At 42.4% G+C, this 144,179-nt stretch overlaps 2 protein-coding genes across 2 annotated transcripts in view; both read left to right on the top strand.

The window, feature by feature from the left end:
• Window positions 1-37,206, top strand: part of LOC311064883 (aryl hydrocarbon receptor-like) — a 103,254-nt gene extending 66,048 nt beyond the window's left edge. The window contains exons 3-12 of the mRNA XM_084084906.1: window positions 10,067-10,170; window positions 14,786-14,875; window positions 22,642-22,762; window positions 24,295-24,422; window positions 25,573-25,775; window positions 27,423-27,532; window positions 28,931-29,072; window positions 29,717-30,002; window positions 31,289-33,016; window positions 35,752-37,206. Coding sequence (XP_083941032.1) covers window positions 10,067-10,170; window positions 14,786-14,875; window positions 22,642-22,762; window positions 24,295-24,422; window positions 25,573-25,775; window positions 27,423-27,532; window positions 28,931-29,072; window positions 29,717-30,002; window positions 31,289-33,016; window positions 35,752-35,853 — 3,014 coding nt within the window. The 3' untranslated portion in view covers window positions 35,854-37,206. The remainder of the gene's footprint in view (window positions 1-10,066; window positions 10,171-14,785; window positions 14,876-22,641; window positions 22,763-24,294; window positions 24,423-25,572; window positions 25,776-27,422; window positions 27,533-28,930; window positions 29,073-29,716; window positions 30,003-31,288; window positions 33,017-35,751) is intronic.
• A 17,221-nt stretch (window positions 37,207-54,427) lies between these two features.
• Window positions 54,428-119,894, top strand: ahr1b (aryl hydrocarbon receptor 1b; the record flags this gene model as incomplete). Its single annotated transcript, XM_084084287.1, has 11 exons — window positions 54,428-54,468; window positions 57,380-57,567; window positions 94,253-94,371; window positions 100,944-101,033; window positions 102,453-102,585; window positions 105,629-105,765; window positions 106,868-107,070; window positions 108,804-108,913; window positions 111,493-111,634; window positions 115,920-117,669; window positions 119,739-119,894. 11 exons carry the CDS (start codon window positions 54,428-54,430, stop codon window positions 119,892-119,894), a joined length of 3,069 nt encoding a protein of 1,022 aa, XP_083940413.1.
• Between the last annotated feature and the right edge of the window lie 24,285 nt (window positions 119,895-144,179).

The raw sequence follows: 144,179 nt of genomic DNA, 5'->3' as shown, positions 1-144,179 counted from the left end.
ATCTGAAACACAATTTTATACAATATAGAGTAGGGGGGTCGCTGCTTCATCTCTCTCTCAGCTAGGGGGTCCTGAATCCTGAAAAGTAACAGTTTTGGACATATGAGGTTTCCACCAGGACAGAGACGACGTGCACTATTACACATGCACGCACCCCCCGCACACACTCACTCTCTCTCTCTCCCTCACACACACACACACTCACACACATGCGCACGAGCGAGTGCACACAGTGTGTGCAGAAATACACATGCACGCTCGCACTCGCACACTCTCACTCTCTCTCTCTCTACCTCACACACACACACAGTCGCACACACACACATTCAAAGAAATTCACGGCACGCTTACTGTAAATAGTACAGTACGTGCACAAGTGCATGCATGTGCACTCACAGGCACACAATGTCGCACTCACACACACACACACACAATGTCACATGCACGGACACACGCACACACACGCACACACACACACACACACGCACACACACACACACACACACACAGATGTATAGATATCCGCACACGCATGCATTCAGAGAAACACATGCATGAATACACACGCACGCTCTCATGTACACACAGTCACGCACACACACATTCAGAGAAAGGCACGTTTACTGTAAACAGCATGTGCACAGGCGCATGCACGATATGCACACTCTCAGTCACACAAGGTCGCTCTCTCTCACACACACGCACGCACGCACGCACGCACGCGCGCACACGCACACGCACACGCACACACACACACACACACACACACACACACACACACACACACACACACACACACACACACACACACACCCTTTGGGTGACAAATAGGGGTGAAAGGGTCAGGGGGAAAGGGATATTCAGACATCCTCCTCACCGCTATCATCTGCACAGACTGTCAGATAGCAGCCAACATGTCATATCATAGCCTTGCACAATATTTGTCTTATTTTCATGATATTTCCCCATTATTGCTCTGTTGGTTTATTTCCCATGCATATTTAACCACTGTGGAATTGGCACAAATGCGTTTTTTTTTTTATGATAACTAAATTATTTCAGGCGTGACTTATTATAATTTAGTGCTGTATAAATCAGTATTTCTCAAACAGTTTCATGTCAAGGACCCTCAAATGAATATGTATTTGGCTGCAGATCACCATCTGAACATATTTTGTGCCAGGGGACCAAGATTTGATTGATTGTTGTGTTTGTGGTGATCATTTAGTGTGGACACCGGGCAGGCATGTAAGATTATATATGACTTTATGCAGATAGTAACTCCTTCTCTTCTTCCACTTCAAATGGACGTGCCTGTTTCTGTCACTACGTATGCGATAAATCCGCCGGAATCTGAAGACTCACTTCTTCAGGCTCTAACCTTAGACCCGCAGCACTTGTCCTAGCCTTGACGACCGTGCAGTCTTAAGCAAAGGTTAAAATGTAACTTAGATACAGTGGTGGAAAAAGTACTCAAATGTTTTACTTAAGTAAAAGTATCAATACCGCAACGTAGAAGTACTCTGCTACAAGTAAAAATCCGGAATAAAAAATTTACTTGAGTAAAAGTACAAAAGTATTGGTATCAAAATGTACTTAAAGAACCAAAAGTAAAAGCACAATAATGTTTGAAAATAGCAGATCTACAAGCTCACAGCGCATCGCGATGCAAGGCGTTGTGAGCTTGTAGATCTGCTATTTTCAAATAGCCTATGTATAAAATAGGGCTAAAGTGGTTAATGTATGTTTTATAATGTAATCATTTATATCAAAGTAACTAGTAACTAAAGTTTTCAAATAATTGTAGTGGAGTAAATATTTGAGATGTAGTGGAGTAGAAGTAAAAGTATAGACGATTGGAAATACTCCAGTAAAGTACAAATACCTCAAAATTGTACTTAAGTGCAGTACTTGAGTAAATGTACTCAGTTACTTTCCACCACTGCTTAGATGGCATGTTATTTAGACAGATGCCAGGTCCATGTGTTGCCCTGGCATCCTATAGTTTGTATAGTTTCAATGTACAGATGATTTATTTTTTGATATGATATTGTTAAGACTGATGCTAGGTTCTTGGTTTATACCTATATGATCCTGATTCACTGAGTAAAGCCAGACGTGTCAGTGGTGTCAGTGTTAAAGCCTCAGCACACACTGAGGATGAGTCACTACACCTATAGAGCTGGCAGAGCCCCCACAACAAGACTGTTGACAGTACGCCACAATGCCCCTGTGTGTGTGTGTGCGTGTGTGTGTGTGTGTGTGTGTGTGTGTGTGTGTGTGTGTGTGTGTGTGTGTGTGTGTGTGTGTGTGTGTGTGTGTGCCTCTCTCTCCCTCTCTCTGGCACATTTTAATTTGACATTTTGATCGTCCTTTATCGTTACAAAAGGTATTGCTATTCCCAACGAGCCGGCAAGAATATTATTTATTGCTCAAAGCAGTATGGGAAATATACATTTTAAAAGCCAATTAAAATGGTGTGTAGCGTATATATACCCACATGGTTGATATTATTTTCTCTCTCTCTCTCTCTCTCTCTATCTCTCTCTCTCTCCCCGTTTATGCGAAGGTACCGCGTGCCCCGAAAATAGCCGACATACCAAGCTACACAACGCGGCGTGTTGTGTAGCTCAGTGGTTCTCAAACTTTTTCATGTCATGGACCCCCTAATTGACACTTATTACCCTGCGGACCCCCATTTGAAAAGATAAGCCAGGGACCCCAATAAGAGAAGGTTTTTACGGCTCTCTAGCAGTGATTCTCAACCATTTTAATTTCAAGGACCCCCAGTTTGACATGCATTAGGCTACGGACCCCCATTTAATGGCATTTATACCTCTGGGACCCCAATTAACATTGTAAAACCAATGTTAATTTAACTCTGAGAGTGTACAAATGGAACCAAATGGACCCGTTTGGGTCCATTTGGTTCCATTTGTACACTCTCAGAGTTACAGACCCATAAGGGTCCATTTGGTTCCTGTCCATCATTTAGCTGGGGACCCCCTGGAACCCCCTCAAGTACCCCTGGGGGTCCCCGGACCCCACTTTGAGAACCAATGGTGTACACTGTAGCTTGGTATAGGTCGGCTATGTTCGCGGGCGAGCGGCGCCCTAGCCACAGTGCCATGGAGCCAGGCAGTATAATACTGTATATACGAGCGTAGGCTTAAGACTCGGCTGTGCAGGTCGGAGCCTGTAGCTTCTCCTACTGATGATGTGCTGTCGTTCAGACATGAGGACGAACAAAAGCTCCATTCATCTGGTTTGGGGATTTACTCGCTTTGAACTCGTGGAGAGATTGGGTGGGCTCAGGTGGGCTGTGTGCTTGGGCGCGTGTTGCCTCACAAGCCTGTGTGTGTGTGTGTGTGTGTGTGTGTGTGTGTGTGTGTGTGTGTGTGTGTGTGTGTGTGTGTGTGTGTGTGTGTGTGTGTGTGTGTGTGTGTGTGTGTGTGTGTGCGTGCGCGCGTGGGTGTGGGTGTGTGTGTGTCAGTGGTGGAAAAAGTACTCAGATATTTTACTTAAGGAAAAGTATCAATACTGCAATATAGAAATACTCTGTTAAAAGTAAAAGTCCGGAATTCAAAATTTGCTTGAGTAAAAAAGTATTGGTATGAAAATGTACTTAAAGTACCAAAAGTAAAAGTAATAAATGTACTAAACTCTGCTATTTTCAAATAGCCGACTGTATGTATAACATAGGGCTAAAGAGGTGAATGTATGTTTTATAATATAATATAATTGATACTAGTAAAAGTACAATATTTGCCTCTGAGATGTAGTGGAGTAGAAGTACTGAAAATTGGAAATACTGCAGTAAAGTAAAAATACCTCAGAATTGTACTTAAGTACTGTACTTGAGTACATGTACATGTACTTAATTACGTGTGTGTGTGTGTGTGTGTGTGTGTGTGTGTGTGTGTGTGTGTGTGTGTGTGTGCGCGTGCGTGTGTCACGTGGCTGTTGCTAACAAGTGTTATTTATGTAATATTTACCATCTCCACAGAGCCATCTAGTGGGCATGGGCATGGGAGCAACGACTTGTGACGCAATCGCAATGTATCTTGCGGTCGTGTGACACATGATTTCCCATTTAAAGTTTATGTTTATTGAAGGTTTGGCACTTTATTATTTTAAGTCGGAGCTACATTATTTTCCAAGAGGCAACATGCAGCTTCTTCGGAAACGCTCCAAAACAAGGGCCCACAAGTGGAACGTGCGCCAGTGCGTGTGTGTATGTATGTGTGTGTGCGGGCGGGCGGGCATGCACACGTGCGTTAGTGTGTGTGTGTGTGTGTGTGTGTGTGTTTGTGTGTGTCTGTGTGTGTGTGTGTGGCGCAGCTAGGGGTTGGGAGTCCTGTGTTTTCTTGCAACCCAAAACAAAAGCAGAGCTCTCCCAAATTGGAGGGAGAAGCTAACCGCATCGTGCCGCGGTGGGCCCTTCGTGGAGAGAACAATGCTGAACAACGAGCAGCCCCCTCCCCTCCTCACCCCCCCGGGCCCTCTCGCTGTGCGGGGGGACCCAGAGCGCTTCGACTCCTGGCCCAGTGGTACCGGTGGTACCAGTGTTGCCATGTCCGCTTGTTATAAGCGACTTTGGCTGTAAAGTTGCTCTAAAATATTGGTAGTTGCGGGTTTGTTTCTAAAATGTAGTTGTTTATTTGGGCTTGTTTCCTAATGTTGTTTAAAGCTGCAGTTCCCAAACATTCTAATGTCAAGGTTTACGGATTAAGATGTATTTGTCCACATACCCCCCCCCCCCCCATCTAAAAGTATTGTTTGACACCTGTGCCAGATTTGTGTTTTTTTTCTCCAAGATGTATTTTGAAAATAGCAGATCTATAAGCTTGTAGATCACTAGTTGTATATTTTCAAATATACAACGCCCATGTGGCCTGTAGTCGCCTCTTTTGGGCTTGTTTTCATAGACCTAGTTGCTTGTTTCTCTCCCAACATCTGGCAACGCTGCCCGTGGCGTACGGTGGTACGCGCCGCCTGCCAACCCAGTTCACGTTGGCAAAAAAAAAAAAAAAGTGAGACAGAGCGCCGCTGGAGCCAAAACAAACAGTCGAGCGCTGAGTGCCAGTTGTCGTGCTTGGCACAGGCTCCGCCGCTCTCGTTCTCTCTAGAAACGCCAGATGCCAAGCATGGAATAACAAAACGTTACGCAGTTCGCTCCCTATCCTTGCTGACACTGGCCCGGCAGGGCTCGCCGTGCCACTAACAACATCTCTAGGAACTCAGCCTGCCGCACCTCTCTCTCTCTCTGTAGGAACGAAGGTTCTTTTATGCAGTGAGAACGTCGGGGGCCCGTTGCCAAAAGTATAGTTCTTTTGTAATCTCTTAACTGGAAGTGGTTGTCTAAACAGGCTTTGTTCCCTGATTGGCAGGGCTGTGAGAGAGAGACAGAGAGAGACAGACAGACAGACAGACAGACAGACAGACAGACAGAGGGAGACACAGAGAGACAGAGCGAGAGAGAGAGAGAGAGAGACAGAGAGACAGAGAGACAGAGGGAGAGGGAGAGACAGAGGGAGACAGAGAGAGAGAGAGAGAGAGAGAGAGAGAGAGAGAGAGAGAGAGAGAGAGAGAGACACACAGAGAGACAGAGAGACAGACAGACAGACAGACAGACAGACAGACAGACAGACAGACAGACAGACAGAGAGAGTGAAAGAGAGAGAGAGACAGACAGACAGACACAGAGACAGAGACAGAGACAGAGACAGAGACAGAGACAGAGACAGAGACACTGAGAGAGAGACACTGAGAGAGATACACAGAAAGAGAGACAGAGCTCATCAGGTGAGAGGACGAGTGGACTCCTGTCACTGTTTTCCTATCATTCCATGCGTGCTGTGAGCTTGTAGATCTGCTATTTTTGAACTATAGCAACATATAAGCCCCTCAAAAACGAGCTCTTAGCATGATGACGTGCTCTTAAACAGCCAGACGCTGGAACAGTCATTTAGAATGACTGCAGTGTTGCTGCTGAAGGCAACACAATAAGTGCCATAATTATCTGAAAGAAAAGATTAGACTTGTCTCGTTGCCTCTATAGATGCCAGAAGTACCACCATGGGCAGGTGCACGTGAAGTGAAGTCACATTGTCTGGTCTAGTGAGATATAACAACAAGGGACCTCAAAGAATTCCTGGCATGGACAGTAAATGCTGCCCAAAATTGACTCAAAAAGTGACAAATAATCTACTGTCACATGCTTTTCGGTTTGGAGAGTCAAAGTTTCATGCCTTTCAAGAGGTCACATGTATGGTGGTTTCTGTACCTCGTAGGTCTGCAATTATCCATTAAGATGACACCATTTCTGTCTACTCACTCTGCGTCTCAGTGGTGGCCTGTGGACAGTTCAGAAACCTGCCTACCAATGACATCATCAGTGTGGATTCCAAAGCTAATAGAAACAACAGCCTTTTCTCTTTCTGGAAAGTTAGCTTGTTATATAGAAACCATTGTTCTTGCATGAAAAAAAAATGAAAAAATCTGAACTGTCCACAGTAGACAGAAGTGGTGCATTAGTGAGGACCAATTACATGGAGACATGGTTGAAAATAAATTGGTGAAGTGGTGCCACAAAAGTATATTCTTCACCTAAACAACTAAAACAGTGATAAGCACTGGATAGTTGCTGGTGTTCTTAGCTCTGCATTCCAGTGGAACAAAACCAGTTATGAGGGTTTGTTTAAGGATGGTATAACTCTGTGTTACTGCATTTGCTGTCTGAGATTGATTAGCAGGAATGCTAACATTTGTGTTACTAGGCCGTGCCAGTAGCATGTCAGAGATGTGACGAACATCAGCCTAACATCAACCTCAAAAGCCAACAAAACGTTGCAGTCAAAATTCTTAAACATGAAACAAAAGACGGGATATTTTTTTTCTCCTTTCTTTTTTTTTTTAATATGTTGTTTAATCTGCTATTGTGTTACCATTGTGTAATTTCTTTGATGTAGCATAAACTCTTGTTCATAACTTTTTTTTGTTAGCTCTGCAGGCAAGCTGCAATAAAACATGGATCCTTTTTTGTCTCAGTCCAGCTAGCATGGCACGCCGTTATAAAACGCATTACAAAATGTACCTCGTTAATATTCCAAAGAACATCCTGGAAGCTGGCAGCTTCATAAATCGTCGCTGTCGGGTGGAAACCTCATATGTCTAAAACGTTACCGTTTTGTTTTTTTTCTCCCCCAATTTTGTCGTTGTGCCAATCGATTCCTCCCCTCACAAATATGTGTTTTGTCACTGCTGCTGCATCCTACTGACTCACCTGCCAGTGAGGAGCCCCTACCGGGAGGACGTAGAGCCCTACATTCTACAGCAGGGGTCTTCAACAGGGGGTCCGGGACCCCTAGGGGGTCCTCAGAGTTACTACAGGGGGTCTGCCAAATCTTTGTGTCATATTGATTATTTTTTTACTTTAACCACTTAAACCCTAGCATCCTTTTTTCTGAGGAGAACTTTAGCCAAAAATAGCAGATCTACAAGTGTGAGCTTGTAGATCGTCTATTTTTGGCAAAGAGGTGTGGGTGTAGAGGGGGAAAAAGAGCAGACCAAGTTAACAAAAAAGGTTTAATCTAAAACAAAATTTTATAAAATATAGAGGGGGTCCCTCCCTGCTTCATCTCTCATCTATACAATATGTAGTGGGGGTCCCTGCTTCATCTCTCTCTCAGCTAGGGGGTCCCTGGCCTGAAAAGGTTGTTCTACAGTTCTACAGTACTCCTCCAACCCAAAACTCCCTACCGACAGGTGCCGTCCCATGCCTGTAGGATTACGTGCAGTGATAAAATATCACCCATTTCTGTGCTCGATGCGTAGATAGACGCTCGACAAAGCCGGATGCACCACGGCGGTTTCGAACCCACAACCTCCGTGGTGGTGGGCAGGCGAGTGGCCCACCACCACAGGTAAAGTTACCACTGCTATCACTTTTGAAATAGCGAAAATAGCAGATCTGCAAGCTCACAACGCCTCGCGATAAGCTTTTTAGATGTTCTATTGTCACAGCTGTTGCGCGACACTCTTGTATGATGAAGTAGGGCAACAAAACATAAAAAAGAAATATGGAGATACAAGGTTTCAGCGCCACAGCCGCTCTCATCTGTTTCCACTGTGCTCCGAACGCGACCATGTTGGCATGTTTCTATCAAACAGAAACACAGTCAGGGACACACTTTTAATTTTAAAATCGCTTTTTTTCTTTCTTAGCACAGCTAACAGACTAAACAAGTGCAGCCAGCGCTGCCTGCATCCCCCTGCAGATGTGAGCCAACGATATCCAACATTATGTCACGCAGAAGCTAGCATAGAGAGTGAGTGAGTGAGTGAGTGAGTGAGTGAGTGAGTGAGTGAGTGAGTGAGTGAGTGAGTGAGTGAGTGAGTGAGAGAGAGAGTGAGAGAGGGAGTGAGGTGCCTACCAAAAAAAGCCGATCTATAAGCTCAAGAGAGTTAGAGAGAGTGAGTGTGAGTGAGAGAGAGAGGTGCTTCCTGAAAATAGCCCGAATCTATAGGCTCTCTGCGACTTGTTGTGAGCCTATAGATCGACTATATTAGGTACAGTATGTGACACCGTCCCACGACAAACTATACATCGGCCTAGAGAGAGAGAGAAAGAGAAAGGGAGAGATAGAGAGAGAGAGAGGGAGAGAGAGAGAGAGAGTGCTTTTGTGTTGTGATCATGATGGGTGGAATTTCCTCGCAGCGCCCATGATTTTCATTTAGCTGATGGCAAGGGCTTCAAAACGGCTGGGGGAGAGCGAGGGAGAGCGAGCGAGAGAGCGAGAGAGCTAGCGGTCTCTCATGACGTCATGTGAGTTGTTTTGAACTGGCGAGTCGTGCTAACCCCACCCTGTATGGCCCTGCTCGCCCGCCCGCCCGCCCGCTCGCTCAAAGGGGAAGGAATGAAGACATAAAGGCGGGTTGGGGGGGGGGGGGGGGGGGCTGACGGAGGAGAGGGGGATGGATGATAGAAGGATGCAGAGAGGGATGCAGGGGGATTAGACTCTTCTTGCGGAATCACATACGAAGTCTTTTAGGTCTTATGGCTTCTGACGGGACGAGCGAGGGGCGTGCGTGTGCATGTGCGTGTGCATGTGCGCGTGTGTATTTTACTTGTGAGAGCCATTATGGCCCCACACATATAGAATTGAGAAACAGACATTGTGAGATGGTCCTCACAAGACAAATTGTTGTTTAATGGAAACCTCGGCCAAATATACATATCAATTTGAGGGTCGTTGACACGAAAACCTTTGTGACAGACAGGGACCTCCCATATGGGGAAACATTCACCAAAAGCAGCAGCTCTACAAACGTAACATCGTGTGAGCTTGTAGATCGTTCGTTTTTTGGTGAAGAGGATGGTTTACACATTAAAGAGGTTTTAGGGGGTTACGATTTATACTTACCAGTGGTGGAAGAAGTACTCACATGTTTTACTTGAGTAAAAGTATCAATGCCCTATTGTAGAAATACCCTGTTACAAGTACAAGTTCGATGTTCAAAATTTGCTGGTGTAAAAGTACAAAAGTATTGGCATCAAAATGTACTTTAAGTATAGTAATACAAACGTGTGTGTGTGTGTGTGTGTGTGTGTGCGTGTGCGTGTGTGTGCGTGCGTGTGCGTGTGCGTGTGCGTGCGTGTGCGTGTGTGTGTGTGCTTGTGTGTGCATGCGTGCTGAAAGCATCAAGGCTGTTGTTACCCCCCCTTTCACCCACCCCAGAACCGAGTCCAACAACTTGGCAGAGAGGTGGGTTTTCAGAACGTAGAATAGCGTCCAAAAGAAAGGGGGGGTGGGGGGGGGGGGGGGGAGAAAAGAAAGGAAAAGCCCTTCCCAAACTGGCTGTATTGCTTTACGGCTTTGCGTGCTAATGTGTCCTTGTTTTTTCCTTTTTTTCTTCTTCCTCTCTCTCCTACCTCCTTTTACCTCTGCTGCCCTCTCCTTTTCCCCCACTCTCTCTCTCTCCCTCTCTTTCTCCTCTCCTTTTTGCCCTTCTCTCTCTCTCTCTCTCCCTCCCTCACACTCTCTCTCTCTCTCGTTGCCTGCAGCAACCATGAAGAAAAGCAGTGTCATGTTTCCCGCTGGGAACAACGGCCTCAACACAAATGGGATGGACGCCACACGCTTGTCTGAAGGGGATCTGTTGCTCCAGGTACTACTTCCATTTAAACTCAACCAGCGCTGTAATGTCATTGTACAGCTGAGCAACGCTCTGTAGAAAGGAAAGTCACGGCTAAGTTAAGATGAGATTACTGTATGTAATGTATACATGTGTGTGTGTGTGTGTGTGTGTGTGTGTGTGTGTGTGTGTGTGTGTGTGTGTGTGTGTGTGTGTGTGTGTGTGTGTGTGTGTGTGTGTGTGTGTGTGTGTGTGTGTGTGTGTGTGTGTGTGTGTGTGTGTGTGTGTGTGTGTGTGTGCGTGTGTGTGCGCGCGTGTGAATTTGGACATATGAGGTTTCCACCCGACAGAGACGATATATATTTATATATAGCCCCAGAATAGGGAATAAGGATGCAAGGGTTCGCCTAATTCACTGGTCCTCAAAGTGGGGTCCGGACGGGGACCCCCAGGCCTGGGTTTCTTTGGGGGGATGCCAGTGGGTCCTCAGCAAAATGAATTAACATATCAAAATCAGTTTAACCACTTTAACATCGGATGTAGAGTTAAATAATAGTAATAAAAAGCAGAACGAGTAGCTTCGCAAGCACATCGGAGCTCACACAGGTTCCCATGGGAATTAATTGAACCTAAAACGCACTCACGGACATTATCACAGGCGTAAAGTCTTGTACATGCGCATTTTGCGTAACGCCCGGGAATTGAACCCTGGTCTCTAGCGTGGACCACTAATCACTAGCCTAAAGGGGGACATCTTGTCGACTTAAAACCCCATATGGGTAACCGGAGTCCCTCAGGGCTCAATACCTAGTGTCTTTTCTGTTTTCGCTGAAAATAGCAGATCGACAAGCTCACAACGCGACGCAACGACCGGCTATTTTCAGCGAAAGCTTCCCCCACAATACCGATGCTGGGGTTTTAAGTGGTTGACCGCTAGCCTAAAGGGGAATTCCCCCGATTCCCCTTTAGGCCAGTGATTAAGACGTTGGCTTTCCACGCGGGGGAATCCAAATGTTCGAATCCTGGGCATTTTCAAATGCTCGAAGCACAAACACCAACCGCACGCACTGCTCTGTCTGGTTCAGTGGCTGTACTGGACAAACTGTCTTGCAAAAGTCAAAACACTAAACGTTTTTTTTACAAATCCAAACACCACACACTCCAGCCAAGCTGTGTTCTGTCCTTGAGCAAGAAGATAATGAGCACTCATTGGGAATTGTCCTGGATACGAACATCAGCTAAATAGCAAAAAGATGTTTAAAAAGAGACTCTCTCTCACACACACACACACACACACACACACACACACACACACACACACACACACACACACACACACACACACACACACACACACACACACACACACACACACACACGGTTTCCAGTAGAAATTGATAGACACAGGAGTATAATGTCAACACACAGAAGTGCATGTTATTTCTGTCATCCGAGGTACAATTTTAGGCATTTAGCGGATGCTCTTTTATTATCCCGGAGACGTCTAACAGAAGTGCAAGGCCGGAGTTAAGACAGGCAGGATGGACTGGACTGGACTCAACAACAGCAGCATGAGTGGGTCGAGTAATTTGAACGCTAAGAAAAACAAATATGTGCTACAAAGTAGCCATAGACCATGCAGACATTAAAACTATCTAAATGACATAGTTGCTGTAACGTCTGTGAACACGCAAACCACATGCATCTGTCTAAACATACATACAGTAGCATAATACAGTTACGAGTCAACACACGTCGGCCTCTGTCAGGTGGAAACCTCATATGTCCAAAACGTTTTTTTGAGGTTTGCATCTGACATTGACGACGACAACAACGACAACTCTTTAAACAGGCAGGGGTCTTCAACAGGGGGTCCAGGAATCCTAGGGGGGGTCCTCAGAGTTACCACAGGGGTCCGCTTAATCCATCTGAGAATATTTTCTCTTTTTTTTTTTTTTCTTTTTACACTAACCACTTGAACCCCATCATCCCTATTCTGGGGGGAACATTCACCGAAAATAGCCGATCTACAAGTTGTGCGATGCATTGTTAGCTTGTAGATCTGCTATTTTCAGTGACGAAATTTGGTGTAGAGGCAAAAAAAAAGTACAGAGCCAAAGAGTATTGAGGGTTTATACAGTAAGTGGTTAAATGTCTGGAAAATACTATATAATATTCAACATGAATCCAAAATTCAGTGACAGTGCTGTCAAACAAGTTTATGAAGCTACTGTATCTATGAAATGAATGAAAACGTTTAATCTGCAACACAATTCTATATGTAGTGAGGGGGTCCCTGCTTCATTTCTCTCTCAGCTAGGGGGTCCTTAGCCTGAAAAACGTTTGAAGACGCCTGATCTAAACAGGCAGGGGTCAATCGCTAACCGTATTCCCAGTCTTATCTCATGGCACGCCGATAAAAGCCTGGAAAAGATCTACGCTGAAAGTGTCCATATAGGAGGCGGGACTTGTGCTGCTTGTATGTACTTCCCCTGGAAGCTGTCTGTTTTTTTTCCTCATTCTTCTTTTATTCAGACCAATCACAGCGGGTTTCATGACCTGGGAACGTAAACAGATCTGAACAGGATTACGGTTAACTTCCTGTAGGGCTTTTAGGGCGGTACTTCCTGTCCTTTAGGGCAGTACTTCCTGTCCTTCCGCTTGCAGTAAGTCGCATTGAGCAGCCAGTTCTTATAATGTCCAGCCTGGCAGACAGACGCACACGAAGGTGACTTTCTTTCCCTACTGCGGCTGTTTGATGTGCGACTTTGAATTTTTTTTTTAAGTTTTTTTGTTTCCTTTTCTTTCTTTACAAATGTTTCTCACCATTTTTTTTCGTCATGCCAATTAATTCCTCCCCACACACATTTCTGTGTTGTGGGAACAGTTGCCGCCTCAGCCCGTAGGAATTCATGCAGAGAGACTATCGCCGCTCGGCTTCCCTTAATTCCCCCGAACACGGGTCAATTGTGTTCATATAGATGCTTGACAAAGCCGGATGCATCACGGTAGATTTGAACCCACAACCTCTGCGGTGGTGGGCAGATATACTTTACCACTGCGCCACCTGAGCGCCCTAAGTTATACTTTTGAATCCTTAAACCTACACTATGCACTTCCCAGATTTGAACCCGGTTTCCTGCGCGAGTGCTGACATTTTTTTTTTACCAGTGAGCTAATAGAGCCTGCCTGCTTGTCAGATCATGTGTCTAGGTGACATGACCTTGTGACGAGATCTAAATGTCTCAACAGAATACTTTTTGAATGCTAAAGTATTTCCTTTAAAGCACATACTCCAGTACCTTAACTCTAGTACAAATTTGACTGAGCAAAACAAAAAAATTACGATCTGGTCATTTATTAATACCATCCTTGGGCAAATATGTGAGCTTTAACCGCACGTGAACTAGCGTGCCTATTCTGGGGGCAAACACACTTTGTTGTGTTGCGATGTGTTGTGAGCATGTAGAGCAGCTATTTTAAACTTTGAGATAGATTTGGTGCAGAGGGGAAACTAGAAAAGATCTCCACCAGGCCTGCATGGTTGCTATATCCAGGGCTGTGTCACACGAGGAAATAAGAGTTTGCACGACAGATTGTGCTAATGTGTCGCGATTGTGACGCCCCCCTGGGCAGAAGTGAAAGTTAAAGCCGTTTTGGAAGGTGTGCGCTATAGAGACCCCTCGACAAACATGCAATTCACATTCGGGTATGATTCAATGTGCTTTACTCATAACAACAAGAAAAGGAAACACAATTATACAATGACATTAGGATGCATAAAGCAAAAAATAACAGATAAAGTTACAGTGCAGAAGAGAAAATATAAATCAAAATAAAAGTAACTCAATCAAAGCGGCAAACATAAAGGGCTTTAGTTGTGTTTTAAAATAAATAAGAGTGGCAGCAGACCTGCACCTTTCTGGGAGTTTGTTCCAGATATGTGGGGCATAAAAAGTAAATGCTGCTTCCCATTGTTTATTTTTGGTTTTAAGGAGAAAAAGCAGACCTAGCTTCCCAGATGACGTGAGAGATCTTGGATGGTTCATGATATCGTACAAGATCATAAATGTATTTTTGGCCTAAACCATTCAAAGCTTTATCTAGACCAACAGTAGTACTGTGCTAGTATTATAAGAAAACCACTGGTGACGTGTGTGTGCACACACTCCTGACAATAGGGGTGAAAATTACATGAAAATAATTGCGATAATCAAAATATGCTTAAAACATTGAAATGCCACTTTTGTTAACCACTTGAACCCCCAGCATCCCTATTCTGGGAGGAATGTTTGCCAACAAAAATAGCCGATCTACAAGCTCACAACACGTTGTAGAGCGTGTAGATCTATTTTTGGCAAATCGATTTGTGTAGAGTGAAATAAGTTTCATCAAGTATAGAGGGTTTAAGTGGTACTGAATTTGCAGCTCAACAAAAGCTAATGCAAGCTAGTGTATGACGGAGGACAATTTCACGATAAATAAAATTCTCTGCGATACAATTATTGTGATTATTGTGATTTATCACGATAAAGGATAATAACGATTATTGTCTCATCCCTATACTTCTGACTCAGTACTGTGCATGTGTTTAGTTGTCCTCTATCTGTCCACCTGACTCAGTGAATGTGTTGTCCTCTCTGTGCAGGCGCTCAATGGCTTCGTGATGGTGGTGACGGCCGATGGCCTGGTCTTCTACGTCTCCTCCACCATCCAGGACTACCTGGGCTTCCATCAGGTACGTACTGTATACAGTAGCACCTGGCTCCCCACCTCGCCTGGGGATCCTAGCTTTTGTTGTTGTCCTCATTTGTGTTGTTTTTTGTTTTTCTTCTGAAAGCTAGCTTCCCTATTCTGGAGGGAAACATTCGCCCGAAATAGTACATCTACAGTACAAGCCTCTGTGGCGTCTTGTGGGGCTCGTGTGGATCGGCTAATTATCGGTGAAGAGGTTGGTTGTAGAGCGGACCAAGTACAGTGCTGATTATGGGGGGAACATTAGCCAACAATAGCCGATCTTTGAGCTTGTAGATCGGAGATTATATACGTTTTTCACGGACTTGAACTAAGATTATAGGGTTTAAGTGGTTAAAGAATTTGTATTGTTAGAGAATTGTCTTTTACAGATTTTAACTCCCACACAATAAAAATGATAACAGAAGACATTAAAGGTCTCAATTAAACACCAGCAGCGTGAAGCACATAATTTGCGGGTACGTCCCCTCTCCATCAACACACGAGTGCATCAGCCTATATGCTGTGTTTAATCTGCGTGTCTCCAACGATCCTCCGCGTCCCCCCAGCACAATAAAAAGTGAGTCACTTCTCTTGACATGTAGATTGACGAGTGCATTCGAATTCAGGAAATGGATTAGCATGGAGCAGAGTGGCAGTAAATTTAGGCATTAAGAGGCTGGGATGAAACAGGCTTTTGTTGAAGTCTACGTTCTGGATGGCTTGGTTCCTTTGAGAAATAGCCCCTCTCGGTGGAAAACAGAAATGCCAAGGGCAACATTTGTAGTTAATCAGCGCAAACAGAACAGAGAGGGCCCCAGCCCCTTCGCTCGCTCGTAGAAGAGAAACGAACGAACGGCCCTGGTGCATAACTTGGGAAGAGTCCAATTATTATTTTTTTCGTTTTCGTTTTAGCATCAAAGAAGCAAATCTCTGCCTCAACCACCTGTTACCTAACCGAAATAGCTAGGTGTTGAAGGAAATGTCTTGTAGCAAATTTGCAGTTGCGTTTCGCCCTCTCCTTGGGTAATTATATATATATATATATATATATATATATATATATATATATGTTTTTTCCTTCTTCTTTTTTTTTTTTGGCTGGTAGACAAAAGGGGGAGATTCCATTGCTGTTTATTTGCAGGGATGGTCCGCCATGAATATGTAATCTACTGCACCGTAGCACATGTGGTTCCCATTATCTATGCTTTCTTTCATTATCTCTATTGCATCTGTACTGCTCCGCGGCAGAGCCCACAAAAGAGTCTGAAAACAGCGCTTTCATCTTCTGTCACTGTGATGCTGTAATGTAATGTATACTATGCAAGCTAGTTGACCAACAACACAACAGGAACTTGTCTTGGAGAGAAAAAAAAGAAAAGAAAAAAAAAGCATAACTAAACAAATGAGCAAATGAGAAGAAAATGAAAGGGCTTTTTCCACAAAAATGTTTTGTGAAAAATTGTTTCACAATTGCTTCGCCGATGTTTGATGTCCCATTTGTTTGCTGTCCCATTATGAAAGGGATATGTAAATATGTTACATTGCATGATTAATTGACTAATTAACCCATTAAGACCTGAGGCTATTCTTAAAAATGTTTTCTAAATCCTAACAGTTTTTTGGAAAAAAACGAAAAAAATGTTTTTCAAGATTTTTCAAAAATAGCCAAAGAAATCTAAAGTGACACAAATGCGTTCCAGGTTAATTAATGGGTTAATGTATTTTGACTTGATGTTTCAAAAGGACGGTGAAAAGGCAAAAATAGCCGATCTACTAGCTCACAAGATCGCTATACTTTTGCGACACTTTAACGATGACCTAAGGCATTTAGCGTTTCTTTTCATTCGCTTGTAGATGGGCTACTTTCGGCAAAGAGATTTGCGTAGAAGGAGAAAAAAGGAGTGGACCTAGCATAGAGCTCTGGGGGACCCCGGTCAACTAAGTATATATAGGATATAAGTATAATTAACAGTTTCATGCTGTGGTATGAAGCAACACAAAAATGGCCGACAAGAGCGATTTGTGCGAGTCCTGTCCCCGTCTTAAGCTTAAGATAAGATAAGATGAGATAAGATAAGATGAGACCTATTCAGTTGCCAAAGACAGCACAGCAGTAAGATACAGATTACAGGGCAAGAAGAAAAAAGTAGCTGTAGATACAGCATGATAGAACGTCATCACATTCAATGCAACGCCATCGATAATTGGCCAAAAAAAGTATAATAATAAAAGAACCTCAGCAGTACTTACAATACATAGTGCAAGACAAAGGAAAAAAAACAACACGAGAATGCACAGTAAGCATGCCTAACAGTGTCCATACTGTACTGAAATGTTGCTTTTGTCGAGCCCAAATTTATGCTCCGTCATCGCGCGTACGTTGTGCCACGGGACCGGGTAAAGCGTCATGAGAATAGCAGACCTGCAAGCTCACAGCGCGTCGCGGACGCGACGCGCTGTGAGCTTGCAGGTGTGCTATTCTCGACAAAGCGCGAATCGGGGCGGCTTTACTCTGTGGACACACTGCTGCTCATGTTGTCAAGGTCCTTCCAGCTATTGCTGGGTGCTGACAGCTCTCCGCGAGGCCCCTCTCTCTCTGTCGTCACTGGAGCCAGTGTCTGCAGCAGCTCCATGATCCTATAGCCGTCCCGCGCAAACCAGCCTGCCAGCCTAGCCAGCCAGCCAGCCAGCCAGCCAGCGAGAGCGAGAGAGGCTTTCCCCCTCTGGGGCTGCATACCCACTCCAAACAGGCATCACATGCACAGCACCACCCCATGCCACATTTTCTTTCTTTCTTTGGGGGGGGGAGGGAGGGCAGATGCCGATCCCAATTTCGCAGAGTCCTACTACTAGACCACCGATTATTACGCATGTTTTTGACCGGATATTTGACGAACAAAGCAAACAAGAAAACATAGAAATAAACGTATAAACAGAACTTTGTTTTTATCAAGCTTGTTAGTCTGTCAGCAGAATCTGTCAGCAACACTGCCTTAAACATGTATAGTGTTGTTAGCATAGGAATAAACACGCAAGAGGAAGTGGACTAAGGAAGGGGAGGAGCGAAACCGAGTTTCGACACAGAAAAAGGAGGTGGTGTCCCCAGTGGCAAAAACAAAGAAACATTGTTTTCCCTTATTATTTTTTTATCGAATGGGTTCCCAGATTGCAAGCTTATAGATCTGCTATTTCATTATTTTTTAAAACAACTTTTAAGATGGGGGTCAACAGGTCGGCTGCATGATCGCAGGTACAGCTGTCTTTAAAATAAAATAAAAAACGACATGTGTGGCTCTAGTCTAGTCCCATGATGCCACATTGGGAGAACAACAACGCACAAGTCGGCTTGCATCTAAACCAAATCTTCCGATGGACAAATTATCTAAACAGGGCCTCTTCAGCAGTACTAAGAGCTTTAATTTTGCAACTCAAAAGCCTATGATTTGGGCAACGCAAAAAAGAATATATATATATATATATATATATATAATGACTATTGTGAAGTTCCAATAAAACATGAATATACAATGAAAAGCAGTCTCTGGTAATGCAGTTTGACAGCAAGAGCGTTTGATGTGAAAAGTGTGTGTGTGGCAGAGCTGTGTTTATTCAGCGCTCCCAACAGCCAAGGCGCTGAGGTGCACACCACAAACCACACACTACCTCTTGTTTTCTAAATGAGCTGTGTGGTAGGGCTCGCTTCTCTGTACCAGAGTAGCTACATTTACTCATGTACTTAAAGCAGCACTGTAACTTGTTTTGAATGGATACAATGACATTTTGTCAAATATGTAAGGTTGTTAAATACAATATAACTTAATTTTGTCTCCCTGCTCTTTGATTGAGACATTTAGATCGTGTCAAAGGTCATGTCTCACCTAGAGACCAAAATTGGTGTCTGACACCAATTTTGACCTGATTCATACCCTGAGCAAGCAGGCAGGCTCTATTAGCTCAATGGTAAAAAAAAGAATAATGCAGCAACTTGTGCAGAAAACCAGGTTCAAATCCGGGGTAGAAGAGGAAATTAGTGCAGCTTTAAGTCCTTTGTCTGTTGTCTATTTGAAAATGGCCAATCTACAAGCTCACAACGTTTTGCGATGTGACGCGTTGTTGTGAGCATGTAGATCGGCTATTTTCGAAAGATTGACATTCTTTTGTTTTACTTGTGAAATGGGACATTCTGCTTAATTACTGCTTTTACTTTTGGTACTTTATCCAATCCAATCCAATCCACTTTATTTATAGAGCACATTTAAAACAACAGTGTTGAACCAAAGTGCTGTACACTCAGTAACATTTACTGTAAGCGGCGCACAACTTTAAGTACAGCATGTTTTGATGCCAATACTTTTGTACCTTTTATTCAAGAGAGTTTTGAATACAGGTCTTTTTACTTGGCAACTGAGTATTGTAGTATTTCTACTTTTACTTAAAAGTCAAAGAATCTGTGTACTTCTTCCACCACCACTGCACCAAAACAGACATTGGCCAGGCCGGGGACAGGACCTCCACTAGATGCAAGCCTTTGCGCCCCAAGGGTTCGTTGGGCTTAATAACAGACATGCTTTTTCCAGGACTTTCATATAAACAGAACTTATTTTTTTAAATATACCGTATGCGGTATTATTCTGAGGTCCACACACAATAATTTCCTCTTTTTTTCCCCCATCCCCATACCAAATGTTAGTGGTTTATATTAGTTTTCCATTCGATGCCACAGTTCCCCTCGCGAGCGACCTCACGATGAAGGTTAAACACATGACCGAGATGTGACCGGGCGCCAACGGTCAAGTGGTTTGGTGAGCGTGTCGTCTAAAAACTCATATGTCCAAAAACTGTTACTTTTCAGGATTCAAATTCAAAAACAGCTACAGTAACAGATCTACAAGCTCGAAACGCGTCGCTTCGCGACGCGTTTCGAGCTTGTAGATCTGCTACTTTTGATGCTTTTGTGTGACGCTGTAGTATGATCAAGTAGGGTGTTAATTAACGAAAAAACACAAAAAGTTAACATACGGAGATAAGAGGTTTCTGCCTGACAGCGACGATATACCAGTGGCTAAAGCACCCAGCCTGCACCCATGTGGCTAAATGTGTGTGTGGCTATAGTGGCCAAAGCACCCAGCCTGCACCCATGACTAAAGCACCCCTCATAATGCGTCAGCAGCAAAAGACAACTTGTGCAAACGTTTCTGTACTTCCCCTTTTTAGAGACAAACCCATCTTGCAACTTGCCTGCATGTTTTTTGACCCATATCTTGGCAAAAACAACTTTTGAAGAGATCCAGTAGAACTAAAAGACAAGTCAATTTAAGTTTGGTTGCGCTCGGGTGTTGCGCTCTGAAAATTGCGGATCTACAAGCTCACAAAACTTTCCAAGCAAATTGAAAAAAGATTTGATTAATACTTTACTTTTGAGAACATTAGACTCATATGTAACACAATAGATGACAATAAACACAAATTACATTTTATTTAACCACTTATTAAGCCCTATTAACGAAAAAAAAAATAGCAGCTATGGAAGTTGTGAGCTTGTAGATTGGCTATTTGTGAACAGTTTCTGGAAAAAAAAGTGTTTGATCATTTTCACCTATAATGACGTCCAAAATAGTAACGGCAAATGGAAAGTGGATAAAAAAACTTTTTTTTTTTCCCCCGGTCAATAAAAGTTGAATAATGGCCCAATACACTGGTGTGGCTCCCTGGGAATGCGTCACACTCAGTCCTATACAACAGTATCTCTGTACTTCCCCTTTCACTGTCCCCTGTCTGCTTTCTGGAGACTGCTTTCAAACTGACAACAATAGCAACAGTGAATGTTCCAACCCATACTGTATGAGCTCCCATTCCGTTTCATGGATGTCTCTCTGGATATAAAAACAGCCTTGTTGTTGGTCCGCTGCTAGCTTGAATGGTCACTATACTAGTGGTGCCAGGTCTGCTTATTATAAGCCACTTTGGGCTTTTTTTCCCCCTGGAAAGTTGCTTGTAAATATTGGTAGTGGGGTTTTTTTTGTGTCCAAAGTGTAGTTGATTATTTGGACTTGCTTCTTAATGTTTTTTTAAACCAGTGGTTTTAAACCATTTTCATGTCAAGGACCCGTAAATTGCTATGTATTTGTGCCAGGGACCCCCATGCCAGATTTTTGTATTTAAAATGTTTCAAAAAAATATTCAAAAATATTAAATTTCACAAATGTTGATCGGCCAAATGTTGGCCTTAAAATGCAATATCAGTATCGAACCGATATCAAAATAATATATTGGTTTTAGCCGATGTTTATGTTTGAATGTGAAGCAAAAAAAAAGGCCTTTTTTGACAATGAAGGCTGCAGTTTCAATCAGTGTGTTCTGGGGAAGCTTTCAAAAGGGTCATCAAGTTGTAAACATGTTTAAATAAAAAATACTACATTCAAGCTTTTGTTTATGTTGGGATAAGGGGCCAAAATTGCAATGTGGTGCATGATCCCTGGTTTTGGAATAAAGAGGCATTGGCTTTTACAAACTCAGTGTTTACATGCCTTTTTCAGAAAGGACAACATTTGAACCCGTTTTATACAGATCAGGGACGTCACAGGCTCTCAGAAGGTGGGGGGGATGGACTTTCGGTGGACTATTTTACACTTTGGCTATTCAAAAATAGCAGATATACAAGCTCATAGCGCGGCACCGAGTGCCGCGCTATGAGCTTGTAGATCTGCTATTTTTGAAAAATCGTGAAAAACATTTGTAACTGGCAAATGTAAACAAATTCTGTATTTTCAAAAATGTGCGTTTTTTGGGCGGATTTTGTTAGTTTTGGTTACTTTATTTCGGTTTTAGGGTTAGGTTATTTAATTCTTATTTTTGCCTGATTTTACCGATTTATTATCAAAAAAAAAAAGTGGGGGTATGAAATCACGGATCTGTGAGAGTGAGGGTGTCGCATCGTACGCACAGTGAATGGCCGTGACGCCCCTGATACAGATATTGAACATTGGAATATCGATTATCGACCCTAACAGCAATGTTGACATCGGTTATCGGTATCGGACAGAAATGTCCGGTACTCGGTGCATTCCTAGTTCCCTGGCACAAAAGCTTTTCAGATGGCCGTCCGGCGGGCCAAATGCATATCCATGCAAATGTTTGAAAACGACACTGTAGTGTTTGTAAAAGCGGGATGAGAAATACATGAAATGTGACAGGCTGACCAATGTGTCTAACTACACACAGTGGTGGAAAGTAACTAAGTACATTTACTTAAGTACTGTACTTAAGTACAATTTTGAGGTATTTGTACTTTACTCTGTCCAATTTCCAATACTTTTACTTTTACTCCACTTCATCTCAGAGGCAAATATTGCACTTTTACTCCACTACAATTATATGAAAACTTTAGTTACTAGTTACTTTTCAGATATAAATTATGATATTATAAAACATACATTCACCACTTTAGCCCTATTTTATACCTAGGCCATTTGAAAATAGCCGATCTACAAGTGAGCTTGTAGATCTGCTATTTTCAAACATTTTAGTACTTTTACTTTTGGTACTTTAAGTACATGTTGATACCAACACTTTTGCACTTTTACTCAAGTCAATTTTGAATTCCAGATTTTTACTTGTAACAGAGTACTTCTACATTGCAGTATTGATACTTTTACTTAAGTAAAGCACTTGAGTACTTTTTCCACCACTGACTACACACTAGTATACGTTATCTGACCACGGTGTCTAACTACACTATGAACGTATGTATGTGTTCCCCCCCTGCAGTCAGACGTGATCCACCAGAGTGTGTATGAGCTGATCCACACAGACGACAGGGTTCTGTTCAGACAACAGCTCCACTTCGCCCTCAACCCCAAACCCTTCATCCAGGAGCCAGGTTCAGATGGTAAGATGTTTACACAACCACACACTCTAACCCACAACTACACACTCTAACCCTAACCCCAAACCCTTCAACCAGGAGCCAGGTGGAGATGGTAAGATGTTTACAACCACACACACAATTTCAACAGCAGATCACATTTTTCGAGTGCTCAAATCTTCATCTCAAATCTACACGGTCTTGAATTTTGCAGCATATCTCTGCTGTCCGGCAGCAACCAGCTAACTCCAAGATGTTCCATTTTTCAGGAAATGACAAAAACAAAACAAAAAGTGGAGATAGGAGGTTTTGTTCATCATTGATAAGTACAGCTAAATGGACCTCCAAGCTCACAATGAGGTTAGAGGTCAAAAGGGGGTCGAGCCTAGAGTCAGCAAAACCAGCTAACTCCACCCCCCTTTGGACTTAGCTGGTTTAGCAGAAAGTTTGAGGATCCAATGGAGTTAGCTGGTTTTGTCAGAAGCACTTTGTAATACCTTTCATTGGTTCAATATTTTTTCAATCAACACACAGACGTAAAGGGTGTTCAATAGCACTGATTTATGGGAAAAAAATGCAAAAGCGGAGTTAACTGGTTTCTGCCGGACAGCAACGATATCTACCTTCATATAGATGTCCCTTCCTTCTTTACATAACCCTTGTATGAGTGAGGATAGAGGAGCTAGGACGGAGAAGATATAAGGACCTGAGATTGTTAACCACCTAAACCCCAGCATCCACATCGAGGGGAAAGCTTTCGCAGACGTTGTGACAAGCTCACAATGCAACTTTGCCCACAATAACAGAAAACAGAAAAGACACTAGTATAAAGCCCTGAGGGACCCCAGTCAACCATATAGGGTTTAAGTGGTTAACAAACGTGTTAATAAGAGTATTCAATCAATCAGTGTTGATTTCGTCGACTAAAACTATGACGAAAAATGTTTGTCAACTACCTTTTTTTACTGACGAAAACTGAATAAAAACTAAGCTACGATGACTAAAACTAAGACTAAACAAATTGGCAATTTCGTCAACAAATAAAAACCAGACTAAAATGTTAGTGAGACAAGTCATTTTTATGTTTAGTTGCGCTCGGGTGTTGCGCTATGAAAATTGTGATGCGTTGTGAGCTTGTAGATCGGCTATTTTCAGCAAGCAACCAAGTGTAAAATCAGCCATCAAGGCACCGCCAAAATACATTTTAGTCGATTAAATCAACTGTAGATTTAGTCGACTATAATCTTATGATATTTAGTCGACTAAAACTAGACTAATACTGAAACATTTCAGATGACTAAAATATGACTAAAGCTAAATGGAATTTTATTCAAGAGACTATGTCTAAAACTAAATCAAACATTTCTGTCAAAATCAACACTACAATCAATCAAAGATGCAGAGTGTAGAAATGGTCGCTTCCGGGTCCATTTGGTTCCATTATGTGCACACTCGATGTTGAGAAACAACAATTGACAGTTCCTTCTTCTTCTTTTTTTTGGCGAAAAGTTTTAATGCAATCTTTTTTTAAATAATTTATTTTCGTTTTTCGTCAGCTCTGCCAGGTAGCAGTGACACGGTGAACTATGACCCCGACCGTCTGCCCCCGGAGAACTCCTCTTTCCTGGAGAGGAGCTTTGTCTGTCGCTTCCGCTGTCTCCTGGACAACTCCTCTGGCTTCCTGGTAAGATTTCAGTCATTTGATTTGATTTCAGTTACATGCCATGCAACTCGCTTACAAGCTGTAGTAGATAGCCTATTTTCGGTTATTTGTTATTTTAAGATTAAAGAGTATTTGAAGTCGTCAAACTAGCAATAGAATCCATGTTCAATCTTCTAGAAAATCCTAATGATCTCAGATATAATTTCATAAAAGCAAAGGTTTTGGCGTTTCGTTTTCGCTGGAATGGCCAACTTTAGCATCAATCTGCAATTTCTTCAACTGGTTGGATGTATGGCTAACAAAACATTATAATTCTACATATTGTGCTGATTGTTTATCCTCCTCCTTTCACGCTGTTTCACAAATCGCATATTAGGATTTGGCCTAACAAAATTTGAGATTTTATTTTTGCTTCAATCCATGCATACACATACAGTAATAGACTATACCAGGGGTCTTCAATGTTTTTCAGGCCAAGGACCCCTTATCCGAGAGAGAGAGAGAGAGAGAGAGAGAGAGAGAGAGAGAGAGAGAGAGAGAGAGAGAGAGAGAGAGAGAGAGAGAGAGAGAGATGAAGCAGGGATACCCCACTACATACTGTATAAAATTGTGTTGCAGATTAAACATTTCATAGATTTCATAGATAGCGTCATAGACTTTTTTGACAGCACTATCATCAGTGTTGTATCAGCTAGGCCTGACCTCGATTATTTGAATAGTCGACTAATCAGTCGAGGAGTGTCTGAGTCGACTGACGATCTCTTTTTTTTTTTATTATTCGACTGAGAGATTGGCCTAGTTTGTTATATTAATTAACTAATAGTTTGCCAAAAATAGTATACAGGGAGAAACCAAGCAAGTATTATGTTAAATCAGACATTAAGCACCCCTACAGCCCAAATGGAATGTTCCTCTATTGCATAACATCTTTTTTTGCATGATTCGACTGAGAGATTGGCAGCCGAAATCAGACTGATTCGACTGCCAATCTCAGTCAAATATTTTTCTTTTTTTGGGGAGGGTGTTGCATTAGTCGACTATTAGTCGACTATAGGCAACTATTGGCCAATCAGATTTGACGAAATCCTTAGTCGGGGACAGGCCTAGTAAATGCAGTTTTTTTTGTTTTGTTGACTTATCAATATGTTGACTCCCTGTCCTATACCACCAGGCCCTGAAGTTTCAAGGTCGGCTGAAGTACCTCCATGGTCAGAGCGTGGTGAGCGAGGACGGGACGCGCATCCAGCCGCAGCTGTCCTTCTTCACCGTGGCCATGCCCGTCCAGCCTCCCTCCATCCTGGAGATCCGGACCAAAACGCTCATCTTCCAGACCAAGCACAAGCTGGACTTCACACCCATGGGCATCGACAACAGGTGATGATGTGATGTTATTAAGTGTTGATTTTGACAGCAAATTTGTATTTATTTTTTGTCATAGTCTTTTGAATGAAATTCCATTTAGTTGTAGTCATATGTTAGTCATCTGAAAAGTTTTACTTTTAGTCTAGTTTTAGTTGACTAAATATTATAAGATTTTAGTTGATTAAATCTATGGTTGATTCTGTCGACTAAAATGTATTTTGGCAGGCCTTGATGGCGTTGTAATGGCTGAATTTACACTTGGAAAATAGCCGATCTACAAGCTTGCAGCTTGTAGCTGTAGCTGCTAATGTGACTTCAAATCAATAATCACCATTATTTCAAACGTTTGCCTCGATTACGACTAATTAACAATTTAATTATTATCAAGTGAAAATAGCAGATCTACAAGCTCACAATGCGTCGCGATGTGACACGTTGTGAGCTTGTCGATTGGCTATTTTCGCAATTTAATGAATTTGTACTACCATTGTACAACAAAGTAATAATACATGGTTAAGTGGTTAATCAGACTAATCTTTTTAGTCGATTATAAAATAAAATCATAAGAGTACATATTTGTGTTGATTCGTTGATACAAGAAAATAAGAAAAATAAAAAAATATCAAATTTCACGGGCAGTCTTATCCAGAACAACCATACAAATTACATGAACCTTAGTCAACAAACGGTCAAGTAAATAGAGGTCAAAGAAAATTATTTAATGCTACAAAGTAACCAGGTAAACATCAGACCAAGTCTAAATAAGATACTTAGCATCTACGGTCAAGACCTAATTATAGCTTATATAACATTTCCATAAAACAGAAATATCTCCTAGATAGAAGTGATAAGCAAATATAACGTTTCATCTGCAACTGAGAGTGTTTAATAGAGGTAGTTATCCATGTGCAGGACATGCACACATTCTTGCCAAGCTGAGGAACCTGTTTTCAAAACGCTGTGACTCCAAACGCCATCTGTTGGTGAATCCTAATAGACTCTGGACTGGGGACTGAGCTATTAACCAGTTGAACCCTACTGTCCTTATTCTCTGGGCTGAACAATCTGGGGGGAAAAAATACACAATCTACAAGCACATAATGTGTCACAACAATGCAAGATATTAAGTGTAGAGTGAAAACAGGTGGGGGCCTAGTACAGTAGGCCTATGTCCCTTTGGAATCTGGTCAACTTCAGTATAGGGTTTATTTAAGGACACAGCGCTGTCCACAACGCAATGCGACACGTTGTGAGCTTGTAGATCAGGGGCGGACTTAAGGATCTGGAGGCCCCAGGCGAACGGTAGTATGAGGCCCCCCTCCCCAGATTTTTTTTTAACAGAATAGATGTAATTTCCAGTATTCTGGTGCATTTTGGGAGTTTGATACTTCTATCAGGCTTTACTAACATGGGATCCATTAAAAAGCTAAAGGTAGGCCTACAGAAATTGATTCGATTTTTTTTTTCATGAGGCCCCCTAACTCTTGAGGCCCCAGTCGGTCGCCTAACCTTGCCTACAGTTAAGTCCGCTACTGTTGTAGATATGGCATTTCTTTGAAAATGGCACATCTGTGCTTCAGGCTGCAACTTTACAAGATGAAAAAACGCTGTGCTAAAAAAGGCTAACCTGTTGTTTTGTGTGTCTCTTGTCTTTTCCAGGGGGAAGGTGGTCCTGGGTTACTCCGAGATCGAGCTGTGCATGAGGGGCTCCGGCTACCAGTTCATCCATGCTGCAGACATGATGTACTGCGCTGACAACCACATTCGCAGTACGTTGACACACCTTTTGACACGCCATTTCACCTGTGAGTTCATAGGCTCATGGGTTCGGGATTTGTAGTGTGCAAACCTTTTCATGTCAAGGACCCCCAAACTGACATATATTAGCCTGCGGACCCCCATTTGAAAAGATATGCCAGGGACGCCCATCTAAGAGAAGGTTTTTACGGCTATAGCAGTCATTTTAATTTCAAGGAACCCCCAGTTTGATATGCATTAGGCCCACGGACACCCATTTGATACCATTTTTGATCTCTGGGACCCCCAATCACTGTAGTACAGGGGTCTTCAACGTTTTCAGGCCAAGGATCCCCTAGCTGAGAGAGAGATGAAGCAGGGACCCCCTCTATATTGTATAAAAAGTGTGTTTCAGATTTAACTGTTTTTGTTTACTTGGTCTGCTCTTTTTTCCCTCTACACCAAACACCTCTTTGCCAAAAAATAGCCGATCTACAAGCTCACAACGCCTCGCAGCGCGAGGCATTGTGAGCTTGTAGATCGGCTATTTTTTGGCAAAAGTTCTCCTCAGAAAAGGGATGCTAGTGTTCAAGTGGTTACGGTAAAAAAATAAATCACATCTCATAAAGATTTGGCGGACCCCCTGTAGTAACTCTGAGGACCCCCTGGGGGTCCCGGACCTCCTGTTGAAGACCCCTGCTGTAGTATCATCAGTGTTAATTTAACTCTGAAAGTGTACAAATGGAACCAGCATGACGTCACATCTCTATAGTTATAAGTCAGCCAAACTAGAGATAGAATCAGAATAGACGTATATTCTCAGGAATGCATCACATTTCTACCGCAGAAGACAAATATTCTCAGAAGACAAGTAGTCTCAGTTATCATATGTCAGTTAATCATATATCACGATATCTTCGATACCAAGCATAGTTAACTGCCAAAGAAGAACTCAGGAGGCATTGAGATCACTTCATAATCTCAACTCCATACTATCGATATTGGGCCTTACAATCTCACCTCCCCCATAAACTAGCTCTATGGAATATAATATAATATAAGATAAGATAACAATAATATCTTCACTACAACGTATCTAAAGTGGTGGTTCTCAAACTTTTCATGTCAACGACCCCCAAAATGGTATGTATTTGGCTGTGGACCCCCATCTCAAATATCTTGTTCCAGGGACCCCCAGAAGCAAAGATTTGAGTTACAAATGTTCGCTTAGAAAATAGATATATTCAAAGGTTTGCACCAATGTTCACGATTTTTCAAAAATAGCAGATCTACAAGCTCGTATATCTGTTATTTTTGAATACCCAAAGTATAAAAGGTTAATTTATTGTGATGCTGTATTAAGACATTTTGCTGGGGACCCCCTGGACCCACTCTAAAGTGTAAAATGACTTTTCCTTTTCCCCTGGCAGTGATAAAGACGGGAGACAGTGGGCTGACGGTGTTCAGACTGCTGTCCAAGACAGGAGGCTGGGTGTGGGTGCAGGCCAACGCCAAGGTGGTCTTCAAAGGAGGGAGGCCTGACTTCATCATCGCGCGCCAGAGAGCTCTAGTGTAAGTTGCTCCTGTATACCGCATGTCGTCGCTGTCGTCGGGCAGAATAAACAAGAATAAATCTAATCTAATTTGCTTTAAGGACCCCCTCGAAAACGAGATACATCTCAAGGGGTTGTCCTTTCAATTAAGGTACTATATCTTTCTGATTATTGCTTCCTTAAAGGGATAGTTCACCAAAAAAAACAATACTTATTTTCAATCAATTACACACCCCATGAAGCCTTGAATTCATGGAGATCTTTTTTGTTTTTGTCGCTTTTCTAAGCCAATAATTTGATGACCAACGGAGACTCAATGGAGACTTTTTGAGTCTCCTACCGGAGACACTGCCGGTCATAAAATTATTGGCTTAGGAATGCGACGAAAACAAAATCTCCATGGATTCAGGGCTCCGTGGGGTGAGTAATCAATAGGAAAAAAAGTAATTTTGGGGGTGAACTATCCCTTTAAGTTTCTTTATGAAACCAAATTTATTTCTAGTTAAGAGTCAAACATGGGGGGAGCCCATTCCAGTATGCAATGGCTCTGTACATTACTGTTTTCTTAAGTGCATTGGTTCTGGGTAGAGGTACGGTACAGTGACAGCTTTAGGGCTCAGGTACAGTACATTGACCCTGTGGCGCCATTTTCCCTTTTGGCAGTAACGCCGAGGGAGAGGAGCACCTTCGCCAGAGGAGGCTGCAGCTGCCGTTCAACTTCACCACGGGGGAGGCCCTGCTGTACGAGACGGGCCCCAACCTGGACGTCACCCAGTTCCAGGGTGGTCCTGACGGTCCTGGTGGTCCTGGTGGTCCTGATGGTCCCAGCGGTCCGGGCGGACCGCCCACGCCCTCGCCCACGCCCCCCGGCCTGAAGCTCAACATGCCCAGCATACCCAAGTCCCTGCTGGACTGCTTCCTCAACCAGGAAGAGGCCGTCTACTCACAGGTTGGTTATAGGCTCTATGCACAGCAGCCATATTATAATTTCCTTCACAGGTGTTACCAATGATACTAATGAAGGCTCTGTTCCATAATTTAGTGTATCACAGTGGTTATCAGATTTTTCAATTTCCACGACCCCCATAACTCTGAGAGTGTACAAATGGAACCAATCCATTTGTACACTCTCAGAGTTACACATCCGTAAGGGGCAATTTTAGACCCACTGTAGCAGTGTTTACTGTGCTACTGTGTAGCAGTGTGTTTCCAGTGAGCCAACATGCAACATGCTCTGTTTGACCAGAATGGAACAGAGCCTTCATTAGTATCATTGGGAACACCTGTGAATGTCTTACAATATGGCTGCTGTGCATAGAGCCTATTGTCGTATTGTCGCATGTGTTTCGCACACAGCCAAAATAGGCTATCAGTGTGACATTCCAAAGTTTCACAGACCCTGCCATTGGCACTTCAGTGAAATATAGTTCATATAAAAACCAGGTGATTTCTTCACCTGGTTGGCATTATGTAGAACAGCAGGAACAATACAACTAAAACATAATTTATCAAAATACAACCACCACAATTGTATAAGTTATATTGTCTTATTACACGGCTTAGTTGAATGCTTGATTCTGAATGGTCAATCACTGAATTCAGCGGTGTGTTATTTATGGATAATGACCAATGAGCTCAATAACAGACCAGCTGTCTAATCAAAGACTCAGAGCACCTGCTCATATCAACCTGTGCTGTGCTGCTTGAGTTTATGCTGTTTCCAACATGACAGTAAATGTAAACAAACACACCATGTCATTTACAACTAAACGTTGCTCTCAAGAATGTTTTTGAAAACATTTGAAGTGAGAAATAGACAATACAGTAACCAAAAATGTATTCCATTTGATCCACTACACTTCCTTGTTTTCCGAGGAGACCGTGTCCGCCCAGCCCAACACTTATGGAATGCTTTTATTACCATAAGCAAGGAAACACTTTGTTTTGTTGCTTTTGGGTCAACTTATTAATTAATTTATGAAGTAGCTGTGTAATAAGCGGGATAATTGACGGGTAGCTGGTCATTGTTGAGAAAAAAAAAATCCCTTTAGGGTGACTATGCACCTCCGCTCCACGTTGATGAATAATCACCCTGTCGGGATTTAATTGATTTCAAAATAACATTTTATTCATTACAAAAATGTACATAGTGCTGCCTTAAGTAAGGATTTAAACGCTTCGATGGACTGGGCCGTGGATTTAACTGTAATATAACTTCTTGTTCTCTCCACTCAGCCCGTGGAGCCTCCGCTGCCCATAGACCAGGTGTTCATGGACAGCCGGGCGCTGGTCAACGTGGCCAGCAACTCTTGGCAGGAGGGAGAGGCCGGGCTCACCAGCAGCCTGGTGCAGGTGAAGGAGGAGAGCGAGCCGTCCATGGCGGCCATGATGGACGCCCTGGAGAAGATGGTGGAGGACGGCGAGCTGTGCCAGGCCCTTCAGGGGCTGGACGTGGACCCCGCCGAGCTGATGGAGTGGGAGAACGCCCTGCAGAAGGCCAGCCAGGACAACACCAAGTCGGAGCTGGACAGCATCCTCACCAACGACATCCTGAACTACATGGACAACGTGTTGTTCAAGGACACCGGCGAGGCCGGCCTGGACGACGGCCAGAACAGCTGCTTCGCGGCGGTCAACAACCGCCGAGAGCGGTTCAACATGACGATGATCCCTGTGCCTGTGCCCGCCGTCCCGGTCCCGGTTCCGCCCGCGAGGCAGTGCGACCCGCAGTTGTTTCAGAGGGCCGGTTTCGGCCAACCGCGCGGCGTGCCGGCGAACGGCCTCTACGTCCAGCAGCCCCAGCAGCTGCAGCAGGGCACAAACGGCGGGGCGGTGGTGGGTATGGCGGCGGCCGTGGCGGGGCAGAGCTTGTCGGAACCCGGCGGTCAAGCGTTCAGCGTCACCCAGAAACTCTCCCATTACGGCCCCCTCCCCCTGACTGACGCCGGCAGCAGCCCCCCACCGTCCCTCCAGCCGCTGCAGCTCCCGGACATATTCAGCCCGTCGATCGAGCTCCCGGAGCTCGCCCTCCCCGCGGTCGCGGTGGGGAATATCAGCAACAACGGCTCGGACCGGTTCCGGTCCTGCGGGCAGGCACCGCTCAGCCACGTGGGCCACATGCAGTCCAACCACCAGAACCAGGCCTTCCAGCAGCAGTGCCAGCAGAACGGCCCGCTGCTGCACAGCTCTGTTCAGCACCCGAACAATGTAGCACCCAGCGGCGCCGTGGTAGTGGACACGTTGCCGTCCCTCATTCCCTGCAGTAGTGACTTCCCCTCGCCCCTCGCCGTCGGCTCCGGCGCGCAACAACAACAACAACAACGCGGCGTTCCCAATCCCTTTCCTGCGGCCTGCCTGCAAGGCGCCGCCCCATTTCAAGCGGCAGCAGCAGCGCAGCAGAACAACCACAGGGTTCAGCAGTGGCTGCACAGTCAGCAGCAGAAGCAGCTGCTGTCGTCCCCGACTGGCGCCGTGCAGAACGGACACAAGCTGCTGCAGCCGCCGCCCTGCCCCGGCCAAACGACCCGAGAGGGCCAGAGACTCCCCCCGTACGGCCCCTGGCCGCAGAATATGAACGGACTGAACCACACGCAGCAGCAGCAGCAGCGAGGCCTGGGCCTGGCCCTGGGCCAGCAGGCTCCGCCCAGCAGCTGCATGTTCGACAAGCGCTCGCTCCCGGGTGGCGGTGGCGCGGTAGACGGCAGTGCGTCGGCTCCCTCCATGTCTCTGTGCCAGCAGGGGGGCGGCGGGGGCAGCGACGGCGCCTTGGACCAGAGCCCGCCCCAGGGCTCCTGCTACTTCCAGTGGGGCCGCACTGAGCCCATGGTGGGCACGTCCGCCATCGTCCAGGAGAACGCCACCGTCAGCCCGCCGTCTCACCCGCTCCTCACCCCCAACAACCTGTCCTCCCCGGAGGACCTCCTCGCCATGCAGCGATACCTGGAGTGCAATGACCAGACGCAGGTACGCATTGCACCCTGCATTCATCATGCATTCGTTCATTCATTTGACGTTTTGATGACCTGCTTTTATGACTTTGGATTTTAGCCTAGGAAATATTTTTTATTATTTGAATTTGGCTTTGTATTTATTCCAGTGGAGTGTGTGTGTGTGTGTGTGTGTGTGTGTGTGTGTGTGTGTGTGTGTGTGTGTGTGTGTGTGTGTGTGTGTGTGTGTGTGTGTGTGTGTGTGTGTGTGTGTGTGTGTGTGTGTGCGTGCGTGCGTGCGTGCTCGCTCACGTGCGTGCTTGCCTGCATGCATTTCTGTCAATAGGTTGTTTGTGGATTAGCGGTAGATGACAAATTGCTCTGTGATTTATGTATTCTGTGCACACCTGCCCGGGGGACCTGGAAGTTTGCTAGGAGCTAAATCTGGAACAAAGCATTGTCTCTCTTTGCTTGTGACTTTTGTACTTTGGGCTCTGATACAAGTAAACTAATAAATTAAAGTCGCTGTCGGGCCTTGTATCAACAAAGTTTAAACTTTTTATGTCTCATAAATTAATGCCCTACTTAACCATACGAGAGTGTCACGGTGTATTGTGATCAAGTAGGGCGTTAATATTCCAAGTTTTTGTGTTTTTCTGTAAATCAATGTTTTGAACATATGAGGTTTCCACCCGACAGAATATTTCTATTTTCTGATACTTTATAGTTGAACTCCACTGCCTTTTGTATCCTTTTTACTCCACTACAATTATTATTTGTAAACTTTAGTTACAAGTGACTTTGTAAATACATAACCAAGCCCTATCTATTGGAAAATTGTAGCTTGGACTATTTTCGAAAGATTTTGATGTATCTTGTAAAAACTTTTCATACAGGCTTTTTCTTTATTTATATGAATGGTGGTATTGCTACCTTTTACTTAACCCATTGAGACCTGGAACGCATCTGTGTCACTTTAGATTTCTTTGGCTATTCAAAAATAGCAGATATACAAGTTCATAGCGCGGCACCGAGTGCCGCGCTATGAGCTTGTAGATCTGCTATTTTTGAAAAATCGTGAAAAAATATTTTTTACATTATTTTCAAAAAAGTGTTAGGATTTAGAATTTTTTTTTCAATCAGCCTCAGGTCGTAAAAAAAACGATCTGTGTACTTCTTCCACCACTAGCCAAAGAGAAATGTGCACTCTCTCTCTCTGTCTCTCTGTCTCTCTCCCTCTCTCCCTCTCTCTCTCTCTCTCTCTCCCTCCCTCCCTCTCTGTCTCTCTCTCTCTCTGTCTCTCTCTCTCTCTGTCTCTCTCTCTCTCTCTTTCTCTCTCTCTCTCGGTCTGTGTTTCATTATGTGTTTTGGTTGTAAGGGCTGTTGTTTTGAGCTGAATTCCTAAAGCCTGCTCAGTAGTAATGTGAGACCTAGCGTAATCCCACAGCGAGGCTGGGGCCATGCGGATGGCTATTTATTTATTTATTTATTTCCCCTTCCCCTGTAATTTCACTGAGCTGTATAACGCTGCAATAAGTGTAGCCCCATGCATGATGACATCACCGTTAAGGACAAATTCAGGTCGATTAAATCTAATTACTTCTTAACCCATTAAGACCGGGAACGCATCTGTGTCATTTTAGATGTTTTGCTATAGCCTATATAACAATAATTGTATACTTTGGCTATTCAAAAATAGCAGATACACAAGCTCATAGCGCGGCACCGAGTGCAGCGCTATGAGCTTGTAGATCTGCAAAAAATATATTTGTCATGAACATTTGTGCAAATATTTGAATATATATATATTTTTAAACCACATTTTTAGCAAAAAATCTTTGCTTCTGGGGGTCCCTGGAACAAAACTTTTTCATGTCAACGACCCCCAAAATATATATATATATTTTGGCCGCGGATCCCCATCTCAAAATATGTTGTTCAAGGGGGCCAGGACCAAAGATTTGAGTAAAAAATGTTCCATTTAAAAAAATATATATATTCAAAGATTTGCACAAATGTTCAAGATTTTTCAAAAATAGCAGATCTACAAGCTCCGAGCTTGTAGATCTGCTATTTTTGAATAGCCAAAGAAATCTAAAAATGACATAGATGCGTTCCCGGTCTTAATGGGTTAAGGCAAATGAGCCGAGTGGCTGGGTGGTTTAAATAGTTTTGGGGGATTTGAGTGGGATTATGTGCAGAATAAATACAAGTCGAATCTCCCAAGACGTTATGACATCAACGGGAGGATGCATACTGTTAAAAGAAGAAAAAAAGGAGCACTTCAACCATTTTCCAGCCTTGTTTTCGTGGAACTGGTCCACTCCTCCTCACTAATGCTCATTATTGGATGTCTACTCACTCACTCACTGATGACCAGTGGTGGAAGAAGTACTCAGATATTTTACTTAATTAAAAGTAGCAATACCACAATATGAAAATACTCTGTTACAAGTAAAAGGCCTGTGTTCAAAATGTTACTTGAGTAAAAGTACAAAAGTATTGGCATCAAAATATACTTAAAGTACCAGAAGTAAAAGTACTAAAATGTTTGAAAATAGCAGATCTAGATAGCATGCAAGCTCAAAACGTTCGAGCTTGCAGATCTGCTACTTTTGATGCTTTTGTGTGACGCTGTAGGCTAGTATCAAGTAGGGTGTTAATTTACAGGGGAGAAACACACAAAAAGTTATGGAATATGGAGATAAGAGGTTTCTGCCCGACATCAACGATTTTAGTAATATAACCATCGTTTCTTCTTCTCATCGTCAGGTCCCGAGCCTCCCTGCTGAAAACAACGGATTATTCTCCTTACCCCCCCTAGTGGACGGAAACGTGTACTTTTCAGAGCAAACCCAAAGCTGCAACTTCTAAAGATGGCAGCCAGCCGCATGGTTTGGTTTTCATCCCTGAGAGGGAGAAACTGAGGACAAAGAGGAAGGAACTTTCACATTTTAGCCCACAAGCGGCGCTTTTACCCATGGACTTCTATACTTGTCCCCATGTGACTATCAACATATTTTTTACATTGCTTTTTGTCTCATATTATCAATGTTGTCCACGTTATTGTACTATAATGCCAAGCAGCGGCCTGTCTGCCTCCAGCGATAATGAAGTATAAATCCACAAGTGCATTTATCAGGATTTTTTTGAACATGAGCCAGCGAAAGAGATTTTTTGGTGGAATTTCTCCATAAATAAACCAAAGGAATATGCTTTAATGGGGCAATCCATATTAATTTTTCCCCCTGGTTTGTAAGCCAGGGGGGTTCATTTCTTGGACTTAAACGCATAAAATGCATAATAAAGAAAATATAATCTTTTTTTTTCTTTTTTTTTTCTTTTTTTAAATCAAAGTCATTATATATGAGTTTCATTCCAAAATGAACCATCTGCCATTTGAAAAATGGAACATCTGCTCTCGTAACAAAAGGATTGCTCACCACGGAATATTACTGAAGTCGACGTCTCTCTTTTTTTAAGGTCCATCTATTGTCACACGCCAGTGTCACAGTAGATGACAGCATATTTTTTTCTTTCTTTTTTCAAAATGGATACCTATACTTTCATTTTTGGAATAAAACCCGTATGTAGGACTTGCATCAATGTACAGTATAAATGCAATTTGTAAATCTTATATTTGTATCATTCGTATTTTGTCTATATTAATGCGTTGACATGGTTAAGTTGTGTTGTTGTGTATGTGTGCATGTCTGTTGAATCGATGCGCTCAGCTGGCTCCCACAGAGCAATAGGAAGATGTGTACAAAACAAAAGCGTTTTTTCTGGACTTTACAATTTGTTTCAGCTTTTCCAGACATCGCTGTGTCTCCTCCTCGGACGTGTACAGAATGTGTTACCAAGCAAGGTGTGTGCTTTCCTATCCAAAAAAACAACTAAACGGCATTACGCTTTTAACATTGTTGTATGCACTATTATGCCCAGCGGTTCCTAACCTTTTTTTTCTGGATCAAGGCCCCCCAGTTGAATAGCTCAAAAGCGTTCACGGCTGCCCACCCATCTGACCACTTAACTGTTAAACTGTTAAAACTGTCGTGTTAAGTGGACAGACGGTTGGGCAGGCCGCGAACGCTATCGAGATATTCAGAGCATGTTTTATTTTAATGATCAATCAATCAATCGATTGTGTACACCGGCTTGAATCAATGGAACTAACGAAGTATACTTTACGTTCCTATTTATCGGTGTCACAATTAAACGTCATTTTTCACGTTTTTTAAAGGAAAGAATTATACCATGACACAAAAGTGATGCTGATCGCTGGTGTATCCCATAGCAACAACATGTCAAAAACAACAAAGCGTGCATAATTCATCTCTCAAAAGGAGAAAGGGGATTTTAGGGCAAATCATTAAAGAGCTGCAATCGCTAACTTTTATGTCATACCCGGGATTAATAGGCTGTCACGATCATGATATTTCAGTTGGCAATTAATTGTCGTCACAAAATAATTTGCGATTAACGTTGGAACATAGGTCTGAAAATTGACACTGACCGGTGCCAATAAATCAAAAATAAGTAATGTACTATGGCCAATAGGCCATATTTACTTTCAAGAATGTTTAAAAATTGTGGAAATGGCCGATCTAATAAGATCTAATACGCGTCACATTGATGTGAACTTGTAGATCTGCTTTTCTTTTTATCTTGAAAATATTTTTTATGTGTACAAATCTTGTATGGGGGGGTCCCTGGCACAACATTATTTTCAGATGGGGGTCCTTGACATTCAAAAAAAGGTTTGATGACCACTGCTGTACCATACAGATTGGTCGAAATAATGTTTCATTCGCTAAATAAAAGTTATGGATTGCAGCTTTTAATATAAAATGGCCCCAAACCAATATAGTCTTTATCAATACGCTTCACTATTGTTCAGATGCAATGGATTGGATCAGTACAGTTCAATCGATATTGGACGATATTATAGTGCACTACTTGGAATCAGCATCAGTAATGTTATTATTGCACATCCCTATCTGCAGTCAGCGGTGGAAAAAAGTACTCACATTCTTTTGCTTGAGTAAAAGTATCAATACTGCAACGTAGAGATACTCTGTTACAAGTAGAAGTCCTAGTTAGTTAGTTTTCAACATTTTGTACAAAAGCATTGGCATCAAAATATACTTAATGTACCAAAAGTACCTGTACTATACCATTCTGCATACTCATTATGCAGAATGTCCCATTTCACAGGTTTCAAATGTACAAAGTGTATAAAAATCTTTTGAAAATACCAGATCTACCAACAATGCGTCAAAATTGTACTTTAGTACTTTCCACCACCGACTGCATCCTGTTTGTTTTCCTGTTGATGCCCTCTTTATATCCTAAATAATAATTATTTGGTATTTTTTTTATGTATCCACACTGAGCCATATAAAAACATTATAATCCTACACCTGTGCTTATGATCTTCTAGCTTGTAAAGCAGCTGGAACATACAAGGCTGCGATCGATCTGAAAAAAAGAAAAACAACAACGACATCGTGAAACTCAGGAGATTGGTGGCCTTAAAAACTTTGTTTGTTTCTTTGTTTCTTTGTTTGTTATTTTGTTTTAAGATTGACCAATGGCATAATGACCCAACAATATTGAAGCTCAATGTATACTCCGCTTCGCGACACACTGTTAGCTTGTAGTGTAGATTCTGTTCTTTGTTGTCAAGCAGCAGTGTCGTGCAACGAATTATAAACGAAGGGCCTTCCCACTCTAAGAATGATAACTATAATGCTAACTAATAGTGATAATGATGTGAACATCCACAATTATGCTTTGTGAGCATCCCACAAATAATGATGCTCCTGACGCTGGCAGGTGTGAGCCAGTAAGAACGCAACAGCAGTGACAACACAGAAATGTGTGTGAGGAGGAATAGGCTCTATGCACAGCAGCCATATTATCACTTCCTTCACAGGTGTTACCAATGATTCTAATGAAGGCTCTGTTCCATTTAGTGTAGCACAGTACTTCTCAGACCTATTAATTTCCACAACCCCCATAACTCTGAGAGTGTACAAATGGAACCACATTTGGTTCCATTTGTACACTCTCAGAGTTACACACCCGTAAGGGGACATTTGGAACCCCCTCAAGAAACCATGAGGGTCCCTGGACCCCAATTTTAGACCCACTGGTGTAGCAGAGTGTTTCCAGTGAGCCAATATGCACAATAACAGCACCCTGACTCTGTTTGACCAGAATGGAAGAGAGCCTTCATTAGTATCATTGGCAACACCTGTGAATTTCTTCACAATATGGCTGCTGTGCATAGAGCCTATTGATTGGCACGATGACTTGAATCTTATAAAGCTATGAGAAATGTCCTATTGTTAGGGAGTTATTAACAGGGTAGCCTCCAGTTTCATTCTCCAGTCAGGAGGAAGATTCTATTGTGTTCGCTTAGAACCTCATTTCCCTCGTAAGACAATCTTTGAGAAGCTTTTCCTCTTATAGAAACGTTGGTCACCGCTTTGGAGAACATCAGTGAATTGGAGAGGGACTACAGTATAGGTCCAGGGTTTGATTTGCTGGGGGGGGAATCCTAGTCTCCAAGCTTGTCTGTGAGCTTGAAGATCAGCTGCCTTGTCCTTCCCCATAATCAAGCACAAGGAGCAAATCTGTCTATTTTCACTATTTGTCATACAAAGAAGTGAGAATTAAGAAAATGTCCCTCATGTTTTTGGTTTTATTGAATCCTGGGTTAGATCATATTCATATTGCGAATTGGTTACGGTCAGGAATGCCACATTGGCCCTTTCTCTGTGACCATAATGTAGCTAAAGTAACTGCAACTCGGAGTAGACTCCAAAAAGAGCTATTTTAGTAGATTTCTTAAGTAGATTTCAACACGACAAGCAGTCTTTGTAATTGTGTTACGTTCAAATCAGGTTAACAACAGTACTTCTACTTTGAGTATAGGAGACTGTAGAACTCTTTCCACCCCATGCGCCTTAAGACGGTTCTTCTGTCACCCTGTCCTCCCAGTCCTGAAGCAAAAGGACGTTATAAACGAAATGCCTTCGATGTCAAATTTGACTTTGACCTTGTCACGACTGTGCCTTGTGATATGTCTGGCCATTGCAGCATGGAATACCTGGGGCAAATGTTTCTTATTTGTCACCCATGTTTTGTTTTGTTTTGTTTTGTTTCATTTCAGTTTTTATGTTCTTATATCTGCCTACTTCTACCATATTCTATGCTTTCTAAAAAAACATTTGCCCCACAACTATACAGTTTTATCTTAATCCACTTGTATTTAGCCAAGTATACAGTAAATAGCATATATATATTATATATCATATGTTGAAAATAACCATCCTTTTGCCAATTGTTTAATTCTTTTTCATATTAAATATATTTGCAATTATTTACCTAACGTTATCTGATTTTGTCATTCACACAATGTTACATTGGTGGCTTTTTATTAGCAGGTGTCAACAAGTATAAGCAAGACGTAGTAAGTCTATAATGTATTATATCGTCTCTGTCGCGTGGAAACCACATATCTCCAAAACTGTTACTTTTCATGATTCAAATTAAGAAAAAAAGTAGCAGATAGTATTGAATTTGAATCGTGAAAAGTAACAGTTTTGGACATAATATGAGGTTTCCACCCGACAGAGAGTATATTTCCATCTCTTTAAGCTGTATGTGAATACCAGTGGTGTAAAGTCAATGTAAAGTAAAGTAAAAAGTGTAACGTAAAAAATATATATATATTTCAGGATATCACGGAAGCACCCTGACCACAAGATTGGGAATGCCTGGCAGTGTTGATTTCGTCAACTAAGACTATGACGAAAAATGTTCATCGACTACCTTTTTTCACTGACGAAAACTAAATAAAAACTAAGCTATGACGACTAAAACTAAGACTAAATATGTTGACAATTTCGGCAACAAATAAAAACTAGACTAAAATGTTAGTGAGGGACTAGCGGAGAAGAGATCAACTAAAAGACAAGTCATTTTATGTTTGGTTGCGCTCGGGTGTTGCGCTCTGAAAATAGCAGATCTACAAGCTCACAACGCGTTGTAGATAGGCTATTTTCAGCATGCAAACAAGTGTAAAATCAGGCATTACGACGCCATCAAGGCACCACCAAAATACATTTTAGTCGACTAAATCAACTGTAGATTTAGTCGACTATAATCTTAGTATATTTAGTCGACTAAAACTAGACAAAATCTAAAACATTTCAGATGACTAAAATATGACTAAAACTAAATGGAATGTTATTCAAAAGACTATGACTAAAACTAAATGAAAATTTGCTGTCAATCTACACTGATGCCTGGTAAGTGTGTGTGTGTTAGGAAACAAAATGAGGTGTGTGAGCCAGCCTAATGAGATGTTGAGGTCTTTGTATACAGTATATGGTAGCTTTATTCCTACACTGGATGGTGTTATGTTCTTGTATAGAGCCAACTACCAGCTTGGTATACATTTGTGATGGAAATATCAAACCAACTTTAACCACATGAACCCTATAGCATCCCTATTCTGGCCTATAAAAAACTGTGAAAATGTAATCCTTCCTTGCTCATTAGATCCAAGTAGTTTAATTTTACCGTCTAAATATTTGTATTATTATCCTAAATATAATACCTCAAACTTGGATTTAGGGAGATAGGCTACTGATCTAAATTTGCTTGTACAGGTAAACATAATTCTATTCATGCCTTGCACCTCCATATTTGAGTAATTCTAAATAAACTTACATTATTGGTTTATTCAAATTCTGATCATCAACAACATTATGTCACCTATTCAGAATTACTTGATTTGTCTTTTTTTTTTGGAGAAAGGGTATATGTCTATAAAAGAAATCTAATTTGAAATAAAGCTGTACTAGATGTCTCCATACAACCACTTGTTATTGTTTAATAGCATCTCAGGCAATGTAGTCTTACGCAGCCAAAAAACAATTCCACAATCTCCGAATGCTGTATAGATATACATTATATATATATATATATATATATATATATATATATATATATATATATATATATATATATATATATATATATCTTTTGTCACACAAAAGTATCAAAAGTAGCAGATCTACAAGCTCGAAACGCGGCACGAACCGACAGAGACTCAGGTACTCACTCTTCTGGTTACCTTCCAATCACCTCAATCCAACTGATTCTACCCAAGAATCCAAACAATTAGACCCAAACATCCTAACAAAAGATCACATCGTCCTAAAAAAACTGACATTCACAGCCCCTGCATCCATTTCCAGGATTACTTTGAACATAATACATTAGGGTTGTATTCACCAGTAGTGGTAAAAAAAATACTCAGATTTTTTACTTAAATAAAAGTATGAACACTGCAAACTGCAAAGTAGAATTACTCTGTTACAAGAAAAAGTCCAGAATTCTAAATTTACTTTACATACAAAAGTATTGGCATCAAAATGTACTTACTAAAATCTAATTGTAGTGGAGTAAAAAGTACAATATTTGCCTCTGAGATGTAGTGGAGTAGTAAAAGTAAAAGTACTGAACATTTGAAATACTCCAGTAAAGTAAGAAAAATACCTCTAAAGCGTATTTAAGTACAGTACTTGAGTAAATTTGTACAAAAGTATTGGCATCAAAATGTAAAAAAAATAAAATATATACACACACACACACACACACACACACACACACACACACACACACACACACACACACACACACACACACACACACACACACACACACACACACACACACACACACACACACAAATATACAGCACTGTCCTTTCCTTTACTCACATACTAGCTACTGTCCTCTAAAAGTACAGTACTCCAGTAAATGTACTTTGTTACTGTCCACACTCTTCATGGATCCCAATGTTGAGTGAAACGCCTATTTTTGACCACAAGGGGGCACACAGGTTGAACGTGGCCAGCTCAGGTCATGTCCCCCTCCCCCACCAAAGCACTTTAAATAAAGGTGCAGGTAGACCTTATTTTTAACTCTATGAGGTAGACAGACAACAGACCCTATTGTATGACACACAGACACAGACAGACAGGAGCAGCATGGCTTATATGAATTATGAGCAGTGGTGCTAGAAGTACTCAGATATTAGTAGCAATACCATAAAATAAAAGGCCTGTGTTCAAAATGTTACTTGATTAAAAGTACAAAAGTATTGGCATCAAAATATATAACATATTTAAAGTACCTTCAGTACTAAAATGTTTGAAAATAGCCTGTATAAAATAGGGCTAAAGTGGTCAATGTATGTTTTATAATTTAATAATGTATATCTGCAAAGTCATTTGTAACTAAAGTTTTCAAATAATTGTAGCAGAGTAAAAAGTACAATATTTTCAGTACAAGTATTGAAAATTGGAAATAGCCTACTCCAGTAAAGTAAATTGTACCTAAAAATCGTATACTTAAGTACAGTACTTGAGTACATGTATAGTTAGTAACTTTCCACCACTGATTATGAGTTCAAATCAAAGCTGTTTCCTGCAGGTTGTGCACAACAACACAGCCATAAGTTTGTTCTTCCATACAGGTGGTGAGTCCACATCCTGTACTGACAGACTAAAAGGGCGGGAAATGAATGTGTGAAGGCAACAGCCCCGACATCAATGCAGATAAAACACGTCTAAGTGCATGTGTCATGTTTATATAAAGGCATCATCATTATAATTGTGACAAATTAATAGGAGGGTTATCTCAGACTTAAAAGAATGCCAAGTCATGGTGGTAGATGTAGACAGTCAGTCGGAGCCATCTTTAATTTGTTTCTATTTTTATGCTTTGTTTCTTTATAGTTCCAGTGTTGCCATGTCTGCTTATTATAAGCGACTTTGGGCTTGTTTTTTTCTGTAAAGTTGCTTGTAAATATTGGTAGTTGCTGGGCTTGCTACTTGTGTAGTTGTTTATTTGGGCTTGTTTCTAAAGTGTAGTTGTTTATTTGGGATTGTTTCTAAAGTGTAGTTGTTTATTTGGGCTTGTTTCTAAAGTGTAGTTGTTTATTTGGGCTTGTTTCTAAAGTGTAGTTGTTTATTTGGGCTTGTTTCTAAAGTGTAGTTGTTTATTTGGGCTTATTTCTAAAGTGTAGTTGTTTATTTGGGCTTGCTTCCTAATGTTGTTTAACCAGTGGTTCGCAAACATTTTCATGTCAAGGACCCCCAAATGAATGCATTGATTTGTCCACCGACCCATCTGAAAATATTTTGTGCCAGGGACCCCCGTACAGCATTTGTGTTGTTAAAATGTTGCAAAAATGTTCCACATTTTTCACATTTTCTTCAAGATTTCTTTTTTTTAAAATAGCCAATGTATTTATAGGTTTGTGTATAGTTTGGGGCTTTTGGTTCTTGTTTTCCTAGACCTCTGGTTGCATATTTCTGTCACAAAATCTGGCAACACTGGTTCGTTCTGATGTTTATTATAATCCCTTCCCAGCCAAAGCCTGCAGCCTCCCAACGATAAATCTCACCTTTGGATCCACATGAGTCAAAAAAAAAACTCTCCTGAAAGCTACACATCCCTCAATCATGTGGAATACAGTGATAGTTATTGTTTAATGACAGGATAAAAGCTGTGCGTCGTGCAGTTTAGGCTACAGGGAGTTTTGGGGTTGATGATGAGGCGCTTTGATGAGTTTTGCAGGTTGGCAAACATGCAGTGTCAATGATTGATTGATTGATGGATGTTTATAATTCAGTGGTTCTCATAATAAATATGTATAGGATATGGCTGCAGACCCTTATCTCAAAATATGTGGAATAATCAGAAATATTCAACATTTTCCCCAGATTTATCTCTTTCAGAAATTGGGTTAAATTGATTGGGTTAAACACAAATCTTTTCCTCTGGGGGCTTCTCTTCTGGGGGTCCCTGGCTCAAAACATTTTCAGATGGGGGTCCGGCGCCACATACAGTAAGCATGCAGTAAAAGGAAGCATTTACAACTCCACAGGCTCCGCCCCCACTTGCTCTGCTCTCCACCTGGGGCAGTGTACCTTTCATACACCGTCACCATGGCAACCAAATGTTACATTACTGTAGGTCAGTTAGGTCTCAACCTATTCCGAACGTGACCCCCCAAAATAATCATATTTGAGGTGGGGACCCCCCCTCCCACCACACCCTGACAAGCAATTGGAATGGGTTCTATGCACAGCAGCCATATTTGAAAGAAATTGGGCCTCTTCTTACTTCCTCGCAGGTGTTACCAATGATACTAATGAAGGCTCTGTTCCATTCTGGTCAGGGTGCTGATATTGTGCACGTTGGCTCACTAGAAACACTCCATTTTGGTTCCCAAATGGCCCCTTATGGTGGGTGTGTAACGTAACGGGTCCATTTGGTTCCATTTGTACACTCTCAGAGTTATGGGGGTCCTTGAAAATAAGACAACCACTATGCCACACTAAATGGAACAGAGCCTTAATTAGTATCATTGGTAACACCTGTGAAGGAAGTAAGGAAGGGGCCCAATTCATTCCCAATATGGCTGCTGTGCATAGAGCCTATTAGGAGTTGAGGAATTACATTTAGTTTGACTCGGTTCCACAGATAAATATTGTGAAAATAGCAGATCTACAAGCTCATAATGCCACGCGCTGCGAGGTGTTGTGAGCTTGTAGATCGTCTATTTTCACAATATTTGCCTCTTTCTTATATTGTTTGACCATTTGGCCAATGTTTCACACATTTTTATACTTTTGACGCAGTATCAAAAAATTGTCACTTTACTGTCAGCTGGGGACCCCCCCCAAAACCATGTGGGGACCCGACCGACATGTTGAGAACCACTAATCCCCCTGTTGTTGATCTGCAGCAGAAAACAATGGAAACTACCAACTACCTACATCTACTCAACTACTGTACTCACAAGTACACTTTTGAGGTACTTTTACGTTACTTGACTTGAGTATTTACATTTTTCAATACTTTAAACCAGGGGTCTTCAACAGGGGATCCGGGACCCCTAGGGGGTCCTCAGAGTTACTACAGGGGGTCCGCCAAATGTTTGTGTGATATGATTTTTAGCGGCGCTAGCGAAAGGTATAGAGCGGATCCTGCTCTATACCTGACTTTGTCCGTGTCCGTCAACGTTCTGATTGGTCAGGTCCGTCAACGTTCTGATTGGTCAGGTCCGTCAACGTTCTGATTGATCAGGTCCGTCAACGTTCTGATTGGTCAGGTCCGTCAACGTTCTGATTGGTCAGGTCCGTCAACGTTCTGATTGATCAGGTCCGTCAACTTTCTGATTGGTCAGGTCCGTCAACGTTCTGATTGGTCAGGTCCGTCAACGTTCTGATTGATCAGGTCCGTCAACGTTCTGATTGGTCAGGTGCGTCAACAAAGTGATTGGTCAAGCTTCACATGACACGTGGCTATAAACACATTATAAACACATATCGATGACAAAATGTATCAAAGGCGCCGCTACCTTCACACAGGGTGTGATTATTTTTATTTTTTTTACATTGACCACTTGAGCCCTAGCATCCCTTTTCAAAAATAGCAGATCTACAAGCTCACAACGGCGTTGTGAGCTTGTAGATCGTTGTAGAGCGTTTTTTGCAAAGAGTTATAGGTGTAGAGGGAAAAAAGCAGCAAAGGTTGATCTGAAACACAATTTTATACAATATAGAGGGGGTCCCTGCTTCATCTCTCTCTCAGCTAGGGGGTCCTTGGCCTGAAAACGTTGAAGACCCCTGCTTTAAACTATACTACACTTCTACTGCACTACATCTCAAGAGGTAAAATTATCGTACTTTTTACTCCACCACAACTATTTGAAAACTTTAGTTACAAGTGACTTTGCAGATGTACTGTAGATCTTTCTTCCACCTCTGGAAACCAGATATCTTTCAACTTTATTGCGTCATCATCAGTCAAGGAAGAGCCTTATGTACTGTATTTCTTGCAGAGTATAACCACATAATGTATTTTTGTTTATGTCAAATAAATCAAGTCAAGTCTTAAATCTCAGCAGGTAACATAATCTAACGACCCTATATAGATCCCGGAGTAGAAATAATCGTCTTTACAAAAGACACGTGTCTGTCTGTCTGTCTGCCTGTGTGTGTGTGTGTGTGTGTCACGTGCGCGTGTGCACGCGTGTGCATGCACACGTACGTGTGAGTGTACGTGTGCGCGCTTCCACGTGTCGGTAAAACTAGTATTGGCCTGTCTGATTTCTCAGGAGCTAATTTATGACTGCAACATGTCAACCTTTCAAACCTGATTTCCCATAACAGCAAGGGAGTTTATGTTACTTTTCCAGGAGATTATAAAAAACTGCTCGGAGCCTTGATTAAGAGGCACATGTATGCACGGCGGAGTCCACATATAATTATGTTCTTGTAAGTCGAGATATTTGGAATGCCGTTTCTGCAGAAGGGACATTTGCTAAAGATATTAGTGCTGTATTTTTCTTTAAACCCGGTTATGAAATTACATCCTTCGCTTCTTTTTTTTTTCCCTCCCCCCCCGAAACTGAATTGGGACCCAAGCCACAGTTTAAAATGATCACTTGCAAAACCACAACTCACAGAAATGTTTCATTTTTTTCTCTCCCTCTCTCTTTTGCTTCTTTCTCTTGAATTGTTTCCAAAGTAAGCCAAAAAGCCACTGCAAAAGACACAGTGCTGCTCTATGCTTGGCAAACAAAGAGCTCGCGTGCAAGCGTGATATTATGTACTGTACAGCTGATTGTGAGATTGGATTTCCCTGTTTGTTTTTTTTTGCTTATCCCCTCTTACTTAACACACTCGGTGGTGGACAAAGTCTACTCGGCCCCCACTACTTGAGTCAAAGTATATTATCGACCAGTGGTTCTCAAACGTTTTCATGCCAATTAAGGGCCCCCGAGTTGATATATATCTGGCCGCGGACCCACATCTGAAAAGGTTTTTGTGCCAGGGACACCCGGAAGAGAAGAATTGTGTTAAAAATTATTAAAAATCAAAAAAACAAAAATAGCCAACGCATAAATGGATAAAGTGGTTAAAGATGATTTGTGATGCTACATTAACGACTTTTGCTGGGGACTCCTGGGGGTCCCCAGACCCCACTTTGAGAACCACTGTTATAGACACTCCTGGTCAAATAATAATAATCAACTGCAAGTTTCTCAGTCAAATTTGTACTTAAGTTAAAATTAACTTAAAGCTCACAATGTGCCGCATTGCGACGCGTTTTGATCTTGTAGATCGGCTACACCAGGGGTCTTCAACAGGGGGTCCGGGGCCCCTAGGGGTCCTCAGAGCTACTATAGGGTGTCCGCCAAATCTTTGTGTGATAGTATTTCGTTTTTTTTACATTAACCACCACAACCCTATAGAATTCCTTTTCTGAGGGGAACATTAGCCAAAAATAGCAGATCTACAAGCTCTCAACGTTGGCAAAGAGGCTATAGGTGTGGAGGTAAAAAAAAGAGCAGACTAAGTAAAAAAAAATCTGAAACACAATGTGTAGTGGCCCATCATTTCAGGTCAACGTTTCATTTGAGTTCCACCACACTGCCCCCAACCCGTCCCGTTGAGGATATCCCCTTTTAGAAGACACACACTGGGGGTGAGACATCAAGTGTGAATGGGAGAGTGCACTGGTTGCCTCCCACCACCCCCACCAGTATGACAGTCACAACAGTGTGAGTGGTAGTGCACTGGTTTCTCCTCCAATCCATTCAAGGCCCAGTAGGACAGTCAGCGGTGTTGCCATGTCTGCTTATTATAAGCAACTTTGGGCTTGTTTTTCTGTAAAGTAAATATTGGTAGCGTTTTTTTTGGGGGGGGCTTGTTTTTAAAGTGTAGTTGCTTATTTGGGCTTGTTTCTACAGTGTAGTTGCTTATTTGGGCTTGTTTCTAAAGTGGAGTTGCTTATTTGGGCTTGTTTCTAAAGTGTAGTTGCTTATTTGGGCTTGTTTCTACAGTGTAGTTGCTTATTTGGGCTTGTTTCTAAAGTGTAGTTGCTTATTTGGGCTTGTTTCCTAAAGTTGTTTAAACTAGCGGTTCTCAAACATTTTCACGTCAAGGACCCCAAATGTTTGGATTTGTCCACGGACCCCCATCTGAAAGGATTTTGTGCCAGGGATTTTGTGTCCACTTTTTTCCTCAATATTTCTTGCAAAATCTGGCAACACTGACAGTCAGTCACAACCTTGACTGGCGGAGCAGAGCAGCAGAGACAGAGAGCACGGCTTTGCTTCCTTCTTGTCCTGGCGGAGCAGAGAGCATGAAAAACACATTCACAGCTGTGATGGCCTCCATCCACTGGGACCCACCGTGTCTACACAAACACAGAACCTCTCTTATCCCCGACACACACACACACACACACACACACACACACACACACACACACACACACACACACACACACACACACACACACACACACACACACACACACACACACACACACACACACACACACACACACACACACACACACACACACACACACACACCTTTGGCTATTACTTTGGCTACTTGTGAGGACATCAACATTTTAGGATGTCAGATTTTGTGAATGCCATTGATTTCCCTTTTTTTTCTTTTTTTCACTTCTTTAGTTTTTTACCCTAAAACTAAACCCGGAAAAAAGACGATCTACAAGCTATTTCTGGTGCGCAACACCTGCTGCAAGCAACTGATAAATAACGCATAACTCTGACCTCTAAACCTGACCTCTAAATCTGTAATGCACTACAGCAGTGGTTTTACAACGTTTTTCATGCCAAGGACCCCTAAATTGATATACATTTGGCCGCAGACCTCCATCTGAAAATGTTTTGTTCCAGGAACCCCCAGAAGAAAAGATTTGAAAAATGCTACAAATATATAGATATTCAAAAGATATGCACACATTTTCAAGATTTTTAAAAAATACATGTAGCAGATCTACAAGCTCATAGCGTGGCACTCGGTGCCGAGCTATGAGCTTGTGTATTATTATGCTATAGCCCAAGCTGAGTGGTTTAAACGATTGTGACGCTATGTTAACTCATTTTGCTGGGGACCCCCTGGTACTCCCTCAAGGACCACTGGTGGTTGAAAACCACTGCACTACAGCTTTGCTCGTCAGTTTTTCGTTTATTTAAAACACTGGACATTCCAGAGGGGTGCAGGACGTTTCGGCCACAGCCATGGCCTTCATCGTGGTGAAGGCCGAAACGTTGTGGAACATTGTCCTCACTATATCTAAATTATTTCTCAAATTCTACTCTACTTATACTGGAAGGGACATAATTTGGCACTCGCACAAGTAATACAAGCGCGCACCCGTACACTACAAGCTGATAGACGCATCGCATTGCATCCTGGGAGTTCAGGGGTACGATGGTGACATTGATTGTGTTTTTCTGTTCTCTGCCAGCAGCTACAGTCAAGTTTTGTCGCGTGTGCGTGCGTGTGTGTGTGCGCGTGCGTGCGTGTCTGTGTGTCTGGTCAAAGTATCCAATAGCCGAGGATAGAAATGATTAAACCAAGCAGTAGGCTATGTTGTTGTGTGTGTTTCTGTGTCTCTGTGTCTCTCTGTCTCTCTCTCTGCATCAACAGGGCAACACCCCAGGGGGCCTACTCTATTTGTATGACATGGCTGCAGATATCTCTCTTTGTCTTATAGGTACAGTAAAACACTAGTAGTGGGTGAATGAGTCAGACGAGAGGCCTGGCATTGAACACTGGAGCGGGCCAGCAGTGTTGACGGTAATGTTTTGTACCCTACTCTTTTTAATGTGCTGCCAATGTGCAGCATGACACCTATAGGAACTACTTGCAATTATTAATCATCTGATCCATTTATCGTTGCCGTCCTAAATTAACACCGTACTTGGTGCGTTTTGAGCTTGTCGATCTGCTATTTTTGTTTGAATTTGAATCCTGAAAAGTTACATTTTTGGACATATGAGGTTTCCACCCGACAGAGACGACATGTTATTATCAGTAAAATGTTATGAAGCATCACCTCATCACACTATACTGTACGAGTCGGTGGTTCTCAAAGTGGGGCCCGGGGACCCCCAGGGGTTCTTGAGGGTGGGATCCAGGGGATCCAGGGTCAAATCTGTTATTGGAGCACACACTCAATCTTTTTCAAATGGGGGGGCGGGTCTGTGTGTGTGTGTGTGTGTGTGTGTGTGTGTGTGTGTGTGTGTGTGTGTGTGTGTGTGTGTGTGTGTGTGTGTGTGTGTGTGTGTGTGTGTGTGTGTGTGTGTGTGTGTGTGTGTTTTTTTGGGGGGTGGGGGTCCTGAAGATGTTTGAGAACTACTGCACTAATAGCTCTAAGGCACTAATAGCTCTAAGGCAGGGGCTTCAACGTTTTCAGCCCAAGAGATGAAGCAGGGACCCCCTCTATATTGTATAAAATTGTGTTTCAGATTCAACTTTTTTTTGTTGGCGTTCACCGTTCTTTTTCCCTCTACACCTATACCTCTTTGCCAAAACTAGCCGATCTACAAGCTCACAACGCCTCGCAGCGCGAGGCGTTGTGAGCTTGTAGATCTGCTATTTTTGGCTAGAGTTCTCCTCAGAAAAGGTATGCTAGGGTTCAAGTGGTTACGGTAAAAAAAAAGAAAAATCATATCACAAAGATTTGGCGGACCCCCTGTAGTAACTCAGTCTGAGGACCCCCTAGGGGTCCCGGACCCCCTGTTGAAGACCCCTGCTCTAAGGACATTGCTACGCCTAAGGATTTGCAACGGCAACGGCAAAATAAAACAAATGAAATAAAAAATGACGCCACTCCAGGTAAAGGGTCCTTTAGATGTCAGGCCCCCCCGTGACGATGTGCTAAATGATTTGAGCAGGACAGGTTCCATTATTGAAAAGACTAACCTCTGACCCACATAGAGAGCAAGGCCACTTAGGCTCAACATAAACCGCTACTTGCTGCTCGCTCCCTCGTCCATCTGGACGCTGATTGGTCAGAAGGAGGGCGGCGGGGGCGCGCGGGCGTGGGCGCGCTCTGCCCGTGTTTCCAGGAGATTTTCTCACATGCCCCCCTCTCAACCGCCCCGGCCCGCCCAGACTCCCTCTCTCCCCCCACCCCCCTCCCCCCCCCCCCCCCAGCCTGCTCCTCCTGCTCCGTTGCATGGAGACTGACATGGGGTTTGCCACGGCGCGTCGTGATTGGCTAGTTGTGTTTGTCAGGCAAACAAACCCATGGCTTTCATTGACGCGTGATAGGTTGACAGCGTACGCGATTTCCCAAACAGTGGGTCGGGACCCATACGTGGGGTCGCGGAGCAATTTTTACGGGTCACAAGTAGCGTACTATAAATACCCTTTTAATTTATGTTTTCACTAAAGTGTGGGTCCCGGGGAGAGAAAGAATTTCTCTTTTGGGTCTCAAGCTAAAATGTTGGGAGGTCCTTGAGGGGGTTTCAGGGGGTCTCCAACAAAAGGAGAGACAGTTTAGATATACTTATCTAATAGCCATTTGAAAATAGCTATATAAATATATGTTGTGACTTGTGAGCTTGTAGATCGGTATTTAAAAAAAAAAAATCTTGAAAAAAGGTTTATAAATCTACTCTTATGGGGGTCTTATGGGGTCCCTGGCACAAAATCTTTTCAGATGTGAAAAGATCTGATCTGAGAAGATTTGGGCTGTGGAATCCACAGCCAAAATAGGCTACATATCAATTTAGGGGGGGGGGGTCCTTGACATTACCATTGGAAATACAGCTAAACCAATCACAGGAGAGCACACACCCGTCCCTCCGGACCATGGGATGTACACAGCGTTGCCAGGATTTGCGAGAGAAACAAGCAACCAGGTCAATGAAAACAAGCCCAAAAGAAGCGAGCCCTTTTTTTTTGATTGACTGATTGACTGATTGATTGATTGAATACTTTATTAACAGTTTGCAAAGACAAGCACAGGGAAGTACAGTTCAATGCAAGGTCTGTTAAGAGGATTTTAAACTCAAGAAAGCACTATGGCTTGTTTCCATGTATTCAATCAATTCATTGACATTTTCAAAAAAATGTCAATGAATGAAATGAAAATAGCAGATCTACAAGCTCACAACGCGTTGCCATGTTGTGATCTGCTTTTTTTTAAGAATCTGATGAAAATTTGAAAGATGTGGAATATTTGTTTAAACATTTTAAGAACACAAAGCCCAAATAAACAACTACACTTTAGAAACAAGCTCAAATAAACAACTTTAGAAACAAGCTCAAATAAACAGCACTTTAGAAACAAACCCCAAAAACAACTAGAGACAAGCTCAAATAAACAGCTACACTTTAGAAACAAACCCCAAAAACAACTAGAGACAAGACCAAATAAACATACACTTTAGAAACAAACCCAAATAAACAGTACCGCGGGAAGTAGGGGTGCAGCACCACCCCCTGAAAATAATGTATGAAACAAAATAAAAAATAATAGTAATAATGATAATAAATAAATACAATTATTTAAAACATTTTTGTTTGATGTTGGTCGTTATTTGGGGGGGGGGGGGGGTTAGTGCAATATGTGTTCTGGAACCGATGCAAATAAACAACTACACTTTAGACACAAGCCCAAATAAACAACTACGCTTTAGAAACAAGACCAAAAAAACGCAACTATCCCAATATTTACTTTACAGAAACACAAGCACAAAGTCGCTTGTAATAAGCAGACATGGCAACACTGGCTGCAGGCTCGTGCCCCCTTTGCGCGCGCCCGTCTCCAAATCTGTGTCGGCCGTCGGACCCTGCAGCGCGTGCCCGCCAATGGAATGCGCGCTCTCGCCGACGGACTACCCCGGACGACCTGATGATGAAGAAGATGACGATGATGATGATGAGGCTTTAATTGGACATAATATCCCGTTTTAAACATGACGAAAAACAATTAGCTTCGTCTATTAATTAATCTATTAATTAATGGTCGTCGGAATGATCCGTTAAAACGCAGTGATCGCGATGATGCGCGGTTTTTCTGGTCAAAAAGCTGCAGGTTCTTCTCCTCCGACGCACACAACGGTGCACGCGCACTGCATGTGAAGATCTACTGGATGGAGATAATAATAACTGATAATAATCGTTTTCCATCAACTATAACTTGGTCGTTTTTTCGTTGTGATTAAAGACATAAATCTGTCAATTATCACATTTTCCCACGGATCTGAAGTCTGGACTTTGCAGCCTGACCTGCAGCTTCACTTGGGAACCACAGTTGTATTTTACGCAAAAGCTTTATTATCATCACAGCTTAAAAAGAAAAGAAGGTCAAAGCAAGTTGCAACTGTTTATTTGATTTTATTGTATTTATAGTTATGGTTCTTCCTCTAGAGGATTCAGTGTAAGAACGATTTCTTGCAGAAGACAGTATAGACTGCTGTCTGCGGACAAGACTGTTCGGTTGGAGGATTCATTTGGAGGCTTATATAATATATATATTATATTATATAAGAGAGATACAGAGAGTTACAGTCATGTATGCAGGTCGGAAAAGGAGAAAACCAGTCCAGAGAGCGTAAGTAATAATGGATTTATAATGCATTTTACATTTGTGTAAATCTCTAAAGTGCTACAAAAAGCAGATGCATACAAAATAATCATCACCACTAAAAACATCTGAGAAACCGAAACAAAACATTTAAAACATGTCCAGTGTAACTATTTCTTAGAAAAAAAGAAAAAAAAAGGTAGGTCGGTCCTCTTAAGAGTCATCCGAAGATACAACGAAATATGTTTATAATTGTAGGTCTACTCTCTAATCACTTCCCATGGCAATTAGCCTCAAGTGTGATCAGTGTGATCACATTTGATTGATTGGGTTATCATCTGTATGTCTTTATGAATTAACGTCTAATTGTGTGTAAAGGCTATTAGGCCTATAATAAGTTAATTCTGGGACTTATAAGGCCTGTATAAAGTGACGCAGACACAGTGCACCATCATCCTGTTCGTTACCCTCCTCTGAATTAGTTAAAAACTCGAAAACAAAGTTTTTTTCATCTCCATAAATCTATAACTTAAGTTTATTACATTTAGATCTTTGTAGGCCTATTTGCTCTAACCTTGCAGTCAAATCATCTTTATTTTAGAAAGCCTAATAGGCCTATATACTGTAGGCCTGCAGCAGGGCTTGCATTTTCATATCATTTGAATACAAAATCACAACTATAAGGCTACATATATAATATTTGTCCACTGTATAGGCCTATGTGTGTTATAGATTAATATAGATGTTATAGATGAATGTTATGCTAATGTTATAGAAGCATATGTTATAGTCTATAACATATGATGTTATATATAGATGAATGTTAATGTTATAGATGAATATGTTATAGATGAATATGTTATATTAGATGAATATAGATGTTATAGATACATTTTAATATAATTTGAATATCAAATCACAGCTAAGGCTACATATATAATTGTTGCCCACTGTATAGGCCTTATGTGTGTTTAGAGATGAACTGGAATAATAATAATAATAATAGCCAACCTAAATTGATGGAACATTTTTCGATGATAAATCAGCGTGTAACTTTTGGTTGGCTTGACCTCAAAATCTCTGCATTGGTGCTGCAGCCATTTTCTGTCAACACGCCCTTTATCTTTGATGATGATGCAAGGGGACACTTTCCTCAACTCACCTCATCTGACTGCTGCTGTTTTGATCATTCCTGTAGCCATTCAGGGTCCTCAAAGGACCCACACATTTATATGTAGGCTCTTTGGCCATGGACCCCCATCAAAAAAAACATAGAAATATTGTGGAAAAGAAGAAGAATTGTGCCAGGGAAACCTGGCACAATTTTCTTCCTTTCCAAAATTCTTTAGACATTTGAAAATAGCATAGATCTGAGGCTGATTCCACAAATGCCTTAAATCAGTGGTTCTCACACTTTCAAGAGTTTTCAAAAAATGTTTAAAAAAATAGCAGATGTACAAGCTACACGTGAAAGCTTGTAGATCTGCTATTTTTGAATAGCCAACGCAGAAATCTAAAATTTCACATACACTTTCCCGGTTTTAATGGGTTGGTAAGAGAATATTGGTTATTTCATTTAAAAAAAAATAGTTTTCCACAATATTTCTAGATTATTAAAAAAAAAAAAAAGCTAAAATAGCAGATCTACAAGCTTGTTGTGTCATCACGTTGTGAGGCTTGTGAGCTTGTATAGATCTGCCATTTTAAAATATGTGAAGTATAGGATGTACTTATATGTGCAGTTTGCTAGGAACAGGTGCATTGTGCATGGCAGCTTTGCATTCATTTACCAATTTGCGCCCAATTTGCTATAACATAAAATATGTTCAAATATTATGTGTTATAATTTAGGAAGAGTAATCCACCAATAATCCAAGAAAGCAATAAATAATTGCATAATTATCCTCAGGCCTAAAAATGGCTTTATCGTCATTCATTTAATGCCCAAAAACAAATACAATGCAGAATATGGGCCACCGTGTCAATTCATAAGGAGAACATTATTGCAATTATTTCGTAATACATGAGTGACTTAATAAGTAATTAACTAATTCATTGATTAATAACTAATTGAAGCATTATAGTATGTAGGCCTGTGTTTTGCAACAAATACATGTTCTGTTTTTAATTTGCCTTATTTATTTTACTATCTTTATAGGGTCCCAGGGTTTACTCTTCATTGGTTTATTTTAATTTCTCTCACACGCGCACACACACCCCCACACACAACCTATGCAACACTACCACTATGTGTTTCCTGAAGACAATGGCCATATATATATACTTTTTTTCTTTTCAAAATAAATATATTTAAAAACAAATTAGTGACAATTAATAAAAAACTATTCACTGAATATCCAGTATAGGCCTACATACATTCAGCTATTTGGACATGGGGTTGGGGGAAGAAGAGAAGATGGGGGGGGGGGGAATGTAAGGCCTTTTTGTGTTTCTCTCAAATTGAGACAAAATGAATACCTTTGTGTTGGTCATCTTAATTTAACTGGATACTTATAAGTTCAGTAAACTGAAGTTGTATATATATTCTTATTGGGATTACACTTCTACACTTATTACAATTATATTTGATATATATGGTTGAAAACGGGCAAAGAGCCTTTAATAATAATAAGCCACCGGAATATCTGAACATCCCGGAATAATATTTGAGTTTATCGGATCTTATAGCGCTATATTATAGCGCTCCTCCGTAGGCCCATGGTGTAGAGCAAGGGTTCCCAAACTGTTCTGACAGCGACCCCCCAAAATAGTCACATTTGAATTGGGGAACCCCCCCCCCCCCACCCTGACAAGCACTTGGAATTGTAGGAGTTAAGGCATTACATTTAGTTTGACTCGGTTCCACAGATAAATATTGTGAAAATTATTTGGCCAATATTTGACCATACCACCCCCCCCCCCCCTCAACCTTTCCCAGGGTGAAGCAGCCACCGGTCGAGGTGACCAAGTCCAACCCGTCCAAGCGACACAGGGACCGACTAAACGGAGAACTGGAGAGACTGGCCAGTCTGTTGCCCTTCCCTGAAGAGGTGACCTCAAGCCTGGATAAACTGTCCATCCTCCGCCTTAGTGTCAGCTACCTGCGAGCCAAGAACTTCTTCACTGGTAAAAAATGATTCTTGTGTTTCTTTGTAATCAGTTGGTTGTGACCTGCACATGATTCACAATATTTTGACTGGTTTGTGTGGGCAACAGCTTTGAATGGAGCAGTGGTCCTCCAACGTTTTTTTCCAATGACCCCCAGTTTGGCTTGTGCGGGTCCATTTGGTTCCATTTGCTCTCTGAGTTACTGACAGATAAGGGTACATTTGGTTTCCAATTATTAATAATTTAGCTGGGGACCCCCATAACTCTGAGAGTGTACACTTTGTACACTGTCGGAGTTACACATCTGGAAGGGTCCATTTGGTTCCTAAGTCCTAACTATCAATAATGTAGCTGGGGACCCCCTGGAGCCACTGACACTTGACCCCTTAACTGCTCCACGAGTGCCGAGCTCACTGCTCCTAGTAGTTATAGGATGGATAAAATGCAGAGGACAGAATTCACGTATGTGCAAATATACTGTGACAAGGAATGGCGACCAATTATGTCATCATTTATTCATTAACCCCCCTCAAGGACCCCTGGGGGTCCCTGAACCCTACTTTAAGAACCACTGGAATAGAGTATAGTGAATGGTGTCCTGAGTTGATGTTAACTGACAAGTTCTGGTCGCCGTCGTGAACCCAGTTGAGGATCCCCTGCTCCAGTGAACGTGAAGTGAGCGCGTGTACCGCATGACTTATGTACAACAGCACTGGATGAACACACTGCTGTTGGTGGTGCGTTTGTCATCAAATGTCACACATAGCCTTAGACAGTGTTCTTGCACTTGTTCAGTGCTTGGGTAACATGCTGTGTTTTGACAAAGCTGGCGTACTTGAGATTGAATCGTTGCCTCATTCATTCAAGGATGTTTTAGAGGCTTAAAGGGGTAAATTGCACACGTTTGGTACCTTTAAAAAAAAAAAGGTTCTACTGGCAGGTTTCATGCAAATGTTGAACAACCTATACTATGCTTGCATTTGTGGGAAATGATTAATGTAGGAAATCATTCTAACCAATGATATATGCGCTTGAAAAACATAGCCTAAGGCGTGTATTAAAGTAATACCTAAAAAGGGGTGCTTTTGAAGTATTTGGTTAAAAAAAATCTGAACTGCAAGATACTGAAGAACATCTGGCTTTATGCATTGAGGAAGGAATTGCAAAACCTGCACCAACCCAGCGAATATGTTTGAACTGCAGAATGTCGACGACCACTGTTTTTGCTTTTCTTATTTTGTGTGGCCAATGACCCCCCCCCTCTCTTTTTCTATACCAATTTAAAATGACTCCCTACACGTTTCGTTGTTGTCACTGCATGCTGTTGTACCCTACTGGCTCACCTGCCAGTGAGGAGCCTCCACCGGGAGGACGTAGCACCTCCATCCTACTCCTCCCATTCGACAACCTCCAAAGATTGCCCTGCCCGCCGGGCTTCCCTTCCCAAACATAGCCAATTTGTGAGTGTATAGTCGCTCGCCAATTCCGTAGGCACCCGTCGACCTCCTGTCGAAGGTTTTCCACCAGAGTAGGGATGGATGCTTGGGGCTCAAGTGGGTATAATGATATGCTAATCTACAAAAAGGGTTTTCCCCCAGAGTAGGGATGGATGCTAGGGGCTCAAGTGGTTATAAAGGCCCTCAGTTGTTGCTGCAGCCGTTATGAGAATGTCACAACACTCCATCTCCTCCGTGTCTCTGGGTGCGGGACGGGTTTTCCCTGACGCCCTTCCTTCACGCCACATTTCGTCAACCAGTGGAAAGGATGTGCAGACAAGACTTTCAAGTGAAAGCAAAGCCAGTCTAGACCAGTGTTGCCGTGTCTGCTTATTCTAAGCGACTTATGGGCTTGTTTTTCTGTGAATATTGATGGTTGAGGGTTTTTGGGCTTGTTTCCATTTTTGTAAATGTATTTCTCCGCAGACCCCCATCTGAAAATAGTTTTCAAACATATGCCAAATATTTTGCTTTTTCTTTTCAAGATCTTTTTGAAAATAGCAGATATACAAGCTCACAACGTGTTGCAAATGCAACACTTTGTGAGGAGATTGGCTATTTTCAAAAAGCCAATGTATATACAGTAGGGCTATAGTGCTCATGTAGCCTAGTCGCTTCTTTTGGGCTCGTTTTCATAGACCTGGCTGCTTATTTCTCTCACAAAATTTGGCAACAGTGGTCTAGGCCCTCCTCACTCAAATGTATTTGATTCCCAGAGAAGGGCCCCCCCCCGCTCAATATTTCATCAAGGCCAGTGTGTGACATTTCTTTCATTCGTAGAGATAAGAGAGAGTTGAGCGTTGCTCTGGCTCCATTAAAAAACGACTGCATGCCGCGTTCTGTGTGTGGATCAAAAAAAGAGCAGTTAGCAGTGGACGACGGATGCGTAACGGTCTTCTTCTCCCCGCGATCGGAGCGAAGGCGCCGTTATTTTAAGGCTGCGATCTTTTAAGAGAGAATATGCTGCAATGCGTCCGCCGGATGCTCTCGGCCGGCATGAATTATTGAGAGAGTTTAAAGAATTTATGAAATGGAGGGAGAGCAATGTTTGTTTAAGGCAGTGGCTTTTCAAAATGGCTGTTTGGGGGCGAGACTGACAGGATCCAGGGGAGGTGATATGAGTGTGTTTAGGAGGGGGGGGGGGGGGCAGGGGGGAGCTGCCAAAAGCATGTCTTTTTGATGTGTTTGTGTGTGTTGTTGACGGGAGGAAGTGTGGTGTACACACAGCAAGAACCCTGAGTGGAAAGCTTTATGTTTGCCTGTTCCGTATATACTGTAGTTACAGTAGACCAGGGGTCTTCAACGTTTTCAGGCCAAGGACCCCCTAGCTGAGAGAGAGATGAAGCAGGGACCCCCTACTCTATATTATATAAAATTGTGTTTCATATTAAAGTTTTTTTTTTACTTAGTCTGCTCTTTTTTCCCTCTACACATAGCCTCTTTGCCAAAAATAGCAGATCTACAAGCTCTCAACGCCTCGCAGCGCGAGGCGTTGTGAGCTTGTAGATCTGCTATTTTTGGCTAACATTCCCCTCAGAAAAGGAATTCTAGGGTTCAAGTGGTTAATGTAAAAAAAACTATATCCTATCACACAAAGATTTGGCGGACCCCCTATAGTAGCTCTGAGGACCCCCTAGGGGTCCCGGACCCCCTGTTGAAGACCCCCCTCCTCTAGATCTATTGAGCTCTGGTTGAGATTCATGGCCCAAAACCCAGCGTGTACAAAGCCCTTGAATGTTTCAGTTCCATTTCCTTACCCGTCATTGCTTTGGTTAAAACCTATAAACCATTTATAGCCCAATGCACTTTCTCATTGGACAACTAGAATAGTGTTGATGGGCTATTTGCAATAGCTGTGATGTATTTAAAAATATTATTTTTTGGGGGGGGGGGTGGTTAATGAGTGCCATTTACATTCAGTAGCATATCATTGTTGTCGGGTGGAAACCTCATATGTGCAAAACAGTTACTTTTCAGGATTCAGGATTTCAGGATATCGTCACCTTGCTAAACTAATGGCCTAAGTCATTTTTTGAGGAAAATTATATTTTTGCCTATAAGTCAGCTCTTCATGACACTGGCCATCTCTGGTAAAATCGCCCATCTCCTAATTGAAAAGGATCATGCTGTTCACTCCCCTTTTAGTATAATGGCCTAACTCCCTAGTGTGACTTAGGCCAAAATAGGCCAAAAAATTGCCAACAAATTACCCCCCCCCCCCCCCCCCCAAAAAAAATCCTAATTATTGGCAGAGTCAGATTTAATCCTATTTAAACCTATTTAAATCTCTTATGTTACATAACTGACAGACAGTGTTATTTTCATTTGAATAGACATAATTTGTTATAAACGTTTTGGGTGAAATGATTAAGAAATATCTTATAGTTTTGTTTTGGATCAGTTTTTAATTTTTCCTGAAAAACTTTAAAAAATGACTTGGGCCATTGAATGAGTTTAGCAAGGTGACGATATTAAAAAAAGAACGCGTTGCATGCCGGCGTCACGTTTTTGAGCTTGTAGATCTGCAATTTTTGCTACTTGTAGAGCATTAATTTACAGGGGAAAAAAACATAAAAAGAAAAAGAAATATGGGTTTCTGCCCGACAACGACGATATGGAAGCATTCGATGGCTCGCCTTGACCCGTCAGAATATATTATTGATAGTTGGAGCTCAGAGCGTATAGGTCAGATAGTATCCCAATGCATACATAGGCCCATGTTGTCTAAGTGCATTAGCCTACTTCCCGGACTGCTCTCTAAGTAATTAATGAGCTGTGAGGGCCGAGTACATTAAGGGGGAAAAGGAAGGCGTTCCGCAGGGACAGACGACACACTGGAGCCCCTGGGCTGCCTCTGTTGGCCAAGCACACAGTCATCTGTTGTATGTAAACATTGTTAAACACTGATTGTCAGGCTGGGAGTATAGAGGCATCTCCCCGTATACTGGGAGCACTGAGCCATGGTGGCTATACAGCTGTATTATATTACCGTGCCAAGTGGTGGAAGAAGTATACTCACATGTTTTGCTCAAGTAAATGTATCAATACTGCAATGCAGATATACTCTGTTACTCAGTAAAAGTCCGGAATTCAAAATTGATTGAGTAAAAGTACAAAAGTATTGGTAAATGTACTTAAGGTACCAAAAGTAGAAAGTAGCCTACTCATTATGCAGAATGTCCCATTTCACAAGTTCAAAATGTATAAGAAAATATTTAGAAAATAACCTATCTACAAGCTTACAATGTGTCGCGATGCATCGTGAGCTTGTAGATCTGCTATCTTTAAATGGACGAAATATATATATATATAGGGCTGAAGTGGTTAATGTGTGTGTTGTAATAATAATCAAAACCTACAAAGTAACTAGTAACTAAAGTTTTCATATAATTGTAGCGGAGTAAAAAGTACAATATTTTCCTCTGAGATGGAGTGGAGTAAAAGTATCGAAAATTGGAAATACTCCAGTAAAGTAAAAGTACCTCATCATTGTACTTAAGTACAGTACTTGAGTAAATGTACACCACTGCTACTGTGTGTGTGTGTGTGTGTGTGTGTGTGTGTGTGTGTGTGTGTGTGTGTGTGTGTGTGTGTGTGTGTGTGTGTGTGTGTGTGTGTGTGTGTGTGTGTGTGTGTGTGTGTGTGTGTGTGTGTGTGTGTGTGTGTGTGTGTGTGTGTGTGTGTGTGTGTGTGAGTGCGAGTGTGGTTGGTTCAAAATCTGGCTATTACTGTATGTCTGGGTGTGAGGAATATACCATTACTGTATGTCTGGGTGTGAGGAATATACCATTACAGTATGTCTGGGTGTGAGGAATATACCATTACAGTATGTCTGGGTGTGAGGAATATACCATTACAGTATGTCTGGGTGTGAGGAATATACCACTACTGTATGTCTGGGTGTGAGGAATTGTTTTAAACAATGAACAAATGAACACAAACATGGCGTGCTACTTCTTTTCACTGCTTGAGTGAGAAGCATAATGACGAATATTTAATTAATAGGCGTCATTAGTTTGGCGGAAGAGAGATGGAGAGCGAGATGTTCGTGTGTGTGTGCGTGTGTCGTGCGTGTGTCTTTGACACTCAGTGCCCTGCACTGCCTTGCTCAGCGTCACGCTGAGCAAGGCAGTGCAGGGCACTGAGTGTCAAAGACACATAAATTGTGCTGTGAACTTGTAGATCTGTCCCCCCCCCCCCCAGAATAGGGATGTTAGGGTTGAAGTGGGATACAAAGTGAAAACAAAGTTCCTATATCGCTCAAAGATTTTTTGTCTTTTGTAATTACAGTAAAATGTGGGAAATTACACCAGTGACAAATGGAGCTGATATTTACCCATGACTAGAGGTTTGGGCCGCTTCTCCTCTCCTCAAAGCTATCAATCAATGCTAGATGCCAGCGTTCAAGTGGTAATGTGGTCTACGTCACAGTACTTGTGACTTTTGAGGACACTTCTGTGCAGCTTACCCTCCTCTTATTGTTACTTCTTGACATGGATAATTTGGTGTGGGGAATCAATTATATGGATATTAGTGCTCTCTCTCTCTCTCTCTCTCTCTCTCTCTCTCTCTCTCTCTCTCTCTCTCTCTCTCTCTCTCTCTCTCTCTCTCTCTCTCTCTCTCTCTCTCTCTCTCTCTCTCTCTCTCTCTCTCTCTCTCTCTCTCTCTCTCTCTCTCTCTCTCTCTCTCTCTCTCTCTCTCTCTCTCTCTCTCTCTCTCTCTCTCTCTCTCTCTCTCTCTCTCTCTCTCTCTCTCTCTCTCCCCCCCAAACGGTTTTCTTTTTTACATTTAACTCACAAGTGCAAACTTGCCCTACTTATAAAATACTTTAGTTCCAAAGAACAACAATAGACCCAAACTTACAAAAATGAAGAATGAACCACTTAAGCCCTATATGTGTGTGTGTATCAGTGGCGTCGATTCGGCGAAAGCTAAGGTATGACAAGGTCATATGACAGCATTAATATCAAAGGCCACCAAACACCCAGAGGTTAATAGTATGCCAAACAAAGGCTAAATTGTAACATGTCATGTTGCGCAAATGGCTTGAGACAACAAAAGCCTTTTCAAATGCAGTCTCATCCCTCTGCTACAAACATAAATATTTCAAATAATATCCAAACGTACAGTCTACAGCATGAGACGACGGGGCTTGCCCTTAATTCAAACCTTCAGTTAACCCATTAAGACCTGGAACTGTGTCATTTTTAGATTTGAGCAAAAAAGCATTATTTTACACTTTGGGCTATTCAAAAATAGCAGATCTACAAGCTCATAGCCGCGCTACGAGCTTGTAGATCTGCTATTTTTGAAAAATCGTGAAAATGTGTGCAAATCTTTGAATATATATATTTTTAAAGCGAACATTTTTAACTCAAATCTTTGCTTCTGGGGGTCCCTGGAACAAGATATTTTGATGGGGGTCTGAGGCAAAATTCATATAATTTTGGGGGTCCTTGACATGAAAAAGATTGAGCACCACTGATATAGAAACATACGTTTTTCAGAAGGATAAGGATAATTCCTTTTAACAGGTCGTTCATGAAAGTTCTTGCGGTCTTGTTTCCAATGAGAACCTGTGAGCAATTAGGGGTTAAGAGTCTTGCTCAGGGACAAATTTCATTACATCGACACATATGCTGGCCTGGCCTGGAATCGAACCTGGGGCAACCAGGGCCTCTGGCTCCCTAGGCGGGCTCACTAACCACTCAGCTATGGCCCCCCCTAAATCTCAAATACTGTTGAGATTTAGCAGACATGTAAGAGACATGTTAAATATCCCTCAAACGATAAGAGACATGAAACTTTCTACAAAAAACGTTTTTTGTGGTCTGAGTGTTGACTTGTCATGGAGTGACATTGCTCTCAGAATGAGATGTGACACATCATGTTGTACATCAACAAAGCTATATTGTTGTATGTACCGCGGGGATGCTTAGCAGCCAAAGCTGCTTACAATGCCTGATGGTTGTAACCTGTAGGAGGACGGACGGCAACTAGATCAGGGTTGGCTGATTAATCCCGAGATGATATCATAGCAGTTGTTATCGTGGGTGCTATACCGCAGCCCTTTGCAATGCAGTTTACAGTAAATATGGATGGAGATTATGGTGAATAATCCCTCTGGATTGCTGTGGGATTCTGGTTCACGGTTGGGTTTTTTTTTGTTTGCCGACCAATGTGTTGACCGTCAGTGGTGGAAAGTATAACTAAGTACATTTACTCAAGTACTGTACTTAAAAATGGTCAGGTACTTTTACTTTACTGGAGTATTTCTATTTTCTTGTTACTTTTTGTACTTCTTCTCCACTACATCTCAGAGGCAAATATTTAACTGTTTTACTCCACTACAATTCTTTTGACAGCTTGAGTAGTTGGCCTACTTTACAGATTTAGATTATTGATACAAAACACTTACAGTAATTCAATTTTCAAATTTGAACACAGGACTTTTACTTGTAAGAGAGTATTTGTTATATTGTGGTATTGCTTCTTTTACTTAAGTAAAAAGTCAGAGTACTTCTTCTACCACTGTTGACCATGCGGGCGCAGACAGAGGTTAGAACATTCAGCCTTTGGGGAATAACGTGGAGTCATACCTTGGCATGGACCACTGCTGGTGACAGCAGTGGTCCATGCCAAGGTCCATGGAAGGTAATAAGTACCGTACTTCGTTGCTGTCGGGCAGAAACCTCCTATCTCCATATTTTTACTTTTCGTGTTTTTCGTAAATTAACGCCCTACTTTAACAAAAGTAGCAGATCCGCAAGCTTGTAGATCTGCTACTTTTGCATTTTTTTGCCGTTTGCTGTTATTACAGAATATACATTAACAAATTTTAGACTTCTACAAGCTCACAATGCGTCGTGAGGTTGTAGATCTGCTGTTGTAGATCTGCTGTTATAGATTTTTTTTGAGTAAGTTTCACATCTTGAAAACTTGTGAAATTGACTATTCTGCATGATGACTACTTTTACTTTTGGTATTTTAAGTATATTTTGATGCCAATACTTTTGCACTTTTTGAATACAGGACTTACTTGTAACAGTAGTATTTCTACATCGTCTTATTGCTACTTTTACTTAAAATAATATAAAGTAAATCTTAGTACATTGCACCACTAAACAGTAAACAATCAACTTAACAAAGCCTGGGAGTTTTGGTTTGTAAATCTAATGATTTAACGCCCCAAAACACAACGTTTATGCCTGACTTGTGAGCCATGACGAACAGAATGAATGACATGATGGAGGTGGGGGGGGGGGGGTGGTTATGGAGGGTGAAATAAAATGTTCACAAGTTTCCATAAGGCAGACATATCTATTGTAAGATAGAGCTCAAAATGTATCCATAAATAGTTAGATGGCAAAAATGGACTTGTACATTGATGTGCCGTGGCACTCCTGTCACTCTTGGTTCAGTAAAACCCTAAAGTCCAGTTTATAGACGACATACACAGAAATTACCGTTCACATGCGCAAGGCATCTTTATTGACAAACAAGGGAAACTCCCTTTATACTATGTGAATAAAAGAACAGCAAATTAATGATATTAAAACAATACGACCTGATATATCACGAAGGCAATTCGCTCCACATCTAGGTCTGCATGCAAACAGGCGTTCGGTTGAGCGCCTGGAGAATTCTGAGGTCCTTATCTTTAGCATTCAGTATATCAAAAACAGTGGATGGCACGTTCGGCCTTCTAATTGGAGTACAGCTTCTGTGCTCCACACTCTAGAAAGTAAAGGTTGACGGCCCAAGGTTCCACAATGGACCATCAACCCCTCCTTGGGTACGAATTTAGTACCCACAACACCTAAATGTGAACAGTATTTTATAGCACTTACTTTATAGCATAACATATGGCATGTTTAAAAAATCAGGTCCCATTTTTTTTCTTTTTGAGTCATGTGAGCCGAGGAAAACCCTTTTCTTTGAAGGGGAAACTCTGAACTAGGCTGGGGCAGTCCCAAACCTACCATCTGGACATGAGCTCTTATTGGGGACAATTACAGTACATCATTTGATACCAACAAGTGTATAGCTAAACTTAGGTTCCCTCAGTGGGAGTGCTTATTTTTTCTATTTTTTATTATTTGTGCATTTTGGTTTCTTCTTCTCCAATTCCTCCGGTTGAGGTAGTCACTTTTCCGAGCCCTGAGGAGGAGGTTCCGACAGAGTCCAAGACTAGGCCCCCCCCCCCCCCCAACCCATCCAGCGCCACTAACGAATGTACTTGGCACTGAATGAGCCGGAGGTCCCATTCCCAAGCCCCCGGGTCCGTACCCTACCAGTGCCTGAGACCGGAGCCCCCCGTATTATACACAGGGGCCCAAACCCCAAGCGCCAGTCAGATCCGTACCCTCCTTGAGGTCAAAAGTCGGGGCGCAGATATCGTGCAGGGGTGTTCTTCGTCAAGTTCAGCATGGGGGCCCAGGTGGCAATATAATGTTTCTGTGGTGTGTATTGGGATTCCTCTGTATCTGCTCTCTTATCAATTGCCATGTGTATTCTGGCTGAGAGTGATATGGGTACTAGCCAAATTAATTGTGTGGTCACCCTCCTTGATATCACAAAAATGGGTGGGGGTTTGGTGGTGAGTCTTTGATCTGTGTATGCAATGGACTGTGTGTGCGTGTCACTGTCTCTCCTTCCTTACACTTAAGTGTCAAAAGCAACCATTGAACATGACAGATTGATCGAGAGGTCAACTAGCTTGCATATATACATATCTATGCATGGCGAAACATCACATAGATATACAGTATATATAGATGAGTGACCAATACAGCTAACGAACAGGCCAACCGCCGGTACTCTGCATATATACATATCTATGCATGGCGAAACATCACATAGATATACAGTATATATAGATAAATACCAACAGTTAACCTGCCCATCAGCCGCACCGGTCACCCTGCCATAAGTCTATAAAGCACATTAATTTAACAAAGGTTAAAGGCAACATTACATACTTCAAGTATGAACTTAGTATAGACACTTAACATTATACTACTGTCTCTATATAATACTATACTATCTCAATTATACTATACATTTGCTATCATACTATATCCCTCCTTGACCTGACACCCGTCAGGGCACACAGCATAGGAATGTGCAGAGGCCAGGGTGCAACCCTCCTTTATCCAATATGTGGGATGGTTCAAACACGTACCTATAATTATTCACTTAAGTTTAATGGGTTAGTTAATTAATTTTCATTCTTGGAAACAACTTTCCAGTCAATTGACATTATTCTCGGGCTCTGCTCCCACCAATGACCTGTTTCAGAGAAATGGAAGGTTAAGACAGCAAAAGTGTACAAGTCTCTCCTGCAAGCAGTCGACCTGCTTTAGAGAAATGGCAGGTTAATGACAGCAGAAGTGTATAAGTCTCTCCTGCAAGCAGTCGACCTGCTTTAGAGAAATGGAAGGTTAACCACAACATAACCAACCGTAACACATAGTTTGGCCTTCGGTTAATCACATCAAAATAGCATGACAGAAGCCACCAAGTACACCACCCCGAAGTGTGCACCCTTCAGAGGCCGTGGACCGTGCAGCTACTGTCTGTAGTCATAAATGTTCTGCCAAGCATCACCCAACGTGCTCGTGAGCCTCTCGACAACACAGCCTAACTCAAGTGCAACAGAAATCAACTACCTTTCAATTCACGTAACTAATTTAGATAAGCATTTCACTTAAGTCCTGCATAATTTTAGTTTAATTTTGAAACAACAAAAAATTGATTGTGGCATTCTATTTCACTACACATTCCAACAGTTTGTCACTTGTCACTGGACCTCCCTTAACAGGGCTGTTTTTTTCACTTATTACATTATTGAAGTAATCTCTGTCCATGACGTCTAATTAACACTGCCTCAGCTGTACTATTCACTTACTATAAATATGTTATAATTTAATCTTCTGACACTACCCACTAATCAAAGTTGGGATCAATTTTTTGTCATATAGTTGTGTAATTTCATAACAGACCGAATTGTGTTATAGATAACGATACGGCCAAGCATTGATAGCTCTGGTGTGCGTGTCTCTATTGTCACTTATAAACATAAATCGTGTTGTGTCCTCTCCAGATCGATAGAAATGTATGTGTTTGCACATGTCGAGGCCATAACAACAGAGAGCAGGCAAGAGGTCAACCCCAGCTGCGTATATTCCACTGGCTGAAAAGACGAGAGGTCATGTGTCCGTGACCATAGCATAGTAGTGAACTGGTGTAAAGTCTCTTAAACATTCAAGGTCTGAGTAACCCAAGCTTCCCCAAGGCTTGGTGTCTGTTCCCCATAGGTGTCATCAGAAGTGAGTCTCATACACGTATCACAGCTTGTATCTATTGCTGGCCCTCTACGTCATATCCAGAACGATGGTTTAAGTTGTGGTGTTTCACTTGTAGCGCACACAGCACAGTTTGTTGTACAGTTCCATGTTCCATCAGGTCATAGCTGGAAGTGAACCTCTGCCATTCATGTTGCAAGTTAGCATCGAATGTGGAATCAATACATCTCTAACTTCTGTGAAGGTCCATTTTGGGAATATGTCACTTATTACACTTAAGTCCTTCGGACCTCCCCACTCCTGTGCCTCCTGCACCAGGGCGCAGTCCAAGGCTAGACCCCTTTCCACTTGAGGTCTACACCCAGGTCACCCTGGATAGAGAGTTCAAGCCTCCTGCTTCCCGGCGTCTTCTTTTCAAAGCCCACCGATCACAGGAGCATCACTCGCTTACATGACTGTTGCACTCCGGCGGTCGCTTTGAGCTTGTGATGGCCTGACTGTACATTGAGCCGGAAGCAGCGACCACACGTCTCCTGTCGGGGAGCACGCCATGGTTTTAATGCTTTTTGCGATCCGACCGGCGGGTGACCCAGTCGATAGCGACCCCTTACCCGTTGGCGTGGTTGGCGCCCCAGGCAGGAAACCGACGGTCTTGTCCTGGCCCCGCTTGGCTACGGGAACCAGAATATTAACCGTTTTCACCCGCCTTGCCTGTAACCGGTGAGTCACGCAGCTCCCGTCCGGTTAGGTGTGGACTGTCATCCACGCACCATGTGCTGCCAACCCTAGGAGAGAGCGGCAGTCGGCACATCGACTAGACGGTTCCACAGCAGGATGTTGATTCATCCTTGACAGAACACGGGGGCCCTTCAGTCTCTCCCCAGCACTATAATTCCGTCTTTAACGTGCTCTGGGAGCCTCGCGACCCCGCTGCCGCCTGTTACACACAAGGGATTGGGGAGCCTACCCCCTAACCTCATGTGTGGAATGCCTACAGGCACTGTGTCTGTGGCACTTGAATGTAATTTGATAGTGCAGTCTATGTGGGAAATCGGTGTCAGTAAGGCCTCTGTTCTGCTCTTGGCCTTCATGTGTGCGTGCTCACTTGTTTGGTCTATAACAACTAATGTTTTAATATCACCGCACTATCTGGACTCCAAAATGCGTCTCGCCACCAAGAGAGACTACTGGCCCTGGCACGGAAAGAAATTATGAGGGGTTCAATCAATGCCTGAGTAGGGTACCAATACTTAGACGCTTTTGGGCTTTCTGTCATTTGCGTGCATTCTTAAAATTATTATTATTAGTACATTTATTATATATATATATGTATTTATTTTAAACTAAAAACTCTACTATCTTATTATCGGTCAAATTGGCGTAATTTTATATCTAGTTTTGTTTGTCTAGAATCACTTCTGCTGGCTGGTCCTCCTAAGAAAGTAAACCACTTAACTGTTGTACACCATAATTAATTTCAGCGAAAATATAATTAACCAATATAGTTGCCCCATACCTAAAAATGCAGATTCACTTGAATATTATTGTATGCAAGCTACTGTTTTCTCTATATTTCTGCAGAATTTTGTGAAGAAACTAATTTATTTGAACGTCATATTTCTCGCTTACCTCTGACCTCGCCTTTTTTTTTTTTTTTCCAAAATAACTGACTCCAATCTTCTAATCTTAAGGGTTATATTCCCTAATTATCTGTTCCACCCAATCAAGAGCATCAACGTTGCCATGTGGAGGTACTCTCCTGCAAGCACAGGTCCAGCATTCTAAATTTGCAATGAGTCCTAAATATCCAAGGTTCCCAGTAATTATACTGGAGTAGATGTACAACATTGGCCTCTGAAATGTAGTCGAGTATAAGTAAAAGTATTGACAACTGGAACTACTCTAGTGCAGTACAAATGGAAAACCTCAAATGTACTCAAGTAGGACACTTGAGTAGATGTACTTTGTGACCTTCCAACACTGAGCCCCATGTGTTATCTTCCTTGCTTGCATTCCTAAATAGAACAAAATCACTAAACAAAAGTGCTCACGGAGCAGACTACACTCACTTACATGTACTTGGGTCAAAGTACCAAAAACAAACGCTGGTATCAGAGTGGAGTGAAAACCCACAGTTAGAAAAGTAAAATAAGCAGCCTGTCCCCGATCACAATTTCTCATACCTGACATGCACAATTTCCCCCTGAAAATAGCAGATCTACAAGCTCGAAGTGCTCCAGATGGAAGGGCTGGTGAGCTTGTAGATCGGCAACTTCCAAATGGCTGAGGTGCACGCAGGGTTGAGGGAGTTTTATTAATGCATTAGTCATCAGTGTCTGCATGATGAGCAGTAAGCAAGGTATTCAAAATGTCGGAGCTCACACAGTGGAAGCACACTATATGCCTCTAGAAATGCTGAGACGTGGTGGAGTGGAAGTTAAACTACAGACAGCTGTAAGGGCTATCTAAGGAAACAGTACTTCACGACTGTACTTGAGCACAATATTGGACCTCAGGAAGACTAGTCTCCTCTAATGTGTAGATTAGTGGATGCTCCTTAGAAGACAAATAAACAAACAAACAGGACTTACAGAGGCCTTCATTCATTCAGGACGACACACATAACATACATATAAGGACACAGTGTTTTTTTCCCCTTTTTTTTATGTAAGACACTACCTTAACAGTGTATTTGTTTTTTGTTTTTTTTGTTTTTTTGTTTTTTTTAAGACCTTAACAGTGTATTTGGTTTATTTCTAAGACTCCACTACAAGCCTTAACAGTGTATTTGGTTTATTTCTAAGACTCCACTACAAGCCTTAACAGTGTATTTGTTTTTTTTCTAAGACTCCACTACAAGCCTTAAGGTGGCCGGCCTACATTCAACATACAACCTGTAGTATTTTTGGGGTCTTCCCTGAGCCGCAGTCCCAGCTCACAATCTGTAGTATTTTTGGGGTCTTCCCTGAGCCGCAGTCCCAGCTCACAATCTGTAGTATTTTGGGGTCTTCCCTGAGCCGCAGTCCCAGCTCACATGTAACCTACCGCTCGGACCCAGCAGCGTACGTCCTCAAGGCCCGTTTACGGTCGTCACCTCCTGTAGTATTTTTGGGGTCTACCCTGAGCCGCAGTCCCAGCTCACCTGTAGTATTTTTGGGGTCTTCCCTGAGCCGCAGTCCCAGCTCACATGTAACGACATATAACGACATATAACGACATATAACGACATATAACGTACACAACTTAGGCTACACGCTATCTTCTCCCATGAACCCAGTGTAGTTTGCGATTTAGAGAGCCGTGCAAAGGCAGTTAGTGTAGTGTCTCATAGAAGTATAGAATATTGTCTATAGGAGTATAGAATACAGAGAGACTGTGTAGTGTCCCAGTAAACTATAAGATCATAGAATACAGAGAGACAGATGCTGGGAGGATCGACTCGGTCCACCCAGCCACTAACGGGACATCATGGGGTATAGGAAGTACAGAGCCTAAGTATTAATACACAAAGGTCATTCAATCTGCTGTTCAGTGGTGACTTCACATGCGAGCAATCATATTTACACATTATCTTTGACAATTGACCTAAATTTGGTATAATACAATTCACATATAGCACCGCGTGTACTCTTCCTGGGGCCCCAAGGAATTGTAGCACATAGTGTATGGGCGAATTGTTATTTGGATCTTATGGATCCAGCGGTCGTCTGGACTGGACAGGGTCACGGTCGGGGTCACCAGCTGATGTGCCGTGGCACTCCTGTCACTCTTGGTTCAGTAAAACCCTAAAGTCCAGTTTATAGACGACATACACAGAAATTACCGTTCACATGCGCAAGGCATCTTTATTGACAAACAAGGGAAACTCCCTTTATACTATGTGAATAAAAGAACAGCAAATTAATGATATTAAAACAATACGACCTGATATATCACGAAGGCAATTCGCTCCACATCTAGGTCTGCATGCAAACAGGCGTTCGGTTGAGCGCCTGGAGAATTCTGAGGTCCTTATCTTTAGCATTCAGTATATCAAAAACAGTGGATGGCACGTTCGGCCTTCTAATTGGAGTACAGCTTCTGTGCTCCACACTCTAGAAAGTAAAGGTTGACGGCCCAAGGTTCCACAATGGACCATCAACATGTACAACAGCAACACACACGTTATGCAACTCCCTACGGATCAGGCCATGGATATAGAAAATGAATTATGTAAAACGCTATGCTCCTAATAGGACACGGCTTTGTTTTGCGCACATGAAATTGTTGAGAGAGAGCGAGAGCGAGAGAGAGAGAGCTGTACACTTCTGTTGCCATTGTACTGTCATGCAGGGGCGTCACGGCCATTCACTGTGCGTACGACGTGACACCCTCACTCTCACAGATCTGTGATTTCATACCCCCCACTTTTTGAAAAAAAAATATATATATATTTTTTTATAATAAATCGGTAAAATCAAGCAAAAATGAGAATTAAATAACCTAACCCCCGAAATAAAGTAACCAAAACACGAAAAAAAAACTAACAAATACGCCCAAAAAACGCGCAATTTTGAAAACACAGAATTTGTTTACATTTGACAGTTACAAATGTTTTTCACGCTTTTTCAAAAAATAGCAGATCTACAATATCTGCTATTTTTGAATAGCCAAAGTGTAAAATAAGGGGTATAGTCCACCGAAAGTCCATCCCCCCCACCTTCTGAGAGCCTGTGACGTCCCTGCGCATATAAAATTGTTGAGAGAGAGAGAGAGAGAGAGCGAGAGAGAGAGAGAGAGAGAGAGGTGTACACTTCTGTTGCCATTGTACTGTCATGCCAACCTGCAACGCCTGATTTACAACCGGAGATAGTCGATCCACAAGCTCCCTAGTCCCTACAAGTTCGTAGATCGGCTAATTTCCGACCGGCACACAACTATGTTTAAAATCAGCCGTAATTGAACCTCCAAAACAAAGCATCACTTTAAAGTTTCTTAGAGGTGGAAATGCTCTTAGCGTGTGTCTGGATTCACATCATTCAAATCTAATTAATTCACTCTGTTTACACATGTGTACCATCACGCTACTATATATTGTTGTGCCCTACTTATGATGATACCTATGATCATACTACAGAGTCACACAACGCATCAAATATGGCAGATCCACAAGCTCGAAACTGCTCAAAAAGCTTGTCGATCTGCTACTTTCGCTATCTTTGAATTTGAATACTGAAAAGTAACATTTTTAGACAGGTTTCCACCCGACAGAGACGATAACATAATTACAAAATGATAATAAGGGAGAGAAATTAGCCATTATATATTGAAATAATGAATTGTGAAAGCAACCTTGAGTATTAATGAAGTTAGCATCTCCCTGCCAACACAGTGCATCGCCACACAGTGACACGATGGCACGCATTGAAACCCGTGCACTACGCGCTTGTAGATATCTCTTCAAGTGGCAGTAGGGACATACAGTAATGCATGTTGGGAGTTAACCGTAGCAGCGTCACCAGCCGCTCTCTGTCTCTCTCTCTCTCTCTCTCTCTGGAGCAGTGGTTCTCAAACTTCTTCATGTCAAGGACCCCCAAATTGACACTTATTAGCCCACGGACCCCCATTTGAAAAGATATGCCAGGGACCCCCATAAGAGAAGATTTTTACGGCTCTAGCAGTGATTCTCAACCATTTTAATTTCAAGGACCCCCAGTTTAACATGCATTAGGCTACAGACCCCCATGTAATGGCATTTCTATCTCTGGGACCCCAATTTATATTGTAAAATCAATGTTAATTTAACTCTGAGACTGTACAAATGGATCCAAATGGACCCATTAGATTTGTACACTCTCAGAGTTACAGACCCATAAGGGTCCATTTGGTTCCTATCCATCATTTAGCTGGGGACCCCCTGGAACCCCCTCAAGGACCCCTGGGGGTCCCCGGACCCCACTTTGAGAACCAATGCTCTGGAGGACTTTCGTCCGTCGGTGCTCTGCGGCCATTCCGGCGGGGCGATGCTGCTGCGGATTGGTTACATAAGCTTCGGCGGTTTGTTGTGAAAGTCTTGTGACATGTCATGGTACTACTACATCGGGCAACACGGCGGTCTGTTCGGGTGGGGGGGGGGGTGGGGGGGGATGGGAAGGCTTTTTCCTTCCTGTAGGTCATCATCAACTCAGCACGCAGATGAAAGGGCGGAGCTTATGTGGGCTAAACGGCGAGCAGTGGGTCATCCCGATCCTCCCCTCCCCCGCCCGCCCGCTAGCCCTCATCTCCCAGGCTAAGCTGAGCCAACCATCCCACCCCACACCCCCCCCCCCCCCCCCCCCCTTCTCCCGGGTTAGGGTTGTTAGAGAGGATAGGAGGGAGCATGGCTGGAATGCAGGCCAAGCCGTGCGGAGGTGGGGGGGGTAATAATCAGCAGTAGTGGAAGTAGTACACGTATTTCCTTTTTTTTTTAACTTATAGGTACAAGTAGCAATAACAACACAATGTATACATACTTTTGTTACAAGGGAAAGTCCTGTATGTATTCACAATTGGACTTGAGTTAAAGAGTACAAAAGTGTTTCCATCAAAATAATACTTTAAGTGCCAAGAGTAAATGCACATGTTGCCATTTCATAATTTCTTTCAAAATGTGTAAAGTCTTTTGGGGGGGAAATGGCAGATCTAACAGAGCTTGTAGATCTGCTATTTGTTTTTTTAGAATAGCCAAAGTAGAACATTTTGGCTTAAATTGTGATGTTAGTGGAGTATAGTACAAAGTATATAAAATTTGAAAAATACTCAAGTAAAGTAAAAGTACCTAAATATTGTACTTTAAAGTACAGTACTTGGGGGTAAATGTACTATAGTTACTTTCCACCACTGATAGGGAGTATTAATGGAATGCAGGCCAAGCGAAGGAGAGGAGGGGGGGCTCCTGGAAATCGGGGAAGACCCCTCACTCCCCTCCCCGCCTCTCTTCCGTCCTCTCTCTCTCTCTCTCTCTCTCTCTCTCTCTCGTTAGTAATATTATGCTGCCCCACGTGATACGAGAAACCTCGGAAGACGCGTAAGCTAGCTAGCTAGCTAGCATAAAGGGGATGAATGCTTCTTCTGGACTGCATTAGTACAACCACGTGCTTATGTTTAGCTTTTCTGTCTGTCTGTCTGTCTGTCTGTCTGTCTGTCTGTCTGTCTGTCTGTCTGTCTGTGGGGGGGGTCTACAGTAAGGCTATGTGTGTACGCTTGTGTGAGTTGCATGCATCCAAGTATAGCGTCGCTGTCGGACATAAAAATGTCTTTGTGCAACCGTGTCGGGCAAAAATAGCCGTGCCGTGAGCTTGTAAATCGGCAACTTTTGCTATTTGTGAATAAATAAATGAAGTCAAGTGTGCCTGTGGGGTTTTATAAATATTGAACCGCTGAAAAGCATTAATGAGAGCTTGTGACTAAATCATAACTACATAGGAACACATGCTTCTTTTTTTTGTTCAATTTTCTGAAAAGTAACAGTTTTGAAACGTACAAGTTTTCCACCCGACATCGACAATATCGTGCGTGTGCGCGTGTGTGTGTGTGTGTGCATCGCGTGTTGATTCTCCTGCAGTGCTGCAGAGAACCGAGGGAGTTGAAATGTTTCTATATTTACACCCATTGCGAGGCCCCATCCACCATGCATCCATCCATCCATTCACACACACACTTGCTAGCATAATTAACCTCACACCACCACACTGCTCTCACACACACACACACACACACACATATGCACACATTGGGTACATCCACACATGAGCGTATGCTGACGGCAAACGCTACGCTAGCCCCGTACACACCCATGTTATAGGAAAAACCGGACCGGAACTTCCGGTTTATAACTTAACATGGGTGTGTACGGGGCTAGCGTAGCGTTTGCCGTCAGCATACGCTCATGTGTGGATGCACCCAGTAAACGCACAGTGCTTTCTGTGCGTACGTGCTGACATACAGTCCATCCGTCTCTCTCTCTCTCTCTCTTTGGGCTATTCAAAAATAGCAGATATACAAGCTCATAGCGCGGCACCGAGTGCCGCGCTACGAGCTTGTAGATCTGCTATTTTTGAAAAATCGTGAAAATGTGTGCAAATCTTTGAATATATATATTTTTAAAGCGAACATTTTTAACTCAAATCTTTGCTTCTGGGGGGTCTCTGGAACAAAATATTTTGATGGGGGTCCGTGGCCAAATACATATCATTTTGGGGGTCCTTGACATGAAAAAGATTGAGCACCACTGATATAGAAACAAACGTTTTTCAGAATACTGTTGAGATTTAGGAGAATCGGCTTCAGGTCTCAATGGGTTAACGGGGGGGGGGGTACATACAAGGTTTCCTCCCGACAGCAACACACACACATGCATGCGCGCGGGTTTTTCACCACGTTAGCTTCCGGGTGAATGGATGCACTGGCATGTACCCAAAGTAAACCTCGGGGTCCCACCTCCCCCCCCCCCCCCCCCCCCCCCCACACACCACGTAACCAATCCTGTGTCCTCATATGGGTCATATGGGCGGGGCTGTTTCCACGGTTGGATTTTGTAGCTGTCAGGCAGAAACCTCTTATCTCCATATTCTAACTTTTTGTGATTTTTTCGTAAAAATTATCGCCCTACTTGATCATACTACTGCGTAAAAAAGTAGCAGATCCACAAGCTCGCGACATGTTTTGAGCTTGTAGATCTGCAACTTTTGCTATTCTTGCATTTGAATCAGTTTTGGACATAGACGATTTGCTAGGGGGGGAAGGGGCCCCCCATGCCTCTGATTTTGTGGGGGCCCCCCCTGGTCATTCATTCTTATGGCTGGTGGGGATTCATGTTTTATTCCTGATTCAGACCGTCAGACTGAGTTAAATATGTGCAATAACTTTTGGGGAAATGTACACAGTTTTGATATGTTTGATATGTATGTTTGATGATATCACAATTTAACCCTTTAAGGCCGGGAAGGGAACGCATCCGTGTCATTTTAAGATTTCTTTGGCTAAAATCCTGAACATTTTTGAAAATCTTTATACATTTTTAACTCTAATCTTTGCTTCTGGGGGTCCCTGGAACAAAATATTTTTAGATGGGAGGGGGTCGGTCAAATACATATTATTTTGGGGGTCCTTGACAAGTTTGAAAACCATTGATAATATAGCAACATAAGTAAAAAAAAATAAAAAAAATCAAACTTTCGGAAAAAAAGGATTTAGAAGACATTTGTAAAATCCCCAGGAACAAAGATTTGAGTTAAAAACTTTCGCTTTAAAAAAAAATATATATATATATTCAAACTAAAGATTTGCACACATTTTCACGATTTTTAAAAAAAATAGCAGATCTACAAGCTCATAGCGCGGCACTCGGTGCCGCGCTATGAGCTTGTATATCTGCTATTTTTGAATAGCCAAAGAAATCTTAAAATGACACAGATGCGTTCCCGGTCTTAAAGGTTTAACAATTTAATTAAAAAAGTATGCCAGCCACATAAATCCTGGCATTCCTATTTTGGGCAAATGTTTTTCCTATTTTGGGCAAATGTTTTTTTATCATACTTGTATTTATTAAATCAAACGCAGGCTGTTTGTCTCCATGTTCAATGCCTATCTTGCCATCTCCATGTTCTATTAGCCATTGCTTTACTATTTTGAAGAAAGAAAAAAAAGATTCTTAAATGAACACTGAGGATTTTTAAGGGGGGAGAGATTGGGGTTCAGTAAACGGTATAGTTCAGTTCTTTTGCATTTCAAGGACCCCCAGTATGATATGCATTAGACCACAGACTCCCCATTTGTTAGTGTATTTTGGGACCCCATGTCACCCCAATCTACGTTGTAAAAACAGTGTTGATTTAACTCTTGAGAGGGTACAGATGGAACCAAATGGACCCGTCCTTACGGTGAATGGGGGGGTACACTATTTGTACACTATCAGAGTTGTAAGGGTCCATTTGGAACCCCCCGATGTAAAAAGGGAGGAAGTATATTTCACAATGCCCCCCCCCTACACACACACACACACACACACACAGGTCTTAATGTGTTTTTCTTCTGCCGTCCAAATATAGCCACTGTTCCATGATTCAGATTCCAGCTTTTGTTATCGCGCATGACATGACAATGGTGACACATACAGGAAGTGGCATTAAAACACAAACACACAGGCGTTTGGACACACACACACACAACTATATATATATGTGTGTGTGTGTGTGTGTGTGTGTGTGTGTGTGTGTGTGTGTGTGTGTGTGTGTGTGTGTGTGTGTGTGTGTGTGTATTATGTACATATACACACACATATATATACAAGCTTTTAAGACAACAACTGATATGATGATGAAAAAAAACCTGTGCCTTGCGGACGTTTGGAATGCATGGCCCTTGCACAAACTGTCCTGATTTTCAGGGTCACTGCATGTGTGTCAGCTCTGTTCAATCAGATCAGGCACATTTAAGGCCCGATTCATACTTTGCTGTCGCAACGTCGAAAATAGCACAAGACACATCTCAGACTATATCTAGCCTATCATATCATGGTATACAGTGTAGAAGATAGATATTTTGCCCAGCGCTAAGCACACTCTCCAGCCATTGTGTGTTTTGTAAGAAACGTTACATCCCAAATTCAGGTCAATTCTTTGTATGTTACCAACATCAGGTTGTATTAAATGTGTTTTTAATGTTTTGCGCACCGACAATAGCAAAACATAGACCTATACAAGTTCACATTTACACATTGTGTCACTTGCAGGTCTGCTATTTTTGGTGTGCGACACTGTCATGCGATAGAGCATGAATTAGCCATTAATGTAGCGCTGATTGTGTGTGATGCTAGGCCCCGAGCAAAGCTGTGAAAAAAGAATGCTTTCAGCTTTTCTCACTTATCACCAACCCCATCACTTCACCACTAGACTATATGTGCTAATATTCATGACCACTTCACCACTAGACTATGTGCTAATATTTCATGAAGCCACAAACACTCAGTGGCTGGATCATCCATCATCCAACTTGGATGATGTACTCTGATTTTTTTTACAGTAAAAGTAACAAAACCACAATGTAGAAATACTCTGTCAGAAATAAAAGGCCTGTATTAAAAAAATTACTTAGAGTAAAAGTACAAAAGTATTGGGATAAAAAAAAAGCTAAGTAAGAATACTACTAGCTTTACTAGATCGCCTAATTTTTTAATTGATAAAATATAATAATAAAATAGTTTGAATTGACAAACTATAAAATACTATTAACCGCTTTAAGTGGTTAATATACGTTTTGTAATAATCATTTAAATCTGCAACTAACTGCCAACTCCACCTGTTAACCCCTGCGTCCCTGTCATAATGAATGATTGAGAGAGAGAGAGAAAAAAGAATGAGAAAACCACTCACATATCCTCTATTCTTTTCAATGGATTATACAGTCACCTCTCGCGCAAGTATAAAGTACTATACCATAAATAAACAAATGAAAACAGTCGCTTATCAGGTAATACCAGAACTTTTGCTGCCAAGGAGGGTCTGTGAATGCGAGGGATGGACGAGGCGAGGGCAAACTCTGAACACATACAGAACATGTCAACAAACACAGCAACCCGTAACAAGCAACATGACACTACAATGTTCCGGCGCAGTGAGCAGTCACAGACAGTCTTAAACAGTCTCCGAGGCTCGTTAGCCAACTAGACACGGCTGACACCCGCAGCTGAGTCCACTCTAGGCCGGTGGTTCTCAAACTTTTTCATGTCAAGGACCCCCAAATTGACACTTATTAGCCCGCGGACCCCCATTTCAAAAAATATGCCAGGGACCCCCATAAGAGAAGATTTTTACGGCTCTAGCAGTGATTCTCAACCATTTTAATTTCAAGGACCCCTCAGTTTAACATGCATTAGGCTACAGACCCCCATGTAACGGCATTTCTATCTCTGGGACCCCAATTTATATTGTAAAATCAATGTTAATTTAACTCTGAGAGTGTACAAATGGAACCAAATGGACCAGTTAGGGTCCATTTGGTTCCATTTATACACTCTCAGAGTTACAGACCCATAAGGGTCCATTTAGTTCCTATCCATCATTTAGCTGGGGACCCCCTGGAACTCCCTCAAAGACCCCTGGGGGTCCCCGGACCCCACTTTGAGAACCAATGCTCTAGGCAATCAGAGACCAAAGAGTAGAGGGGCTGGGGACCGGCTCAGGATGTGACAGATAGTTCCTGTCAAACAAGTCCATGAAGCCATCTATGAAATCTATTGAAAAGGTTTAATGTGCAACACAATTTTATACAATATGTACTGGGGGGGGGGGGGGGGTCCCTGCTTCAGTTCTCTCTCAGCCAAGGGGTCCTTGGCTGCTGAAAAACGTTGAAGACCCCTGCTTTAGTCCATATGGCATTGGTGCTGTACCTTTTTTCTTTAATAGAAGGGAGTGTGCAGGGGCCACCCTGCTCATGTCATGTTAGGTCATGTCGGAGTGGCTGATGTTTATATTGCTTGTTAGCCAGTCCGTCCATTATGCTATGCTAAGCGTATTTGGGGAAAAGCTCAAGCTGTTCAATGCAAACGCAGCGCCGAGAAGGCCCCTGGGGGATCTCTGTGTGGGAGCTGTTATGCCACATGTATGTGATGGCAGCTAGAGAGATGTAAATTTTTCATTATGTACACTTGCTGCCCAGTGAAGCTTGACGAAAAGATCTGCTCTTTCTTCTGGGCTCTGCCATTGAAGAGGGCTGTGTGTTGGCCCACTTTCATACGGCTGGATGATGTTTAGCACATCCCTACATGCAAACAAGGGGGAAGCGGAGCAGACACAGTAGAGAAATGCAACCCAAACAGTGCAATAATGCTGCAATCTGCCTGGCTAGCTGGATTCACAAAGAGATACCGTATGTTGTATGTTTCACATATTATAAGGGATTTGGAATGCGTTCAAGTGAACAGCCTCAAATATACTGTACACAGTGTTAAGTCATATTTATGCAATATTGTGTACGTGTGTGTGCGCGCATGTGCGCGCGCGTGTGTGTGTGCGTGCGCGAGTGCGTATGCGTGGTTGTATGTGTATGTATACACCCTATCGTCTCTGTCGGGTGGAAACCTCGTATGTACAAAAAATAATATTTTAACATTTTAACCCATTAAGACCTGAGGCGATTCTTAAAACAAATCTAAATCCTAACCGTTTTTGGGGGAAAAAAAAATCGAAAAAATATATTTTTCATGATTTTTCAAAAATAGCAGATCTACAAGCTCATAGCGCGGCACTCGGTGCCGCGCTATGAGCTTGTATATCTGCTATTTTTGAATAGCCAAAGAAATCTAAAGTTCCTGGTTAAAATAGTGAAAATAGCCTTGTAGATCTGCTATTTTCACAGTTTTTGTGCGACACTCTTGTATGATGAAGTTAGGCATTCATTTACGAAAAAAGGGAATGAAAATAAAACAAAAAGTCGAAATAATGGAGATACGAGATTTATGCCTGACAGCAACGATGTGTGTGTGTGTGTGTGTGTGTGTGTGTGTGTGTGTGTGTGTGTGTGTGTGTGTGTGTGTGTGTGTGTGTGTGTGTGTGTACACAAACAAACACACACACACACACACACACACAATAGTCCCAGGTATAATGTCCAGTCTGTCAGCAGTAATCGCTGCTCCATATACTGTGCATGACCATCTATAATAATGCATCCAACAGCAGTCAGAGCCTCTCTCTCTCTCTCTCTCTCTCTCTCTCTCTCTCTCTCTCTCTCTCTCTCTCTCTCTCTCTCTCTCTCTCTCTCTCTCTCTCTCTCTCTCTCTCTCTCTCTCTCTCTCTCTCTCTCTCTCTCTCTCTCTCTCTCTCTCTCTCTCTCTCTCTCTCTCTCTCTCTCTCTCTCTCTCTCTCTCTCTCTCTCTCTCTCTCTAAGCACTGTGTGTGGGTTAGAGAGAAACAGCTGTGAGGAAGGAAACAGTTCTAATGACATCACATACATACAGCAATGCTGTCACGCAATGTATGTCAGCAGAGCACAGAGGGCTGGCTGCAGAAGGCTTATACCGTACGGCCGCCCCGGACTGTGACAGAGAGGACAGGACTGTGACAGAGAGGAGGACAAAGCTACTGTATGTGGCACGAAGACACCTTGTTGGGACTGGGAGGGAGTGTGGATTTAATGTCTGCAGGCCTAGAGAGGCCTGTGGCCCACTGTAGGCCAAGGCAAGGCAGTGCTATTTGTATAGCCAGTGGTGGGAAAAGTACTCAATTTGTTTACTTAAGTGAAAGTATCAATACTGGCAATGTAGAAATACTCTGTATTTAAGTAAAAGTCTGGAATTCAAAATGTACTTGAGTAAAAGTACAAAAGTATTGGCATCAAAATGTACTTAAAGTATCAAAAGTAAAAGTACTTATGCAGAATGCCCCATTTCAAGTTTTCAAATGTATACAAATCTTTTGAAAATAGCAGATCTACAAGCTCACAATGCGTCACATCGTGACGCATTGTGAGCTTGTAGACTAGTACTTTTTCCACCACTGGTGTCATGTGGGTTCTGTGCATTAAGCCCCAATCTGCCCAATAAATTCAATAATGTTGTAAATTATAAAAAAAAATATAGGCAATCCATAAAGTTTTTTGTTTTTTTGTTTCGTTACACTATAATGACGTGCCCAAAAATAGGGGACGCTAGAGTGAATTAAACGTGGGTTTAAGGTGCTGCTATGGGAATAAGGTCAGAAAGAGTGTCCAGTCAAAGCCTTGTCCCGTGTGAAGGGGTCGGCACGCCATGGCCTGGCTCACACACAAAGCACATAATGTCACCAAGGGTCTTGCTCTCTGCCCCCTATAAGCCCTGCTCCTGGCCCACCACCCCTCCCCAGTGAGGGGTGAAAGTAACTCAGTACATTTACTCAAGTACCGTCTGTATACTTAAAGCTGCACTACTGTATGTAACTTTCCTCTTCTACCCCGGATTTGAACCTGGTTTCCTGCGCAAGTGCTGAAATCTTTACCGCTGAGCTAATAGAGCCTGCCTGCTTGCTCAAGGGATAAATTGAATCTTGTCAGATCCTGTGTCTAGGTGAGACATGACCTTTGACACGATCTAAATGTCTCAATTGAAGAGCAGGGAGACAAAATACTACCACCTCAATTGGATAAGTTATATTGTATTAACATACTCTACCATACAGAGTGGACAAAATGATACTTTATTAATTCAAAAAAGTTACATACTGTAGTGCCGCTTTAAGTATACATTTAACATTACCTTGAGTATTTTTTGGATACTTTATACGTCTACTCCACTACATCTCTGAGGCAAATACTGTACTTATTTTTTTACTACTTTATTTACTACTTTGGTTAGTTTCCAGCATTAACATGCCTTAAGCCCTATTTTATACTTAAGGATATTTGTAAATAGCAGATTTACAAGCTCACAACGTGTTGTGATGTGACGCGTTGTGAGCTTGTATTATGTGTTATTTTTTTTTAAATAGCACATAATACTGTAAGATTTGGAGAATGTTTAAAAACTTTTGCTTTGATTTTCTAAGTATATTGATGCCAACACTTTTTGTACTTTTACGACTAAAATGTTAAAGTATTAAAAGTAATACTCTTACTTTTATAATGTTGAATACAGGACTTTTACTTGTAACAGAGTACTTTTAAATTGTGGTATTGCTACTATTGCTACTACAACCCATTAAGACCTGGAACTGTGTCATTTTTAGATTTGAGCATTATTTTACACTTTGGGCTATTCAAAAATCGTGAAAATGTGTGCAAATCTTTGAATATATATATTTTTAAAGCGAACATTTTTAACTCAAATCGTTGCCTCTGGGGGTCCCTGGAACAAAATATTTTGATGGGGGTCCGCGGCCAAATACATATTGTTTTGGGGGTCCTTGACATGAAAAAGATTGAGCACCACTGATATAGAAACATACGTTTTTCAGAAAACTGTTGAGATTTAGGAGACATGTAGAATCGGCTTCAGGTCTCAATAGAAAAGAAAGATCTGAGTACTTCCTCCTCCAGCGCCCCTCCCATAACGCTCCTTTACAAGCTCATCAACGGTCCTCAGCCAACAAAGGGTTTGACCCAGAAACTTGCCACCCAATCATGTCAAGACAACACCCTTGGGGTCGAAGGGTCGCCACGGGTCACCGCACCAGGGGTGTCATTGGGGTCAGAGATTAATGTGCTTGACCACTGCTCTCTTTTCTCGTGACATCATCATCAGAGAGAGAGAGGGGGAGAGAGAGAGTGAGAGACAGACTTGACCTTTTTTCCTTTTCTTGTCTCGTTGGTGTCCGTCCGTCTGTCCGCTCTTGTCTCATTGAATTGATGATGAGAGAGAAGCAGGGGTGTCACGGCCATTCACTGTGTGTACGACGCGACACCCTCACTCTCACAGATCAGTGATTTCATACCCCCCACTTTTTGAAAAAGTAAAAAATATATATATTATTTTGATAATAAATCGGTCAAATCAGGCAAAAATAAGAATTAAATAACCTAACCCTAACCCTAAAACCGAAATAAAGTAACCAAAACACACAAAAAAAAAAATCCGCCCAAAAAACGCAAAGTTTTGAAAATACAGAATTTGTTTACATTTGACAGTTACAAGTGTTTTTCACGCTTTTTCAAAAATAGGAGATCTACAAGCTCATAGCGCGGCACTCTGTGCTGCGCTATGAGCTTGTATATCTGCTATTTTTGAATAGCCAAAGTGTAAAATAAGGGGTATAGTCCACCGAAAGTCCATCCCCCCACCTTCTGAGAGCCTGTGACGTTCCTGGAGAGAAGCGCTTGGGTGGGTCCATCTGCGAAAATAGCCAATCTACAAGCTCACAGCCGTGACCTTGTAGATCGGCTATGTTCGGCTATTCGTCAGCATGGAGTTGGTGATGTTGTTTGAGATCAGTGATTTTTTTAAATTTCAAGGACCCACCCAGTTTGATATATTTATTCATTTTACTCTGGGACCCCCAATATATATACTGTATATATATACTGTAAAATCCTCTGTATTAATTTAACTCTGAGAGGGTACAAATGGAACCAAATGGACCCGTACGGTGCACTCACAGGGTACGCCAGTGAGCAACTTTCATTGAAATGAATAGCTGGGGGCGGGGCAGTCCGCCCTCTAGATCAGTGGTTCTCAACCAGTGGTCCTTGGGGGGCAACCAGGGGGTCCCCAGCCAAATTAGTTAACATAGCCTCAGAATCATTTTAACCACTTAGCTTTGGCTATTCAAAAATAGCAGATATACAAGCTCATAGCGCGGCACCGAGTGCCGCGCTATGAGCTTGTAGATCTGCTATTGAAAAAAAAATCTTGAAAATGTGTGCAAATCTTTGAATATATACATTTTTCAAAGAGAACATTTGAACTCAAATCTTTGCTTCTGGGGGTCCGGGTCCCTGGCACAAAACATTTTCAGATGGTGGTCCGCGGCCAAATGTATATCAATTTAGGGGTCCCTGGCATGAAAAAGGTTGAAAACCACTGCTCTAGATATATTATAACTCTATGGAACTACTGCTCTAGAGAGACGGCAGGAAAGCTGCCATGGAGACAATAGGATTCAATGTGAGGACAGCTGGCCCATATTTATTCAATTGATTTTCTTCCGGTGATGAGACATAATAACTATGACACCATCTCAGGGCAACAATAGTTCATGTTCCGCAAGCTGCATCTCAGCTGCCATGTGGCCAACGTCCTGACATGCTTGTTCCATAGCCACCTGCGCCAAAACCTAGACTTACTGTAACTACCACACACCAAGCTTACAATCGTTTTTGAAAATGGATTTGCTAGTTTTCGTTTTTTTTACAGGGTGGCTGAAAGCCTGAAAAACTACAAAGAGACATGTACCTAGTCGCCACTTCTTTATACTTCTCGACACTTTTTCCTCATTTGCTGGCCTGTTGAGGGCTCGCCATCCTCTCAGACTATGGGATCTGGACACACGGCACAGCACAGCGGTGTCAGATTTCAATCGCACGCACACACACACCGACAGTTTAAATTATAAACAGCAGTAATGCTACAGAAAAAAATGCATTCACGCACACACTCCATCTGTGAGAAGCTTCCATCCTTCTAAACCAACAGGGTCCATATTAAACCAACAGGGTCCATATTAAACCAACATGGTACATATTAAACCAACTGGGTCCATATTAAACCAACGGGGTCCATATTAAACCAACAGGGTCCAAATTAAACCAACATGGTACATATTAAACCAACGGGGTCCATATTAAACCAACGGGGTCCATATTAAACCAACAGGGTCCAAATTAAACCAACATGGTACATATTAAACCAACAGGGTACATATTAAACCAACTGGGTCCATATTAAACCAACTGGGTCCATATTAAACCAACTGGGTCCATATTAAACCAACAGGGTCCATATTAAACCAACATGGTACATATTAAACCAACAGGGTCCATATTAAACCAACAGGGTCCATATTAAACCAACAGGGTCCATATTAAACCAACAGGGTACATATTAAACCAACAGGGTCCATATTAAACCAACAGGGTCCATATTAAACCAACAGGGTCAATATTAGACCAACAGGGTACATATTAAACCAACAGGGTCCATATTAAACCAACAGGGTCCATATTAAACCAACTGGGTCCACAATACACCTCAGCAAACAACACCACACAACAGCAGCAACACAACAGCAGCAACACAACAGCAGCAACACAATAGCAACACAACAGCAGCAACACAACAATACACATCAGCAAACAACAACAAACAACAGCAGCAACACAATAGCAACACAACAGCACTCTCTCATACTGTACATGCAGGTACACTTTCCTACCTTTAGCAGGTTCTCTTGTCCTTAAAGACGCTGATAGAATCCTTAATCCACTCTCAACGTACGGGTCCATTTGGTTCCATTAACACTCTTGGAAAATAAACACAGGGGGTTTTACTGTAGAGGGGTCACAGAGATTAAAAAAGAACATGGTATCTAATGGGGGTCCTTGAAATTAAAAGGGTTGTCCTTTAATGATGCTGAAATCCACTTTGTGCAGAAAATCAGTCAATAAACAAACAAACACATGCAGTGCTGTGCTGTTGTAAACATTAGCATCACTTTAAGATCCATCAGATCAAAGTTCTTTAAAAAACATCTAAACAAACAAACTTTTGATCTAATATTTCACATTAAACCTCCATGGTTCAGATGAGGTCTTCCTCACAGGAAAGTATTTAAAATGGCCACCATGCTCCTTCCTGCTGTGAGTAGTCACATGATCAGTGACATCATCAGTCATGTCACTCACCTGCAGACAGGTGAGGTCCAGTGGTGTAAGAAGTCCTCAGATTTTTATTTTAAACTTAGGTAAAAGTAGTAATACCACAGTGTGTACAAGTAAAAGTCCTGAATACATGATTGTACTTGAGTAAAAGACATTTTGTAGAATCCCCGGAAGCAAAGATTTGAGTTACAAATCTTTTTAAAAAACTTTAAAAAATATGTATTCAAAGATTTGCATATAAAAGATTAAAATAGCAGATCTACAAGCTCATATCGTGGCACTCGGTGCCGCGCTATGAGCTTGTATATCTGCTATTTTCTAATAGCAGATATATAAGTATAAGCTACAATCTAAAATGGAAAGGGATTTTCTTTGGTTTCTAAAGTTTGAGTGATTCTCAAACCTTTTTTTTTATTTCAAGGACCCACCCAGTTTGATATGCATTAGGGAACGGAGGAGCCCCATTTGATATTTATTTATTTTACTCTGGGACCCCCAATATATACACTGTAAAATCTGTTGTATTAATTTAACCCTGAGAGTGTACAAATGTACCCCATACGGGTCCATTTGGTTCCAGTTGTACGCTCTCAGAGCTACAGACCCATTAAAGGACAACTTTGGTTTTTTACAACCAATGTTTATGTTTTAGATTGTAATTAAAGTAAATAAAAGATGAGTGTTACATTTTTTTTTTTTACTGCTTTCTATAGTTTTAGCAATTTTCACAATCTTTTTTACAGTGTTTTCACAGTGGGCGGGGGCATTCTGTCCGGTGGCTAAATATGTATTTTTTTAACACATTAACCCGGCGTTTTCTTTATTATTATTTACAGTAGCTCTTCTAGCCCCCAATAACTCACATCTGGCCATCTCAGACAGCCGGACCTTTTTTATTGTGTAAAAAAGGCATATTTAGCCACCGGACAGAATGCCCCCGCCCACTGTAAAAAATATCGCAAAAAATGCTAAAACTATAGAAAGCAGTAAATGAAAAAAAAATTACACTCATCATTTATTTACTTTAATTACAAGCTAAAATATAAACCTTGGTTGTAAAAAAACAAAGTTGTCCTTTAAGGGTCCATTTGGTTCCTAACTATCAACAATTTTGCTGGGGGGCCCCTGCAGTGTTTCTCAAACTTTTTCATGTCAAGAACCCCCCAAATGAAATGCGAAGTGGCGTGCTGCAAGCTTTTTGATGGGGGTCTGGGGGTTTGGGGGTCCCTGGCACAAAACATTTTCAGATGGGGGTCCGTGGCCAAATATATATCAGGCTCCTTGGCAGAAAAAACTTTGAGAACTGCTCTAGAGAGACGACAGGAAAGCTGACATGGAGACAATAAGATTCAATATGAGGCTGACATGGAGACAATAAGATTCAATATGAGGCTGACATGGAGACAATAAGATTCAATGTGAGGCTGACATGGAGACAATAGGATTTAATGTAAGGACAGCTGGCTCCATTCTTCCAGGGCTAAGACATACAGTAATAACTACGACACCAGCTCAGGCCAACAATAGTTCATATTCCGCAAGCTGCATCTCAGCTGCCATGTGGCCAACGTCCTGACATGCTTGTTCCATAGCCACCTGCGCCAAAACCTAGTCTTAACATCCAAGGACGCAGAGAGCATTTGAGAACTAAGGGGGGCGCGTGCACGCGGTTAATTCGGTACATTCGGTTAATTCGGCACAAAAAAATGTCCATGAAGTGTAGATGTGTGGCAAAAAGGAAACTTCGCAGCCGACAGGCGTGCAGAACGGTGGATGCATATTTATAGCAGAAAGAGGTTCACATTTAACTATAGCCGTACTCATTCAATTCTGAACCGATTCTTAAAATTTGAAATTTGGTGTGAGATGTCATTAAACAAGATGTTTTAAAAATGACAATGACATCACACTGACTATGACATCACACTGTGGGGGAAACCCAGGAGATCCAATGTCAGGATAGGAGGAGATGTGAGGGGGGGAGGAGCCTCGCCCTCTGGAGCGTATAGGGGTGAAGGAAGTGAGTCACTACAATGTCATTCTGACCCCCAGAGAGAGAGAGAGAGAGACGGGGGGGGGGGGCACTTCTTCAGCATTGCAGTACACACACACACACATTTGTATTACTATACTAGTGAATGCCATTTTTCTTCTTTTTTTCCATTTGTAACCCAGACCTTAAAGCCAAAAGTAGCCGTATAAGTAGATCACCACTTGTAGATTAATAATTTTCGGTGTGCAACACCTGTCTATTTCTGAAATTCTATTGCACTTGTGGGGACATTTGGCCCCAAGCGCGCGCGCGCGCACACACACACACACACACACACACACACACACACACACACACACACACACACACACACACACACACACACACACACACACACACACACACACACACACACACACACACACACACACACACACGCACACACACACACACACACAGTCCTTGTTTGTTGAATAACATAGTGAACATTTGAAGCAGATGTTAGATGTTTGTACACCCCCCCCCCCGCCCCCCTTTCTGTTTAGATCACTTCTGACTGGCTGACCTTGAAATTTGTCACAGTTCACTTGCCGTAGATTTCTGACACACATAAGCCTGATATGTGGAAATATCATGTATGATATCGTTGCTGTCGAGCAGAAACCTCCTATGTCCATATTCTAACCTTTTGTGTGTTATTTCCCCGTAAATTAACAATCAATGATCATACTACAGCGTCACACAAAAGCATCAACAGTAAGCAGATCTGCAAGCGAGTTTGTAGATCTGCTACTTTTGCATTTTTTTTTACGGTTTTGTACATATGAGGTTTCCACCCGACGATTAGTCTAAATATCATGTATGATATGTGGAAAATGGTGTCAGGAAATATGATGTATCTTGTGTAGAATCTAGAGCAGTGGTTCTCAAATTCCTTGAAGGGGTCCCCACCGAAATTAGTTAATATAGCATCAAAATCTTTAACCCTATATTATGTAGATAGCTTGTAGAAAATGTCTTTTCTACAAGCTATCGTGACGTGTTGTGAGCTTGTAGAGCTGCTATTTTTTTTTTTAAAGGGAAAACGTCAAAATAAAAAATAGCAGATCTGCTGAAAAATTGCCGATCTACGATTTGTCTGCGGCGTGTTGTCATACGACAAAGAATATAGGGCTTAAGTGCGCGGTTAAAGTGTGTAACACTTGATGTTCAAACTCAAAACAGTATTACTCTACAACAGGGGTCTTCAACAGGGGGTCCGGGACCCCTAGGGGGTCCTCAGAGCTACTATAGGGGGTCCGCCAAATCTTTGTGCGATTGGATTGAGTTTTTTTACATTAACCACTTGAACCCTAAAATTCAATTTCTGAGGGGAACAATAGCCGAAAATAGCAGATCTACAAGCTCTCAACGCCTCGCGCTGCGAGGCGTTGAGAGCTTGTAGATCGGCTATTTTTGGCAAAGAGGCTATAGGTGTGGAGGGGAAAAAGAGCAGACTAAGTAAAAAAAAAAAACTTTAATCTGAAACACAATTTTATACAATATAGAGTAGGGGGTCCCTGCTTCATCTCTCTCTCAGCTAGGGGGTCCTTGGCCTGAAAAGGTTGAAGACCCCTGCTCTACAATGTAACAGGATGAACATTTAGGAGATTGTGCTGGTAGACACCCAGGCTGTGTCTTGCTGATGATGATGTCCATGAGGATCTGGCAAACGACGGTGTACTAGCAGGACGGCCAGGATGAAAAGGGCAGCCATTTTATAGCGTAGTATTTGGTGAATGTTTAATGAGGCCGTGATGTGCATGGCACTTCCAACCCAGCGGACATGAGGCATTCTGACAGTCAGTCACAGCAGTGCCTTGCAAACATTATTACTGCAGGCCTCGAACCTGGATTCTGTACCCCGCACCCTGCATTCTCCTCTCCTTCTCCTACTCCTCCCCTCTCCTCTCCTCCAGGGACGTCACAGGCTCTCAGAAGGTGGGGGGGATGGACTTTCGGTGGACTATACCCCTTATTTTACACTTTGGCTATTCAAAAATAGCAGATCTACAAGCTCATAGCGCGGCACCGAGTGCCGCGCTATGAGCTTGTAGATCTGCTATTTTTGAAAAATCGTGAAAAACATTTGTAACTGTCAAATGTTCAAAATTTAAAAAAATGTATTTTCAAAATGTTGCGTTTTTTGGGCGGATTTTGTTAGTTTTTTTTCGTGTTTTTGGTTACTTTAGTTCTGGGTTAGGGTTAGGGTTATTTAATTCTTATTTTTGCCTGATTTTACCGATTTATTATCAACAAAAAATAATCAATTATTCTTTTTTTTTTTTTTTTTTTTTCAAAAAGTGGGGGGTATGAAATCACGGATCTATGTGAGTGATCTATGTGTCGCGTCGTACACACAGTGAATGGCCGTGACGCCCCTGCTCTCCTCTCCTCTCTTACTCATTCTTGTATTCTCTCTGTGTTGTCTGTGTCGGCAGAAGACTTGAAATCATACCTCTCCCGGCAAGCACAGTCAGGACCCGGACCAATCAGTGACGTCTCGATTGGGGCTAGATCAAGTCAAACCAAGACAAGTCAGATCTGGCCCAGAATATCACCTGATTTCAACCAAAATTAATCCTGACCACAAAAACGTCACTTCCAGGACGTCATCTAAACATATTCTCATCACCCAAAATTGCTGTCCAAATGTCCATATGATGTCCCGGTGACGACGTCCTGTAAATGACGTAAAGATCATCCCCATATGGGCTGTGATCTGGCCTAGTCCTGAACGTCACCGGGGTGATGACCGGGCGTCATCATAACGTCATCATTACGTCATTGTGCTTGCTGGGCTCTATAAAAAGCTTTTAGTTATAGGTTCAAAGTGTGTGGTTATATCTTATCCTTTTGGTTTATATATTACAAGAGGGTCGGGGCGCTGCGCGCCCCTCCCCCCTAGCCGCTGCGCGGTGCTTTGTGTTTGTTGGTCTCTATATAATATATAAAGCCATAATAGGAGATGTTCCCAATGGAGCTATGCCCAAATATGGAGTGTGTTGTCTGACCTCACTTGGGTCTCGTTGGGCGGTGGTCGGCGATGACGCTAAGGAACAACATGGCCGACTGTAATGTTGTGAGTTTGTGTTGGCCGCAATTAATTATGCTGCGAGGGGGCAGATGTGTGCTGAGCAGTATGAAGTGGCCTACAGACTGTGCGTAGTAATTCTGCACGTTGTGGCGTGTCTTGTTAGTGACATTGATATGTTGTTTTTGTGTTTAGTCCCACACAGTGGCAGGTTTTTTTGGGGGGTTTTGGGTTTAGAAATGTATATAGATAGATACTACATGTTTTGATTACATTCTATACAGTATGTTTTTAAATGTAACCATTAACATGTTTTGTCACGTTTGATTTGTGCCTGCTTTTTTTTTTAAACACATTTTGCGTACACCTGTTGTGCTATATAAATACATTATGTGACGCTCTCTCCCCTTCTATCTCTCTCTCTCTCTCTCTCTCTCTCTCTCTCTATCTCTCTCTCTCTCTCTCTCTCTCTCTCTCTCTCTCTCTCTCTCTCTCTCTCTCTCTCTCTCTCTCTCTCTCTCTCTCTCTGCAGTCGCTCTGAAGACCCATCATGCCTGTAACGGAGTGGCTTCCATCTGCAGTAACGATGACAATGACAAAGCCACCGGGTCGGCGGACAGTTGGCTGCCCGAAGGCGAACTCTTGCTTCAGGTCGGCATTATAGCATTGTCCCATGACCAACTTCACCTACAGTACATGACTGGCCCACTGGCCCAAGCTGTCCAGACCCATTAATTTACACTGTTGTATGACAAAATCACAGACGATATCTAGTCTCATATGATGATATCGATATCACATCGATATATTATATCGCCCAGCCCATACAATATATACTCTTAGTTCCCAGAGTCTCTTAAATGACTCAGTAAGAAAACAGACGGAACAATAATCTGCAAATTGTTTCCTGTTTAAACCATTTCTGGGAAAGTTTCTCCCAATTCATTTCCATTGTTATGTTGGAGGCATCTTCAGTAAACGACCCGTCACCCTACTGTCACGAGTGTTTACGCAAGGCTGCAAGCAATGATGACTAAACTGTATTGATTTCATCTGTGTCTACTGGAAGCCCTCCGTTGTTTATCTTTTTTAACGTTGTATTTCTGAGGTAGTGGCCAACGTGTATTCATCGTCTCTGTCGGGTGGAAACCTCATAATTATGTCCAAAAACGGTTAACTTTTCAGGATTCAAATTCAAAAACGGCAAAAGTAGCAGATCTACAAGCTTGAAACGCGGCGCGAAGCGACACGTTTCTAGCTTGTAGATCTGCTACTTTTGATGTTTTTGTGTGACGCTGTAGTGTGATAAAGTATGGTGTTAATTTACGAAAAAACACAAAATGTTAGAATACAGGGATAAGAGGTTTCTTCCCGACAACAATGTGTATTTAAGCTATAATGACAGAGGCTGAGGAGGGAAGCTGACTGTACACTGTCTGCGGGGGCGGGGCCATGATGACATGTTTTTGTTGTGTTTGGCAGTGGTGAAAAGTAACCGAGTACATTAACTCAAGTACTGCACTCAAGTACAATTTCGAGGTATACTTTTACTTTACTTGGGAATTACGTCCATTTTCCAATGTTTTTACTCCACTACATCTCCACTACAAATCATTGTAGGCCTCTACAATGATTTGAAAGCGTAGCGTTTGATTATTATTCCAAAACATACATCAACCAATTAAGCCAAGTTGTTATAGCCTACTTTGTCTATATTCTAAAATAGCCGACACATTGTGAGCTTCTGGATTGGCTATTTTTTTTAAAGATTTTGATACACAAAACATTCTGCTTAAGGCATTGGTTCTCAAAGTGGGGTCCGGGGACCCCCAGGGGTCCTTGAGGGGGTTCCAGGGGGTCCCCAGCTAAATGATGGATAGGAACCAAATGGACCTTTATGGGTCTGTAACTCTGAGAGTGTACAAATAACGGGTCCATTTGGTTCCATTTGTACACTCTCAGAGTTACAGACCCATAAGGGTCCATTTGGTTCCATTTGTACACTCTCAGAGTTTAATTAACATTGATTTTACAATATAAATTGGGGTCTCAGAGATAGAAATGCCATTACATGGGGGTCTGTAGCCTAATGCATGTTAAACTGGTGATCCTTGAAATTAAAATGTTTGAGAATCACTGCTAGAGACGTAAAAATCTTCTCTTATGGGGGTCCCTGGCATATATTTTCAAATGGGGGTCTGCGGGCTAATAAGTGTCAATTTGGGGGTCCTTGACATGAAGAAGTTTGAGAACCACTGGCTTAAGGAGTACTTTTACTTTTGCTGGATTATGTATATCGTCTCTGTCGGGTGGAAACCTGTCCAAAACTGTTACTTTTCAGGATTCAAATAAAAAAATAGCAAAAGTAGCACATCGACCAGCTCAAAATGTAGATCTGCTATTTTTGATACTTTTGAGCGACGCTTTAGTGTGATTTTACGATAAAAACACAAAAAGTTAAAATATGGAGATATGGAGGTTTCTGCCCGTGCCCAATGCCGATATGTTATGCTCAATACCTTCACAATGAACTTGAAATGGGACATTCTGCATAATGAGTACTTTTACTTATGGTACTTTAAGTACCATAAGTTATTTTGATGCCAATATTTTTGTACTCAAAGTACATTTTGAATACCGGACTTTTACTTGTAACAGAGTATTTCTGTGCAGTATTGATACTTTTACTCAAGTAAAAAATGAGAGTACTTTTTCCACCACTGGTGGTACGGCTACTTGTACTTAGGTAAAAAATAATGGGAACTACTTCTTCCAGCTCTTCTGTTTAGACAGGATGAGTCAGTCCAAATGTAGGATAAACATCCCTGAGCGCTGGCTGCCTGGCTCAAAGGCTCCGTGAAGGACGTGGGGTTTATCTGAAGGAGAGCACATGTCTAAATATGAGTCCATCTAACTAGGAAATCTGGCTATATTTAAAGCAATGACCGGTGTTTTTCAAGACCACAAATGTTTTTCATGGACCGCTCTCTCCACTACCGATTGATCTCATGGCGCTTTCAAGAAAACATTTGTCTCCCTCTCTAGTTAACCCATTCAAACCGGGAACGCGTCTTGTGTAACCACTTTAACCAGTGGTTTTCAACCAGTGGTCCGGGGACCACCAGTGGTCCTTGAGGGGGTTCCAGGGGGTCCCCAGCCAAATTAATAATTAGGAACCAAATTGACCCTTATATGTCTGTAACTCTGAGAGTGTACAAATGGAACCAAATGGACCCTAACGGGTCCATTTGGTTCCATTTGTACTCTCTCAGAGTTAAATGAACACTGATGATGATACTACTGTGTAGATTGGGACCCCCAAGGAATCAAAATGATTGAGTCCCTGGCATACAGTATCTTTTCAAATGGGGGTCCCTGGGCTAATATGTGTCAATTTGGGGGTCCTTGACGCAAAAAAAGGTTGAAAACCACTAACATAAACCATTATTTTATACTTTGGCTGTTTAAAAATAGCAGATATACAAGCTCATTGCGCAGCAGATCAGCTATTTAAAAAAAATTGTGAAAATATACGTATTTTTAAAGCAAACATTTTTAACTCAAATCTTTGCTTCTGGGGGCCACTGGAACACAATATTTTCAGATGGGGCTCTGCGGCCAAAGACAAATTTTTGGAGGTCCTTGACATGAAAAAGTTTGAGAACCACTGATATAGTGGTATAAGTTTTTCAGAAAAACTGTTGTTGAATCGGAACCTCAGGAATTAATGGGTTAATTGCTTTTTTTCCTCCCAACTGTCAGATTCCAGGAATACAGACATTCCCACACACATTTGGGGTTGTGGGGTTGAAAAGAAAATTGTGACTGCAAAAAATTGCCCCTGTTTTCCACTCAAGTGTGAACTGAAAAGAAAGAGGGGAGGAAAAAAAGAGGAAGTGCACTTGATTCATTGCAGTTCCGTGGCCCCCTTGCGCTGTATGTTAGAGTTGAATGGATGGGCGAGCTAGTTGGCTGCCGAACAGCGTTGCCATGTCTGCTTATTAGAAGCGACTTTGGGCTTATTTTTCTGTTAAATCGCTTGTAAATATTGGGTTGTTGCGAGTTGTGTTTTTTTGGTTGTTTCCTATGTGTTCCTATTATTTAGACCAGTGGTTCTCAAACATTTTCATGTCAAGGACGCCCAGATTAAATTAATTTGTCTGCAGACCCCCATCTGAAAATGCTTTGCCCCCCAAACAAAATACTACAAAAATATTCCAAAATGTAATTTTATTTACCCCAAGTTTTTATTTTTCTATTAAAAAAAACAGAATAGCAGATCTACAAGCTCACAATGCGTGGCATCATGTCACGTTGTGAGCTTGTAGATCGGCTTTTTTCAAATAGCCGTAGCCGAGTCGCTTCTTTTGGGCTCGTTTTCATATAGACCTGGTTGCTTATTTCTCTCACGAAATCTGGCAACACCGCTGCCGAATCTCTTTGGGATCGGCCTGAGTCATTGATTTTCCAGTCCAGTTCCTCCCAATGTGCTCCATACTGGCATTCCAGAGCACTGCACCCCGCCCCCCACCCGGCCTACCAGGGAGAACTGCATTATTAATAACATTATTATTACGATGATCAAACCTACATGCAAGAGGTTTCAACCTCATATGTCCAAAACTGTTACTTTTCAGGATCTTAGTAGCAGATCTACAAGCTCAAAATGTGACGCTTTGTACCGCGTTTAAAGCTTGTGGCTCTGCTACTTGTGATACTTTTGTGTGACGCTGTAGTATGATCAAGAAGGGTATTAATTTACGGAAAAACACAAAAAGAGAGAGGTTTCTGCCCGACAGCAATGATATCAAATTGGGGTTCCTTGAAATTCAAAAGGCTAGATCAGGGGTCTTCAACAGGGGGTCCTCAGAGCTACTATAGGGGGTCCGCCAAATCGTTGTGTGATAGGATTTAGCTTTTTTTACATTAACCACTTGAACCCTAGAATTCCTTTTCTGAGGTGAACATTAGCCGAAAATAGCAGATCTACAAGCTCTCAACGCCTCACGCTGCGAGGCGTTGAGAGCTTGTAGATCGGCTATTTTTGGCAAAGAGGTATAGGTGTAGAGGGAAAAAAGAGCAGACTAAGTAAAAAAGAATAACTTTAATCTGAAACACAATTTTATACAATATAGAGGGGGTCCCTGCTTCATCTCTCTCTCAGCTAGGGGGTCCTTGGCCTGAAAACGTTGAAGACCCCTGGGCTAGATTCACTGTTCTAGAGTCTAGAATCTAGACAGCTCAGCCTTTAAGTGAAGAAAAGGAAAAATAAAGGAAAAAAGAAAAAAGAGAGAGGGAAAAAAAGAGTAAAAACAGTGTCTGCTGTTTTACTTTGGGTTAATACGAGCTGGGTGAAAATGACTCGGCGTCTCTCTAGTGCCAGATAGCTGACTCATGTGTACTCAGTGACCTCACAGCTGCACCAGGCTCTCATTTCATCACAAATACTAAACATTTCCTACATGTATTATTATTATTATTATTATTATTATTGTCTCGGATCATATGAGGTGAGATGAGGGGTCCGCAGCCAAATCCATCCTTTTGGGGTCCTTAACATGAAGACGTTTGAGAACCAGTGCTTTAGGAAATGAATATTGCTGTCAGTAAGGTAGCTCAGCTGTTGTGGTGAAATGTGCGACCATGACATTTCAGCACACAGGAAGTACAGCAGAGATGATTGGAGCTGAATGGATGGTTATTGTAAAGAGCAACATGGCATCTCCAGCCTAAACTCATCTTTCAAACAGATCAAACAGTGTGTGTGTTCTGTGCTGACTACGCTGTAAGTCTCCATGTGACCTTGTCAGATAATGTGTTTGTACATGTCTGTTTGTTTGTGTTTGTTTGTATCCGCGTGCGTGTGTGCTTGCACGCGCGTGTGTGTGTGTGAAGTGAGCTGGAAAGGCAGGACCAGCTGTTCCCATCTGAAGAGAAACAAAGAGAGAATAATAATCTCTTATATCCATGACATTATTTTGATCACTCATCTTCTTATCCAATCAAAAACTGATTGTGTTTGTTTTTACCACAGCATGACTCTGCTATTTTTTATCAAAGAATTTAACAACTTAAGCGTTATGATACTTCATTGCACAATGGTGTCACGCAAAGGGTAGTGACAATAACCGATCTACAAGCTGAGCCTACATGCCCAAAATAGGAATCGATCACTAATTGATCATTTTTATTTAATTATTGATTATCAATTTGTTTTGTTTTTAAGTGATAAATTAGTTTGATTAATTGTTAACACTCCTAGTCTGTGTGTCTGTGGCTAATGAAGCAATCCACTGGACCAATCGGCACCAAATGTCTTGTGCACACTGCCAGTAGGCCACAGAAGCACACTTTTCCTTCTTTTTTTAGTAGTCATACAGTCTGGAACTACGCCTCCGGAAAGCTGATAGCAGGAAGTTGTCCTGTGTGTCATTTCCATTCGTGAAAATATATAAAAATACCTTTAAAATATATTTTTTCTAATTCCATTTCTGCTAAGCAGCAAGCTTTATTATGCTTCAACTCATTTGATTTACAGTAGGACAAAGTCACGTGACTGCAAAGACAAAACGGAATTCATGTTCATGAATATCATGTTTTAATTTTTCATTGCCAGGTTGTGCGTAACAAATGAAAGTCCATTCATTTGTAAGGAATGGAACAATTTGGAATAACGAATCCTTACTAATCATGTAACCATCTCTTGTAACAGGTTTGTGGTGCTTATGGTTATGTTTATGTTGCAGACTCTTAACAGGTTTGTGGTGGTTATGTTTGATTTAGGCCCTTAACAGGTTTGTGGTGGTTATGTTTGTGTTGCAGGCTGTTAACAGGTTTGTGATGGCTATGTTTGATTTAGGCTCTTAAGAGGTTTGTGGTGGTTATGTTTGATTTAGGCTCTTAAGAGGTTTGTGGTGGTTATGTTTGTGTTGCAGGCTGTCAACAGGTTTGTGGTGGTTATGTTTGACTTAGGCTCTTATTTAACAGGTTTGTGGTGGTGGCTATGTTTGACTTAGGCTCTTAACATATTTGTGGTGGTTATCTTTGTGTTGCAGACTGTTAACAGGTTTGTGGTGGTGGTTATGTTTGTGTTGCAGACTGTTAACAGGTTTGTGGTGGTGGTTATGTTTGTGTTGCAGACTGTTAACAGGTTTGTGGTGGTGGTTATGTTTGTGTTGCAGACTGTTAACAGCTTTGTGATGGTGGTTATCTTTGTGTTGCAGGCTCTTAACGGCTTTGTGATGGTCATCACTGCAGACGGGACCATCTTCTACTGCTCTCACACCATCCAGGACTACCTGGGATTCCACCAGGTAATATTGTAAATGAATGCCCTATATATTACAGCGTCACACAAAAGCATCAAAAGTAGCAGATCTGCAAGCTCGAAACGTGGCGCGAAACGTGGCGCTGGCGTTTTGGATATATGAGGTTTCCACCCGACACCCGAGATGATGTATAGGAATACAGCTGAAAGTAATGTACAGATACAGCAAAAGAAAGAATTAAAAACAGATTTTAAAAAACAACCACGTCAGCAAAGTGCTGAACAAAGTCAGTGCAACGAGCAGAGGAGCAATAAATTAAAACGTAGAACAGAGATGTAATTGAATTCGATCCAATAGAATCACCTCATAAGATACTAATTAAAAGCTAGGGCGAAGACATTTAATTAACCAGCACTAACTAGCCTTTAGTGCAGTGGTTCTCAGAGTGGGGGTCCGGGCGGGGACCCCCAGGGGTCCTTGAGGGGGTTTATGTTTATGTCTATTAGAGGATCCCCATTAGAGACACATGAATGAGCCTCCAGTCTTCCTGAGGTCCTGAACAAATAAAATAAGAATAAAAAATGGTTGGGTTCCAGGGGGTATACAAGCTCACATACAAATATTCCCCCCCCCCCCCCCACACACACACACACACACACACACACACACACACACACACACACACACACACACACACACACACACACACACACACACACACACACACACACACACACACACACACACACACACACACACACACACAAAAGGGGGCACAGTTAATCAAAGATAATCGATTAGAAAAAGGTAATCGATTTTGATAACATATTGTTTTTCTTTTTTTCTTTTTAAATACAATAGCAAAAATGGCAGATCTACAAGCTCATATGCTCTCTCGTGAGCTTGTAGATCAGCCATTCTAGCTATTTCTTTCTTTTAAAATAATTGTTCATGATTTGAAGTCGTATAGCCCAGCCCTCAGTTTGCGTGCAGCCTCTGCAGGGAATGATGGTGGGGGGTCTTGCGCTGAGCTAAGGGTCTCCTGCCTCCCTGCATGAGGCACACACACGCACGCGCACACGCGCACACACACACACACACACACACACACACACACACACACACACACACACACACACACACACACACACACACACACACACACACACACACACACACACACACACACACACACACACACACACACACACACACACACACACACACACACTCTATAGACTCCTTTTTCATGGGCATCATGGTAAATTGTTGCGTTTACTTCTAAATAAAAATACCTCTTGTTACTGTGTTGTTTTCTCTGCTTGACATAGCATATTAAATATTATTTTGACAGAAGCTAATCTAATATTTATAATTAAACATTTCTATCTGCTCTCCTCTCTCTTCACATGCACATACTCCTCTCTCCTCCTCCTCCTCCTCCTCCTCCTCCTCCTCTCTCAGACTGACGTGATGCATCAGAGTGTGTATGAGCTGGTTCACACGGAGGACCAACAGGAGCTGAGGAGAAACCTGCACTGGGCGTTGAACCCTCCACCTGCCACCTTAGCTGCCTTGGCCCAAGAGTCCCCCCAAGGTAACGTTTACTCTCTACTTCAGGGGTCTTCAACAAGGGGTCCGGGACCCCCCTAGTGGGCCTCAGAGTTACTATATGGGGGGGCTGCCAAATATTTGTGTGATGAGCAAAAGTAGCTAATACATCATCAGAATCATTTTAACCACTTTATCCAGAAGAAACTAGTGCAAGCAGGTTGGAACGGGTGGAGAAAAGTGTCAGGTGTGATGGTGTGGAAGTAGAGCTGGAGGTAGCAGACTAAAATGTTCTTTCAGCCCCTCGGCTAATCTTCCAAGAGTCCAGTCGACATGAAGACATAACATTACAGCATACAATAATGATAAAAACAACAACCAAGTATTACAGTATATACATCAATCACACACACACACACACACACACACACACACACACACACACACACACACACACACACACACACACACACACACACACACACACACACACACACACACACACACACACACACACACACACACACACACCTTCCCATATACGATACACATACCAATGATACCAATAATACATCCTACATCCAAATAATATATCCTACAGCCCATGAATACATCCTACAGCCCACTGACAGTGCAATTATTTCAAACAATTATTTCCTGCTAGGCCTTGGGCCTGTCGCACCTCCAACGGTGCCCATGGTGGACTATGCATGGCAGGGGCGTCCTCTACCCTGAGCCAGCCATAAACCTGACCGCATACCAATTTAAACTAAAGAAAACAAAATAATAGTAAATCACTCAATAAAAAAAAAAAAAATCTTAGTTATAGTAATGAATTCCATAACTTAGAAAAGACAGAAAACTAAAGAAAACATTTGGCGACCCCTGAAGGGAACAGCCGAAAGGAAAAGAAGGAGATGTAGGTTATTCAAAAATAGCAGATCTGCTATTTTTGGCAAATATTTCCCCCCCCCACATATATCTTCTCTTCTGGGGGTCCCTGGCACAAGACCATTTCAGAAAAATGTTGGGGCCCTTTGTTTGAGAACCACTGCTTTAAGTCACAGAGAGCTGAAGAGCGGATCTACTGGGTTTGCGTGTTGGCCTCTGGCTCTGCTCCTTATAAATTGATTAAACTAAGTAGCTCCTCAACTAATTAAACTAATTCAATTAAACTAATTTGTGTTTTTACGTAAATTAACGCCCTACTCGATCATACTACAGTGTCACACAAAAGCGTCTAAAGTACCAGATCCACACCTTGTTGATCTGCTACTTTTGAATTTGAATCCTGAAAAATAACAATTTGGGACATTTTGGCTTCCACCCAACAGAGACGGTGTGCAGTACTGCACCGGATCCCAGAGACTCCATCTTTATACGCCGACTGTTTGACAGCCAACAGTGACCTAAACAGTTTTAAAGGGTTAAGCTATAAGATCACAGTGTGGGACAGGCCAGGGTCACATGATCCTCTAATCTATGCTTTGGCTTAACGAGGTGAAGTGGACACAGATCTCTGTGTGCTGTGAATGTAAGATACTTAAGTCCTGTGTGTTTTAGTTCATAGTATTACAATAAGACAATGGAACTCAAACCGCAGTCCTGATCTCTACATGTCCTTGGCAAAAAAATTAATAAGTAAAAAAGAGGATTGATGATCCGAAGAAATTCGGAAAGGACTAATGTGTTTTATACGGCTTCGGATCTCAGTTCTATAACTTACCAGACCAGCCCCTGCCCAATCAGCAATCTGTCCATATAGCTCAATGAATCTGCCTAGCAACACTGTGGCTCACTTGTCTGCTTGAGCCACTGATGAAGCAGTATATAGCCAGCCAGCTGCTGGAACCGGTGGTGTTACTACCTGGATCTCCCTGTGTGGGAAATGTGTCCATGGAGATCTCCTCCTCAGAGTGAGACTAGTAGCTCCTAACCTCCTCAGCTCAGAGTGAGACTGGTAGCTCCTCAGAGTGAGACCAGTAACTCCTAACCTCCTCAGAGTGAGAATTCTTTAAACATGTAGAGTTGTTGTTAGTAGGAATAAACAAAGTACCCGGGAGGAAGTGAACTAAGAAAGGGGCGGAGCCAAACCGAGTTCCTGTTTCTACACAAAAAAGGAGGTGGTGCCTCCAGAGGCAAAAAACTAAGGAAAAAAACATTGTTTTTTTTCTTTTTTGTTACCAAATGGGTTCCCAGATTGTAAATTCACAAGTTTGGGTCCCGGGGAGACATCCAAATGTATCTTTTGGGTCTTGAGCTGAAAATTGACGGCATTGCAAAATCTGTTCCCATGACTTGAAAGGCTGGGGGACTCCGTAATCCTATCTCTTTGCTAAGTGGGCAGAAGCCTGCTGAGCTGGTTTCTTACAGATGTGACAATGCACTGCAATCTGCTTGATGGGCTCTCTCCTCATGAAAATCCAGCATATCTTCCCTATCAGAATATCCCTGACCACGGAATGCATCACCTCTCGACCACGGTTGTACTGAACTAGTAGCTCTGAGCCCCTGCTGCCTTTTTATGACTTAGGATCAAAATTACTCTCAACGTGAACCTTGCTACTGTTTTCACTGTTACTCCAGTTAGTTATAGAGGAGGACTTCAGGGAAAGTGACCTTCTCCTTCTTAACACACAGTGCAGTGAATAGCGGTGTCATTTTCGGCTCCAAAGTTCTTGCCACTGGCTTATTTCTCCATTCAACTTCTCAATCGCTAATTTGGTGTAGCAGACTGTTTATTTAGTGATCTGTCAGAGTTTGCACTTGAATCACTCGCTGGTTTCCAGTGTTTGGTTTTCAGTTTGCTCGCACAAGTTTTCCATGAGATAATGTGGTCATGATAATCCTGCGCGCTTAAAACATTTCCATCCAATTTTTCCGTTGGTGTGCCTTCTTCTTCAATGCCCTTGTCCAACTCCATTAAATGTTCCTATTTGGTCGACAGCAGGTAGACACAAAACCCAGAATCTGTCCAATCACAAGCTTTTGTTAACAGAGATGGAAGCGGACCCCAGCAGCGCATCACTAGTAACCCTAAAACCCTGAGGTTTCAACAGTGATGATATTGTATTTCTTTGCTCTTACAGAAATGGAAGTGGAGCCCAGCAGCACATCAGTAGTTACCTACAACCCTGAGCAGCTTCCCCCTGAGAACTCCTCCTTCCTGGAGAGGAACTTTGTCTGTCGCTTCCGCTGTCTCCTGGACAACTCCTCTGGCTTCCTGGTAAGACCCTAACCCTAGCCCTGACCCAAGAACAGTGAATACTTCCGCATTTAAAACGCCACTGTCAGTGGCGTTTTAAACTTTTGCCATTGTTTATATCACATCTGCATTTTCCAACCTGTTGAATAGTGACACTTTGGTTCCCAGTTCAGGGAAAGAAAAAACAAATATTTTTTGGTTGAAGTTCCAAACCAATTTTTAGGGTTCTGAACAAAAATATTTTCAGTGGAAACCACAAATTAGGCAGGGAAAAAAGAATGGAACTGGTTCAACCGGTTCAAATGTAATCAGCACCTGTTCTGGGCTGATCAGCGCTCTAGGCGAGATTCCTCTGATGCGCCCTTGCGCGCGTCCCGTTGCGCAACGCGACCCGTTGCCGCGAAGCGTGCGCACCTAGAAAACATTTTTTTTGGTTTCTTGCCGGATTCTGATACTTTTCTTTCTGTTCTTGGCTACTTTATTTCAGTTTTAGGGTTAGGGTTAGCGTTAGGTTAGGGTTATGTTATTTAATTCTTATTTTTGCCTGATTTTACCGATTTATTATCAAAACATTTAAAGTTAATTCAAATATATATATATATTTTTTCCCCCCGACTTTTTTTTGCCGCCTCTCCAAACTGCCGCTCTAGGCGGCCGCCTATGTCGCCTGTATGGACGCGCCGGCCCTGAATGTAATGCAAAGCTCGGCCAATCAGTTAAGGTGACGGGTCAGGTTAGCCAATCAGGGACTTATACTGGCTTAGCGGCACAAACTTGACATGACGGTTTGGACTGGCCAATACAATCTCCCGAACACACAGATCATTTCTGTCTCTTTCTCAGACCTGCGGGTTGACACACACACACACACACACACACACACACACACACACACACACACACACACACACACACACACACACACACACACACACACACACACACACACACACACACACACACACACACACACACACACACACACACACACACACACACACAGATTCTGTGGGATGGATGGATGGATAGATGGATAGTAATTGGTGTGAATGGCCCTTTGTAGGGAGCAGCCATAAAGTGTGTCCTTTTTAAAATACCGTCTTTTCACTGTCTTTTCCCCAAGGCTTTGACCCTGCAGGGCAGGCTGAAGTTCCTGCATGGCCAGAACCAGCGTCATGACAACGGGGCCAAGGCCCCGCCACAGCTGGCCCTGTTCACCATCGCCACTCCTCTACAGCCACCGTCCATCCTGGAGATTAGGACCAAGAACATGATCTTCAGAACCAAACACAAGCTGGACTTCACGCCCATGGCCTGCGATGCAAAGTAATGCTATCGTCACAATGCAGTTACATGCTAGACCAGGGGTCTTCAACAGGGGGTCAGGGGGCCCCTAGGGGGTCCTCAGAGTTACTACAGGGGGTCCGCCAAATCTTTGTGTGATTTGATTTTTTTTTTTACATTTACCACTTGAACCCTAGCATCCCTTTTCTGTGAAGAACTTTAGCCAAAAATAGCAGATCTACAAGCTCACAACGCCTCGCAGCGCGAGGCGTTGTGAGCTTGTAGATCAGCTATTTTTTGGCAAAGAGTTATAGGTGTAGAGGGAAAAAAGAGCAGCAAAAGATTATCTGAAACACAATTTCATACAATATAGAGGGGGTCCCTGCTTCATCTCTTTCTCAGCTAGGGGGTCCTTGGCCTGAAAACGTTGAAGACCCCTGTGCTAGACATTAGGGCTGGGCAATATATTTTTGGTTAATTGCCCAGTCTTTTTTTTTTTGCTCTGGTTATGGGGAGTGCTGAAAGACAGAGAGGGCGATATCTGATGATTCCTTGGGCTGATAACTGATACGACAGGTCGTTGACCAGGCAGTCAGTGAAAGCAAAAGTGCCACTGTGTGCTGAACTGTGGCACCTCGAGTGGCCAAACTGGAAGGAAATCAGCAAGTCATGGCTGCCACAGTTGCTACATTGATCAAAAGTTATTTTCTCATTGTCCTTTTGACCACATAAGGCTATGGGTATGGGTTTTCATGGTTGCTCTCCGTTTAGTCTCGCGAGCCATGTTGCCTCCCACAATTTTCAAATGCTTCCGTCATACAGTCTGATGCACGGAAGCTCTGAAAATGATCAAGCGATAAAGCGGATGTGAGTCAATCCAGAAATCCTGTTTGGGCAGAGGATGTATTGCACTTTTAGCTTCTTGCAATACCACTTATCAGTAGTAGTAGAACGGTCCTACCATGTCTCTATACAGACATCCGACACTGGAAAAATTCATTGCAGGGAGGTCAAGAAAATATATGAACATAAATATATTCTTTATATATGCCGCATATATGCTTAACATAATGTGGATATATATGAACTATATATGGCACATATATTTCCTATAAATCCACATACATGCACATATATGAACCTGCATAATGGCATATATGCAGCATATATTTGCATATATGTTCATACATTTAGTAGGCGGGCTCTAGACCGGATCCGGCATTTGCGGGAGATTTTGTAGAGTATTACCACTCTGGTGTCCGGGAGACTCCCGCAACTTCCGGGAGAGGTGGGATGTCTGCTCTATAGAAGAGCAGGGAGACCAAAGGTCCTATACCTGACCACTGGATGTACATGTCTCTATAGAAGAGCAGGGAGACCAAAGGTCCTACCTGTCCACTGGATGTACATGTCTCTATAGAAGAGCAGGGAGACCAAAGGTCCTACCTGTCCACTGGATGTACATGTCTCTATAGAAGAGCGGGGAGACCAAATACAACCAGCACAGTTGTGTTAGTTATATTGGATTAACAAAACAAAAAAATAGTATTCACACAAAAACTGTGATGGATTGCAGCTTTAACATACAGCACATGGAGTTAATATATAACCATACAAAAAGGCCTTTGTAGTTGTAATCAAATGTTTTTTTTGTCCTGTGGTGTGTTTTTGAACATTATTCATTGTGATGATAAAGAGTTGTGATGACGCATTTGCTTTAGTGTGTCCTCTATGATCTGGACACCAAATGATGTCCTTTTTCTTTTCTTTTCCAGGGGGAAGATAGTCCTGGGCTACACAGAGGCTGAGCTCCGCGTGCGTGGCTCTGGATACCAGTTCATTCACGCAGCGGACATGTTGTACTGCGCCGAGAACCATGTCAGAAGTGAGTCACGCCTCAGTTGAAAACATGACGCTTAACCACTCGAACCCCAGGCATCCAAATTCTGGGGGGAACATTGGCCCAAAAGAATAGGCTCTATTCACAGCAGCCATGTTGTGAAGACATTCACAGGTGTTACCAATGATACTAATGAAGGCACTGTTCCATTCTGGTCAAACAGAGTCAGTGTGCTGATATTGTGCATGTTGGCTAACTAGAAACACTCTGCTACACCAGTGGGTCTAAAGTTGGGGTCCAGGGACCCTCATGGGCTTCCAAATGGCCCCTTATGGGTGTGTAACTCTGAGAGTGTACAAATGTAACCAAATGGACCCGTAAGGGTCCATTTGGTTACATTTGTACACTCTCAGAGTTATGGGGGTCGTGGAAACCACTGTGCTAGACTAAATGGAACAGAGCCTTCATTAGTATCATTGGTAACACCTGTGAAGGAAGTGATAATATGGCTGCTGTGCATAGAGCCTATTGCAGATCTACAAGCTCACAGCGTGTCCCGTTGCAACGCGCTGTGAGCTTGTGGATAGGCTATTTTTGCCGAAAATATTTGGTGTAGACGGGGGGGAAAAGCGGTTCAAGTGCAGTTGTAACTCAGGCAATGCGACACGTTGTGACTATAGTCGGCTATTTTCAGCACGTCTAATTTACAACAAATGTGACGGTTTCACCTTTTTTCCATCAGTGTTTTTTCGGTTTCCAAGTTTAAGAATTAGTCCTGTTCATATAAAGAAGTGAAGGAGGGGGGGTCTGGTAGTCGGTCGCCACCGATGCCGGTCAGTGAGTTCAGACAGCTTTCCCAAGTAATCCCGCGGGATTACAAACCAGATTGAGCAAAGCTACAGAACCAGCCAGCAGAGGGGATAGGGGCTGACAAATCCACCGCATGAGCAAAGCATGGGAGATGATCCATATATCAACACAGCCACACAAGCCAGGGCGGAAATACCGCAGGCAAGGCGTCACTGTCGGGTAGAAACCTTGTATGTCCAAAAGTGTTAAAAATAGAGGGGGAAAAAATAACCTGTGTTGTGTTCCCATGGATCCAATGGAGTTATAGTGTCACAAGCTAAGCTCTCGTTAATGCCTTTCACAATGTTTATAAACACACACACACACACACACACACACACACACACACACACACACACACACACACACACACACACACACACACACACACACACACACACACACACACACACACACACACACACACACACACACACACACACACACACACACACACACACACAATAATAATAACATGTGATCGGCTATAATGTCGGCGCTCAGCAGATCGGCTGTTTTTGCTACTTTTGTGTGACACTAGAACAGGGGTCTTCAACAGGGGGTCCGGGAGCCCTAGGGGGTCCTCAGAGTTACTACAGCGGGGCCGCCAAATCTTTGTGATTTTTACATTAACCACTTCAACCAAGCATCCCTATTCTGAGGAGAACTTTAGCCAAAAATAGCAGATCTACAAGCACACAACACCTCGCACTGCGAGGCGTTGTGCGCTTGTAGATCTGCTATTTTCGGCAAAGAGGTTTGGTGTAAGGGGGAAAAAGAGCAGACCAAGTACTGAGTGGGTCAAGTTTACTTTGTATGGACGGTTTATGTGGTTAAAAGTCTGAAAACACACGTTAACATGAATCCAACACTGTGTCTGTCAAACAAGTCTATGAAGCTATCTATGAAATCTATGAAAAGATTATGTTCTATACAATAGATATTGGGGGTACCCGCTTTATCTCTCTCTCAGCCAAGGGGTCCTTGGCCTGAAAACGTTGAAGACCCCTGCACTAGAATGACAAATAGGGGAATTAATTAACATGAAAAGTTGAATCATGGAGATACGAGGTTTCTGAGCGGACTGACTCCTAACAGAGGTCACTCTGGTGCAGACTCAGAGCACTCAGCTGCAGGGCCTAAAAGTTGAGCTTAATCTGCCAAGCTAAATGTGTCAAACCAACTCATTGCTTAATACAATGTCACCCTCTGTCAACCCGCCGCTGGATGCTTTAAGCTAGTTTTTGTTTAGTTTTTGGGTTTTTATTTTGAAATGTAGCCGTTGTTATTCACAGTGGTGTATATTTACTGTACTGTACTTAAATACATTTTTACTTTACTGGAGTATGTTCAATTCTATAACTTCTACTCTGAATTACATTTCAAATATTGTACTTTTAGTCCACTACAATTGTTTGAAAACTTTTGTTTGTAGGATTTTATTATAAATATATTATTATCATTATTATCATCATTATTATTATTACAAAACCACTTAACCACTTCCCCACCAAGCGCACCACGCGTCGCGTTGTGGATCTGCTAAAGATTTACAGCGAGTGCATGTCGCTGCCGGAAAATGTAACTCGCTCCTTCTGGATTTCTTTCTGCATTTTGAAAACTTGTGAAATGGGGACATTCTGCACAATGAGTACTTTTAACTTTTGGTACTTTAAGTACATTTTGTACAAATTCATGTTGTGTGTGTGTGCGTGCGTGTGCGTGTGTGCGTGTGTGCGTGTGTGTGTGTGTGTGTGTGTGTGTTGTGCCGATAGTGATGAAGACTGGAGAGAGTGGTCTGACGGTGTTTCGCCTCCTGACGAAGGACAACCGCTGGAAGTGGGTCCAGGCCAACGCCAGGCTGGTCTACAAGAACGGCAAACCAGACTACATCATCGCCACGCAGAGACCCCTCGTGTACGTTAGCCCTCTCTCCTGTAACCCTTATACAAAACCATACACAACCATACAAACAGTTAAAAAATTGTTCACATAGGACAAGCGACAAGCCATGATTTAAGATCAGTTTTAAACTTGGAAGGGAATTCAGGGATTTCCTTTCCAAAGTTTAATATATATATATATATATATATATATATATATATATATATATATATATATATATATATATATATATATATATATATATATATATATATATATACACATACACATACACACATGTATGTTGGGAGCAATAGTATTGCATGGTAACAGCACATAAATCAAATGCAATATATTTGAATGGTTTCTATAATCAATCAAATAACTCTAAATTGCACGGCCAATTACAGTACTTAAACCTGGAAGCAAAATACTCGGTTCATAGCTGCAGCCTCCGTCTCCGTTCCATCTTCACGTGTTTTAAACGTACCTCACTTAACCCTCTGTCATCTTGTCACACGTTTCTCACGCATTCACGCACGTATAATTTAGAGAAATGCACACGCATGACATGCCACAAAACAACTCCACCGGTTACTTTGGCTGATTGCCAGATGGTTTCCTTCTATAACGTGGAACAGTCGCATCATTGTGCAGCTCTTGGTCGGCTGCCATTTGTTTTGACTCCAAACACATTAAAACAGTCTTGAAGCCCCAGTGTTTATGAGGGCTGCTTACGACCAGTGTTGCCACATTTTGTGAGAGAAAGCAGCCAGGTCCAGGATAACAAGCCCAAAAGAAGTGACTAGGCCACATGAGCACACATGAGCACTTTACACCTTTACACCATGAGCACTTTACACCTACATACATCTCATGTACTACCTGATTCATGTACAAGGTCACAACGCATCGCAATGCGACACGTTGTGACACGTTGTGAGCTTGTAGATCTGCTATTTTCTTCTTTAGGGCGGGTTAGCGCTGCATACCTCTGAGCACCGGTGGACAGTTAACAAAGTACATTTACTTGAGTACTGTTACTTGAGTACTACTTAAGCACATGTACTTGAGTACTGTACTTCAGCACATTTACTTGAGTATTGCACTTACGTTTTTTTTTTAGTATCCATGCTTTACTTGAGTATTTTGTATTTTTGGATACATTTCAAAAAGGCAAATATTGTACTTTTGACTCCACAAAATGTCTAGGAAGAGCAAGCATTATGAATTAAACACTTAAGCCTACTTTCAAACAGATCTACAAGCTCACAACATGTCGTGATGCTTGTAGACCTGTTGTTTTCACTATTATTTTGAAGATTTCTGGAAAAAATATGGGAAAGTATCGACATTTTAATACAGCAATGGATTGATATAAAAATGTACTTGCTAATTTGTTCTTTTGAATACGTAGATTAAGAGATATGTTTTTGTTAAAATAAGTGTTAAATAGTCCTATATTCTGATAGTACTCATTGCTATAGAGTGTTTGTTCAGGAGTCTCGATGGCTCTTTGGTAAACAGAAAATACATTTTCAGGTAATGATACCAATTTTATCCGATCAGGAGAGAGAACTCACACACGATACAGGATAAGTGAAATAGGAAGTAATGACACAAAGAAAAGAGCGGAGAAAATTGGAACTGTACCACTATAAAACTTAAGCTGATGAATGGGTACTCTCCCCTGATTGGCCGAAGATTTGGAAGATTTGCAACCCACCTGAAAATGTATTTTCTGTTACTTAAAGAGCTGTAGAGACAGGGAGACTCCTCTTGCAGAACATACATTCTATAGCAATGCATTTAAGAAAAAAAGCAGGTGAGCTTCCTCTGGATGCCTTTTCGTTGAGGCAGTGGGTGCTCAGCTATAAATATAACTAGGTTGAAATACCACCAAAGTGGAATATGCAGCACATAAAGGATGCAAGACTGGCTCAGATACACATTCTTGTTTATTGAGAACGCTTGACGTGTTTCGGCCTCAGCCTTTAAAAACGTTTTTTAAATCTGCTCTGAGGAAGGCTGAGTCCGAAACGCGTCAAGCCTTCCTTCTCAATAAACAAGAATGTATACACATTCTGAGTCTTGCATCCTTTATTTTGGAGCGCCGATTCTTCCACTTCGGTGGAATTTGAACTCTATAGCAATGATTACGACCAGAATATAGTGCTTTAACCTTTTAACAAAAGTATATTTTTGTTTTCCCAAAACAATATCACTTACCCTAGCTTTAATTATTTCTAAAGGCATGTACTTTTGAATGCTTAAGTATCTTTAAAAGCTAGTACAAGTACTAAATAGTGTCGTGATGTGACGTGTTTGTGAGCTTGAATTTTATGATTGGCTTCAGTAGGATTGACTGTCACAGCATACTGTAGTAGTAGCCAGTGGTGGAAAAAGTACTCAAATGTTCTACTTATGTAAAAGTATCAATACTGCAATGTAGAAGTACTCTGTTACAAGTAAAAGTCTGGAATTCATAATGTACTTGAGTAAAAGTACAAAAGTATTGGTATCAAAATGTACTTAAAGTACCAAAAGTAAAAGTACTAAAATGTTTGAAAATAGCAGATCTACAAGCTTGTGAGCTTGTAGATCGGCTATTTTCAAATAGCCTAGGTATAAAATAGGACTAAAGTGGTTAATGTATCTCTTATCTAACTATATAAATGGCGAGCAACTTCCGCACCCTGGGTGCGACACCCCACAGCTCTGTTATCGAATAAACAACGCACCGCCAGACCACATGTCGGCAACTGACTCGCCACGGCGGCCGCGCTGAATTTACGCCTCGCGTAGGGGACATCTCACTGCTCACTACAGCTTTTCCACCGCGCAACATAATTAATTCTACTCACCAAATGTCGGACAAAACGGAAGGGGAGGCAGCTTCGTACCGTTTACCCTGCGCACGACCTCATCACCACAACAGCTGCCAGCCGCTGCGGGGGTTTTTTCCTTTTTTTCAAAACTTTTTTTTTGGTCACCATTTTCTCCAGGCACCATTTCTGGTGTAACGTGCGGCAGCATGCGCTGGCTTGCGCCGCCATTGCACTCTGCCCATCTCCTCCACACCAACACACACGCAGCTCCTTTGCTTCAACCCCCCCCCCCCCCCCCCCCCCTTCTTACGTACCTCCTTTGTTCCACCCAGGCCGTTACTTTCACTTCACTCATGTCTCCATCACACTATGTCCGTCCTTCACGTGCCATGTTCATCCCAAACACAAAAACAAACAAGTCGGGTTGCCAAGTCGTTGGCATGCCAGGTTCTCTAAAAACAAGCGCCAGAAACAAGCAACCACCTTCATGAAAAAAAAAAATACACCGAAGGGGTCCGCCATGTTCCAGGGGGGTCCCCGCGCGGCCCAACACTCCACAGGGGGGCCGTCGACCAGCAGGGGGTCCGCGGGGGTCCCCCTCAAACATCAAAAATATATTTTTTTCAATTTTTTTTTTTTTTTTTTTTTACTTTTCCACAGTTTTACTCCAGCAATTTGAGTACCCCAATATACACGCGGCCACGCTGGGCCCCGTGCGCGGCTGGGGTTGAGGGGGGCGTAGCCCCCCGAAACTCTAGTAATGTAATAATTTATATCTGCAAAGTAACTAGTAACTAAAGTTTTCAAATAATTGTAGTGGAGTAAAAGTACAATATTTGCCTCTCAGATGTAGTGGAGTAGAAGTAAAAGTACTGATAAATGGGAATACTCCAGTAAAGTAAAAGTACCTCAAAATTGTACTTAAGTACAGTACTTGAGTAAATGTACTAAGTTACTTTAGACCACTGGTAGTATCATGGTTAGGTGCTTCAGTAGGATTGACAGCCGTAGCATACTGCAGTAGTATCATGGTTAGGTGCTTCAGTAGGGTTGACAGCCGTAGCATACTGCAGTAGTATCATGGTTAGGTGCTTCGGTAGGATTGACAGCCGTAGCATACTGCAGTAGTATCATGGTTAGGTGCTTCAGTAGGATTGACAGCCGTAGCATACTGCAGTAGTATCATGGTTAGGTGCTTCAGTAGGATTGACAGCCGTAGCATACTGCAGTAGTATCATGGTTAGGTGCTTCAGTAGGGTTGACAGCCGTAGCATACTGCAGTAGTATCATGGTTAGGTGCTTCAGTAGGATTGACAGCCGTAGCATACTGCAGTAGTATCATGGTTAGGTGCTTCGGTAGGATTGACAGCCGTAGCATACTGCAGTAGTATCATGGTTAGGTGCTTCAGTAGGATTGACAGCCGTAGCATACTGCAGTAGTATCATGGTTAGGTGCTTCTGAAAACATGCTCCTCTGTGTCTCTCTCTAGGGAGGAAGAGGGGGGAGAGCATTTGCGTAAGCGCTCCATGCACCTGCCCTTCACCTACGCCACAGGAGAGGCCCTGCTCTACCAGTCCAATCACCCCATCGCGGGCTTCATCGACGGCGGCGGCCACGAGAAGAACGGCAGCAAGTCTAAGAAAAGCCGGACTGACCGGGCGGCCAGGGACGGCGTGGACCCCGGCTCCCTGCTGGGGGCCTTGATGAGCCAGGACGAGTCGGTGTACGTCTGCCAGCCGGCCCTGGAGCCCAAGCTGGCCTTCCACGGCAGCTTCTTCGGAGACCAAATGGGCGTCTCTGAGTCGGAACCTTCCGGCCATCACAGGGGATGGGAGGAAGCCGGCGGCGGTGGCGGCGTGTTGGCGGCTCCGGGACTGCCGGCCGCCAGCTTCGATCCGCTCCTCGCCACCCTGGACTCCCTCTCCCTGGGAGGCCAAGGCGGTGGCGGCGTGGCGGCGGCGGACGACGAGGGCTGCTCCAACGGGGAGCTGTTCGGAGCTCTGGAGGGTCTGGGTCTGAGCGCCGAGGACCTGGAGCTGCTGCTGTTGGACGAGCGGATGATCCGGGTGGAGATGGACCCCGACCGCGTGCCCACCCTGGACGACCTGCTGACCAACGACGAGATTCTGAACTACATCCACGACTCCCTGGAGGCCAAGGCGGCGGACGGCAGGGAACAGGCGCCGCCCGCCGTCGCGTCCGCGTCCGCGACCGCCGCGTCCGCCACGGTATCCACACCTGAGAGCGGTCTAACCACTGGCACCAACATGCACACTCAGTACCCCCATCACAGGCCTCCCCCGGTGGGCCAGGCCCCCATCATCCAGCTGTCCCAGCAGATGCAGCAGCACCTCAGCATGCAGCCGGGGAAGGGGATGATGCGTGACTTCAGCGTGCAGAACAACAGCCACGTAGCCCCTCCTCCCGCACCCCCGGTGCTCAACCACGGCCTCCTTCTGGGGCAAAGCCAACCCATCGTCCCCAATGAGCCGTGGACGGCCCAGGACATCCTGGCTACGGCGGGCGTCCAGGTGGACCACCGTCACACACACCAGCAGACTCTCTTCAACAGCAAGGCCCCGGGGCTGGACGGGGGGGGGCTGGTACACCTGCACTACCTCCAGCAGCAGCAGCAGCAGTCCAGCATGCAGAGCCACCTCTTGCAGCAGCAGCAGCGCCATGCCAAACAGAAGGGGGCCAACCTCAACGGACTGTGTAACCTTCCAAACGCAGAAGCCCAGGCCGGCTGTGGCGGCAAGCAGCCCCAGTGGCCCAACAACAGCTACGGCGGCTTCAGCCACCCGGGAGAGAGCAGCAGCGGTAACGCCTGCCTCAGCAACGGCCAAGCTTCCCTTACGCACGGCTCACTGGACGCGTGTATGGACTACGGCATGCTGGACATTGACGGCATGGACTTTAACATCAACGGGAGCGGCTTGTGCACAGCGGCAGGAGGCGGCGGAGGGGGCCATCTGCAGCAGCAGCAGCAGCAGCACAGAGCCGACCCCGGAGGATGCTCCTCCTCCTACCAGAGGATGAACCACAAGCGTCAGCCGCTGGAGCCTCCGCTGCTGCCTGCTCCGCTGGCCCAGGTGCTGTCCAGCCTGTCTCAGTGTCCTCCAGCCTCCAACGCCTGCACCCTGGAGCACATCCTGGGGGTGGGCCAGCCCTGCAGGCAGCTGGACCCCTACGGGATGGTCACCTCGGACATCCCTCACCACGACCCCAGCCACAGCAAGGTGTGTATGGTTTGACTTTTCTCTGTTCTTACGTTTAACCCATTAAAGGGGTATACCACTCATTTTCAACATTGAATTATTATGTAGGTGTACTTTTGGCTGAGGGGGCGGAGCCAAAAGTACACCCTGCGTACATTATGTCACTGATCACATGACCTCAATCAATTCTCCAGTTCTAGGCAACATAGAATGGGGGGGGGGCTTTTTTCTTATTTCCACACAACAGTTCTAAGGTGTATCAAAGATATAGTTCAATGTTGAAAATGAGTGGTATTCATTCCCCTTTAAGAGTCATGAGGCCGCTTCTAGTTCTCTAACTCAGGGGTCTTCAACTGGGGGTCCTCAGAGCTACTATAGGGGGTCCGCCAAATCTTTGTGTGATAGGATTTCGTTTTTTTACATTAACCACTTGAACCCTAGAATTCCTTTTCTGAGGGGAACAAAAATAGCAGATCTACAAAAATAGCCGATCTACAAGCTCTCAACGCCTCGCGCTGCGAGGCGTTGAGAGCTTGTAGATTGGCTATTTTTGGCAAAGAGGCTATAGGTGTAGAGGGAAAAAAGAGCAGACTAAGTAAAAAACAATACTATAATCTGAAACACAATTTTATACAATATAGAGTAGGGGGTCCCTGCTTCATCTCTCTCTCAGCTAGGGGGGTCCTTGGCCTGAAAACGTTGAAGACCCCTGCTCTAACTATTTCGTGCCAAGGACCCCCCATCTGAAAATGTTTCGTGCCAGGGACCCGTAGAAGAGAAGATCTGTGTAAAAAAAAAAAAAATCCACAAAATAAACTGTGCTTTATTCATAGCCGGAGCTAGAAGCAGTGTTTATCAAACCATTACAGTCATGATGACTAAATAATACAAATGAAAAGTAATTAAAAGCTTCTTGTTTTCCTGCTGATATGAATTAATACAGTTTAGGCATTTAGCAGACGCTCATAATCCAGAGCGACTTACAGTAAGCAAGGACACAAGCTAATACATCATAAAACATCATAATACACATAATACATCAAATGCTTAAACATAGTAATCTAATAATAAAGTAATGAAGAGGTGAGTCTTGAGATTACGACAGAAGATTGGGAGTGAGTCTGCAGTTCTAATTGCTATGGGGAGTTCATTCCATAGTTTGGGAGCCAGAAGGGAGAAGAGTCTGGGACGCGTGGAGCGTTGTCCTGGATGTTTTAGCGAAGGTTAATAATTCATATCAGCAGGAAAAAGATGCCTGTGTCTATTTAAGCTGATGGGAGCATGATAATTCATAGCCTATGAATTATCATGCTCCCATCAGCTTAAATAGACACACAGGCATCTGTGGCTCTGAGTCCTAGACGGGACAGGCCAGCAGACAGCTTAGAGTCTGATGGCCAGGTTCTGTCAGGTTGTGTTGACAGGTTTTATCCCTCAAATGAACTGAATGACTGACAACAGGAAGTGATGCCCATAATTGAACACCTCCCCCTTTTCCTCAGTAAGCTCCTTGGGAAACTTGAAAATAGCCAAGCGCAACGTGTTGTAGATTGGTCTTCTTCAATGCGCTGCTTTGTGAGCTTGTAGATCTGATCCCACACATTTGGGATCTTTTTTTTCAAACATTTTAACAACACAATATTGTATGGGGGTCTCTCCCTGGCACAACATATTTTCAGATGGACATGACATGAAAAAGTTTGAGAACCACTGGTCTAAAGTGACACTGAAAGTTAATCTCAATCTGAATAGTATAGCACTTGACCTGGCCTAGCCTTGACGACCATGCGGTTTTATGCAAAGGTTTATGTGATTTAGACAGAAGCCAGGTTCATGTGTTGACCTGGCATCCTATAGTTTTTGATGCTAGGTTCTTGGTTTACCTATGATCCTAGATTACAGCGAGAGCTGGCGAGAATGTCAGGGAACTCAGATTAAGATTACAGAGGCACTACACTGCCTCTATGCATTTGATGTGTTGTGTTGTTTACTTGTTTACCTTATTTACTGTAAATAGCTCTGGATTAAGAACGTCTGCTAAATGGCTTAATTGCTAATTGTATAATCTCAATCTCAATATCCTCTTGCAGATGGAAAACGGCTGTGCCCTGAGCAGCACTTTCCCAGGTGGCTGTGCGCTGCCCAACGGGAATGGAGCAGCACCGCCCCCTAATGGACAGATGCTGCCAGGTGCAGAGACTCTGCCCAGCCTGCCAGACCCACAAGCCACCGGCTTCTACCTCTGATGAACGTCACACGGGGAGGGAGGAGCTTAGCATCAATCAGCATTCAGGAGGGCCAGCCAATCAACACTGTACGTTACGGTATGAAGCACCCAATGACAAGGACAGGACCCGCCTTCTGCATCTAGACGGCATGTGAAAGGAACTAAATGTAGGCCTACTGTGACATGGCTTCTTCTGTTGTTTATTTTTTATTTTTTTTGTATGTCTTTTTGTAATTGTAATTAAATATCATCATTTTGAGTCCTTTGTTTACAATAACGGCAGTCGAGAGTGCTCGTGTTTTTTTAGGTTGTTCCAAGTTTTCGCAAGTAAATGCAAGTTTAAAAATAACTAATAATAAAGAAGTACTTTAACCCTGGGCATCCCGATTTGGAGCAGGTCATTAGGTTGAAAATAGTTGAAAATAAAAACAAAAGATTTGCGGAACCTCATTTTTTTAATAGCCAATCTACAAGCTCACAACGTACTGTAATGCGTCGTGAACTTGTGGATTGGCTATTTTATATATTTTTTAAATTTATTGTCTTCTTTTTTTGTGGTTAACCCATTAAAACCGGGAAAGACTCTGCGTAATTTTAGATTTGAGCTATATAGCTTCTCTGTCGGGTGGAAACCTCATGTCCAAAAACTTTTCAGCATTAAAAGATTTCAAAAGCATTAAAAAAGTAGCAGATCTACAAGCTCGAAACTGCTCGGACCTGCTACTTTTGTGTGATCAAGTAGTGTGATCAAGTAGGGCGTTAATTTACGAAAAAACACCGAAAGTTAGAATCAGTGGCGTGCACAGACATTTTGAGGGGCAGGTGCTCAAGTAAAAAAAAAAAGGGCACCTTGCACGGCGCACAGAACCGCCGGCTACCTCTTAGCCAAAAATAGCCGATCTACAAGCCCACAACGCCTCGCAGAAGTTCTCCTCAGAAAAGGGATGCTAGGTTTCGAGTGGTTATGGTAAAAAGAAAAATCATATCACAAAGATTTGGCGGACCCCCTGTAGTAACTCTGAGGACCCCCTAGGGGTCCCGGACCCCCTGTTGAAGACCCCTGCTGTAAAGCACCACCTAGAGTCTATCTGTGCACGTCCCTGGTTAGAATAGGGAGACAAGAGGTTTCTGCCCCGACAGCAACGATAACTAAAATGACACAGATGTGGTCCCGGATTGAACGGTATAACGACGTATAGGCTTTCCAGATCTAAATGGGTTAAGTGGTTAAGAAATGTTGCTCCCTCCACCCTCCAATCCCCCATCATTGCCAACAGTATCATGTCATGCATCAGGAATGTAATATTTCAAAGCCAGTGTTATCTTTGTCGTACAGTTTTCACTTGTCAACGATGAGATTATGTCATTACGTTTAGGGGGGGGGAAAAAAGGATAGAATATTGAAATTAAGATTTAGAGAGAGTATCCTGCACTTTATTTCAAGCACCCACTTCAATACAGATTCTGTTGTCTGGGGATTCGGGGGTTAAGAAAAAAATACGAAACTATTTTGTGTTCATCTTCAACGTTAATGGAACTATTGAACAGTTGTATTATTTTTTTTGTTCTTTTATTTTGAGGTGATGGGGTTGCTGTCCTCACAGGCACATAGACTTCTGTACAGTTGCTAGTGTTATGATTATTATCGTTATCATTTTTTTTTTTCCACTTGAATTATGTTGAATATTGTTGAGGATGTGAAACCTCTGGCTAAGCATTTCTTTACCTGTACTAAGGTATAAACTGTGACTGATTAGTAACGTCAGGACACTCCATTTTAACTCACAGTATTTATTCATGTCCTACAAATATGAAGTTCTCGTCATTTTCATTTTTCATTTTCGTTTTATTTTTAAAGGTCCAGATTATACATTAATGCGTCGTCCTGTAGCCTATACCCACGTCAGCCCTAGGGTTCCTATTCTGGGCACATCATAATAGGCCACAAAGAGAGTTGGTATAGAGAGGAGGGGGGGGAGTAGGAAAAGGAGGGGGCCAGGTATAGACCCCTGGGGCACTCCGGTCATGGACATTAACATAAATTAACGCCCTACTTGATCATCCTAGAGCGGCGTCAAGTAGCAGATCTACAAGCTTTTAAATCTGCTACTTTAGAATTTGAATCCGGAAAAAGTAACATCTTTTGGACATAAATGTATGAGGTTTCCATCCGACAGAGACAGGGTTTAAAACCCTTTAAGACCTGGAACGCATCTGTGTCACTTTAGATTTCTTTGGCTATTCAAAAATAGCAGATCTACAAGCTCATAGCGCGGCACCGAGTGCCGCGCTACGAGCTTGTAAATCTGCTGTTTTTGAAAAATCGTGAAAATTATTTTTAAAATATTTTTTTCCGAAAAATTGTTAGGATTTAGATTTTTTTAGACGCGGCCTCAGGTCTTAAAGGGTTAAAAATGGATGGAGGAAATCATTTAACCACTTAAACCCCAGCATTCGTGGGTGGGGGGGGGGGGGGGGGAGAAAAAAAACGTTAGCAGAAAATATCATATCTACAAGCGTGTTGTGAGCTTGTACTGTAGATCGGCTATTTTCAGCGAAGATATTGTTACAAAGCAGAAAACAGAAAAGATACTAGTATAGAGCCCTGAGGGACTCCAGTCAAACAAGTAAAGTGATTATGGTCCTTTTTTTTTGCTAAAGTAGTGATTGTACCTTCTGGGGGGTATACAACGGGGGGGTTGTTTCACCTGGGATGAATCTTGTCCCAGCTCTGATAAACTCCTAGGTGTATTTCTCTTTTTTTGTCTTTCTTTCTTTGTCTTATACGCATTTCCACTCTGTTTTGACCCAGTCTTTTGGACAAACAGGGTTACAAGTATATCGTCGCTGTCAGGGCAGAAACCTCTTATCTCCATATTCAAACTTTTTGTGTTTTTTTCCCGTAAATGAACGCCCTATTTGATCATACTACAGTGCAGTGGCGTGCACAGACATTTTGAGGGGCAGGTGCTCAAGTAAATTATACTTTTTTTGTTTACTTGGTCTGCTCTTTTTTCCCTCTACACCTATACCTCTTTGCCAAAAATAGCAGATCTACAAGCCCACAACGCCTCGAGGCGTTGTGGGCTTGTAGATCTGCTATTTTTGGCTAAAGTTCTCCTCATTAAAGGGATGCTAGGTTTCGAGTGGTTATGGTAAAAAAAAAATCATATCACATAAAGATTTGGCGGACCCCCTGTAGTAACTCTGAGGACCCCCTGTTGAAGACCCCTGCTGAAGTGCCCTTTTTTTCAAAAGGGCACTTCTGGTCAAGAGGGCAGGTGCTCTAGCGACACCTAGAGTCTATCTGTGCACGTCCCTGATACTACAGCGTCACATAAAAGCATCAAAAGTAGCAGATCTACAAGCTTCGCGGCCACGTTTCGAGCTTGTGTGGATCTGCTACGTTTGCTATTTTTGAGTTTGAATCCTGAAAAGTAGCAGTTTTGGACATATATGAGGTTTCCACCCGACAGAGACGATATCGAGTCAGGATCCGTTGAGTCTACATGGGAACAGTTAAAACGAGAATGGCAAACACAGAAAAACCAAATGTGAGTTATTAGAAACAGAAAAGTAAAAAAAAAAAAAAAAAAAAATCTCTTCTTGGAGGATACAGTTTGAATGTTTCATGTACATACATAGTAAATGAGATGGGAGAAGTGGGGGGGGGAATGATGCAGAATAGAGTTATTTCATCATGACGATGCTGAAAAGAGATTTCCAAGGTAGCTCTCATTATGTCATTACTATTGATATTAACGTTATTGTTATATTATGTTTTTAAGTTGAAATGTGGTACACAAGTGGTTACATGTCGTCGGAAGCTAAACCGTTTCTCTTCCCTTTCTTTTTTTTCTTTTTTTTTTTACAACTGAAATGTTTGATATATTTAATATGATTGGTGTGAACTATTAACAGTGTGATGAAGGAAAAAAAAAGATGTGGTATGTATATAATTTTGCGTCAGTGCACTCGTTTCAAGCACTATTTTTAAAAAACACACTGCTGCTTATCGACCTTAGTGACTCAGTTTTTATTGTATATTGTAAATAATAATCTCATGTCATAAGATAATAATAATAACCAGGCTTTTCCAACAGTCTGGAAAATGGTGCCATACTCCTGAGACTTGTTAAATAGGCTGTAAACGTTGAAGAGTTTTAATTTAGTCTTTTTAGTGTATAGCCACAGTTCTTTTAACATGCTAACGGGACAAGATACAGCTGTTAACGTCTGTGAGGGACATTTTGACCCTGTGTCCTTTGACTGCTCGTTTGAAATGTATTATTTTCATCCTTTGAAATAAAGGATTTCTGCAATCACATTGAAACAAAAACAAAACAAAAAACGGTCTTGTGAGAATATGTCTTTGTTTTTAATAGTAAACATAATATTGCTTGTTATTCTACAAAGCCACCATTGTTTACCCACATGAACCCTAGCATTCCTTTTCTAGGTACTGTATGTCAAGGGGTCCTTTTCAGGCCGTGACCCAACAAAATAATCATATTTGAACTGGGGTGGTTCCTCAGGTAGAAACCACAAAAAGGCCAGTACTGAAGTCCTGACGTCACACGCTCATCCCCTGGGTCACAGAAGTTTTCTCTATGGAAAATAACATTGGGTCATCTTCTCATATAAGAATTGTGGTCCAAAAATAAACACATTGTCTCGGTGCTATTGTCAGGGAGGTGGCTGTATCGTTTACGATAGTCAGTCACTCATATATGTATTCTGGCGAAAATGTTATTAATTAACGTTAGTGTTTCCTCGCCGTCAGGTTATGCTTCATATCCATACGAGTCAAACCGCCGTGCTCATTTGTTTATTTTTGGAACACAGTTATTATATGACGCAACATTAAACATATCTATGGGAATTCAGAATGGGGGGGGGGGGAATATGTTATCCGGGTAGGATGCATACATTACGTCAGACTTCGGTGCTCTATTGTCATGATTCACCAGGAGCCTGACTTGTTTATTGTTTATTTTAGATCCCCATTAGTGACTGCCTCAGCCGTGACTATTCTTCCTGGGGTCAAACAGTACAATTAAAATATAACAGTGCAATTTAAACAATATATTGACAATAAAATAACAATTAAAGAACCAATACAATATACACATTCAAACACATACCAAAGACAAAAACGATTATCCTAAATGACAAAAAAGTCATACATTATTTCATACAGAAGGATGGTCTACCTGCTAGGCCTCGGGCCTGTCGCACCTCCAGCGGTGCCCATGGTGGACTATGCACGGCAGGGGCGTCCTCTACCCTGAGCCAGGCTTACACCTGACCGCATACCAAATGGCTGGCTTGGTTAGTTCCAGGCTTAAACTAATCTCTATGGGAACAATGAATGGCCTTTCTACCTGTGAAACCAGAAAATGTCCGTCACTGATATGCACTATTATGGGCACATGTCACAGCCTCTTTGCCTTGTGTGTGTGTGTGTGCATCCGAAGCTAAATCTTTCTTGTCTTGTTTTTAGTGTGTTCCCCCTTGACATGAAATATTGTTAAAGACATTTCAGCTTGAACAAAAAAACAAATATTTCAGGCTATCACGGAAGCATTCCCGACCCCAAGATTGGGAACGCCTGGTAAGTATGTGTGTGTTAGGAAACAAAATGAGGTGTGTGAGCCAGCCTAATGAGATGTTGAGGTCTCTGTATACAGTATATGGTAGCTTTACTCCTACACTGGATAGTGTTATGTTCTTGTATAGAGCCAACTACCAGCTTGGTATACATTTGTGATGGAAAGATCAAACCAACTTTAACCACATGAACCCTATAGCATCCGTATTCTGGGCTATAAAAACTCTGTGAAAATTAAACCTTCCTTACTCTTGCTCATTATATCCAAGTCGTTTCATTTAGCTGTTGTGTCCTCCCCCCAATAGAGTGTCTCTTCACGTATATCTAGAAATTCATGAAATCTCTGAGACCAGCGTATATCGAGAACCGCCCGACCTCAAGCGTGGCGTGCGTGTCGCCAAGGGAGGGATCGATAAGAGTGGGAAGTCAGTTGGACCAGCGGATCCCATATTTGGACATACGGCTCACAAGGAACTCCATACAACTGGTACCGCCCCAGTAAATAACTAATATCCAAAATAAGTTTCGTACATACATTTGTTTGTACAGGTAAACATATAATTCTCAAATAAACTTACATTATTTGGTTATTCAAGTTCTGAACATCATCAACTTTAGGCTATTGTCACCTATTCAGAATGACTTGATTTGTCTTTTTTTGGATAGAGGGTATGTCTATAAAGAAATCAAATTTGAAATAAAGCTGTACTAGATGTCTCCATACAACCACTTGCATCTTAAGCAATGTAACAGCATATTTGACAGATTTATGTTTTCCGGTAAATTAGAGAAAGTCCTCCTGTCAACACAAAAGTAGGAATACAATTTCTACCTAAACTGAAGGTATGTTTAGAGGTCTGTTTGGGTAAATCACAATCTTTGGGTAAATCACACTCTTTGGTGAGGAAGGGCAGACAGCTGGTTCGTACCTCAACAAATCTTATGAAGATAAGAGTAAGCATTTTCAAGTTATGGGCTTTTTTGTCACCTTTCCCCTCTTCGGACAGGCCTTTTTCAGAGATTGTGGTAGATCTAAAGCAGCACTACTCAACTTGCGGGCCGCGTGCGGCCCCTGCTTCATGTCTCTGTGGCCCGTCATGGTCATACCAATAAAAAAATATCATTTGTCTACTTTCAGTGTGGACAAATAATTTGCAACATTACTAACCACAAGAGGGCGATCATATTGTGCTATTGAGCTGATCAATGTCTGACTCACTCACCAGATGGCGTGTTCTGTTGAAGTTGTACTGATTTTATACTTCATTGTATAGTGTCCCACTGCAAACACAGCCAATTTACAAGTCCACAAAGCATTGCATCCGGTACACATTGTGGACTTGTGAACTACTGTCGCAAAATTGCTTGCTCAGGATGGGACTGTCACTGTCGGGTCTCTGCTCTACATGTACAGTGTCTTGAGACAACTTGTTGTGATTTGACACTTTAATAAAATTTTATTGCATTGAAATTTAAAAATTGTTGATTGGCTCGCGTTCGGTGCGCAACACTGTCGTGCAACGAAGTACAAGACTTTACATCTGTCAACATGGCCAAGCCAAAACAAAAGATTAGTGATGAACATGGAGTGTTTCAGCAAACATGGGAGGAATCATTTACATTTGTGGAAGTCAATAATAGTAGCCTGTGTGCTTCCTTTGCCAGAAAACAATTGCCTTTTCAAAACGCGGCACCACGTTACACCACGTTATTAAAAACAACAGTGACGAAACAGATTGATAGACGGACACAAAGAAGAACGAGAACTTTAGCTGCTGGTCGTGGTTGTAAATGGAAATGATTCCAAAAATAAATGATGGAAGAAAGACAGACAGACAGACGACGGCCAGATAGACAGAGCGTCCTATGCAAGTGCAGGAGGTAAAGATTTGACCCCTGCAGTTCTTAATTGCCCCCTGCGCCCCTGCATGCAAATTTTCACTATGATACCTGTCACAGCTTTTCCACCTGGGAGCAATGTAAGAAAATACAAAATTTGTATTGTAAGTGGTTAGCAAACTGTGATTAGATTCAGCTGTAAAGAAAGTGACATGGTATGACTATTCTATTTTATTTAGTTGGTTTCAAAAGAAGAAATAACAAATTTCAAGTATATGTCGTTTGAGTATATTGCCCTTTTCTGAATCAATCCACTGGTTACAATTTGTTCCCATTGTTGTGTGTCCAGGGAGCTCGAAACAAAAAAAGAATAGGTTTGTTTCCAAAACATTATTTTAATTGTTTTGAACAAGATTGCTGGAATTTTATTTGTTTGTTTGTTCCAAGAGAATGTGATATGGCCTAATTTCATCTGAGTATTAACTACTTACTTACTTATTAAACTCTGATAATTGTCGTCTGATTTATTGGAACAGCAATCTGTTCATTATGTTCTGTTCATATTTTGTGAATAAAGCCTCATTTTGTAACTTCATCATTAATCATTCCATGACAACCTTTTTGTTCAATGAGGTTTGGCCTTATAGATGGAAATGTGGCTTTTAACTGTGTGTTTCCTCAATTTTTAGACTAATCAAGTAGTCTGTTACAAAATAAACTTTTAAACGTCCAAAATAGAATTGACATTTCTAATTTGCGGCCCACTTTTGGTATTTTGCTGAGTGGCCCCTGAGCCATCTTAAGTTGAGTAGCTCTGCTCTAAAGAATAGTCCAGAAAACAAATTTTGCCTCAAAATAAAAGTTTGCAACAATCAATTTCATTCATGGGAGACCGTGAAGATAAGAAAAAAACATGGCCGCGTTTTGTTCTAAGTCGGGTAGGGTAGGGGTATCTAAAAAAATGAGGGCCTCTGCTGCTGGATTAGGGGGTTCAGGTAGCATCCGGCTCTGTGATTGGTGGGTGGAGTGGACCCAAAAGAAGCGACTAGGTCACATGATCACACAGGCTTGTTTCTCTTGCAAAATCTGGCAACACAAATCACAAATACGTTTTTTTTTTGGGGCCCAGCGGGCCACCGGGCATCTGCCCGGTACGCCAAATGGCCAGTCCGGCCCTGGTTAAAAGTAATACAGATTAAATATAAAAATGTACTTAACAGAGAATTCTCTGGGCTCCCAATGAACTTTCCTTAACACACAACAAGTTATGTTCCCTCTAGTTCATGAAGTCTAGCGGGTCTCTCTCTCTCCCTGGAGCCTATATAATATGTCTATTATCACGTACAGTTTATCAGTAGAAGTCCCCATTTGGTCGGCCAGGTTCTCTTCCGCAGGGTGTGCGAGTGGCCCCCCCTTGATTTACAGGTTCAGCCGATGACCTTGGGTCTCACAGGCCGAGTCCCTCGCACCTGCGGAATGCAATCACAACCTCCCTAACTAGTGGATGCAGATATCATTGTAATGTAAACCTCCTCTTTCTCAAAGTGTCGGCCCGGAACAGGGGAGTGAGTTTTTTGTCTACTGGGAGATAACACACATATAGTTCCGCTATATGAGCAGATAATACAAACATATTTACCACAATAACTCTACTTCTAAGAATATCATACTAACAGAGCTATAATGATTTCATAGGGTAATAATGTATTTTCTTTGGGTGTATACTGTATATGCACAACAATGATACAATAGTAGTTAAGACACACACATATGCTCTTAGTCTAATAACAACTGCTAATAACTAAAGCTTAAAAAGGATATAAGTTGCCAACAGTATCTCAAAATCTGAGGGCCTCTGCTGCTGGATTAGGGGGTTCAGGTAGCATCCGGCTCTGTGATTGGTGGGTGGAGTGGACCCAAAAGAAGCGACTAGGTCACATGATCACACAGGCTTGTTTCTCTTGCAAAATCTGGCAACACAAATCACATCACTACTGGTCTTCCCAGGACCCAGCCCAAGTAATTAAGTCTGATATATTATAACTCTATGATGACCAAGAGTCCCATTCAAGTAACCTAGGCTACTTCACTGTCAGGCTGGGGTCGACAACTCTAACTTGGATAGACAGTGCCACGGGGTGGACAACATACCACATAACACCTATACTTTTTCAGTATTTGACTTTCCTCTTTTTTGTATGCATTAAAAGGATGTTCACTTAGGCCTACGGAATACAGCTGGATCTCGTCTGGTTCAAGCCATTTTCCAAGTGTAGCTGCATGCGCATCTGTAATGTAAGTTGTGTCATCAGAGTTACCGTACATTAACATTGATTTTACAATATAAATTGGGGTCCAAGAGATAGAAATGCCATTAAATGGGGGGTCCGTAGCCCTAATGCATGTCAAACTTACGGCTCTATAGAGCCGTAAAAAATATTCTCTTTAATATGGGGATCCCTGCCATATCTTTTCAAATGGGGGTCCGCGGGCTAATAAGTGTCAATTTGGGGGTCCATGACATGAAAACGTTTGAGAACCACTGGTTTACTGTACATATATTTTATTGCTACTATTGTTGATGTCTGGTAGGCCTATATTATTGTATGTTAGGCCTATAGGCTACACGTGGTATAAGTAAAACTGTGGTGGAAAAAAATACTCAAATGTTTATCATATTCACATGTATAAAGTTTGTTGCATCGTGACATATACTCGCATCTGAGATGTGAGATGTTGTGGAGTAGAAGTAATAAAGTACAAACAATTGGAAATACTCTGGTAAAGTAAAAAATACCTCAACATTGTACTTAAGTACAGTACTTGAGTACATGTACTTAATACTTAGTTACTTTACACCACTGCAGACAGATGAGGAGATGTCTCTCGCGCACGTGGCGCACTAGCCATGGTTCACATGACGCATGGTGCCGAGTCCCCCTGATTTATAGTGGTGTGCGATTTTTTTTACATTGCCAACTCTCACATGTACTTAAACGTTCAGATTTCAAATATAAAGTGCTTACCCCTGAGCCACAGATGTTACAAGGCGACCCGGACCGCGATAAGTAGCCGTATCTCCCGTATTGTTCAATAAAAAGCATTTTAATCCGATCGCCGGCCATTTTCTCCAAATTTTCTCCGATACTTTCAACCATGCGACACTAATGGTTGGGAGGTGTATTGCACTTTGATACATTACCAAAAAAAAGGAAAGAAAAAGAAAATGGCTGGCGATGGGATTAAAATGCTTTTTATTGAACAATACGGGAGATACGGGTGCTTATCGCGGTCCGGATCGCCTTGTAACATCCGTGGCTCAGGGGTAAGCACTTTATATTTGAAATCTGAACGTTTATGTACATGTGAGAGTTGGCAATGTAAAAAAAATCGAACACCGCTATAAACCGGGGGGACTCGGCACCATGACTGTCATGTTTCAGGGCTAGTGGCACCTGATTGTAGCCGCACAATGAACGATATTACGCACAGGCTGGGAGAAAGGTTGGGAACCACAGGCTTATGTGCCATTCATACCAAGTACAATGACTATAATTATATAACTATCATTAACGACCATTTTGATGGAATGAATGCAGCCCACCATAGAAAGAGGAAGGGTCCTACAACAAAGGTTGTTGTAAAAAGCTGTATTCAATTGTGCCTTTTTCTTTTCTTTATTCCTCTAACAGGTCTCAACAAGGCTTCGTAAGCGGACTGGACGCTTGTCCAGAGAAAGAGGACGCATGTACGTATTAAAGCAGTGGTCTTCAACCGGGGGTCCTCAGAGCTACTATAGGGGGTCCGCCAAATCTTTGTGTGAGAGGATGTTTTTTTCACACAGCCACTTACCCTAGCATCCCTATTCTGAGGGGAACATTAGCCGAAAATAGCAGATCTACAAGCTCACAACGCCTCGCGCTGCAAGGCATTGTGAGCTTGTAGATCGGCTATTTTTGGCAAAGAGGTATAGAGGTGTAGAGGGAAAGAAAGAGGAAAAAAGTGTAATCTGAAACACAAAAAACAATATAGTGGGGGTCCCTGCTTCATCTCTCTCAGACCCCTGTATTAAAGCAGTGGTTCTCAATCTTTTAAGGCTGCGACCCCCCAAAATGATCATAAGTGAACTCTGGTACCCCCCCCCCCACCAGACAAGCACTAGAGTTGTAGCAGTTGAGGCATTGTATTTCGTTTGATTCAGTTCCACATATAAATAATGTGAAAATAGCAGATCTACAAGCTTAGCAGGCATCTTATAGATCGTCTATTTTTCAAAAAATGTTGCCTCTGTCTTATGTAATATTTGACAAGTTGGCCAATGTTTGACAATGTTTTTTGATAATATAGTTTGTTGATTACTTTTGATGCAGTTCTCTCACCTCTTAAATGTTTAATTGTAACTTTAGAATTGTGCAGATACCCTGTATACATTTATACCAGGGGTCTTCAACAGGGGGCCCGGGACCCCTAGGGGGTCCTCAGAGTTACTACAGGGAGTCCGCCAAATCTTTGTGTGATATGATTTTTTTTTTACATTAACCACTTGAACCCTAGCATCCCTTTTCTGGGGAGAACTTTAGCCAAAAATAGAAGATATACAAGCTACGAGCTTGTAGATCGGCTATTTTTGGCAAAGAGTTATAGGTGTAGAGGGAAAAAAGAGCAGCAAAGGTTTATCTGAAACACAATTGTATACAATATAGAGGGGGTCCCTGCTTCATCTCTCTCTCAGCTAGGGGGTCCTTGGCCTGAAAACGTTGAAGACCCCTGATTTATACTGTACAGTATGTAGGTTTGTTTACTGTTGAGTGAACAATGTTGCATATTAAAGGGATAGTTCACCCCCAGAATTCATTTTTCTATCAATTAGTCACCCCATGGAGACTTGAATTCATGGATAGGTTTTGTTTTTTGCCAATAATTTGATGACCAGCAGCGGTTCCGGTATGAGACACAAAGATCTACTGGTCTACTGTATTAAAGGACCACCTCACCCATTTTCAACCTATATATTCATATCATTGGTCATCACTAATGCTTATTATAAGATGATTGCCTGTGGCCTAATGGCCTCATGTGTCAACACTGTTTGTTTGTTTTGTTTGTTGTTTCAGTTACCCATCTGGCTCCAGTGTCCTTGGAGGCCGGTTATAAGGAAGACCTCACAGACTGTTTGGAAACTCTCTGGCCTTCCCCTGTCAACAGTAAGAACACAGTGGCATGAGCGTTGGTTCTCAAAGTGGGGTCTGGGGACCCCCAGGGGTCCTTGGGGGGGAGGGGGGTTACCAGGGGGTCCCCAGCAAAATGTGTTAATATAGTATCACAATCATTTTAACCACTTTACTTTGGCTATTTAAAAAAAAAAAATCATGAACATTTGTGCAAATCTTTGATTATAATATATTCTTAGAGCGAACATTTGTAACTCAAACCTTTGCTTCTGTGGGTCCCTGGAACAAAATATTTGAGATGGGGGGTCCGCGGCCAAAATACATATCATTTTGGGGGTCCTTGACATGAAAAAGTTTGGGAACCACTCGCATAGAGTACCGAAGTCTGATGTAATTTACATATCCTACCTAGGTCACAGGTTTTGTTACCCCATTCTGAATGCCCAATATCGCGGCATATAAGAACTTCCAAAAATAAACAAATGAGGCCGGCGGCTTGACTCGTATGGATATGAAGTATCAACTGGCGGTGAGAAAACGCTAGCGTTACCGCCGCCGAATTAATTACATTTTCGCCAGAAACGGACTGTATCAAATATCGTAATCGGTACAGAGCCACCTCCCAGACAATATCACTGAGACAGTTTGTTTATTTATGGACCACAATTCTTAAATGCCACGATATTAAACACGTCTATGGGAATTCAGAATGGGGAAACAAAACCGTGAACCAAGGGATGAGCGAGTGACCTCAGGACTACTCAGGGTACTCTTATTATATTTGATTTTGTGGGTGTCGGGCATAAACCTTGTATCTCCATATTTCAACTTAGTATGTTCTTTTGTAGCAAGTAGCAAAAATGGCTAATCAACCAGCCGTTGTCAGCTAGAAAAGATCATGTGTAAACAAACAAAAACATGAATTTACATTTATTACACTGATTATAGTGCTGTCAAGTCTATGAAGTGATCTATGAAAAGGTTAAGTGAAATGCGTTTTCCTCCTGTGTTTGACGTTATGCTAGGTGCAGGATGCATCAAATCCAGATGTGTTTAACCCATTAAACTTTTAGCTATATTTTATACTTTGGCTATAGTAAAAAATGGCACACATACAAGCTCATAGCGCATCACTGCTCATAGCGTGGTGTTATTCATGCCGCGCAAGAGCTTGTAGATCTGCTATTTTTGAAAAATCATGAACATTTGTGCAAATCTTTGAAAAAAAAAAAGAATATATATATATATATATATACAAAATATTTTGAGATGGGGGGTCGGCAGCCAAATCATTTTCAGAAAACGGTTTACTTACTTACTTAGTCCTCTTGCACTTCTTATAGATGAGGCAGCGGGGCTGTCATCTAAGGCGCGTAGAGCCAATCGTAGCAACCAGGTTTCTCCATCTGGGTCTGTCGTGGGCAAGGTGTTGAGCTTGTGCCAGAGTCACATCGCAAGCTTTTAGGTCCTGTGCTATTATATCCAGCCAGCGGGTGCGGGGGGCGCCTCTGGGGCGTCTCCAACCGGCTTGCTGGGGATTGAAGGCCAGGATGGCGCTTGTTGGGTGTTCCACGGGCAGGCGGATGATGTGGCCATACCAGCGCACTCGTCGCATTGCTGCGAGGCGGGATGCTGGGAGCTGTTGGGTTTTCTCTCTTAGAGCCTGGTTTGTGACATGCTGGCTCCACGTGATGCCTTCGATCCTCCTGAGGGCTCTGGAGTCGAAGCCATCGAGCCTGGCCGCCAGAGTGTTATTCAGCGGCCATGTTTCCGAGCCGTACAGGAGGACAGAAATGACAGAGGCATTGTAGACTCTGAGCTTTGTCTCCCTGGATATGTGGCGGATTTATATTTGTAGAATCGTCCACAGGTCTTAACTCATTCTCTACCAAGGACGTGTTTGACGCGGTTTCTTTCCCAAAGCCCACACCGCCAAGGACGTGTTTGATGTCTTTTGGTGTTTTCAGTGTTTATACGCTAGATGACGCTGGTCGCTAACCTATGAGTCACCATTTGCCTCCCAGGGAAGCAAAGAAGCAGCAAATCACGTTATCGCAAAAAAAAAAAAACAGTCCGTTCACTTCCTTGTTGTTCGATTTGGAAAAATGGCCTTTTCTCTGCTTTCTGTTGTTTTGGGGTGAAAACCACCCCTCATTCAACTGCCCATATCTGTGGAATGGATTATCGCGGCGGCACAACCTAAGATTTTTTTTCTGGCAGTTAATGGGTTAAATGGTTTCTCTGTTTGTCTTGTGCTACAGGTGAAGGACAAGGACCCATCACTCCGGATGGGTTTCAGTGGTATTCCCACCCACGCGAAGTCCTGGGGATATGCACGGACATTGTGCATGACCACTGTTCTGTTGGGAAGGAGATGTTGGGCTACAACATGTCCAAACCGCTGTTGGTGGATCACAGCAATACAACGGTAAGAAGACTCATTTGTTTTCACTACTATACATGCAGTATGCATCGATTGGTTTTCAACGTGGGGTCTGGGGACATCGTAGAAGATCTTTAAACTTGGGGTCTTCTTGATACATGATTATGTTGTACCCTTATGTATATTTCTGACTCTGGCTACTCTTGTCTAACTTGTGCATTAAAGGTTTACCATGTTCAGACGAGCTGTGTGGCAGTGACCATCGACTGTAAGACTGTAAATTACAACGCAGGACGGTCGTTCATAGTGCCACGTGGTAAGCGTTCGACAAAAAAACGGCACCACAGTAGTTGGTTTTGTTTCCCGTCGGGCAGAATACGTTGTCGTGCAACAGTGTCTCTCAAAAGTAGCAAAAACAGCAGATCTACAGGCTCTCACCGTGTCGCATCACAACGTGTTTTCAGCTTGTAGATATGCTACTTTTGAAAAATGTTTAAGGTGAAAGTCAAAGTGGTTAAAGTAGTTCACCCAAAAAAAAAGACTTGTTTTCTATCAATTACACACCCCATGAAGCCTTGAATTCATGGAGAATTTTTTTTTTGGTCGCATTCTGATAGGTATATTTTGTCGACAATATTGATATATATGCCATTATATCCTATTTTAGTGTGCCATCTCTGCATAACTCAAGTTTGCCTACCAATGCTATGATTTTATTAAGTTAAAGGTGGTCTGGAACTAATCCTAGTATCAGTTCTCTCCTTTCCTCTAGAGACTGCATGTGTTTTGAGTTGCACAGCGCACAGGCCCAGCCAAGGTCACTGATTATCTCTGGAGGAATACAATAACAGCTCCTTGGAGTTAACTTGACCATCTATGACAAAGCCACAACACCTCCAGCGACGCCGGTCAGAGCCAAGGTCTCGCCAAAGTCTCAACCTACGAGCAAGGCTCCTCATGGCCAGATGTCATCGTCAGAGCTGATAACAACTTACTTTGTGTATAACTGTTGTGATCATTGACTGTTTAGGCAGAGAGATATTTTTGCTGTACGGTGCCTCGTGGATTGATTCTTTCTCTTAATACAATGTCAACCTTTTAATTTGAGAACCGGCCTGTGTCTGTCTTTGATTTCGTCTCATCCTTTTTACACTGGGTTTTCAGCTGTTTAACTACAAATAGTTTTAATTAACATAGAGCAGGATTTACAACCCTTATCAGCTCTTTTATCTACTTTATCACATTCCTGACACAATAATTTGATGACCGGTGGAAAGAGTCTCCTATTGAGTCTCCTACTGACTGATGACCCGGTCATCAAATTATTGGCTTAGAAATGCGACAAAACCAAAATAAGGCTTGATGGGGTGTGTCCATTTTTGGGTGAACTACTCCTTAAGTGCGTCTGTGGGTTTAATAAATAACCAATGAAAAATACAAGCGAGCTTGTGACTAAATAATAACTACAACGGATCTATTGGAACACAGATTCTTTTTTATCAGTTTCCTATAAACGTAACCATTTTCCATACTGTACAAAGTTTGTGACACAAGGATTGCATTGTGTTTTCTAATTAGTTCCTTATTGTATTGGTCTGTTAACACAGGACACGCCCACAGCTTGAAGAACCTGTGTGAGGATCCTGCGGTGCTGTGTTTTACCCGCATACTGGACGCTCGTGAGGAAGAGGACGCATGTACGTATTAAAGCAGTGGTTCTCAATTTTTTAAGGCTGCGACCCCCCAAAATGATAACAAGGAACTCTGGGACCCCCCCCCCCCCCCCCCCCAGCCTGACAAGCACTTAGAATTGTAGGAGTTCAGGCATTACGTTTCGTTTGATTCAGTTCCACAGATAAATAATGTGAAAATAGCAGATCTACAAGCTTACGAGGTGTTGTGAGCTTATAGATCGGCTGTTTTACGTAATATTTGACAATTTGGCCAATGTTTGACAATTTTTTATAATATAGTTTGTTGATTACTTTTGATGCAGTAATTGTCTCTTCATTTTATTTTTTGAAGGTATTAAAAAACCTCTTAAAATAATGTTAATTTTAACTTTAGAAATGTGCAGATACCCTGTATATACTTATATTGTATGTGGGTTTGTTTACTGTTGAGTGGATGTTGCATATTAAAGGGATAGTTCACCCAGTTTTCTATCGATTAGTCACCCCATGGAGACTTGAATTCATGGATATTTGGGGGGTTTTGTAGCATTCCTAAGCCAATCATTTGATGACTGGCAGCGATTCCGGTATAGGAGACACACAGATCTACTGGTCTACTGTTTTAAAGGACCACCTCGCCCATTTTCAACCTATTTTCATCTAATTGGTCGTCCTCACTAATGCTCATTATAAGATGATTACCTGTGGCCTAATGGCCTCATGCGTCATTGAACACCGTTTGTTTGTTTGCTTGTTTTGTATGTTGTTTCAGTTCTTCCATCATCGAGCGCCCGTTCCATGTCATCCGCCACAGAGATGTGTGCGCCACCTCTGGCTCCGGTGTCCCTGAAGGCCTGTGATGAAGAAGACCTCACAGAGCGGTTGAACACTCTCTGGCCTGTCCCCCCTGTCAGCAGTAAGAACACATTTATTTTTTAACTAAAATCTTCTGGAGGGTCCCTGGAACAAAATATTTTGGATGGTGGGGTCGGTGGCCAAATACTTTTTTTTTTCTCCAGAAAACTGTTTTAGAAGATACAGTATTTGTAGAATCGGCCTCAGGTCTCAATGGGTTAAATCAGGGGTCTTCAACGTTTTCAGCCCAAAGACCCCCTAGCTGAGAGAGAGATGAAGCAGGGACCCCCTACTCTATAGTGTATAAAATTGTGTTTCAGATAAACGTTTGCTGCTCTTTTTTCCCTCTACACCTATAACTCTTTGCCAAAAATAGCCGATCTACAAGCTCAGCTTGTAGATCTGCTATTTTTGGCTAAAGTTCTCCTTAGAAAATGGATGCAATGGTTCAAGTGGTTCATGCAAAAAAAAAAAAAAAAAAAATCATATCACAAAGATTTGGCAGACCCCCTGTAGTAACTCTGAGGACCCCCTAGGGTTCCCGGACCCCCTGTTGAAGACCTCTGGGTTAAATGGTTTCTCTGTTTGTCTTGTGCCAGTTGCAGGAGCCACCAGTCAAGATGCGGTGTCCTGGTTTGTGGGTCAAATGCGACAAGGTGCAAGACCCATCACGGCAGCTGAGTTTATGTTTTTTTCTCACCGTGGCAAAGCCCTGGGGATATGCACAGACACTCAGCACAAGAACTGTTGTTTTGGGAAGATGGTGCTGGGCTCCAAAATGTCCAAACCCCTCTGGGTGGATCACAGTGCTACAACCGTAAGAAGACTCATTTGTTTTTACTACTGTTGTTCACGCAGTATACACATCCACTGGTTCTCAGCCTGGGGTCTGGGGACATCATAGAGCAGGGGTCTTCAACGTTTTCAGGCCAAGGACCCCCTAGCTGAGAGAGAGATGAAGCAGGGACCCCCTCTATATATTGTATAAAATTGTGTTTACTTGGTCTGCTCTTTTTTCCCTCTACACCAAACACCTCTTTGCCAAAAAATAGCAGATCTACACTGTGAGCTTGTAGATCTGCTATTTTTGGTAAAGTTCTCCTTAGAAAAAGGATGCTAGGGTTCAAGTGGTTAAGCTAAAAAAATAAATCATATCACACAAAGATTTGGCGGACCCCCTGTAGTAGCTCTGAGGACCCCCTAGGGGTCCCGGACCCCCTGTTGAAGACCCCTGTCATAGAGGATATTTTAAACTTGGGGTCCCTAAAAGAAGTGTTGAGAATCACTGGACTTCTTGATACTTGATTATGTTGTACCTTTCTGTACGTATATCTCTGACTCTGGCTATACTCTTGTCTAACTTGTGCTTTAAAAGGTTTACCATGTTCAGACGAGCTGTGTGGCAGTGACCATCGACTGTGAGACGTCCAATTACAACGCAGGGCGGTCGTTCATAGTGCCACGTGGTAAGCGTTCGACAAGAAACGGCACCACACAGTTGGATATGGTCGCCGTCGGGCAGAATACGTTGTCGCACAACAGCGTCTCTCAAAATTTGCAAAAACAGCAGATCTACAGGCTCTCACCGTGTCCCATCCATCACAACGTGTTTTCAGCTTGTAGATCTGCTACTTCTGAAAAATGTTTACGGTGAAAGTCAAACTGGTTAAAGGAGTAGTTCACCCCAAAAAAGTACTTGTTTTCTATCAATTACACACCCAATAAAGCCTTGAATTCATGGAGATCTCTTTGTTTTTGTCGCATTCCTGAGACAATAATTTGATGACTCTCCATGAATTCAAGGCTTGATGGGGTGTGTACATTTTTTGTGTGAACAAAAAAATTGGGGGGGGATCACAAATTAAAAACAAACAAATTCATGTTAAATGATTCACAAAAGTCAAAACACAAAAATGTTTTTCAAAAAACAAGCCACGTTCAAACGGAAGGCCGGCCGGACAATTTTCTTCACCGGATTCTACCGCCCCCCCCCCCCCCCCGTGCGTGTAATGAGCTGATCTCCGTGAGGATGGCGGTCACAGAGAATATTCAACAGTACAGTAAAATCGCTGGCAAGGGGACGGTAGACGGATTAATTTATTAATTAATTCCTGGCAGTCAATGAGTTAAGTGTGTCTGTGGGTTTAATAAATAACTTTTTTTTTAAAATTGTGAATAATAACTACAATGGATCTATTGGAACATGGATTCTTTTCATCAGTTTGAGTTTCCTATAAACGTTAATCATTGTCCATACTGTAAAAGGTTTGACACAAGGATTGCGTTGTTTTCTAATTAGCTCCTTATTGTATTGGTCTGTTAACACAGGACACGCCCACAGCTTGGAGAACCTGCGTGAGGGGCCTGCGGTGCTGTGTTTTACCCGCATACTGGACGCTCGTGAGAAAGAGGACGCATGTACAAGGCCAGCTAATCTCCTGGCCTGGTCGCTGTGAAACTGCACACACACACACACACACTCCCTGGATGCCACAGCAGAACCTCTGCCCCATTTTTCAGATCAGCCTGTCATAGCGCCACCATGAGGCCTACAGATTTTGTCCAAAAAACACGCAAATCGGTACACAGTATCTCTATAGTCATGTGATCAACACGGATCTGTCCGATTTTCCATATTCCATCCTGTTTGGCTACGGTTGGCTTCCAAAGTTTGCAGGATTGCGCCGTTTTGAACAAAATGCCTTAAATCATAAACAGCATTCGATTTCCGTGAAATTTTGCACACACATTCCCATTAGGCTGAGGAAGAAATGCCACCTGAAATTTTCAAATCAGCCTCATGGTGGCACCATAACAGGCCGATTAACGTTTTTACCTATAACTGCACCGATCTGCGCAGCATGAAACCTTGCACACACCCTCCCTAGAGTCCAAGGAAAAACCTTTGCCCTACATTTTTCACATCTGCCTTTTAAAGCGCCACCAGGAGGCTGACTTTTGTAAAACAAATTGTTTGCTATTACTTCTTCAGATTCTGTCGAAAAATCACATAAATCGGTACACAGTATTTCTATAGTCATGTGATCAAGACGAATGTGTCCGATATTTCATATTCCATCCTAATTGGCTTCCAAAGCCAATGCAGGATAGGTCCATTTTGAACAAAATGCCTCACATCATTAACACAGCGTGCAATTTCCGTGAAATTTTGCACGCACATTCCCACTAGGCCGAGAAAGAAATGCCTCCGTTTTCAGATTGGCCTGTTATAGCACCACCAGCAGGTCTAATTTAGCAAAACATTTTTGGAACAAAATGCCTCAAATCATGAATGCAGTGTCCGATTGCCGTGACAGGCCTAAGAAGAAAAGAGTGAAGCTTGACACACACAGCTTGCGCGTGTGTGTGTGTGTCTTTACCTGATCCGGCGTCTGGAGAGTATAGGAGAAGGACTGAGCAGGAGAGAGACCCCGTAATTGGAAGAATTGTGCACTTTTTTTTGCCACTTAAATTGATTTATTTTTTTGCCTTTTTGCCTTTTGTCTAATTAAAGTGGACAGTACTTTTGCACTAACCAGATTTGTGTTTTGTTGAAGTATATTTCATCTAAAAAGATTCTTCCATTGTTTGATTTTGAGTATGTATACATACTTACTGTATAAGACACTGAACCCCTAATTGCACCCGATGATGATCAGGTTGGTGCCTAGCATGGTTTCCTCTGCCATCGGTGTGTGAAAGGGTGAATGTGAAATACATTGTTAAGCGCTATATAAATGCAGTCCATTTACCAAATCCTCGATTTTAATAAATAAACAAGCTTGCAGTTGAGCTACTTTCAAAACACAAGTAGATCAACAATTTTCTTTGCTATCTTTGTTTAACCTCGAATAAGTCAATCTATTAAAACCTGACAGTCTGGGGAGAAAATGTTATGCAAAATTTGTTAATATAGCATAACAAACTGCTTAACCCTAACTCCCTGTACAGCTATAAGGCTACATCTGCTATTTTCGGAAATGTGAATCATTTGGATATAATATTTTGGGATATTATCGAACAACATAAATGTTGTATGGGGTCCCTGGCACCAATCTTTTCAGATCCTGTGGCCAAATACCTAAATATGAATTGGTGTGGCATTGTCATGAAAATGTTTGAGAACCACTGCCCTAGTCCAGTGGTTCTCAACCTGTCGGTTGGGACCCGCAGGGGGGCCCCCACATGATTTTGGGGGGGTCCCCAGATGTCGGTCAAGTGATAATTTAAGGACTTTTAAGAAAGAGGCAAAAATTTGACTCATCTCTTGTCATACAGACAAATGGTTGATCTACAAGCTCACAACATTGTGAGCTTGTAGATCTGCTATCTTCACAATATTTATCAGTGGAACCGAGTCAAACTAAATGTAATGTCTCAATTCCTACAATTCCAAGTGCTTGTCAGGATGGGGGGTCCCCAGTTCAAATATGATTAATTTGGGGGGCCCCGGCTTGAAAGGTTTGAGAAGCACTACCCTAGTCAACCAATCCAGTGATCTCGCATAATTGGAATATTCCATCCTCCCCACTCCTAGAGTTGTAGCTAGCTTCCGCCAACAGGTGCGACTAATTTAGATAATCAAGCCACTGTACAGATTTTGGCCAAACAAGTTGTCTGTTGATTAATCAATAGGTTTTCCCAGACCCATAGAGAGAAAGATTTTTGATCTCGCCGCAAAGCGGGCCGCTATGGGCTATAGTTCCAAACATTGTAGTTATGTCATTGAGATCGAATGAGCATTTCTGCATTCCATTCTTACAATGGGAGTCAATGCTAGTGTCATCACTCTCATATTAGATCACGCTGTGTTTTCCCACGCTTCTCCATGTTCTTGAAGTGGTTAATGTACAGTATGTTTTGAAATAATCTACCCAATAACTAGTAACTAAAGTTTTCACAACTGAAATGTTTGATATATTTAATATGATTGGTGTGAACTATTAATTAAGTGATGATGAAGGAAAAAAAACAAGTGGTGTGTATATACTTTTGCGTCAGTGAACTCATTTCAAGCACTATTTTAAAGTAATACTCTCATGTCTAAGATAATAATTATAATTATTATAATCCTACTAGAATTCTAGTAACCTCTGTCTGTCTGTCTGTAGTGGTGTCTGTCTGTAGTGGTGTCACTACCCGGTTCTCCTCACTGGCTGCAGCAATTGCTCTCATTTCGCACACAGCCATTGACCATTGCCATCTGAACTTAACTGTGAAGCCCGTTTTTCGATTTCATCAAATCTCAGCTTCTTATTAGCGTTTATGTGTCAAACAATGTCGCCTCCCGGGTTGCCAGATCATGTGCGCATATCCCCCCACGGATGCGTCAACCGGGTATGGTCTAGTAATTATAATGACTAGACCATACCCGGTCGGCGCAGCGCATCCGTGGGGGGATATGCGCACATGATCTGGCAACCCGGGAGGCAGTTCGTCCCATAGCTGGGCAGCCCCGTAACCATGGCGACAGTGTTTGACACAAAAACGCTAATAAGAAGCTGAGATTTGATGAAATTGAAAAACGGGCTTCACAGTTAAGTTCAGATGGTAATGGTCAATGGCTGTGTGCAAAATCAGAGCAATTGGTCCAGCCAGTGAGGAGAACCGGGTGTCTTCACCACTACAAACGCACAGAGTTACTAGAATTATAGTAGGATAACTAGAAAGGCGCAATTTTGGAGTACAGAGTAGCTGTTGTAACCGTCTGTGTACCTGTGGTCCCTGTGCCCCCCCGCCCCCATATATGGAGATCTCTATATCTAAATCTGTTTCTCCTTGTCCGTTTTATGCCCATATATTGATATCCTGGAAAGTCCTTGTGCATTGGTAAATGTCTGAAGAGTGCAAACTGACACTGAGACTTGAGGTGTGGAGAATGCAACAGGTGTGGGGAATCTGCCAAATCAAGCTTAGGCTAATTGTTAACCTGATAACTGATAACACTACTAATATCTTTCCTTTATCTTATAATGTGTTTAATGTCTTGCTGCTACACTTGTGCACTGCACATTGCATACCGTTTGTGGTGAATCAAAATATGCAAAATAAGATGGAAGAGAACAGCCATAAGACTTATTTTTTATTGAGCAACTTAATATTGCCCTCTAGTGACCAAGTCTTGCTTATTGCACGTTGAAGCAAATGTGAAGCAAAGGCCCCAAATGTAGGCACCGAGTAAGTACAGTACACTGAATAAATAATCGACTGGAAGATCCAACATTTTCTTCAACTAAACAAAGAAAATTTAAGTGATTGTTCTTGGAGGAAAGGAAGAATGATAGAAAATCTGCTCTTTACGCAGGCAGCTGATGTTAAAAAACACAAACCAAGCCAGAGAACTTGCCATGAACTCAGACCTGAATTTCAACAGACAGCCTACTATAACCTACTTTCAACTTGGCGTCCATTTTTTGGCCATGTCATATGGGCAAAGATTTTCCAAAACTCAAAAAATAGCTCAGCAAAATCTGCCGTTTAAATGTTTGAAAACAGGCACGTATGAGAATAAATATATTCTTTACTTGCTACTCAAAACAGTGACAAATCAACTCAATTCATTGTGTATGCTAGGTTTATCCAAAAGGTCGTGTTGTGTTTACAATAGAAATAAAATGTCATTTAGTTTAACAGCACATACTGTATGGTACAAACTCATTTGCAGCTGGACTCTGACTCCATTGTCCTCCCCCGAGGCCTGGCTTGTATGAGTAAAGTCCCAACCAGCAGAGCCCCTGTTGCAGCCCCTACAGCTGTCCCTATAGCTGCCCGC

The sequence above is a fragment of the Gymnoscopelus microlampas genome, assembly GCF_963454915.1.
Source record: "Gymnoscopelus microlampas genome assembly, chromosome: 17".
NCBI lineage: Eukaryota > Metazoa > Chordata > Actinopteri > Myctophiformes > Myctophidae > Gymnoscopelus > Gymnoscopelus microlampas.
The sequence above is the reverse complement of the archived record's forward strand: the minus strand, read 5'-3'. Positions and strand labels throughout refer to the sequence as shown.